This window comes from Haliotis rubra, unplaced genomic scaffold (genome assembly GCF_003918875.1).
Source record: "Haliotis rubra isolate DU_JTF1 unplaced genomic scaffold, ASM391887v1 Scf25, whole genome shotgun sequence".
In the NCBI taxonomy this organism is placed as follows: domain Eukaryota; kingdom Metazoa; phylum Mollusca; class Gastropoda; order Lepetellida; family Haliotidae; genus Haliotis; species Haliotis rubra.
In genome coordinates, this window is record NW_025766558.1 from 1,904,474 (window position 1) to 2,048,652 (window position 144,179).

Here is a 144,179-nt window from a genome sequence, read left to right on the forward strand (position 1 = left end):
GTCCTAGGTGAGTGAGTGAGTGAAATTAGTTTTACGCCGCACTCAGCAATATGCTAGCTATATGGCGGCGGTCCTAGGGAACTTGGGTGTATTAAATAATAATGTCCTTAAAAAGAAAATAATAGTGACTGAGTGAGTTTAGTTTTACGCCACTTTTAGCAATATTCCAGCAATATCACGGCGGGGGACACCAGAAATGGGCTTCACACATTGTACACATGTGGGGATTCGAACCCGGTCTTCGGCGTGACGAGCCAACGCTTTAACCACTAGGCTAACCCCAGCCCCACCCCCACACACACCCAAAAAATTAACCACCCTTCTGGAAGGACAAACACTGAAACTGATGTGGCGTTATTTTAGGGGCCTAGCAAAAATTAACTTAACGTGGTCATCAGTCATTCTTCATAGGGGATGGGTGGGTGGGTGGGTGTGAATTCCCTGTAACCCTCTCTCCCCCCACACACAACACACACACACACACACCTTGGATCCGCCAATAAGTAGGGCGACATTTGTGTTTGATATCGATTATGTAAACCACTATTTTTTATTATCATATTGCCGACATAAATATGTACATCAGCTGTTTATGACGCCATTAATGCATAAGACGACACCTTGTCTCCTGGGCGAAGTCTAGACTGGCATTTTCTGTTGGAAACTATCGCGCACCCTCTACGCGTCCACCTTCATGACCACGGTGGCTGCTATCATGTCTAGAACACCCGGTATCGAGTAGGACACTGTCTGGTGTCTAGTTGAGTTGAGTTGAAGTTTTACGTCACATCGGCATTGTTTCAGCCTGGTGTGTAAATGGTGAAACCAAAGGCAGTCGTTTCCATTTCAATCTGTACGCTTTATACATGGCGGCGATGTTATCTTGCATATCTCGGTACCAGTTCTCGTGGGAATTTACGTGAGTATACGGGAAGTCAGTTCCGTAAATACAGCCGACGTAGTGGTCTCAGAGGGTTCCGTTAGAAACCGCATGTCCACAAATGAATGGAAATTATTGATTTAGCCTTCTTTGATAAGTTCATTCATCAGCAAATTGCCACTTGAAATATTATTAATTGAGTAATGAATATGTGTCTTGATAAATGTCAACGTCGCTTATCTTGACATGAGTAATAGTCTGTGAAATCCCTCGTTACGTCACACACACAGGAGGTTCGTCGCTGTGTCTTCGCGTTCCGACTCCTAATTTGGCAGCTGGGTAAATGTGTGCCTGGAAGGTGTCTTTGTGTGTGTGCGTTCGTGCGTGCATGCGTGCGTACAGTTGGAACAGCTTCATATACTAATGATGTTAACTTAGAGGCTTTGGGGTTGATGATGAAGATGATTTTACCACGATGAAGATGGTGATGAAAATGGCGATTATAACCACGATGGAAGCGATAATATTGTTATGATGAAGATGGTGATGATGATGAGGTGGTGATGATGATGGTGGTGATGATGATGGTGGTGATGATGATGATGGTGGTGATGATGATGGTGGTGATGATGATGGTGGTGATGATGATGGTGGTGATGATGATGATGGTGGTGATGATGATGATGGTGGTGATGATGATGGTGGTGATGAAGATGGTGGTGATGAAGATGGTGGTGATGATGATGGTGGTGATGATGAAGATGGTGATGATGATGGTGGTGATGAATGAAACACGCCTTTGTTTACTGTTAGTTTCACACCTTATTAAAAAATAATATAAAATCGTTACAAACAGGATTAAATATAAGTTTCTACACAGAAAACGTGTAAGGCGGAATGAGGCGGAATTCATGTTTAAATAACTTTTTTTAAATGACGTTGTTTTGATTGAAAGAAAAGTAAATCTTCAATATAACATATGTCAAAGTATAGTGATATATTAGTGATAATTTGCTTTAAAACGGTTTAATAAGATATTGGTTTCTACACTAAAGTTATACGTGACAAAAACGGGGAGCAAATTTTATTTATCGTGTCATGTCAGAAAATATATATCTGTCTAAATGATCTACAAATGCAATGCACATTTACAAAATGGCTTCTTTTTTAAGGTGAGATATTTGTTTCTGAGTTTATAGAACGCGTTATTGATGGAGATCTGGTGACAAGGAGACCATAACAGCCGTGCGTTATGTAGAGCTGTAGATGTTCCGCACAGTTGTGGCGAAACAGCCACACTGGCTTCCTCACAATGTATATCACCTTTGACCTTTGCATCAGCTGGCCATGTCCAACGGTCAATGTTAAAACCTCAACAAACCCTTATACATGACAAAAACAGTTTAAAAATCCAAGGTATATTATATTCCTTTAAAAACCACTATTCAACAAACCTTTTAAACACAAGTGCTACATTATCTGTTCGTTTTTGCAATTTGTTTTTGTAAGAAATGCAATATATTTATTACAGTGTCAATTTAAATGTCGGTTATATCATTTTTATACTTAAGAACTTTCGTTAGAATATGTTTAATTCCAAACAATTGTGTTGTTCTTGTCAAAGATAAGAGGTAACAGAAAAAGTGTTACATCCAAGATCAAAGAGTATGACTACATTTCTTCATACAATCCTCTATCGTTATAGAACAATCTGATAATCCCTGAGTCTAATACACGATCCAGTCAACATCAGAATGCAATATTCCATGAATCGATTTGCTGGACATCTTTCTTAAGTGATCAGTTTTAGCTCCCGACAACTTTATCTTTTAATGTCAACAAATTTTGTTCTCCTAAAGTGGTGCGAGTTTCTCTGTGAATGTAGTGAATGTGAAATGGGTCATTGTCTCCAAAGAGCGAAAGAACAACTTTGCTTCACGGTATCTGTAAATGGCGTCCATATTTAAAGGTTATCCCAGTATAATGAAATGTACATATAATTTAGAATCCCGAATGTTAACATCTGTCTATCTTCTTGTGGTCGTGTTTGCCCTATCATGATAACTACGAATTTTATACATTTAAAACGACAAAAAAATAGTTGAGGCCATATCTTTCGGAGTTCTTTTTATATACTACTCAAAATAAACAAAGGACCAGTTAATTTGTTCCATCCTGCCATGGCAGATTTACTATGACAATATGAACAAATCGGGTGTTCCTTGACTTCTTTCGAGTAGTATACGTTACAGTAGCCAACCATGTACCTAGAGTCTTGTATCCACATGTGAAAAAATATTACCTTCATAATTAAAAAAAACCCAATACATACATTTTGTTTTATTTTTTGTCAAACTTAAAAAGGGTCGAATGTCACGGTCAAATGTTTAGACTTGAGTATGTGTATTTTCTTTTGTCTTGAAACAGATTAACATCCATTAGCCATCATGTGTTAAAACGTCTCTGACTCAATGATACCGGTGTTCATTAAGATGCGTCTATTGGTCACACACTGCAGCATAGATAGTACTAGGTACAAAGCTTCGGGCTTGATTGATGAGTGTGTACTTTCCATCTATTATACGGCAAATTAATCTCTCCAGGAAACAAAGATATTGACACAACCAACACCAATCTGTCCGACATCATGTCACCACACATTAACAACTTCGTACTTCCTCAGCGACCGGCGTTAATCACTGCCGAGTATGTTTGACTCAAATATTAATGAAGCTTGGGGCATGCTGATACCTTTATTATTTGTCTTAGAAACCAGAACGACGTTTGAATTTATTGATGCACCATTTTTTCCGAATTTTTTGTCCATTAAAAAGCTCAAGGAAATATGATGTGCTTAATCCACTGATATATGTTTGTTATTGTGTTACTGACCCGTGAATGTAGTTTCGTGAATGTAAGGTTTCAATTTCGTTTTTAACGAATATAAATACTCATCACATGTTCACGATTTTTATTTAACAAAAAACCTTTAGGCACATACTCAAGTGAAGGTTTAATTAATAATACAAATATACCAATACATAACGCTACTGTTCAGTCATTGTTATAAGGTTTAGGCATTCTCCTAACGCATAAATATTTCTCCTTTCTAAAAAGTGAAATTTCGAGACAGGAAAATTACATTTGTCTGTTTTGTTGTAAGGATGATGAAAGCAATATCCGGTAGCAGGCATGACAAGGCTTCCTGCTAATATAAGCGATAGTACATAATGAATATTTCAACACATTATAACAGAGACATGATAATGATATGCGTGTCGTCCTTTCAAGTTTCCTTTCTTCGTGGCTTTATGTAAAGACGGCATCATTGAATGTCTGTTAAAAGGTTGTTTGGAAGATCCTCATGAGGCCTCCAAACTTCGGTCGCCACATGTCACCATCTTCAATTAAAGCTTTCTTTCTGGAAGCAGGAAATGTGAGATTTCACACAAGAGGAATCGAAGCGATAAAGGCTATTTAAGCAAAGAAATAGAGTTAAGAAGTTGAAACCGATCAACTTCCGAACAGATGTCTTGCGTCTCGGCAGGCCAACCCCTTATTTTAACGCTAATATCAATTGTCCCCCCAATTGTAAAGTAGCGGTTTCTAATGGATGACACCTAGGCAAGTCGTGTCCCCCTTTGATTTCATTAAAGTGACAATCTTGGTAATTTCAAACAGTCTTCAAGTTGAAAAACGATCATTAATCGGTTGTCGATTTCTGAAGTCGGCCCGTCTCCCAGATGTCAGCGAGCGCTCGGCGCCGACAGCTCGTGCGCGTGCCAATGAAATCGGCAACATGGACCTGTCATCGATCGGTGTCTTGAGCGCTGGAGGCCGAGTTGGAAGTTGTTGCTTAATTTCATGATGGTCGGGCCGGCGTAAATCACTGTTTAACAGAAGAAAGCAAATATTTAACCGCGGAAAATGTCTTTTTACCCCGTCAGGTCTTAATGCCGGCTGATTGCGTGTGGATGACAACTGATATATCGCTTGAGAATGCGTGGAAACATTCTTATAATAACTCGTCCCAAAAGCTAATAGCCCGCCGGCTCCAATCCTGCCTGGCAATATGAAGACATGAACTCAAACACGGGTGTCAGCCTAGAAGCAGCCGGACAAATACGTATCTGCAGAGATCTGTCGAACTCGGTGACGTTTGGACGATTCCCTATTTGATCGTAAATCAAATACTTGTCTTTTAATTTCTCCATGTACACAAAGCTCGGAGCTTTCCGTGCAATTAGACGCTTTATTGTCTCCGCTGTCGACTCAATTCTAATCAATTCAATTCCTTTATTTGAGCAAATTAACTACCTGCTTACCAGGTGGAAATCATGATATTGCTTGCATGACAACCGGTGGCTAGGCTACAATAGATCCGGGGACAATACCGTTATAACAAAACAACTCATTAGACAGAAACCATCAAGAAACAAACGATGCTATTGCCATTAATTTGACAGAACTAAGGAAACCGGGATCTGCGTATCACTGACATGGGTATACTTGTGGCAAGTGGGTTAGCATAGGATATAATCTCTACACACAAAATAGTGACGTGGTCGGCGCGTGCTATGACGTAATAAGTGGGAGATTATGAGTCAATACTATCTGATTACAACACTTAGCCGACTTAATTATAGGTGAATTATCAGCCACCTTGGCTAGAGCTGTCAGGCTGTGCGACGGGACAATACGTATTGGGTTGTAATGACAACTAGCCCGAAACAAGCGAAGAACATACACGAACAGTCAACAGTTAAATGAATTGGAATACAAATTGAAATCAATGATTATTGCGTAATTCTTGTAGTGAGTTTTCCAGCCATACGACATCTTGGCTCGCCTGGGACACACCGTGATGGTTATCGGTAAACGACTTGGCAAATGAGGCATTTATACTGAAAAGTGTTAAACAAGTCAGTGTTTGGTTTACCGCACATACTGCAGCTCTTAATGCATTTCGGTAACACTAGAAAAGGCCTGAGATGAATTTTGCAGTTAATTTGTGTCTTTGAAAATCCTCATCGGCCAAGTTGTTTTTTCTGCTGTTGTTCGTGTTACCAATATAAAAAGGAAATTTGTCGTAATTTGTCATGTGACAGACACGGTCAATTACACCAGGATAAATGGTTTTGCTAAAACCCACACTCTCCTATGACGTATCAGTTGTAGACAGTTCTCGAGAACAGCACATGTACTGTTCTCCGTGTATTGCGGGTTTAATGTTTAATTATTCTAAAAACAATTCTAAAATATCATCCTTATTACTTCGTAAATCTAAGGTCAAAGAAACAAAGCAATTTAAACACTGATTGTAGACATACCTGGTCATCCAAATGTCAAACTTATTGTGGCGAGAGTTCTAAATGCAATATCGTGGTTCAAACGTTCTCAACTGCCTCTGCTCCCAAACACAACCAAAACCGGAGATGCAAAATCTGATAACTCATCTGGGAATCTTATCTTCCTTACAAGAATTTCATATCAAGGCGACTGAGTTTAAGCTGAGGAGGGTACATTGCCTAAACATATGGTCTTCCTAGTACAGTTGCAGGTACAACATAGAGGCCTAAATCACTGTCAACTAAATGACGTCATTCCGACGACCATATTTCTAATTCGTATGCAACACTCCCAAAAGTCAGATATATAATTATAAAATTGTAAAATAACACTCAATATTTCTATAAATATTTTCATTGGTTCTATCATAGTCCTGTAGATCAAAATCAGAAATTTAGATCTGTCTTCAGAATATCATGATCAGCCTCAACAGTCTTGGGTTTCAGGAGCAGATACGTGTGTGCGTGTGCGTGTGCGTGTGCGTGTGCGTGTGTGTATGTTACGGAATATGTTTTGTTCTAAACCCTCACCTAATTCACCCACACCTGTGCGCCTACAGAGTATGTGTTCCAAAAGCGAATTTAAAGGACAATATTAATCAACATCTCCTGTCATGTGTTTGAACACATACAGTGTTGACGCTTAACCGAATTTAAAATCAAGCAAAAATATATACTTATGTATAAATTAATAATGCACTTTTATTTTTGCCTTTGACTTGACGGACCTGCTCAATATGTCACAGTTGAGCGTGGTTGAAATTTCCACCAGGCATGTGCGCATGTGTGTCTGTGTGTAAGCTTCCCCTCACCACCTGTTGTCGGTGTAGGGAGCTGTACACCTTCATATCCTGGTGTAGCGATGCGTCAAGTGATCTAGATTCACGTTACCGTACCAACACTGCAAGATCATTATCTAAGCTCAAGTGTCAGTATAGTCCAGCAGTAATCAGTGTCAGTCTAATGTCTTCTACGTTCTCCTGGCCACAGCTTGTCAGTCTCCATACTGGCCAGAGCAGGATGGTACCGGTCACGTGGTCAGTGCACATGACCAATAGATGTCCCTTGTAGCGGAACTGGTTTGGTGTTATTGAAGCGAGCAACGGCTATGACACCAACTAAGTAACACATTTCATTCTTGAAGGGCCGTGCCCGGTTATGATAATAACGGTAACATCTGGCTCTTTATACATTCACAAGAACTGTATGTTGAATAGTCTTTATTTTCACTACGTTGTGACGGCCCATTACATATTCTACATTGCTTATTAATTAACAGTTAGGCAGTCAATATGCTATAAAGTTATTCATGTTGGTATGCTGCAGTACACACGCTACAGGCGACACACGACGCCCTCTTATACCTGCTGTAATGTTGAACTGCCCAAACATGACTATTTATGAGAGTATGTACTTGAATACCTTCGATGTTTTCTTAATCATATGAATCAGGTTTGTGCGTCGCTGGGTTTTGTTTTATCACAATATGAACATGACTTGGGGCTGATTCGCTGTCGTAAACATTTACAACATATCTCCCTACATGAATTATATTAAGATAGATTCAAAATTAAGATTTTTTTGCCAAATTCATTTTTAGAAATCGAAGACAGCCGGCCAACATCAGAAGTATATTGAGAGCGTTTCCTGAGGGTAGTGCGTTCTATTGGACGTGATTGATGACATTTTCTTCAGATCATAAGATTTGGTAGACAAGCGACAATAAGCAGACTTGGTAATGGACGCTTTCATAAATCAGCGGAGCCAAATTGGAAATCTTTATCATGTAAGACAATACTAAGCGATCAACACCAGTCCTTGTTGCTCCAACAGACGTCGCAGTCAAGCTTGGTTGTAACTGTTGTATATTAAACTGTCTTAAGCAATAAATGACATAGTGTATAGATATTAAAATAATAACAATTAGAAGACACATTGGAAATATTATCTCTCAGACGGTTTGTTATATTTAGCTAAGATAATATTTCAATGATTGCCATCTTGCGAATGACGCTTGTACCTTCGGTGAACAGTATAGAGACGCAAATGTTAACGTTTTAGCGGACATGGAAAGGGCATGTTTCCAAAATCAACAAATATTTTTACAACCTATCTCTGCAACATGCTACAGGAAGCCGTTGTTGAGGCAATTAACATTTAGGGAATTCCAATTAAATTACACAATCATTTATGAGTAACCTGGGAAATAGCAAAATTGATATATGTAGTAACAATTTATCGAGTAGATGTAGAACCCACTTGCTCAATCATTATTTCGTTTCTTCATGGACTTGTCAGAAGGTAAGGGGTTAATTTTTTAATATCAAAAGCAGGGTTGGTGTCGACAGCAACATTAGAAACCAATCCCCTCTAAATCATGCAAACAGATAGAAGATCGAAAAATGAAAAAGTGCATTGAAACTGGCTCGGAATCCCATCCTCAGCCGTGTAAGATGCGAGCTCCCGTGGGGCGTTGTGGTATTATCATCAGAGCCATGAACTATCTTTAAGTGGTATTGGAAATTATTGGGAAATGCTAGATGGGTGACAGCGATTAATAACCAACTAAGTTGTGAATAATTTAAGACGATGGAAGTAGCTGCCGGTCCATTATAACCACTCGGAGAGAGTCATGTTCCTGGCTGGGTTTCCTGAGCTGGATTGCGAGATGGGAGGTTGGGGGAGGTTGTGAGGGTGGGGGCTGGGACGTGGAGGGGCTGTGAACAACAGACTACACCGGATTCATATGCTGTGATACTGGTGCAATCAAATACGGCTATTATCTTGATTTAAATTGATTTAAAATGAAACAGCACAATAGTTTAATGCTTTCCATAAAAGTGCATAACCTGGAGTTAATCTAGTACATGTATTATTCTGAGGAAGCTGGGTGAAGATGAATTTCCGGGCCGAAAATACTTAATAACACAATTTGAAATTAAAACGTAATCAGTCATTTTCCGTGTGATTCTCAAGCTGCTATAACTCTCGCTCATGTGGTGCAGACTTGACGTCGTTCTAGGACGCTATGACGTCACGATACAACTGATGGCGTCATATGTTGCCTTAGCAACTCAACCTGTATTGATGCACAATGCCGAGAAAAATCCCAGCGAAATCGAATTTCCTCTGAAATTTATCAAACTTAATATATAATGAATGAAGCATCAATTCGCCAAGCCGAACATCACGTATTTCTAATTAGAATTTAGAAAATAAAAGCATTAATCGACATAGTGATGACATTACACTTGACTGGTCGCGGGGAACCTTGGGTGGGAGAATGATATTAATCAAGAAAAATATTCATAGAAGAGTCTAGAAGCATACCTCTTTTTCCAGTTCCATCCATTAAAAATTCAGTTAATCAGATTGCAGGAGACACTGCCATAGACAGAATAATAGGAATTGTCTTCCCTGGATTTATTTGAAGTTTCGAGGGATAGCTTTTTGTGGAGTACTATAACAGAACACGGCAGAGTTCTATATACGCACCAGTATCACCGACATGCTCAACCGAGAAGCCGTTTTGACGAAGCCAAGTGGGTTAGGGTTAGCTCATCACGCTCAGCTTGGTTCGATTCCTGATATGGGTACAATTTGTAGTACCTGTAATGTAACGTTTACCTTACGTAATATTGCAGAAGTGTTTTGACGAATGCGACGTGTGGCTAAATTAACTGATATTCAGCCAGTACATCGGTCCGTTTAAAAATATTTCACTATTGAGGTCCATACATGCATTCATGTATTTGGGAAGCAAAATTCAGACATGAAGCATAAGAGACACAGTGAAACATATGCTTAAAAATGAAAATAAGTGAAAAGTTGGTATTTAGAGTCAATATGTGTTTAAATAAAAATATTTAGTAACTCTATTTACGTCTGTTCATTGAAGTATCACTATTTATAATAAAGGTATAATTTCTGGAGATTTTAAAACATACATTAGTTTACATATTTTCTCTTTCTCGAAAAAAGTTTCAAAGTTTAAATTCCTTGAAATACGTCGTTTTTCGACAGAGAAGATATATGTGAAATAGTAAACAGTAATAGGGCGTGTGACCACATCAACTTTCTTCACACTGTATCACGTAGTACAGCTGGACTAGTACTTGTGAAAGGAAGTAATAATATGTTACTTCTATTGTTTTAAATATAGAAACAAGAAGTATGTTTATATTTACAGAGAATCAGACCGACTGATCGTTATTGTGATGTTCCGTCAACGTTATTTTCAATCAATTCTAATTTAAGACTTTTCTTTAAAAAATCTGTTTAAATTCAATAACAATGATGTCCATTGTATATGCTTTGATACTAAGATCTGCTCAGATAGTAGTTGGACCGGACTGTACATGAGCTGAGATTCACAGTTCTGTCTGTTGTGAAATAACGAACTGTTAAAAAGATCTGTTAAAATTTAGGAGCAGTAATAAAAATGGCAAATAATACGATCTGCGTTTTACGATGATTCTATTTTCTTTAAATGCACCCGAACCTTACAATGGTTACCAGTCGACTCAGTACCCCCGTAACAATATACCCCGCAGCTGACTTAAACGAAAATATTAAGGACCTCATTTATAAAATCAATAATTAATAAATATGCAAAATATACACAAAGTGTAAAAATACAAATCAACTCCACAGTATATTCAGTCCAGATGATCTGCTCAAGCAGAGTCCTTTCACCCAATAGCTTTGAAATTATGTGAGCGGATTACTGAACATTGTTGACTCCAAGTGCTCGCGAAAAGGGTAGGTGTGTCCTGGCCTGATATTGGCATCCAACATGCATACAATTTGCATAACATTAAGTGTTTGTTGCCCGATTCCTCACATTAAGTTGTTATATTAGTGTCTATTTGTACAGGACAGCACATTTACTTCAGTTTTATCAACACTGTCTTTCGTGGTGATATTAACGGGTTTATACTACGTCCTATTTTCATTTACCGATATTTGAAAATCTGAAAGATATTTTATATAATTTTGTATATTTTGTATATTTTAGTACGGATTATTGTATTTATATTAATAAATAAATACGCCATTACCGGTGTACTACAAATATATTATTCACATGGGCAGAAACTTGCTAGGTTATATTTCACAAAACTGTCCACAAAGAAATCAGTGAGCTGGAGAGACTGACCACTTCTCTACCGTCATCTCCATACAAAGGTGTCCTGCATGTGGAGATACAGGCGTGTTAGAAACCAACACTTCATGATAAACTATTGTTAGTTATCTGACCAACCCTCAAACATAGATCAACAGATTATACACCAATAGAGAGAGAGGTGTCTTTGTTCATGAAATCCACCCAACCGACTAAACTATTTGTGGTATATGTATAATGATATTGAAATAAGCACTTCATATAATATTTAGTTAGTCAAAGAGCGATAGATATTTTACATAAGATATCATCCTACTCATCAGATCTGTCCAGCAAGTCCGCACACGCACATACACACGCACGCACACACGCACGCGCCACGCGCGCACACACACACACACTCTCCCTCACGCGGGGAGACGTTTCTGTGAAACATCTAACACTCATTTGTTAAATTATGTATCGGTACAAATTGTGTCATGATATATCAACATAAACGTGGACAATTCTTAAAGGGACAATGAAAGTAAACTGAGGGACAAAAGAAAGTATACATGGATGTGTGACATTGGCTAAAACAATCAAACCATGTTGATGTATTTGATGTGGGTGTCATTGTTTGGGACCTAAAGTATGCTGCGTTTCTTTTACCCTGTGGTTTACTTGTTGAGTATGTAATGGTCCTACTATTTCCAAAGCAAATTGTGAGCGGCTGGCACTCTATTCGTTTAGACCTGGTGCCACCGCTGTGGTTCAGTGGTTCATTCATTATGATTCAGGTTGACCTTTTCTCCAAACGGACACTCTCTATAATGGGACAGCTGACTCTCGTGTTACTCTGACAATGACGTTGTATATACTATGATACTAAGATCTGACAAAATGTAAAAGTTACTACTCGGGCGAATTTAATGTCTGTATGTTTTATGTACTGTAGGCCTGTGGACTCTTCCGTACGGAATAAAGGTTCATTGACACATGATTGACACATGATTGATACTAAGACATGCTAAGGCAGTTGGTATGGGCTGTAAATGAGCTGGGATTCACATCTTTGTCTGTTGTAAAATAATGAGCTGTGATCAGCTTACACAGCTCCTCAACTTCCCTGTCAAAGCCACCTACATAGGGCGCGTGGATGACACACAACTTCTGAAGAATTGCACAGATAAGTTCTCACACTTCGAGCGATACATTCAGGAAGTCACGTGTTTCGGCAAGGTCCGAGTGATGTTTTGTTAACAAGGAAACCCAGCTCTGTGATGTGAAGCGTAGATGGACATACGAAGGAAGTGCTCGGGCTCTCAAGTTGGGGAAGGCGGTGCTGACTGCTGAGAAGTTGAGACGTCACGATGGCGTTGTCAGAATCGGATGTGAAATGTGCACCGAGTTCTTTATGAACAGGTCTAAACGCTCGGTTTACTAATAAGAGGACGGCATGACGGAAATTACGGGAAGATATATAAGTCGTGTGTTCCGTTGAATCTCCTCTGACACTAGCCAGGCACTGTCTCTTAGCACGAAAATACACTTGACACTTGAGATTAGAAATCTTCCACAAATGAGACGCAATTTCTGAGTGTCCTAAATTAATATATACTCATTAAGTGACAGCAAAGATAGAGAATGTGGCTTGTTTCTTTATGTAGATGGCAAGAAATCGGAAAAATATATACCAATATGTCTTTGGTTGGTAGCACATACAATATTGCTCACTTTAGTTTGATGCTTTCCGAAAAAGCAGTATGATGTTACTTGTAAATGTCTTTAAGTTGTATGGGGGCGGTGGGGTAGCCTGGTGGTTAAAGCGTTCGCTCGTCACGCCGTATACCCGGGTTCGATTCCCCACGGGTACAATGTGTGAAGCCCATTTCTGGTGTCCCCCGCCGTGATATTGCTGGAATATTGCTAAAAGCGGCGTAAAACCAAACTCACTCACTCACTCACTCACTTTAAGTTGTATCTATCTTTCAGTACTGAGTTAACACACTACCAAGCTAAGTCTGTATTGGGGAGATCACGGAACTGACTAATCCATAGTCTTTTGTCTGAACTTGTTCTTAATTACTAGTATGTAATTAACAATCACATATCGTCTGAATTTTTCATAACTCTCTTGTAAATATTTTCGATATGCTAATACTTAGTTCAACCAATGGCATTGAAATCAATATTTTGTTGCCAATAAAGATCTTGTAGTGGGTCACAATCGTCTGTACAGGACACATCTCAATGGGGAATAATGGAGGAAAAGCGATCAAGAGGAGAGCAAGATGTAACTTGCAATGTGACAGCATGGCTCGACATCGACACTATTAACTACACTGAGGGCGGACACAGAATGTTTTAAAGAGGATGGCTGCATGGATATGTTGGATGGGTTAGACGAACTGTATCTAGGTGAGGTGCGATGTGTTGGGTGAGTCTTGATGAGATGCAGTGGGTTTAGGTTAGATGACATGGGTAGGGTAAGACGGAGCGAATTTTGACCGCCCAATCAAAATGTAGAATGCCTGGGATCATGAGTCTGTCTTAAGTCTAAATTCTAAATCGATTCCGCTTCATTTCTTTTCAATTTGGAAACGGACTGTACGATCCTGTGGGTATATTAGCCATAAACACTACAGAATGTGTAGACTATCCACGACATGCATTCGGAACTCCCGATTTTATTCGTTTTCGAAATACCGAAATCAGATATTTGGTCCAAATGTTTGGCTCACCCATACCGAGAATTGTGAAGCCTGGACACTTATTGGCTGCGTAGGAAGATCACCTGACGCGTCGTCCTAAGGTTTTATCCTAAGATTTTCGCACAGAGAGGTACTGAGTGAGTGAGTTTAGTTGTACGCCGCATTCGGCAATATTCCAGCTATATGGCGACGATCCATAAATAATCGAGTCTGGACCAGACAATCCAGTGATCAACAGCATGAGCATCGATCTGCGCAATTGGGAACCGAGGACATTTGTCACCCAAGTCAGCGAGTCTGACCACCCGATCCCGTTAGTCGCCTCTTACGACAAGCATGGGTTACTAAAGGTTCATTCTAACCCGGACCTTCACCGATGAGAGAGGTATTGTAGGGCCATGAAATATCTGATTGTATTAAGTGCCAATCTACTGGCATGGGACGGGCACAAAATATGTCATGTAATAATCGATTTTCGCTCCTGTATCTAAGTTGGTCAGTTTGTAACCAAAAACAATAACATTGCAACAGAATACATCTCTCTCTCACTGACTTCATGTAAATACTGTTTCTATTAGCACGTCAGCCTGCTAGTTCACCACTGACCCCGTGTACTGAATGACCCTCTCTTTCTCAGCAATATGTTCCATACGGCCGTGGCCTTCTGATGCCCGGTCCATCAGTTCCCATGATTATCACAACAGTATTCAGATCAATCAGCAGTAGTTCTTCAAGCGATGAAAACTACAGGCGCACAAGCTGAGTGAGTGAGTGAGATTGGTCTTAGCTGTATTCCAGCTCTGCCATGGCGGGGGACACCACACACGGACTTAGCGATTCCCCAATGTAAGGAATCGAACTGAGGATCGATTTGACGAACGAACGCTTTAAGCCTCTAGGCGACACCAATCGCCCGTAAAAATGATATGCATGAAGTAGGGGTATTCCGAATGATGGTTCCTTAAATGCAGCAATGAACAACTTCTCACGAACTCAACAAATGAATCCAAATGTTTGGCTCTGTATAAGGCAATGGACGACATGTCGAGGCCTAAACTAACGCAAGCCAAATATTTGGTTCTATATAAAGCTATAAACGATCCCTCTCTCGACCTGAGCGCTTTTCAAATGTTTGGTTGAGAATGAAGCAATGAATGACCAATGGAGTCGCTGAAGACGTATCACAGTGGGTGGATAAACGAACACAGATGATCGCTTCTCCAAAATTGCCGGCCATTTTAAAAACAGATTAAAACCGCATAAAACGGAAACTCTCATCAATATTTGTAACAGTTTTAAAGAGATAGCAATTTAATATCCCGTACAATGACAAAAAGTAGGAAGTCATTTTGCACTCTCTGTACTCTCCCCAATACAAGACATTCGATACCAAGGATATGCTTCCGAGCCTCGCCGCTGGTTAGAATAGCGCCTGCTCTTTGTAAAATCAGACTTGTGTATTTCAAAGATTTAATTAGAGAAATAGGCTGCTTTATCCCAAGTCTCCCGTGTGTCGTTAACGTCGGGAGGCAGGGTCGGGTAGTGTTTAACTTGAGAGTATTGTTCCGCCTTTCAGAGGAATCAGTGGCCTGGAAGAATCATCAGCCTGAACGTCACGGACAACGTTGCCCGGTTCGTGGTCACCTGTAAAAAACATTGTACGTTGTGGGTAAAATAATGTTGTTCGGTTGTTGTTTTACGGCGCACTCAGCCTTTTACAAGATGTGTAACAGATGTTTGCAAATTGTGAGTGAGTTTAGTTTTACGCCGCATTTAGCAATATTTCAGCAATATCACGGCGGGGACACCAGAAATGGGCTTCACACTTTGCACCTATGAGGGGAATCGAACCCGGGTTTTCGGCGTGACGAACGAGCGCTTTAACCACAAGGCTACCCCACCGCCCCATGTTTGAAACAACAACGGCCATAAATAATAAATGTTCAAGCAGACAATCCAGTGACTGACACATTTTGGATTCGCTGGCTTGAGTCTGAAACCCGTTCCTGTAATCTCCTCAAACGACAATCATGGATGATAAGTTGGACCTCAAACCCGGATGTTCACCGGTGGTGGTGAACTCATGGATGGACGTTCCTTTACACCACTTCAGCTGATGTATCTACACTTCTGTTAAACAGTTTACAAACTTTAGATATTCACAATTCTGTTTTCTTAACTCTATATTCCATCGGTATACATGTACTTTATCATGCAACAGCCAACCCCGCAGGCTGCTTCTTAGTCTGTCTCAGTCCCAGACCACACTATTCCGTCCAGCCATTTCTGCAATGATAAAGCCATGAATGAAGCAAATCTAGATTCCCTCCCGATCTAAATCTCCCTTCTCATTGATGCTCCTTTTCAAAGCCGCCTCCGTGGTGAAGTGGTTAGAACGTCCGCCCGGAGAGTGGAAGGTTCGATCCCCGACTGCGTCATACCAAAAGCCGTTAAAATATGGTCCTTGTTGTTCCCTGCCTGGCGCTCGGCATTAATGGGTAAAATAAGGACTGGTCGCCTCGGAGTCAGTATAATGTGTCTGAGTGGGGTATTCAAGCTTACTGCGGCATGGTATCTCAGTGAGCTAGCACTATAAAACCAGCATAAGTCTGGGTTAGAACAAGCAGCCACACATACACATACACATGCATGCACGTCGTCATATGAGCGAAATATTCTTAAGTACGACGTTAAACCCCATTTGATCTCACCTCCTTTTCAAATTAAAGGACTTGTTTGTTTCTATTAGAATTACATATATATATTAAATTATATATTCCGAGACTAAGCTGCTTCTCACACAACGAAACTTGATGCTTTAAGAGCATTAACCCAGTTCATTTTAATTGAGTTCTCAGTTTTGTTTTTGGTGAAGAAGTATTTTTTATATAGCTCAGATGTTTGTGGATTAAGCAATGGATTCGATACTGAAACTATCAACGTTGTAAACGATTCCTCGGTGGGTTGCGATCAAAACCTAATGACACAGTTTGCTTTGAACATGGAATATGTCCAATTTTCGTTTTTGCATTTAAACGAACAGTTAACTATCGGATTAAATTAATATATATTTCAAATAAATATTATATCTAAAGAGATTTTCTAATCTGCTATTACAAGCATCTAATAAAGTAAATGTAACAAAAGTGAAACAATTCCATTTTCAATTAGGCTTTGGGTTTCTGAGAGAATTACAATTTGTGTACCATAAATAATATCTATTGATGAATTTCAGATAAACATGAAATGTTCATTTGAGCAAGACTGGCACCTTATCTTGTTAATGTCTCAAAACAAGGCATTATTCTTTTGTAAAGGTGCATTAAGAACAGAACTCTATCTGATGAACATCACACCACATATCGTATGGCATGTACCCAATTTCGTTAAAGCTCTCATCATCTGAGACGGAATCTGGTAGATAATGTAATATCCCCTGGTGTCATAGATTGACTAATATGTGAAGAGTGATATTCTGAAGGTGAGTAGCATCTCATGATGATCTGTGTGGCAAGATATCCCTTTGTACACCTAACACAACAAAGGTATGCACTCTCATCTCCTGGTGTAAAATGAACCACTCAGTCTCATGTTTATCATGTTCATATCTAGAAAACATAATAATGTTGGTCTAAATTGGTCTTCACTAACCCATGCTTGTCGTAAGAGGCGACTGACGGCATCAGATGGTCAGGGTCCCTGACTTGGTTGACACGTCATCGTATCCCAGTTGCGTAGATCGATGCTCATGGTGTTGATCACTGGATTGTCTGGTCCAGACTCGATTATTTACAGACCGCCGCCATATAGCTGGAATATTGCTGAGTGCGGCGTTAAACAACAACCAATCCAACCAACTTTCTTTATCAGTGACGGTATTGCTTTGTGGCCGATTATATCGTCAGTGGCCTTCATTTTGTATCCTTAGGCTCATACGGATGTCATCATGGAGTTTGTATGCTTTATGTTCAAGCATTAGTCCACTACCGTCTGTTACAATCGAGTCTGGACCAGACAATCTGGTGATCAAAATGGAAGCAAGCTCCGCTCTATCGAGGTTCAAGGAAAAGTCATAAAGCCTGACCATAAGAAGGCCTCGTACGACCAGCATAGCTAGGTAGCAATGGACCTATCTGCATCCCGCAACCCAAAGCACACATCTTTGTGCTTCCGCTGCTTCGGGGGATTATTGTTTTCATTGAAAATAACCTGGTAATTCCGGTGGAATAATATTCTGAATAGGTCTCTGTACCCCGTGATTATCATAAATGACGGCCCATAATCCGGCGGGTTAACCGCACGATTGCCGTATCCAGACCGATCTCATTAAAATCACATCATTCACACCCACACATCTCGGCTTGAAAACTCGGGACTCAAGCCTATTGGCTGACGCGTCAGCTCTACTTTCTAATCAGCCAATCAGCGTTGTGGCTTCTAAATTGTCGGTACGAGTGAACTAAATATTCGAACTCGGCTGTCTCCGTGATCCTGGGGAATAAATTCAAAACTAAATCCAACTCAAACCAAGAATTATTTGCCAGTCCATATTGCCCAGTCTCTGCCACTAAAATCATATTTTGGTCTAAGCTTCAGTTGGATTTTTCAAACTATTTTGCAAATAAAACATTTTGAATGAGAAACATTTACTTCTGTTACTAAATATTTGTCTGTATTCAATTATCTGAAATCTGCATCTCGAGACGAACATAATCGACAAACGTCCGAGGAAGACAGTAGAGCGACGCCATTGTTGATGTTGCCTGGAGTTTAACTATGGGTGATTCGTTTTCACAAATCGTTATTTTTCGAAATGTCTTTTGAATGGTACACTCCATTAGGATTGGGCGGTCAAAGTTCACACAGGGTTCACCTGACGCGACCTCCCATTGGGTGTCCTCAGATCCGTTCACTGTGGAGGGTCGTATGGGGTGGAGGGTCGTATGGGGTGGAGGGTCGTATGGGGTGACAAAAAAGAATTTTAATAACATTGTGTCCAGGCTCAATTAATTATAGGTCGTTGCGACGGACCATGAAAACTGGTGAAGACTGGCGTAAAACAACCTTCTTTCGAAATTTTGTCCAGAAGTCAGTATTTGTCCCGTGTATAGATACCGAAATGTATTAAATGTTATCTAAAGTGCAGATATCGCTTTAGAAAGTAAAAGCACAATTTATAATAACAAATATAGGGCTATATAAAGTGTGTACTTCATTTTAGTTGTATTTTGGGTATTCGTGTAACGGGAAAAGTGCCTCACCTCACCTGTACAGTTTCTGGGACAGGTGCAAAAAAATTGTAGCATAAAATAACCCGAAGCTCACCTCAACTGATGATACCCAGTCAAACACACCCTCACAGGGGGTCCAGCGGAGATGAATTCTTATAGTTTCCTATGTGGGGTTTGATATATGTTACAATAATATATCCCCTATCGGGTATTATTTAAGTTTTAAATACTTTAACTACAGGTTTGTTTCCACAGCGCTCTCGTGGCGTACATCTCCATCCAATCTCTTATCTTTGACAGACACATGCAACCACGTGACTGTATCCAGCAAGATTTCCCCGACTTAAGTACAGTCCCATGTCATCGCTGTAGGGGGCGACATTCTCTTCGACCGATGTATGCCTTGTCTGGACAGCCTAACACTACACATACTAAGTTCAATACTATTATCTACTCGTTCAAGTCGAAGACCGCTGTTTGATTCCCTATGTTAAGTCAACGTGTAAGCTAGTTGGCGCATTTCACAAGGTGGACAGGCTACTGTCCAGCCATGTTCGGGGCGGACAGTCTCTGGATCTACGGACTGCAAGAACCATCGGTGCAGCTCATAGGCTTACGGCACAATAAAGGAACCATTCATATTCCAAAACAACCCGATTGAAAATGTAAAAATGATCTAATAAACAAAAACTGAAACTTTTTTGGAGATATTTCTTCTTTTTTGCCGAAGGCTGATAATGCTAAGAATGATTTCTGGAAAAGAAATGGTACGTAACGGTCACGTAATAGTTGTTACAGACTCAACTGTTTTCAGAAATATATTATGAACATTTATAACTCGTTTCCTGATTCTCTCGCTCTCACTGAAGCAACTACAGAATGGGATACACAATGAAACACTGGAACTTCGTCAGCGCGGTGAATCTTTTAGGACGATGTAACATGGTGGTGAGAACCCTAGCCGGCTATAACATTCCTATAACCTACTGGAGAACTCGTTTCTCATTTCGATTAACCTCTAAACTGCGTGTTCGCTGTTAGTCAGCATATATTATCACATTGGTAACACGGGGGTGGCTTCAGCCGGTGACACTGAAGATTTACCTGTTTAAGTGCACAGCGTCTCAGTAAACACAAACGACTCGCGTCACATTTCTCAATTGCTGATAGCTATTTGTCCAGACAACGCGACCACACTTCAAGAAATAAGCTACTAAGTGTCTGATGGCCCACGTAGTCGGGTACGACGATGCAGTCTCGACGGCATCTAAGCATACACCTTTCAGGAGGCCTGGGTCATTACTACAAACAGGAATCAAGCACCACCCGATTCTTACATATTTCTAAGGCTAATCTGTTAACTATGACATCTAGGATGGGTCTGACAAGCACTAACACCTATATCAGACTTGCCTACCCCCTTTTAAAGAAAATAGTAAGATCAGCTAAAAAATAGTATGGCAGGTGTATTTGATAGTAAGGCATGTTAATGTCAAGAAAAACATACAAAAACATAGCTGGTTAAAATGTCAATATAGCGTTTAATTGTCAATTAGTCAAATGTGGTGCCGATCTAATTGACGTTTAAAACGTCTCTTACTTTGAAATAAACTCTGCAAGCACTGTAAGATGCAAAGATTATTTATTTATAATGTTTTTGATGCGACTTCCGTTTTCAGTACTTTGTGTACCGTAAATGACTCTGTAAATTGCATGGGCATGTCTATATCTAGTATTCTACCACTTATTTGTAGAAGTCGTAAGGAATTTCAGTATGATTGTAAGGTCGTAATTTAGCACCAAAAATAGTAAGCCTTACGCCCAAATCGTACGGATAGGCAAGTCTGCTATATGCACATTTAATAAAACTAAAAGTTTCTCTTGGACGAAAATACACGGCGTTTGTCCACAATTCATACCACACTGCGAGCTGTCAAGTAAAGAAGCTTCTTCCCGTGTATAGCAAGTAGCAACTATTCGGGTTGGAAGCCCATGCTTGCGACTAATGACTAACATAATCCAGTGGTCAGGACTCGGTCACGTGGTTGGCGCAGGTCATCCTATCACATCAATACGAATCACGTGAATCACTGGATTGTTTGGTTTTGGTCTAGGTTCTATTATTTCGAAATATTGCAGACTGTCGCATTAAACAACAAACAGAACGAAACACACATATTTCAAACATGGCCATTAACTTTAGAAGACTCTTTTCTTTTCCGAAACTGGTATGTAGAAACACATGCATTATTTAGTTCACAAGTGAACCATTACTCCAGATTAGTTTACAATACTTTGCTTCCTTGTGTGAAACAAGACTATATATAATATAGTATGGATCAGACAATCCAGTGATCAATATTGTGAGCAATCAATCAGCCATTCCATGGTATCAGGACATACTATCAACCATGGGTCACCGAGGCTGACCACTCAACCCATCCTCTTATGACAATCAAGTTTTAACACAGGATCCCCACATTATTGCCTCTTATCACAAGCCTAGGTTACTGGGTACCTGTTCTCACTTCAACAGGTGACACCATAGGTTTGCAGGTCCATCTTGACAGCTACAAACACTCATATCCTTTTGAGACACAATAACTTAAACAGAACACATGATTACAGGTAAAACATGACCACAAATCCCCGTCATATTAATCTCAGCCCCGTTTACAGCACAAAAAACAACAAATACCAAGCAATAAACAACTCAAATACTTTACTGCTAGAAAATATACCTGATGTTGCCATCAATCACAAGGGTGAGCCCATACCTGAAACAGCAAAACTTCCACCTGCCACAATATTGTGAACTGGAAGGTCACGGTGACCTAGTAGTAAGGTCACCTGACCCACTCACCACAAGGAGCATTCTACACAGCCTGACACTACATTTATAACATAGTCCGGGAAATTATAAATGGATATTGAATAAACCATGAAGTCAACTATCAACTGTATTAACTATCAATTGTATTTAACTATCAGTTGTATTCCACTTTCAATTGTATTTCTACCAGAATAACTAGTGCTGGTTACTGATCATGTGAATGGACACAGTAGTAAAACAACTGCACCACCTTCAAGGTTTTATGTATGTGGATGTAAACCTTGACGAGTGTGTTATTTAATACTTTATTACCAATCAAATAATGCCATAAATGAGCAAGTCAATATTCGCCGTATAGCAAATCAAACATATCAAATAAGTAGATAATTTATTCAAATAAATATTTCCTCAAAATTAAAGGTATTTGTGCAATTTGAAACAAGATAATAAAACCATCAAACACACATTTACACACAGTCTTGTGGGTTGTGTCAGTGGTGCGAGGCTGATGATGCGAGACCAGTGATGTTGCGACAGCTGTAGATGCTCCCGAGATTCTCAGAACACAATGCATTCTCCGGAATATAGTCTCCTCCATAAGAATTAGGCACAATAAATGTCTACAACACATCTGCTTGTATATTACAAGTCCAATAGTAGAACTCGGGGGTCCTCCACTGCCGATTTTATTTTCCTCAGAAAGAGGACAGCCTCTCTCCCATCTACAAGTCTATGATCATAGGTGAGGGCTACATACATCATTGGGCGGATCTCCACCTGCAACGACAACAACATCAATCAACATCAGACTCACATAGGTGGACTCCTAACAGGTGGGCCCGCTGACTTATCTTACATAAGAGTGACATACTGATAGGTGGACTCCTAACAGGTGGGCCCGCTGACTTATCCTACATAAGGGCGACATACTGATAGGTGGACTCCTAACAGGTGGGCCCGCTGACTTATCCTACATAAGGGCGACATACTGATAGGTGGACTCCTAACAGGTGGGCCCGCTGACTTACCCTACATAAGGGCGACATACTGATAGGTGGACTCCTAACAGGTGGGCCCGCTGACTTATCCTACATAAGGGCGACATACTGATAGGTGGACTCCTAACAGGTGGGCCCGCTGACTTATCCTACATAAGGGCGACATACTGATAGGTGGACTCCTAAACAGGTGGGCCCGCTGACTTACCCTACATAAGGGTGGCATACTGATAGGAGGACTCCAAACAGGTGGGCCCGCTGACTTATCCTACATAAGGGTGGCATACTGATACTGACTTATCCCACGGGGTGACATACTGATACTGACTTATCCCACAGGGTGACATCCTAATACTGACTTATCCCACCGACTGACATACTGATACTGACTTATCCCACGGGGTGACATACTAATACTGACTTATCCCACAGGGTGACATACTGATACTGACTTATCCCATGGGGCGACATACTGATACTGACTTATCCCACGGGGTGACATACTGATACTGACTTATCCCACAGGGTGACATCCTAATACTGACTTATCCCACCGACTGACATACTGATACTGACTTATCCCACAGGGTGACATACTAATACTGACTTATCCCACCGACTGACATACTGATACTGACTTATCCCACGGGGTGACATACTAATACTGACTTATCCCACAGGGTGACATACTGATACTGACTTATCCCATGGGGCGACATACTGATACTGACTTATCCCACGGGGTGACATACTGATACTGACTTATCCCACAGGGTGACATCCTAATACTGACTTATCCCACCGACTGACATACTGATACTGACTTATCCCACAGGGTGACATACTGATACTGACTTATCCCACGGGGCGACATACTGATACTGACTTATCCCACGGGTGACATACTGATACTGACTTATCCCGCGGGGTGACATAGCAAAAGTCTGACGTCCAACAGGTTGGAGCAACGTTCATTACACAATTATGTGCCAGTTTGTTTCAGCTTTACTGGAATAATAATCCCTGGGATCCCCCTTTGTATGGTCGGGCCTGTCCGTCCGTGATGAACAGCCCGGTGAATGCAGCCAGTACTCCACACTGACTTGTATGAGTGAGGAGAATATTGATAAACACTTCTTCATTCAAATGCCTCAAGCAGGCTAAAAGTATTGGCTTGGTATATCATGACATGAGCACAATGGAGTAATCTTGAGCTGGTGGGCTAGTGGAATTTTGAAGGCTGCTCAAGAGACAAGGTACAAGGTCCAGTAACAGCCCTAGTTACAATGGTGTGGGATCATGTTACCTTCCCATCCAGAGCGACCGGACGCTGGAAGACTCCATGCATGCCGAGGATGGCAGACTGGGGAGGGTTGATGATTGGGGTGCCGAACATGGAACCAAATACACCGCCGTTGCTGATGGTGAAGGTTCCGCCATCCATATCCTCTACCGCCAAACTCCCTGATCTCGCCTGCAACAAACACAGCACTGTCTGGGTAGGTCCACAAAACACTGGATTTAATATCAGGCCACACGACAGCTGGAACTATATTTGATTATTTCAGTCTGTGAGTGCACCAACTGCAGTGTTTACTATGGCAAACTAACACAGTCTTGGACGTCAGTGAATCTCACAACATTCTTGTTTCTGTACACAAGTAATGAGCTGTTAAAAACTGCATCTACAAAACATTTACTTTCGATCTTAGCACTAAGATGTTCATAACTCTTAACATAGAATTATTTTGCTCCAAGATCGCCTGGAGGTACGGAGACTTAAAACATCTCTCTGAAAAACAATAATTATCTTAGGTTATGACATTTCGTTACAAAGCAACTATCACTTCTCAATATCCAAGTAAGTATAAGTGTATATTGAACGCTAATCACCATCAACTGACCGACATGTTTGCTGTAGACCTACCCTCTCTCCCAGGTCATTTATTGTCTTCTCTATGTCTGCATAGTTCATTCTCTCCACATTTCTAATAACTGGAACAACTAGGCCCTGAAATAGCACAGACACGTATATTAGTTAGTGAGTGAGTTTGTTTTTACGCCGCTTTTAGCAATATTCCAGCAATATCACAGGGCACCAGAAATGGGCTTCATACATTGTACCCATGTGGGGAATTGAACCCTGGTCTTCGGCGTGACGAGCCAACGCTTTAACCACCAGGTTAACAGACATATGTTAAGTATTGTAGCTTACTTTCACAACTTTGCAAACTTTGAAAGATACTCTGAACAATACTAAACAGTATTTATTGACAATTAGACTGTTGCAAATGTTCAGTATTGGACATAGTTACGGTTCACATATATTCATTCCTTATCTTTGCAAAAGACAGCTATTCTATCTCTCAACAAACAAAATCAAGTTACTCCCTTGAAGAGTTCCAAACCCATACTCACCTTAAAGAATTTACCCATCCATCTCTCCCTGACCCAACACATACCGTTTCCCTTGACCCCCACCCACTCCCAGCCTCACCCCCACCCACCCACTCCCTCCCTCCCTGACCCCCACAGTCCAATGGTCCATGTTGTACCTTGGGTGTAGACACAGCAACACTGATGTCTACATAGTCTCTATACACAATTTCCATATCGTCTATAACTGCATTAACCACAGGTTGATCTTGAAGGGCAAACGCTGATGCCTTAACGAAAGCAGACATGAATCCCAACTTGATCCCAAACTTCTTGAGGAAGGCCTCCTTGAACTGGGCTCTCATGCCCATCACATTGCTGGAAAACAACGCCACACACAGGCAGTCAGTACACAGGGTCTAAGGGCAAGGCAGTTCTATCAAACGATATACATGTATGTGGCTGACGAAAATATTTTGTGACATAACTATTTTCCCTGAGCTTCAAACTTACATTCGTGCAACAGGCTTCTTTCAACATCCTTTAACATGCTACAAGTGGATTCATCAAGAAACTGTCCCTTACATGTCAGTTACTACCCTCTCATAGGCTACGGTGAGAAGACGATGTTTACCTAAAGTAAGATTATTGGGCCCTACTCAACAAAAACATTTTTGTGCTACTACTATCTTAAGTCTTTGTTTAACTATGGAAGTTACAACCATCTTAGCATGAAGATTGTGGAACAGGACCATGGGCTATACTACCTCATGTCAATCTCATTGAAGGTGGTCAACATGGCACAGGTGTTCTGGGCATCCTTCAGCCTCTGGGCAATCCGCTGCCTCATCCTGTTCATCTTCACCTGTAACGCCACACACAGACTTATAAATACATGCTGTTCAACACAAGACAAAACAAGACAAAACGGTTTGCTGTGTTTACATTGTCAGTTTGATTCAGTTACAATTCATAGGAAAATTAAAGCCTTAAGAACTGTTTCAGAATTTCAGCCCTCGCATGTTACTAATTAAGGACGACTTCCATCATTGTATTTTAACTTGTCCACAGGAAAATTCACTTGACTTGGGCTACCTTGACTTTGGTGTAGCTGGGGACGCCAGGAATGGGCTTTACACAACCGAACAAGCCAGACATGTCAGCATCCCTGGCCGTCAGGGAACGAGGACATGACACCTGCTATGTGGTGGAGCCTCACATCACTTCCCTGTATAGTCAGCCAGTACCACAGCATGACAGGCTGCCTGGGACCTATCCAACCCTAGAGTGATGTAGACTCACCCTCTGTTCTCCTCTTGCTCCACTCGTCATGTCCATAGGAGGAGCTGATGATGGGGTAACCTTGATAGAGGAGGTCGGGGTGGAGGTCACAGGGGCCCTTGGGACAGAGGGAACTGGGGGTGGGGTGGTGGGAATGGGGCCTGCTGATGGTGGGGGGGGAGGGGTGGGGGTGGTGCAGCAGCTGGTGCAGCTGCAGCTGCAGGAGCTTCAGCCTTGGCCGCTTTTGGGGGAGGGGCTTCACCTACAAAAAGAATGATCCAAATCAAACTTCAACACAAATCTGTCAACCAATTCAATTCAATATACCTTACTACCTGTTACACAAGTCATTGTTACATCTACTTGAGACCAATAGTAATCTGGGTTGCTGTCCATTCCGACATAGAATCCCAATGATAATTAGGAGATTCCTGTCATTCAATAAGGGGATCATTCAGATCTTACCAGTGATTTTGATCTTGAAGAGTTCCTGTCCTGCTTCGACAGTTCCACCATCCTCCACAAGTAACTCCTCGATGATGCCCGCCACAGGAGCAGGCACAGGGATGGAGGTCTGGACAGAGAGCATGTGACATACAGAAGGAGGGACTCAGTATTGGCATGTGTTACTGCTATACCTGGCCCTTCAGGTTCTTCTCAAACACTACCTTCATTTAAAGATTCCAAACTTTACAAATAATTGGGTGTGGGGCGTCTGAGTTTTGTTCTGGTGCTATTTCAACCTGCAAAGCCTGAAGATTTTGAATTTCGACGTTACAACTATGGCAAGGAAAACTTCCATACTTAATTTTTAACACTGAATGATGAAACATTAATTTCAGTTTTGGAATTTATGCAGACATGTGTTGCAGGCAAATCCTCAGTCATGATTACACACCTTGTCGGTCTCAATCTCAGCAACAACATCATCCTCACTCACGAAATCACCAACAGCTGAAATACAGTCAGAATATCACAATATCAACAAAAGAAAATGATCCAAGTACTAGTGTGAAGAATTGACAACAGTGCTCAAAGACTGTCGCCAGTCCTGCTTGATCATGAGAAAAATGTTTTCTGTGTCTGTTTTTGGTGAGACAAATTCTGTTCCTGGGTGTTGTAAAACTTCAACACAGAGCACTTGTCCAGAATTATGGCCATCAAATGCTACTACGAAGATGACAACCACAGGTTTACTAGTCCTCAGCACATTTTAGTAGTCGCAGGCCAGCAGGCTAGCACAATTTTAATCCAGTCACTATGGATTCATCACAAGATTCCAATGAATGTGTTCCTGGCCTGATGGACGCTTACACCTCAAAATGGTTTATGAATGTTTCATCAGCCTTTTTCATACCTGTTGGTATAATAGGTGAGAAGTGGCTGATAATTCTTCATAGTCCGAACTATACAGATCATAACATGCTGAAGCTACAGAAACTGTTGACCCAAACTGATCAGTGTGTGTTCATATTGGCGGTGCATAAAGAAGATGTCACTTGTGTGAACCTGAAAATCTATGTATAACTTGTGCACGTGTGAGGATACAGGGACTAGTATGTGTCTATATAGGAATGTGGGAATATGAGAATATGTTGCCTGTCGATGAAAAGATAGGAATGTGGGAATATGAGAATATGTTGCCTGTCGATGAGAAGATTGGAATGTGGGAATATGAGAATATGTTGCCTGTCGATGAAAAGATAGGAATGTGGGAATATGAGAATATGTTGCCTGTCGATGAAAAGATAGGAATGTGGGAATATGAGAATATGTTGCCTGTCCATAAGAATATTGGAATGTGGGAATAGAACAGTTATAGCTTGTGTATGAGAAGACAATGGCTACTGGGCATATGACACAAAAACTAAACAGCTGAGAAAATGACTCACCTTTTTCCCACCTGATATCTCCCTCTGTTACGGACTCCGCGAATGGAGGTGAGTTCACTGTTCTCATTTCCTCATCTGCAAATACATCCAATACACAAACGAACATTTGTATAGTTCAACATCATGATAAGCTACCTCGCTTGCACATAAGTTATCAAATCTAATTTTGAAAAACAACTGCACAAGACACAAATAAATGTCAGTCAGACAATGATGGTGTTGCTTATCACAGTGAAAGAGGCCGCCTCCTGCCACTGCCGGGGCCATCTATAGGAGTAAGCTAGTACTTACATCGGACAGACGAGGTCTTGAAGGTTCTAGCTGGTACCAATCCACCTGATGATGTCAGTGACTGACTGAAACACAGCAGTGAGAGACCTCAATACATTCAAGGTTGTTAACAATTCCACACAAACATCAAGGTATGACAGCTCAATATTCCATAGCTGTAATTTAGATTATGAGCAATAGAGTATCAAATTGGCTGTTAACGTACTGACCCTAAGTAGACAGCTCAGGAATGTTTGTTAGAAATGAAATCATTAGTATTTCAACAAAGCACTCTACACTAAATCCTGTTTGTGGGGATTTACTGTAAGATCACTGTCAACACCCACACAACCACCCACACAATCAGTTGAAATTCCTCAACAAGCAGGACAATGCCTTGCAGTCAAATGAACAGTGAAACATATAGAGAAACAATGCCTGACTGTCTTTCTTACAGCGGCTCAACATTTCACCCTTTCAAAAACACTTCACTAATTACTTGGCCTGGCTATCTCTATACGTCACATACATCGATTATGATTCACAAATACTGATCGACTATCGATATTGGAGGATAAAAAACAATGAAAAACTAAAATATATCACTAGTGACACATTACGATGGATTACTAACAAATATAGTTCTAAACATAAATTAGAAGCGGCCATGAATATGAACATAAACTTCATTTGTTGTGTGTGAAAATTACTTTATTCGTCACAATAGTTTATGTAACATACTATCAATGACATAAGTTTCATATCTATAATTCTGCCCATCAACGATATTTCTGATTATCGATTTTTCTAGCCAGCCATACTAATTACATACGGATCATTCTCCAAGAAATACTGATGAATACCAAGAACTAGCCTAACTATTAACACAGATAAATCTATATTAATAATATGGGCAGATACTAAGAGAGTGTTTCCATGCAGAAGTGTGACCAAATGGTGTTTGTCAAAACTAATCAATAACTAGTTCTGCTGTGGTACAATCCAGTTGACATATGGTACAGTTTCAAGGAATGACGCGTTATCAGTGCATGCAGTCATAGTGTGCAGCCAACATATCATCCCGTTATCGCGAGTGATAACAGCCCTCAGATGTCAAGGAGGAAGAATCACCCCCATCTTCACCTGCCCTGGATATATATGTCTTTTGATGGACAGGTAGCCATACCCAGCTGATGGTTGAAAACATCAACCACCCACGTCTATCACTCAACAAGTAATGCCTATATATACCACGTAGTTAGCAATCTTTAATTAACACTACTGATACAGCAACAGGGACAAAGTCACATTACACGGCCCTAATCTTCTTTATTATCTTGCCGCAGCTTCTTAAGAATGCAGCCTTTGATCAGTTGGCGTAATACGTAATATTAGCTGTCACATCTAGGTGCAGGGTTCACACAAAGGCAAACCAGGTAAGGTGCATTATTAGAATGTTTATTGACGTTTCAAAATCTGTGTAACAGGTTACTCACATGTAAATGGGTGGGTGAATGAGTGAGTGAGTGAGTGGCGAAGAGTTTTGCTGCTATAGTAGTAGAATAAAGGGACAACCTCATTTCTTCTGCTAACATTAGGGTTGTAACAAGCACCAATGCTTCATTCCAGATCATTTATTAATCAATGAACAGCTATTCCGCGAATCTATATGCTGGAATTATGTGATGCGAGTCTAGGCCAGTGGTTGATAACATGAGCATTACTCCTGCCACGGAACACAATGAACACAATGAAGGAGTAAAGATATACATGTACTCCGGAACATTTTGTTCCTCATAATAATGAAGTTGACATCCGTAAAAACTCATTTGCTTCTGTGTATCACTTCTAAATTCAAACTGTTGAAACTTTTATTAAATATGTATAAACAGCAACTAATTTCTAGACTAGGACATCAGCATCTGCTGACAATGAAACTTGATAATAAAAACAGAATAAGGCACAATAGTTGAGACAACCAGCCCGAACTTGGCTCTTTGCATCATTTTCAGTAAAATATATGTGGACTGTTATTGGCTGATCTTACCAGCCGAACACAATTTTCCTAGACTGAGTCTTTATACAAGCTGATCAAGTTGAGGACTGCCATAAGTCTCTGAAGTTCACCTGAATTATGAAGAAATAATGACAATGTTTTCAATTTGGATTGCAAGTTTTTTGAGACATCTAAGCTGGGGAATTTTAAGGGGGATTTCACAGTGTACCTGTGTTGGAACTGAACCTGTTGCTGAAGATGTAACAACCAAACCCTATATTTTAGTTTAGGTCTTTTGAGGTTTGAATATCAAACATTGCTTCAGATAAGGAAGCGCAAGGTGGTTATCCCGAGTTTCATGTGAAAGGTATTATGAGAGCTAGTAGAACATTAGACTTTTGTTGGATGGACTTTATCAGGTTAAGCTAGATCACTGACCACAAGAATGAACAGGGTATGAGTTGAGGAAACTACATCCCAACATCCAGGTCGACCTGAGCATGGGTGGTGGTGCTGGGTTGAGGAAGTATGTTCCAGGCCTGGTGTGGTCAATACGCGTGTCAACTTAAACACTCGCTAGGAAGCATGATACACAAAATCACAACACATGTTGTATTGGAGGAAACAAAATCATCCAGCTTTTCTATATTACGAAGTGTCTACAAATACATTTGCTCGGCTGTACAAAACATATCCATTACACTGTATACCCAGGGTGCAGTGACACGTCACTCACTATTCTAACACAATGCATTATAAGATTTATAACACACTGATGAAGTGAAATTGATTTTGGCCGACTTACTGTGAGTCAACAGCTGCCCATAACGTAGACAGAGCCCTGCAGGATGGGGCTGAAAACACAACACAGACAGGAAACAAGGGGGCAATGTCACGCACTTGTATTGTAGGACATGTGAAGATCCCTGTCAGAACTGGTCTTCGGCTACAGATGCATGTAGTAAGAGGCGTTTAATGGGGGGCTTGCTCACCTCCCGATGCATATCATCGTATCCCAATTGCGTAGATCAATGCTCATGATGTTGATCACTGGGTTGTCTCGCCCACACTTGATTATTTACAGACTGCCATCATATAGCTGGAAAATTGTTTTCACGATAAACAACAGACACTAACATCACAGGAGAATGTTGAATGCACCCTGTCTTCTATCAATCTACTCTGTGTGTGTGCGTGCGTCTGTATGTAGGTCCGTGTTGTGTGTGTGTGTGTGTGTGTGTGTATGTCCGTGTGTGTGTGCATCTGTATGTAGGTCCGTGTTGTGTGTGTGTGCATGCGTCTGTATGTAGGTCCGTGGTGTGTGTGTGTGTGTGTGTCTGTATGTAGGTCCGTGTTGTGTGTGTGTGTGTGTGTGCATGTCTGTATGTAGGTCCGTGCTGTGTGTGCGTCTGTATGTAGGTCCGTGCTGTGTGTGTGTGTCTGTATGTAGGTCCGTGTTGTGTGTGCGTGCGTCTGTATGTAGGTCCATGTTGTGTGCGTGTTTGTGTGTCTGTATGTAGTTCTGTGTTGTGTGTGTGCGTGCGTCTGTATGTAGGTCCATGTTGTGTGTGTGTGTGTGCGTGTGTCTGTATGTAGGTCCGTGTTGTGTGTGTATGCGTGTGTCTGTATGTAGGTCCGTGTTGTGTGTTGTCTTTGTATCTACAATATTCCAGCTACATCATGGCTACCTATAAATAATCCAGTATGGACCACACAACCCTGTGACTGACGAGACAAGCAATGATCCATGGTGTCATGGTTCGGTGACATGCCATCAACCAAGCCTCCCCTGCCACTATGTTACCTCTTACAACCAGCATAGGTAACAGCACTTCGATCTCTCCAACACTTATCTGGGCCTGCTGAGAGCAAATGCCAGTACATATCCAAATAAGAATCATATATTTCCCAGTTGTTGTTAGACAGTAATAACAAAATGTTATGGTCTTGCACAGATGACCAAATTGGTAATATCTTTTTCAAATAGGCTGTAAAAAGCTGTTAGTTTGGAAAAAGGATCTGAAATTTAGATAATTCATTTAAGAATATTGTTTTAAGAATCAACATATTTGAAACAGCACAGTTACTATTGTTAACAACAAGTTAAGAACAAATATACAAATCCAGTTTCTGTAATGATAAACAGGGTAACAAACAACAAACCACATATTCTCTGGTATGATCACAAATGCTAAACAACGATTGGGGCCTAAACTTCCAGGGTTGCAACAAGTCAAATTAAGTGTGCATTCTATCCATATATAGAGAATTTACATATGGCAAGCATCAATAAACTATAACAGAATTGTGTAACTTATACTGAACGAGCTAACATATATATTAATAAAGTCACATTATCTGATTAGAAGATATTGACTAACGGGAACATATAATAAACTGAATGTCACCTAAACTTATTGCTTGGAACTGTTGTTCATCTTTTTCTAATAAAAAATATTCCCGGCAAACTGTAAGACCTGATTGTACAGCACGAAAACATCAATATGTATCCCACTGTATTCTGATTGCAGTGTTTTGTTAAGATACTGTCTCAACTCAATGTCACTGGCAACATATTGCTCGTTTCAGACAATGAGCATCAGTCTGTCAGTCTTTTTTACACGTTCATAATGCTACAGCCATTCGAATTTCAAAGTCATCACATCGGAATTGTTGGCTGCTCACCAAACCATCTATTTATTTTTCAGGTAAGTTTGAATAAAAACAGGCAAAAAACATTTTTTTTTATCCTTAAATGTTTCACTTTTCAAATTTTGATGGAATGGAATGACGACTAGCTTCAGATATGATGAAAACTCCAATACCCTGGGTGAAATGAGGGGGTGTTTGGGATCCAGGTATTTGTTGTAAGGGTATGTCCATACAACGTCACTACTTTTGAAGACAAACAGTTGCAATGGGAAGGTCACCAACGAGCAATACTTAATTTCCACAAACACCTTTATTTAAATGAATTTTGTATGATATAATTACCACGGAGTTCTTGAGGCAAACCCACCAGGACCTGTAATACACAATCACAATGCATCATATTCACCAAACTGTTATGACAAAAATAAACATCTGCCAACTGGTTTCATTTTGAGAAAAGATCGAAGGCCAAATAAAAAAAATGTTGTGGTTCCGATTACACCTCTGTAAAATTTAGGGTAGGTAGGTAGGATTTTTAATATTTATTTTACATTTTTTTTAGAAGTAAAGTACAAACTAATAACACATTTATCAATGTGTAATTGTTTATTCACCAAGCTTCCAGCCATCATGTCAACTTTCTCTATCAGAATGACCAATGTCCATCTTTGCCGGGGAAAAACAATGGTATCTGAGAGCTTATTTTATTCATACCGCTAAAAAAAATAGGGTCGGCACCAGAATTGATGGGTTGGTAGGGTAATCGGAACCACATTTTTTTTTAGGCCTAAGGATCCTTGAATACTACGATAGTTAATCTGTCATAGTAATGTCATAGAATTGGGAACTCCATAACTGACAGATTAACTACAGGCATAGTAATGTGATAGAATCGGGCACTCCATAACTGACAGATTAACTACAGTCATATGAAAGAATCAGCTGGTCCTTAACTTGTTTTGAGAATTATTTAATGCATTCAGCCTAATCTCATCTTGAGTCAGTACTTAGCGCGGTTGCTTGGGGACATTACCAGCAAATGTCACACTAGCTCCTCACTAACTCACACAGACTAGCTGAACATGCATGAAGTCGAACAGAATCTGGGATCGTGATATCTTGATAAACTATCACACTGACACGAACAACCGCAAGCAACATGACAGATATACTCATTATGTTGTAAACATACATATTATACAATAAACATACATGACGTCCTGTTACACCTACATATTAACTTGAGAAACCAGAGTACATAGACAGGCGTAAAGTTGTAGTGACTTGGTGTGGGGATTGGCTACAATACTGTCAACAATGGCATTTGTGTGAGACAGCCACGGAGTGACCAGCACACCAATGTGTGAGGAGACGACTCAATCAGACTTTTAATCTTGTTCTGTTTGATTGTGGGACATCTCGAGGGCGGACACTAACCAGAACCTATATTCAAGCACAAACATCACGGAAACAAAGCATGGGCTTCTAGCTAATAAGAGTTGCCAGGTTTACAAATATTGTCAAAGTCTGACCTAAGAATTCTAACAACTTATGCAAATGAGATGCCTAGCGGGATTAATTCCAACTGCCACGGCCTAAATCCACCATTATCAAGTGCAAGTGGGAGTTATGTGTTGTAGAGCTTACAGCTGGCAATCTCTGCATTCCCTTCCCCTGCACACAGGCAGTTAGGATACCCGACAGACAACGCTGTCCAAACAAAAGGTCACCAACTTTCCCGCCTTCCGCGAATTGCAGCGCCTGGTACTAAGTAAACCGTGCACTCACTTGACCAAGCAATGTTTGACGACTAATCGCAGGAAAGTCTCTTATCCATGCGGTGGTTGTCTTCGGGTACAAGTTGGCGGCAAAACCCCTCAAGTTAAACACCCCCACAAATCAGCAAGCCACCAGTATGTCTACATCATCCCACAAACTCAACAATCCCTTCACATGTGGCAATGAAATCTTTGACGGTGCACCTCTCTACTCAGCTAGGTAAACTCTTCATGAAAACACGGAGAACATTCTGTGTGGGACCAACGTCCCGGCAACTACATCCCTGTTGGTAGAAGGTGACTTCACTCACAGGAGTCAACTGATAGGGCACTGGTGGAACCACAGAGAAACATGAAGTATTATCAACTGGGATAAAATTATACAGCGTGTGACCATTGCCACTAGCCAGCAGTAGCATATGTAATTACTATGAAATACCCATGACGTGTGAATTAAATACCTTAACTGAAAACCAAAATATTTTGTCAACCAACTAATGAATATACAGAAAAAGAAACAATAATTCACATAAAAAAAACTCTTGGCATGGTAGGCTAGAAAAATACAACTGAACCCAGCACGCATTGTTACTTCAAAGCTTTGTTACAGCTGTTGTAGGGGCAAAAAGACATAACTGTTCATTTATGGAAGCTTGTCTTTTATCTTCAGTGTTGAGGTCTGGTGGACAAAAGTGTTCACATTCTTTTACGATTGTAAAAATATGGTAGTTGAGGAAATAGGATACATGACTAAAATGAAACAACTGATGCATATTCATTTTCACTCAGCCCAGCTGCTGTATCCAGTAACCACTGACCCATAGCATGCTTAGACATCAATAGCCAATCAGAACACACAAATACATACTTGTAAACATTCACACTTTCAATAATAGGTCATTTTCTGCATTGGTTTCTCCTTTAATACCATTAGGTGACATATAGTAATTCGCTATAAAACTAAACCCTTGCCATCAGGTAACACACACTGACACAATGTGGCTGACATATTTGCTGCTTGTGGTACTGTGTTTAGAGGAGGGGAGACAACTTGTGCTTGATCTCTCCTAAATCAATCATATTTCAGCAGAGCATCCAGGATATAAGGATTTTGTTATACCAATTGATTATATCCAAAATATACAATCCACAGTTCGACCTACCGAAAGTCATAATTTATTGAAAATAAAGATATCTGTGAAACATCATATACACAGAGTAATGTGTGGAACATTAATCTAACATTTCTCCATTGTTTACACTGTACCAAATCTGTAGCATTAATAAATCATAACATATGTTTAGTTTGACTGATTCAACAGAATGTTAAAAGTAATTTACATTTTCCAAGCACATAAGAATTTTTTTAAAGTTGGCCCATTTAACATGTCTGAGCACATAATGATGTCGAGCTCTAAATGATCCTTCATTCACATTGAAGAGGATGATTCTATTAAATAATTATTGTGGACATGTCATTCATGAAGACAAAACACAAAGAGAGGGTAAATTACCTTTCAATTTCACAACATGTTTATTAATATTCATCATCAAGATAGCATTGATATTGTTTTGACAATGAAATGACAGATCTTTACAAAAACAAGACACCTTATACCTATAGATTAACCATGTACTGTAAATGTGATTTTGCTGAACATTTTCAGTTACATTTCCGTAACTAATGAGTACAATGAATAAACATAGTAACCAACTACTTTTTTCAATGTCACAAACTGGGTTGGACAGTGACCTACAAAATTTGGGGTCCTAAGAACCCCTAATTACTAATTTCAAGGGTGTTTACAAGAAATTTCAACGTTCTGTTAAGTAATGTAATAATGCAGTGTAAATTGTAATTCAAGATGTAATAATTACGTTCATAACAGAAACTATATACTCTTGTCAAGAATTAGAACCATAAATAGTATTGGACCCTGGCAAACTTCAGTATACTCATGCAACCTCACACTTCGTGGCAGGATTGCAACTGACCCTAATCTATTATCATGTCCAAGGCAGGTCTGTCCTCATTTGACAGGGGGCTAAATGATATTGACTGCACCAAGAGATGAATCTGTAATCTACTGTAAATAATCAGCAGATCACACATCTGTCTAATGTGCAAACACTTTCCTTTTACCTTTCTTCCACTCACGAAGGTCATTTCACTTTATATTTTCCAAATATTTCCAAACAGTTGGGTGGATATTTACTCAGCCGGTGTATGATGAAAAACTTTCATTTATTGCATTGTGAACTTGGTCAGAATATAATCCCATGGGCTGATGTATAACATTAAATATACTACTTAATGCATGTGGGTTTACTTTTCTGTAAAGGTAAACAGATTTTCAAGGGCACATATTTACAAATCGGTACATTTTCCCTGTGAATGTCATTTTGACTTTGACAAGCCCTCCCAGGAAACCGGATTGTTTGGAGCTTTCATCTTGCGATCAGACACCTGCATCTACACGAAAGCTAACATCCAAATTACAGGGGTCGAAGCATTTCATAACTTGCCTTAGGCGTCCTTTGGGTTGCTCTACAAGACGTTAAAAACCTAGTACATTGCGGTAAATACCGCAGTCTTGTCGAAAGCATGGCGGTCGTCCGTACTTCCGCTGCGCATGCGCAGTTTACAGGAGAGGTCACAGGTCAGAGTTGGGAGGTTCCCCAATCAGATAAGTTGCTTATTGTTCTTGAAGAGAGCTACACTAAGTGCGCCGAGACAAGCGGAGTACAGAGTCCAAGAGACGGGCAGCATCGATGGATTAAAGGTAAGACACCTTTCACATTTCCAACTATGACATCACCTGGCAAGGGAGTTGAGGAACGGACTAGCGTTGTTTGTGGAAACTGTCAAGACAATATGTGATACCTTAGACGTCCTGTTGCTGACGGTGCTGCTATACATATGGACAGTTATTTCCATCGCCCGTGGCTTAGTAAGCTTATAATATTTCTATCTCATTCTTTCCGCATTGATCACTGTTTTATGTATATATGTATGTTTAAACGTCGTGTCATAGATTTTAAATATTCATTTTGTTATAAATGTTCAGTCAACAACAATTGTTCATTTTAGGCCGCAACACGTTTTAATCTTTTGACTGTTTGGGATGACTAAGACAGATGAATAACTGATTCTTGTCTCGTAAAAGTATAGGCGGGTGAGCGTGTATCGTGTTACAAGTAGTAAATTAATTCATGATGTGCATTTAAATATTTTGTTATCAATAAGGAAATGCTGTACTCGATAGAACAAGTGTCGCTTTTCTTCTCATGACCGAGCAAATTATTTGAGCCCTACCTTCCGTATGGTAATTTCTATTTCATTTACCTCCAAGAATAGCACGAGGATAAACGGAGTCTTAAGCGTCTAGTGGAGGAAAAGTTTTATCAGATGTTTTTTGTTCATTGTTGTTAAACCACGCATGAAGAAGTCTATCTCGCGAGGAAGTATGTAAGAATGGTGTTTGATATGTTTTTTTAAAATTACACAACTAGTCAAACATTAACGCCTTTCAATTTCAAAAGGTTATTCACCAGATTTGTGTAGTATAACTGAATTGACATGAGCTAATGTAAACCCGGACTGCCACGGCAGTTATGATATATCAATATTTGCATTCTTATGTCCCGAAGTTGCAGTTGTTGAACATTACCTTGTACATGAACTGTCTCCTGCGTCCTGACACCTTTTCAATAATAGGATTCATATATCACTTTTATGTTTTAATTCATTGAATCGCACAACGATTAGACAAGAAATCAAATCTTCATTTTCGATCCACCCCAACCCTGACAGCCCCACCCCTTCTCACGCAGACCCCGCCCCGCACCATCCATTGGTGTTTTTTTAAAAGAAATATTTAGAAATAGATTGATTTTGAAGAATACAGAACTTTTAATAAATAAATAAATTTAAACATATTCGGGGTACAATTGTCGAATACCACACTGGCGGAGTTTCCTCGTTCCACGTAAGTCGTGTAAAGCTGGACATACACAGACGTCAGGATCCTGATTGAACAACGAAACCTGGATCGGAACGATGATGTCTCGCTCTGCATCCCTTGTTCTGCCTGGTACCACGTCACATCGGCTTAAAGGTGTCTCTCTCACCGGAGCCAAATCTATCGATCTTGTAATATATTAATATTTACATGTGTCGACCAAACCCTTAATGATATTTCCGATATCAAACGTAAGGCGTTAACGACGGAAAATTGTTTAGAATGTGTATATTTTAGGTTTCAAAACAGGAATATTATATTACAAAACTGTAATTTTGATATACTATATTTGAACCCAGCGTACGGGCATCAGCGACTTTGTACCAGATAAGTACCCTTATTTACTAGCATGTAAGTTGTAACCAACAAAGTAAATAATCAATGTAACCTGTGTTACAAGAATTATTGTCAGCTGTCTACTGTCGTGTTTCGAAAAGCCATTTATTGCCGGTTAGCTTACAACTTTCTATACAAACTGTGAAAATATATGTTACGTCACAAAAACCGCCAAAACATGGTCCAACAATAGCAATAGAATAAGTCACGTGATACAAACACCGATTCATATAAATTACAATGACCTATACTGTGCGAAACTCGGGTCCACCAACTCCTGGTGACTTCCACAAAGACACTTTTGGAAATTATTTCATAGTGTATGAACAGATTGCTGATAGTTGTGTTTGGAAATGACCTCTCGGTCTTCCCTCATTGAGAAGCACAACCGATTCCAGGAACCGTCGTGATTGTCACCTGTGTCGTTAAAAATTTGACAAAGGCAAAAAAGTTAAAATGTCTTTATTTAATTTAACAGAAGAAAAACACGAATTAATTATTCACCCTGGAAGAAAAACATTTTCCACCACAGGTACGCATGCATATAGATATATAAAAGTATAGAATCGTTGGTACAAACTATTTCTCACGTGTTTTAGTTGACACAAACCAGTCTCTAATATAAAATGCATTACAGGATGATGAAAATATTCTCTATAGTGAACTGATAATGTCTTATAAGTGTTTCTTCCGCAGCATCTATAATGTAATGAGAAACTGCGCGAATGTTTAACATAGATATTGGCAGGCCCGTGTATGCTGCATGTAGGAGATAACGGTATCAAGTGATTGTCTAATGGATGACACAGATAAGTCGTTGTCCCAGCATCGATTTTATCAAACAACATTATATTTCATTTATATATACGATGGTGTATATGTAGTTTCTCCGGCCAAACATTAACCTGTATACACGAAAAAGGTATAAGCCTCCCGAGTCGCTCCTTGAGTCGCTATAGGTAGTATTTATATAAGATTCCACGTCACGAATGTATGTATATCATAAATAATACAATATTTTATACGTATCTGAGCAAGAATGTTTTGTAATTCTAAACACGGATGTAAATGGACAGTGAATTTAAGTTATGAAATTACCACCAATCTAGGTATCTAAGCAATTAATTTCTTTATATAATTTGCCTGCGTGAGCATGCAGGTTTAGGGGCATCCATTTAGACATGTTGAGGTCCCCATGGAGTAAAGGTGAATCACGAAAAAATAATCATTTTAGTGTGAAGATTGTATATCGTCACTTTCATGGCATTCTTCCGAGTTAAGTTGTTCATCACGAAACCTGTATACTTATCTATATAATTAATATTTTAATAACTGTTTTACATGTTGTAAGTGAAATATGTCGTAATTCGTTAGACTGTCGCTTCACCCGCATTTAAAGGCATTGATGTATAACTGTATAATTGTTTTCACAGTGGCAATCAATAAACCTTTTATTAACATGTACACTGATCACAGGCGCTTTGGTGGAAACAAATGATTGAAATATATCTATATACCAATGAAAGAATGACTTAATGAATTAAATCAAGGGACTGCACTTTGTTTGGAAGCACGGTGACCCCTGGACATCGGGCTGCAGGTTTGTTCAGAGCTGATAGTGAGAAATCTGAATGACTATAACGTTAATTGTCTCTCGTAATCAACACTTGTTGACGTGTGGTACACCACTGTATTACTGGCTGACAGTGGTGCATATGTCGATTGTTAATTAACTTGTTAATTACTCGTGTTAATTATGCTATTCAACTGTTGTTGATCGCGCTCTCATCGCAGGCCGTGAACGCTGAGTGAATAATGTCCGTCTTGTTTGAGGGGTGTTTATCCAAATCTACAGCCATCATTTCTGACAATTATGACTGAATACCAAATAGGTCTGGCTACAACAGCAAGGAAGCTTTATGAAACTATTCATCAAAACTTACCGAGGTGGATACGTTTGATTTATTCACACCTCCGAAAGGTTTAAATGATTACTTATGATAACACCATTTTTCCTTATAGCATACAATTATAAATGGGGGTGTTTTAGGAAGTTGAATTGATCTGGAAAAAAGAAAGATACACGAAACTAAAAGGGATATTTCACAAAGTAAATAGATCAAAGGTATACAGCTTGTGTAGAGTATTGGACTTTCGTCGTGGGCGAGATTTCTCTATAGCTGTTACAGATGTTGCCGAATATACAACATACAGCCAGTCACCTTCATCTCACAGGTTTCTTTTCATAGCATTTCAAATCCCATATGTGCTATGTCGTCCATCTGTTGTCTTGCTACAGAGATATCCTTACCATATAAGTCGGTAAAAAGTAATCCAAATTGTAACGCCGTGTTGAGACAATCGATAGTTCGACGTTTAAAGGAAAGTAGAAACCGCAGGCATTTGGGATGCATTTGCAAGCATATTAGAAATTTGCATATGTGTGACGCCACTGCCTCTGCACCGTTATTGGCTGCGCGGTGACATTTGATGTCAATCACGAATGCTATGCACCGAAGAATAACAGTTTGTGTAACGGGTTTTGTCTGCTACAGAAAATTCGGGATGTTTCTAGAACAATTCCACGGCTGATAAAACTTTCCTCAGAAAACTTGTGAAATATTTGTGTGTATACGATTGTCAGTGTATATAAGATTGTTTGAAGTACACCATGTGTGGCTTCCTGACTCGGGAAACGGGTGACAGTTGCCGCTTCACAAAGAGGTAGTTTCATGTCAGCTGACCCACACATCAAACCGTCATCCTCATCGCCAGTCTTATCAAGCCCTTGCTGTTCTCATTAAAAAGGTTTTTCTAAGCTTTGTGCTTTCCTGAACAGTATTGGAACATAATATTTCCTTATAACCATCTCTTAAAGTTCTCTGTGAACTTATATTGATATGCACTGTGTACATTTGAAGGATAACTGCATAAACGTGAATAAAATGAAAAACATTTATCAAACGTAAGCCGACGAGGGGTCATGTCTCCTCTGACAATAGCAGTTACAGGTGAATAGTACGTGAATGGTACAATGACGAGGGTTTAGACATGTCCACATTTAATTAAAGAAATTCTAAAATCTGGTAAACCAGTTGGAAACATTATGTCAATTATAACAGACACTAGTGGGTCTTCATAAAGAAAGCCACACGGTGTTAATGTGTCCAAAGTTGCATCGGTATTCTTTGAAGTAACCTGCACCCCCTAAGGCGTCCCCAGGTAGCTCACGAACTTGCGGCAGGTGCGCGAGACTGACCACGCGCCTAAGTGTGTCTTGAACTGATGAGCCGGTCAGGGAAGCTGGTGTCTCTCACCTGTCGGGGGAGGGGAGGTGATAGGACGACGAACAGTTCCGCTTCGGTGATCTGGTTCATGTATAAGTAAAACACCCAAGACAGCTGCGAGTTGTCAGTCGGGAGTTGAGGAGGGTACGGCGTGGTGTGGAAGACGAGCCTTTGTCACAGGTGAGGGGGGAACATCTTGTAATTTCTTTGGTTTTTTGTCTTTGTTGTAGTGAACGAAGGTCGCTAGATGTAAGCGCGCGATGCTCTCGCTACATCGTTAGAACAAAGGTTTCTCTGATTAACTCTTGTTTAAGTTATAAAGCCCGAGTCTTTACACCTCGCGTTATTTTTCACCTTATTTAACCATGCGTGCATTAGTGATCATTTATGTTTTGATAAGTTATCGAGTTGTTTAGTTGTATATGATTATTACTGATGGTCTCTGGCTATAAACTGCAGCTTTAATCAAAATCAATTAGGAAATTAATATTGGAGGTGTTCAAAGGTTTCGTTTATTTAAACTTGCAACTTTGGTGTTTAGTTTCTCAGTCGTTATCTTGTGCAACTACCACCGAGTCAGCGTTAAGTATGTTTTACAAAGAACAATGTTTTAATCGTGGTCAAACGTTTTGAAAACACACACGATTAATTACTGTGATAAAGCTGAATAAATAAAACCGTTAAAGATGCAAACGAGACCCAGTTTGAGAAAGCGTTCTAGCAGCCTGCCATGAAGGCGTAAGTGGACACCGCCAGTTGTATGTAATCAGGAGCTATAGCGCCTCGCGTACTTTAAACATATGTTCACGACATAACGTGACAAATCGATGGCGTTGACAACATCTTTAAACATCTTTTCAGTTTGTAATGTATATGGACCCGTTATATGAACACGTTTTGACTTCATAATATCGATTTACATTGTGATATGACCGTTTAAAGATTTTTCTACATTTATTGTCAAAGCTGAATCTATTTGATCGAGGAATCGCGCGCCATGACTGCTGTACACGCACACTTGATGCTAAATTCTGATATTACAACACAGAGTATTTGTAATATATACCAGGTGCTGCCCTGCGTCAAATATCTCGCAGACAGGTGCTCTTCCTGCGACACCAGATTGGGGGTCTGCTGAACAATGCCCGACATTAAAAGAACATCTTTTTCATGAAACGTTTAATATTTATATCCTTTGTTATGTAGTGTACCTTCTTTTTATGTTTGAAACTCGCGTCTATATTTCTTTTAATGCAAGTTTTAATAATCGATTACGTAATGGTTAAGAATAGATATGCACGTTGCCCATAAGCACGTGCGGTCACGTGACTTGCCTGGAGCTGAACGGAATGATTTTTACTTCATTATATATTGTTCTAACAGTGAGTTTGTTGTAACTCGTAATTATCAATTAATTTTTAGTAAAACACATTTTATACAAAGTCACTTTACAGTCTGATCAACAATTACTAACAGTAATTGCTACTATTGCTGTTCGTTCATAAGAGTTGATTTAACTAAATATACTGATAAATTCCATTTATTTTAAAAATATAGTAAAATTGTTACAGAATAATCCCAATAAACAAAATGCATATTCAATTCTAAATCAGGTAGGCTCCAGAATACCTTTACCTGTACACATCTACACTGCCATAATATATAAGCACTCTTTCTGGCAGTCATCTTGGATTTAAAAATCTGGGACACTCTGCAACAATTATGTGCTCACATTCCCAGGGCTGACAGGTTAATTTATATATCACCATAGTGGGCTGAAACAAAAGTGATAAAGCTTAACTTCATTTAAATTTATTGAGTCATTAATTTTCTGAAAATGCAGTGTGTGAATTTAGTTCAATAGTTCAGAGGTTGGTATTAGTGTTTGAGGGTATGCTGGATGCAGTATCTTGAGGTGACCCTCCTTTATATGTACGGGATCTCTTACAGACCCTCCTCTGTTGGTACATAAGATCTGGCCGAACACATGGCTTGGTCGAGAGTAAAATACAAACCTCGCATCAACTGCTTCCTAAGCATCAACATGATACGGCAGAACTTGTCGTCTACACATGACTGATTAATTTCATATATTTGATAGGCTGCTTTTTATCCTTCAAGCTGTTGCCATTTTCTTGGTGCATGCATGCAAGTTACTGTTGTAATTTGATTACTCACCTATTGTTTGGCTGTTTCAGCTATCAAGACTCTTCACGGAAACATGATGCCAGCCGTGGAAAACATTCCAAGTGATACATCGCACCTGTTGCGGGAAATACTTCAGAACAAAGGAAAGAACTTGAACAATAATGATCCTAACAAGAGTATGCATGTGATGAACCACGGACACAACCCTTCAGAGGCCAGTTCAGCTGTTATCATGTCTCACAGTGAAAATGTTTCTGTTGATGGGGATCATGTCTCGGATGACCTTGACCCTCGGGTGGACAGTGAGGAGGATAGTGTTGGCGAGGAGGAGCAGGATATTGGTGAGCAGAAAGATGGAAGTTTTGGGGAGTGGCAAGCTAATGACAGTAAAGAAGCCAAGAGGGCTCGTGTTGAAAACATTTTGTCGAGTATGAGACAAGGTCCATCAGACAATGAAGATGTGCCTTCACTGAAGGCCATGGAAGTCAAGAGACCCAAACGCAAACAGCTCCAGCCACAACAGCATGATGGCAGCAATGGAAGTTCGGAGGGGAAGTATCGGAAGGTGGAGCAGATGGCCCTCCAAGAACATATTCGGCAGCTTCAGCAGCAGCTACAGGCAGTTAAGCGAAAATGTGACCAGATGTGTGATGAAGATCTTCCTGCAGACGAGAGATCTGGCGACTTGAATCACAAGAGATCCGATGAAGTCATTTCCAGCAAGGAGCAAAATGGAGTCGGAAAGTCACCAGTTCGGGATGACTATTTCCCTGTGAGGAGGTCTGAGCTGGACTTGAGGCATATGCAACAGCTCCTTCAGGAACATGATCGCTTTGACAAGCTGTCCAGTAGTGCTATGTCGGTTCAACATGTAGGGGACATGCAGAGTGTGATGGACTCATTAAAAACTGAAATAATTGGAGCCATTACCAAAGTGGTGGAAAATGTGATGAGCAAGATGATTGAAAAACATGTTGTAAAAGACAATGTCGAAACTAAGAAACCAGTTGTGGAGGAGGCGGAGAAGGTTATCCAGGCTCCGACACCTGAACGCAAGAGCAACAACACTACCCCCAAATCTGATCTATTTTCTGATGCCTCTTTGGGCAGGCTTGGTGAGAAGCTGAGTGCGTTTGAAGCAATTAACAGAGACAATGATTTAGCTCGTTCTCAACATGTTCCTCCTCATGTGCCTTTCCCTCATTTTCCCTATTACATGCCGACACAGGTGCTGCCACCTCTGTATGCGCAGGAACCCGAACAGACAGAGGCACTTCCTCTCATAGTCAACACCCCGAAGAAAAAACGTACAAAAGTCACCGATACACGTCTCTCTCCTCGAGCTAAAGCCGCCCTTCTTCAGGACAGCACTCCGAGCTCGTCTCATCACCTCGACCTTGAACGACATTTCCAGTCATATCCTCACTTCCTGCCACCGATGTTACCAACAAGTGTTGCCATACCGAACCCTGGGCTTCAGCAGTCAGACATTCTCGCCTTTAGTACGCTACGGGATAACTGTTTCCCGGATCACCGCCTACATAGCCACTCTCCGCCCAATGACTCTGGCTCCCCGCGGTCCCCCTCCGATGCCTTCTCCCACGTGGGGAAGTCGGACATGTATGATGTGTCTCCCAGCAGTGATATGGATGGCCAGATGCAAATGATATCCTTTACAAAAACGGTGTTGTTCGTTGTTTAAAGTCGCATTCATCAATATTCAAACTCCATGATGCCAGTTTGTCTGACAGTCCAGTGACTGACGTCATGAACATCATTTTCTATGTTTGGGATATGAAACAAGTAGGTGTTTTGACTATTGAGTAATTTTTTAATTCCCCCAAAATCATCTCGCTAATTTTTTGGTTAATTTAGGCACGTGTTTAGTATTTTCACATACAATTAATACAAATTAAGTATATTTAATAATCTAAAATTGAGCTTTCTAAGAATCCATTTCCAGTTCAGCTGTATTTTCTTTAATCATTGTGTTCGATAGGGCTCAGTTTATTCAGTAGAATAACCATGACAGTTCTCAAAGGTCATTCAGGGGAAGTAAGCAAGTGGTTCTAAGAAAAGTAGTTTTCATAAATTCTCTGAATTTCAAATGAATAACTGAATAAACCTTGTCATTTTCTGCTGTAGCAAATTAAGGCATGTAATGAAAACATCTTTCTTACTATTTATGATAGTTAAAAGTGTGAGATTGTTACTTGGCTAGCTGTTACTGAGGAAAAAGTGACCCAGCAAATAAACTGACCTTTGTCTAATTACTGGCCTCTTTAACAAACATTGCCATCAAGCTGTACTCCATAAAATCAATACACTTAATTCTCACAAGAAAAATCGGAAAGTTCATTTTCATAATGTGATATTTTATCAAATCAAAATCTGTTGATATCTGAGGGAGTAATTATAGGATAGTAAATGAAAATACTTAAATTGATTAAGCTGTTTCCTGCGAGCAAACAACGTTTTGTTTGTGCGAGAAAGATAAAAGCTTGAAGATCATTTTAACGCGGTTCACTTCTCAGATGCGGAACACAATAGGCTACATTAACGGTAGAAGCCATTAGACTCATCAAGTAGAGAAATGCTTTGTTTTCCTGCAGATGCAATTTTTCTTTGCCCTTGTTCGGCTAAGATTTCATAATTTCCTACGTGATTTCCCCTTGTCCGCCATCTTTTGTGGAAGCGATAGACAGGTAACACCACCCGTGATGGAAAACACGAGAAATACATTAAGACTGCGTGGTAGTACAGTGCCAGCAACTTCTTAAGTTGAACCATGTCGAAGGCTTTTCTACCTCCATTGATTTGGTAGCATTTCACATTAATGAGTTGTGCATTTTGCCTTTGTGTTCATTGTTTTCATTCTCATCAGAAGCGTGAAGATAGCAACCTGATACCCTTCTGTCCCAGCGCGTGGAGCATGATCAAATCTGCCTTGTGCCTTTCTCAGCTAGTAATTGAAATATGGCCCCACCCATTTCTCACCTTGATTTCGACAAAGATTTCATGCAGAGCTCTATGATTCAGCCATCAGTTTTGTAACCGAGCAATTAACTGTTTCAGATTCTTTATCAATTATAACCTCTTTTGATCAAGTTAATAATCAATGATAATCTCATAAAAACTAAAAAAGGGATGATATTTCATTTTATCAATCAATAAATATGGATTCGGCATTTGCCTGAAATGCAAATCCTTGCAAGGCAAGACTTTCTCTTAGTTATTTAAGTGTCATATTCTAAATTAATTGTTTTTGGTATTGTGAAACACATCAGCGTATAAAAAGCTAATTTTGAAATTTTATGATGGCGAAATATCTTAAGAACAAAAGATTTACATTTTATTGTATCTTGGTAGCATTTAGGAATTTATCCTTAAGCAAAGGAATAGTGTCTCAGCCATTTGGTGATATTGTAATGCATATTTAATGTTCATATATAACGGAAATATCTTGGCAATCTAAGTGTTTCATCTTTCATGTAGTGTTTTTGGTGTACAACGCGGAATTATGGTCCAAAGGCTATCATTGGTAGACCAAACCCTTTTATGGCAAGGGGAATCATGACGGATTTTAATGTTGTTTGGAGTAATACGAAACTTAAAGACAATGTATATATAATGTAAGATTTGGTTACAAATGTTTGTGGAGCAATTAATTTTGAAATGGATGAAATTTGAATCAAATTGAAAATTGTCAATTTACAGAAGAAATTAAAAACATACTTAATTTCAAATAATGCGAGACCACACATTTTCTGAACTGTTTGAATTATTTAATCATGCTCTGCATTATCTGACCTTATTTTACTTATCCAATAATTTACAATTTTGATAACAATTAGCATGAAGTTAGAAAGGAAAAATTGTAAAATGTTAAAACACTTTTGACTGTGTACAAATTACATCTTACTGTAGTGGGAGAATAATTATGGGGAATAAAGGTAGTACTGACTCCGGCCCCAAGTCACATGGCAGGTGTTACAAGTAGACAAATAAACAACGTATCTGTGTAAGTGTACAGTGTAACTCCACTACAACAAGTGTCATTACATGTCAGCAACATTAGACAACAAAGCCCTTTCTGTTCAAGTTATATTCCACAAATGCTCCCCATTGATCATAAGCTACCGGCTGGTATGTGATTATTGGAATCTCTTCACGTTCTAATGGTGGGTAAACTCCCTGGAAATATTCACACCACAATAGCCAACTCGTGCACAGCATCTGGAAATCACTTTTGTCCCATAATGCCTTGCAATGTCACAGGTAGATCTCCACAAAAGCAGATAATTACATTTCTCCTTGGCCAAGGGGCTAAACAAAGGTGGCTACCTGCTTGCCGGTCTTAATTAGAGACAACTGTACAATTACAAGAAGGTGTGTGTGTGTGTTGCACACAATGCTGATCAATATCAGTAGTTACTTGAGTTAGGACAGTTGTCAAAGCTGAGAAATAGACAGTGATAGCGATTGACAATGCAAGCAGCTTGTTTTCTTCTGGAGGTCTTATTGTCATTCATCACTGTTATACATTCAGTGGCCAATATAGGACAGATGCTATGGCATAAAGCAGAATCTCTTTCCAGACTGACAAGATTTAGAATGACATTGTTATTGTTTCGTAAATCATTCTTGTTTCAATATGTGAGGCATTTTTCGTTTTTTTTAATTAATGTTTTGTTATTTTTTGGTTACTTTTAAATATGTATGAGAATTCAAAATATTTTTAAAATTCATTAAACAAAGAGTTTTTTGTCATCAGTTATTTTATTGCTGAAGGCAAATAAGCATTGAAGAAGACTAGGGTTGTTTGGCAGAACAAAAGCTTTTTCAATCAAACCCTCTCCGAAAAGATGTTATATAAACAGGTAGATATTACAATTTCAAACCATTACAGCTACAAAGGTTAGGTTCTATCAACACATTGAACTTGTACTGCATTGATAGTTATTAATTCATGTTGATCTATGCAACTCGACTATTGCAATTTACAAGTAAGATAAATGTTTTTCTGTAATTTTCTGTCAAGGTATAGGAGACAGCTTGTGGTATGGTTAATAGGAACGTAGATAACGGTACTAGACTCATATATTATCTTGTACATCACAAAGCTTTCGTATTTTTGTTTCATCACACACAACATATTTTCTCATATATATGCAGTTTTAATTTATCTGAAGTCGACAGTACTAACAGCTTGAGGTAGTCAGTGAAGTGTGCAAGCCAGATACTGAAACACGTGGTCGCAAGTCTGCCAACTCTACATCGGAATTAGATGCAGATATTCAAAGACTCAATGATGATGGTTATGGAAATATGAACTTTGAAGATATGAAATGTACTGCCACAGTTGAGCGATCACGGCAAGCCAGTCCCACCAACAGACGCAACGATAATAAGAGGAACAGGATGATAAGCAGAACTGTCACTTTAATTTAGTCGCTCGACAACAGCTGGACTTTAAGCATCTTTTGTTTCATTTCTAATATCCTAGCACAGCCGTGCCGTCATATCGCAGGGCTTGTACGAGTGAGGTATGGGTGTAGTTAATTGCTTCGAGAGACTGTTACACTTGAGAGAGCGGACTATCCGTCTTGTCTACAATGCCGTGATGAGGTTTGGTAACAGGTTGAGGGTTGGTGTGTTTATTTCAACACGTCACAACCTATAGGCAATAATGGTCGAGATCCCAGTTTCAGATTTGCTTGGTAGCTTTCCCTGTTCCTGTGTTCTTATTGGCTGATGAGGGTGGGTAGAACTGTAGCACACCTCCAGCCCTGACGGGATACAGCATCTCTGGTAACAGTTGTTCTTAACGCTTGTCACTGAGATGATTTGCTCTTCACATATGGAGCGATATGGGAGTGGGGGAGCCTTTTAAATGGGCTCTTTTAATTATGACCATATCAATAAATGTTATTGCTTGTCCTCTTGTTTAATGAACTTAAGAAGTGAAGCATAGAAACTGACCTGATAGAGTCCAATAGAACATGCACAAGGAAATCTGCTACCATTGTTCAGACAGAGATATTTATATTGATTTGGTGAAACTATTTACTCAGTGCTGTTGTAGATGAACAGCCACTAGGATGCTACAAGCAGCCATTTTGTTGATGCAGGAGGGTGTTAATAAAACTGCAATGCTAAAGAGAACACTTTGATCCATAACACAAGCATTTAGTATTTGTTGCAAACGGGACTGTTAATTGTTTTCTTTTGTGTGGAAAGCTATTCAAATACTGAAGTGTTCTGAAATATATAGTGTTATTTTTTAATTGATTTGGTTGCGATTTGATGGAATAATTTTAACAATTAATAATATTATACAGTGAGACTGACATTTATGAATCAGTTTAGCATGTACCTATGGCTTGATAGTGCTGTTGATAGCACTAGAAGGTTAACACTAGTCGTTTGAAACCTTTCAGCTGAAATTATTTAATAGATGAAAGGATAGAATAAAAACTGTCTTTAATTTAATATTTCTACCTCAATAAAACTCTTTTCAGGAATAAATCCCTGATAAAATTTATAAGTTTGAAATTGTGAACATTTAAATTAGATCAAAATGCCAATGTGAGTTAATCATTTGAAAGTCTGTCTTTGCTGGAAAAACATCTGTAGATAGTGTGAATTTGTTAGATATACAGTACCTAATTTCCATAAAGACAAAACAGAAATAATATTTTGCAAGTTGTTGAAAAGTTCTGAAATTGTTCAAAATGTGACCAATGCATGTTTTACATGACTCTCAGAAAACTGAGCTCCCTGGAACAATGTAAGCAGAATTTCTGCATTGCCATAGTTACGGAGGTATGGAATAATGTCCACTGTTTAAAGATGTACTGTCTGTTCTGCAAATATTTTGTTTCAAATTCAGATTCCTGGTTGTGTATTAAATATCCTTCTATGATATTTTCTTGCATGATATTATGTAACATGCTATTTTGGTTCTCAGTACATTCTCAGTACGTAATGGGCAACAGAACCTTTCAAATGAAACAATTGTTTATTTTTCTCAACATACCATGTAGAAAGTGTTATTAATAGGATCTAATAGGATCTAAAATATTAAGAGCTATTACCATAAAAAAATATACAGGCATTAAGTTTGTAGATAATAGTTACAGATTGTAACGAGTGTTCTGTCATTTCGACAAATGCCTAATTGTTGTGACAAATACAAGCATGTGAATTATATCCACAAAGTAGAGTACTTGTATTTGTTTCAAGTTAAAAATAGAAATAACCTTTTCTCTATGAAGAAAGAAGGGTGTTATTCTTTCTATTATAATAAGATGAAGTAGGCTTGTGTGCAGAAAGTGCAGTGTAAGTAGGGATTGTAATATGTTGGCTTGACGGTACTACTTCACCTTCTGAAGACATGGTTGTACTTCATGATCTTTGTAATTTGGAGGTACAATGCATTCAACCAACAAAATATAATTTTATTTGCTTGATTATTTTTGATTATATCTATGTTCCTTAATGATCCTACACCAGTAATCTAACACCCATGCACTTACGGAAAGCCAAGTTGATGTTTTTCTTCGTGCGCTACCCAAGTTCTGCAATTCTCAAGATTTACTTCCCAGACATCAAGTTCAACAAAAACAACACTGCCCAATTAGTCAAATGGTTCAGCAACTTCAGGTAAGTGAAAACTTGTTCAATATCTAACATTATATTTCCACCTAACTTTTCCAGCATCACACATCTTCTTGCATATGTTTATATTTGATGGGACATTTTTAAAAATCATAAAAAAATTGAAGGGTTAAGGACTATAGCTAGCTGTAATGAGGATGTAATTTTCTAATGATCTGGGCATTTTTCGACAACCTGATGCATTTGAAAAAATCGCATTTCCTTTTTGTTAAGGGAAAGGTTAATGCACTCAATTATATAAGAGAGTGCATGCATGCATGCACACACTTGTGACTCCTTCCTGTCCATCGTGTCGTGCCAGTGACTCAATATTAGATATGGGCATTCTTCAGTTTCTTTTGATTTGGGTGTCTGCATTTCAGCAACTTGGCTGTAGTTAATGGGCAGGAAATATCATAAAGATAGCTCCTACCATTACTCATTTAAATGAGAATTTGGTCTGCTTTGTTCATTACAAAGGGAAGAAATTTGCAATGCAAAGATTTGATAGCAGTAAATGAAGTGTCATGAGAACTCAGAACAGGCAAATATTTGGAATTGGATTGCGGTAGGAAATTGTGCAAGACAGAGTTTAATTGCAGCCAGGCCACTCAAACGATATGGTCTTTAAGTCCTTAATGAACTTGCACAGGGTATTAGCGAAATGCAACAAATGGTTGAATCAGTGGATAGCTAAACCATAGACACAGGTAGTGGTGCCTTCCTGCACACAAAGACAGCCATTGTGGTGCAGGAATTATGTATAATAACCAGCATTGTCCTCGAGAGCCACAATTGTTGGTGTCCCCAGGGGCATACAGATTGGATGAGGAGACAGTTGGTCCCAGTACCACCCCCAGATAGTGATGGAGATATTGTACAAATATGCCATGCTTCTCAACCAGCCCCTCGATGCACTACCCTGCTCCTGAGAATGCATATTTCTTAAATATTAATGGTGCAAATATGATTTGAGTCCTAGAGGCCGCGCTGGTTTTCTGTCTCCTTTGATGACAGTGATGAGAGGTAATGGCTAGGATTGTTATCCGGCCATTATCGCTCTGCAACAATGTATCTATAAATCATGCGAGTGTTTGCTCACTCCATCTTAATCACCCTAGTCTAATATTTGTAAAGTTGTATGAGATTGGAATTGGGTATTGTGAGCTGAAGCTGAAGGGCGATCTCTCTCCGTAGACTGTCCACGTTGATTCACAAACCTCTCGGTCTCCCCATCAAAGTCAAGTCAGAGCTATTGTAGAGGCATTTACTTTCTCTAATGTACATTAAATTTTCATATTCTCATATCTTTAATGTATTTTCTCCATAGAGAAATGCATTACAAAGTTCCATTTGAGGCCCTGTGTGATTTGATGATTGCAGACAAGAATTGGAAAAGACTGATATCATTTGGTTATTGATTGCGTATTGTCCCCCTTAATCAGCGTTTCAAGATGGGCCATGTGCTTCGTCCTCCAATCATCTTTCTCCCCCTTTAACTGAGGTTCTGTCAAGGCTCTGAAATGCTCCGTTCACTGGCTCCCAAATGCTCTGTTCGCTAGCTCCCACGATTAAATGAAGTCTTTAAGACTGATATGAGAGGAAGTTAATTGGTGTGTCGATTGCTTGCAAGCATTCGACACATGTTGTGTGAGGTGTGTGGCTGGTCTCAGCCGAGCTCTTGTGTGGGCAAGAGGCTAAATCAGTCAGAGTACACAGAAGAGAGAATTAACTTTTGTGTACATAACGTGTTTCTCTTAATGCTTGTTTCAACGTGTTTACACCCTATGTATTTAGAGTAGGGCTCCATCAATCCCGAGTATCCCCAAAGTCTTGTTCGCAATGAGCTGCCACAGTGACAAGCAACAGGTAACCCCCACCCTCTGAAACCAAGCAAAGTGAGGCTGTATTCTTACCTGTAATCCTGGCCCTGACCCCAGTCTCATTACCTGGTCAGGCTTGAGAACAGGTACAAAATGAAACAGAATTAACTCTTAACCTCGAATCAACTTTGTGATGACCTTCTTGTGTAAACTCAGCCCCCCAGGGCTCTGTACACAAGAATAAACCAAAGATTAACTTTCTGAGTTTTTATGTTAAACGGAATGTTTCAAAATGTGACTTGTGTTAGGTATTAGTGATCCAGTGTATCTTTTCACTGAATTGTTAAAATATTAAATAAATCTATCTTTAATTTCCATTCCGAATGGGAAAGATATGAATTGGTATCTGTCACTTAAACAATTTTTACTGAATAAGTAACATGTTTCGGGAATCCGTCAGGAAATGTAATCAAATTCTGGTGTAGTGTTAAATTTTTGAGAAAAAGAAAGTGTGGCATTTGTTCATCTTACAGGAATGTGTGTAATTTAGCAAAATGATGAAGTTGAATGTTAAACCGATTTAAACACCACTGTTAAGAATGCGCGAAATGATCGTGCGGAAAATAATATCCTGTTATTATGTCTGAAGTAATATGTCTTAGATCACCGTGTTTATGGAGGAAAATGATAGCTTGGAGATGCTATCAGATGAAGACTAATACTAATGAAAACTTTGCAGTCAGTTCATATTTTTATGTGGGATATTCTAATCTATCATAACCCTAAAAAACTATAAATGCTTCCCTGCAAGACGTTAGCAGGAGGAATTAGATTGGCTACAATTGATATGACAAAGCTACAAATGTAAGGGTGTGTGATACGCAACAATAATGTCTGCCTGACCATAACTCATCGATGACGGGCATTAGGAAAATATTACGCAAATAGTGTTATTAGATAAGCAGTGAGAAGAATGGCTTTCCATGTATTGAGATTTGCTGCACGAGGTAAATAGATTAAGGGTTGGACAATTCAATATACTTTATCAGGAACAGGAATGAGTTTAGTTCAGAAAGAATGAATCTTAAAGCAAAAGGTGAGAGATAGTTTTGTGTGGAAATAAAGCATTTTAGGTATATTATACCAGGTCTTGAAAAATGCCAGTTCAGGGCCTCAGGAAACTTACAAAGATCGTAAAAAGTGCTCACACTTTGTAGTTATTCATATCAAATTGACAGTAAGTTCCAGAGATAAGATTGTCATATATTTCAAATAGTCTGTACAAAGCTGGTTAACATGTTACTGATGTTATGAATAACATATCTTTATGCTATAATTTCCTTATGTAATGGTGAGTCAGTCCATATTGGAGCTGAAAACACAAACTGATTTGCAACCATGGAGGGGGTATGATATGGTACTACTAGTCTGTAAACTACTCTCATGTATAATTTGTCTATTCATTTACATTTATGTGTAAAAGAAAATGTATTGGTGTACTAGGGTCACATTTGAGCTGACGACCCACAAAGCAAAAGAGGGGTAGATTTGGTAGATATTTGGCAAACAACTCTATCTGTAGCTATACCCAGTTCACAATGGAGCAAAACAAAAACCTAAATGAACTCAATATTAAACCAGGAAAGTCCGACAAAGAACACATGGTTTGCTTATTCCGAGGTGTGCTAACTGGAGATCTTCCCATGCATGTTTGTAGTAATGGTTTGAACACATATTCAAACTTGACATTTTATGTAATTTATTCTTCAATTAAATAATCTACTATTTTGAACACAGTTGTATTTTTGCATCCATCCATGAAAGTAATTTCCCGTTATTTTGTGGAGCTTCCTTTGATAAAAAATGTATAAAATGATATTGTTGGTCAATTAGATTTGTGCTTTCAACCATGAAAACAATTTCATTTAATGTTTGTGTAAGTTTCTCCTGAATGCCAAGGTGTTGAATTCATAAATTGTACATGGCACTTTCTGAGTCCTGAAGCAACAATGGCCTGCACATCTGTGACATGTCGTATCAAGTTTCTCCAGGCCATGCCATCTCGTATATAGTCCCATAAACCAACCAGACCACACATTCTTGTCATCACACAAGATGATCAGCATGACTATATGGAAATGCAAATATGCCTAGCTTCTATTTTACCATTTATTCAAATATATGCGAAGAGATTAGATTTTGAATTGTTGCTCAACTTCAGTGTTGATGGTATGCAGGATGTTTCATGTGAAATTTGCAGGGGAAATAATGCGGATTATTCTGCCGAACATATTTATGAATTCTGATGACATTCAGCCCTACATTTTGAGTTCAAGCTGAAGGTATTCACTACTACAGAAGGATATGATATTGATGTTGTAGAATACTTCGATCAGTACATACATTCACTTCTATCATCAGTCACCTTTGTTGCTGAACAAACACTGAACAAATCTATACCAAACTCTCAAGTCAGGTGACTCATGTCAGCAGTTCATATTTCAATAACATGTTTTTCAGTTCATTTTGTTGTCCTCCCAGAGTGTGTATCATCTGCTGCATGTAAGAAAAAGTTTAAATTTATGAGAAGACTCAAATTCCCTTTTTAACGTTTTCCCATTTTATTAACCGATCCATTGTATCTGCTCTGTATTTTTCACCAAACCCCATCATTCATTCATGCCACATCTAATTCATGGTAATTAATGGTGGCGACTGTCTCTTGACAATTAATGATTTTGTTGGGGAGAGGCAGATAGTAATACAAACAGTAGAAATCAGATGGCCGCTTTAGAAAGGAAGTCATCTCTTGGGCCAAATAATTTTGTAACCATCTATGTTGTTGACAGAATAGCACATGTTGATAAGTGTCTTAAGATACATATCTTGTTTGACAAGGATATTAATTCTCAGTGTCCTACGCATATAGATTTTGGGATCGTTGTCCACCTGTTACGGTGTGCGGATATAATACTGTATAAACTGGGTCCAGAAGGTGTTGCTACCTTCATAAATCTCTCAACTCTGGTCACCCTTCATATTTTTCCATATGATTTAAAAGCAAACATCCGGATTAAACCACGTCTGCCTGTGGCCCTGTCCCAGTGTCTGTATTTGGGCAGCAGTTTTTGGTTATCGTACACATGTATTACATATGGACAGATGGTGTTGTGATGGGCACTTCTATACCTGTATGTTGTCAAGCCCCTCACTCTGGGAGGAGCGAAAGAGAAGAACTTTGAGATTTCATTCAAACCTGTTTTATTTTTTCTAAAACAGTTTCCATCAATAATCATTGTTCTGCTCTCTTGAAATGTATTTTTAAAAACAAATCTATTAATCTCAAATGACCTCTAAAGAGAGAATTTCAAAGATGTCATATCACATATGTGTGGCATTGTTCATGAGAGACTAAATGACATATATCTCTGTCGTTGTGTCTCGATTATTAAAAATACTTGTTTCATAACAAAGCTTGTGTATATATAAATATTTAATATAATTTGGTGGAAACTTGAAAGAGTCTCTCAAATAGTTACTTGGTACATGAAACTATAGAAAAATTATCGTCACATCAAAACACACGAAGTTCATACTGAAGTCTAGTGTTTTTCCATGCTGAATATCTCTGTGACCAGTGTTTTCAAATTTTTAGCTCATGTAAGCACTTGATGTTAGTTAGTTTTATTCTTATTTAGTTGCTATCACCGTGGTGTTCTAAATTCTCAAGATAAACCTGCTTCATTTGAACCATGACCAACCGGCAAGCTACCCACACAGAAACCTTGGAGTATTCATTCTTCCTTGATCAAATTATATAACTGATATTTTTTGTGAAGGAACACTCAAGAGCTTTTTTAAACATTATCGTTAGAAATAAAGAACTTCATTATTTTATTGTCTTTGCATTGAAAGTGCAGTCTGTATAATGTAAATTTTCATAGTTTATGTATGATATTTATCATAAACAAAACTATAAAAATGGGAATTTTGTTGAAGGTTCAGATAGCCAGTACTAACTCTGAGCAGGGCCCCATTTCACAAAGCAGTCGTAGCTCTAAAGTGATCGTAGCTCCCACACTTTAACATAGACTTACGACTGTTGTAGCGCTACGACTGCTTTGTGAAACGGGTCCCCGGGCTCCAGTAAAGAGTTGAGGATATCCCACAATGTGCCAACAGCATGTAAACGGCCAGTTAATGTCAACTTATGATCATAAACACACATAGAGTTCACGTGTCTGAATACAGTGTACATCGTAACAGACATCAATAGTGAAGGTTAATTAGTGGGCTTGGTTTTGAATTAACAATTTCTGTTTTATCATAATTATATTGGTGAAGAACCTGTGTTGAATTTCAGCCGCAGGTTTCATAATACAGATGCTGGAAGGATGGAATAGGAAGCAATGTAAAATGTTGCTCTTGTCTCTCACCTTTGTAAACAATTCAGTGTTCAAGCTTATTTTTGAAAATGTTGTTCTCGCGGATGTCCATGGTAGACATTGACAGAACCTTTGGTATACAAGTGCTACGAAAAAGCCTGGTTTTACACGCTACTAAAAATAAGTTGATTTTTTTCATGTGATGAAAGTTAATCTGTCATGTTGTGGTAGTTTAATAGATAAATTATAGTTAGATGGAAAAAGTAGACTAATTGTAATCATGACTGATTGACTATAGTTAGGAAACCAAATCAACTGTTTATGTTTTTTTGAGCAGTATATATTTTGCAAGGTCAACTGACGAGCCTTGTGTGTTACTTCCTAGAGGAAACCATGGGGCATATTCTTGAGCATAAGGAAGTTCCCTTTCTCTGTGCAGTGTTTAACAAACATGTATCTGTAGGGATGCTGTGTTTTCCTGCTGTATTGAAACTGGGTCTGAAGGTATCGAGATAGGGCCTGAACCAGCTGACAAGCAAACATTCTATTCACCTTTTATTGGTTTTCAACACTATTCATGAAACCATGAAGATCGAAAAAAATTGTTCTATTGATTTTCTTTCCTAGATATGCATGTAAGGGAGACAACTTGCAGTATCAGGCACTGTGCTAGTGGAGCACCTGCTACCTTGAATGGTCACATGATCATTTAGTCAAAATTGATTTGATTTGCATGAATGATGGTAAAGGTTATGTCTGAGGGAATGCCAGACTGGATGTGCCATTTACCTTCACACACAACATGAAAGTCATCCAGAGACTGCCTCAAACTTAATTAGCTTTCTGATTAATCAAAATTGTTTTATTCTAAATGTATTGATGTACCTGAATGAGGAGTAAATGAGGACATAGTGAAAGTACACTGACAGATTAGACAGTTTGTGAATTTATGAGAAGTATTCAAAGTGTCTACTGGCACTGTACAATGAATCACTCATTGACTTCCAACATCTGTTAGTACTGAACGTACAATGTGTAGGATGGTGTCACTGTGTAGGATAATGTGAGACTGTGTTGGATAATGTGACTGTGTAGGATAATGTGACTGTTGGATAATGTGAGGGCGGTGGGGTAGTCTAGTGGTTAAAGCGTTGGTTCGTCACGCCGAAGACCCGGGTTCGAATCCCCACATGGGTACAATGAGTGAAGCCCATTCCTGGTGTCCCCCGCCGTGACATTGTTGGAATATTGCTAAAAGCGGCGTAAAACCAAACTCAGTCAGTCAGTTGGATAATGTGACTGTGTTGGATAATGTGAGACTGTGTTGGATAATGTGACTGTTGGATAATGTGACTGTGTTGGATAGTTTGACTGTAGGATAATGTGATTGTAGGATAATGTGACTGTTGGATAATGTGACTGTGTTGGATAATGTGACTGTTGGATAATGTGACTGTGTTGGATAATGTGACTGTTGGATAATGTGACTGTTGGATAATGTGACTGTGTTGGATAATGTGACTGTGTGGATAATGTGACTGTTGGATAATGTGACTGTTGGATAATGTGACTGTGTTGGATAATGTGACTGTTGGATAATGTGACTGTGTTGGATAATGTGACTGTTGGATAATGTGACTGTGTTGGATAATGTGACTGTTGGATAATGTGACTGTTGGATAATGTGACTGTTGGATAATGTGACTGTGTTGGATAATGTGACTGTTGGATAATGTGACTGTTGGATAATGTGACTGTTAGATAATTTGACTGTAGGATAATGTGACTGTTAGATAATTTGACTGTAGGATAATGGGACTGTTGGATAATGGGACTTGGATAATATGACTGTGTTGGATAATGTGACTGTTGGATAATGTGACTGTGTTGGATAATGTGACTGTGTTGGATAATGTGACTGTGTTGGATAATGTGACTGTTGGATAATGTGACTGTTGGATAATGTGACTGTTGGATAATGTGACTGTTGGATAATGTGACTTTGTTCGATAATGTGACTGTTAGATAATTTGACTGTAGGATAATGGGACTGTTGGATAATGTGACTGTTGGATAATGTGACTGTTGATAATGTGACTGTTTGATAATGTGACTGTTGGATAATGTGACTGTTAGATAATTTGACTGTAGGATAATGTGACTGTTAGATAATTTGACTGTAGGATAATGGGACTGTTGGATAATGGGACTTGGACAATATGACTGTGTATGATAATGTGACTGTTGGATAATGGGACTTGGACAATATGACTGAAGGATAATGTGACTGTGTTGGATAATGTGACAGTGTGAAATTACGTGTCTTTTTCTGCTTCAGTATGTACACCATCCGAGACATGCTTCTTTTACAGAAGAACCAACTCCTCTACTCCCAGTCCTAATGCCCCTGCATTATTCACCACTACTTTATTTCTGATATTAATACTCATTTCTGTGAATTTCTCTTGACAGGAACATTTCTCGAATTGCACCGATTATACCGCTATTAGCTGTGTGTCCTGCATTTGTGCGACTAGCCATATTCTCCTAGAGAGACCCCTTTGTTTGCTCGGCACAGATCTTCTGTCATTAACCCCCCATCTCAGTCAGACAAACGGTAGAGGCGACACTTAGGCCCATGTGGGCCGGGGATAAAATGTCTGCTCTCATATTGAATAATTGGACCATGTAGGAAAAGATTAGCATTTTATGATGTCAATATGAAGGCCTCTCCATACTTGCTTGTGCCCTAACAGGGAGAGAAGCTATCAGGAAGTGTTATCTGGGGGAGACCCTGGCAATACAAGCCCTGTATTCGCTTCTTATATTAATGATAATCAGTTTTAAGTCGACCCTCATCTCGTCGGCAGGGCCTCTCTCTCATGAAATATGAACTTGAATTTGAAAGGCCAGAAGGAAATGATAAATGTCAACGCCATAGTTCCCAGGCGGACTTGTTGGGTACCGCTCTCCTTCAGAACCCTGCTCAAACACAAGCGGGGGCTAATCGCTAGCGGAGACAATTCCACCACCATTGTGTGGAGGCTTGAGAGGCTGCAGTCAGAGAAATAATGTCCGTTAAATGTCTCTTCCCCTATCAAGTATAATCATGGAAGCGAGGAGGGAAAATTATCACTTAATTGAGATTAATTCCAGTCTGTCCTTAACTTTGTCCTGGCTGTCAGAGGGAGTTGTGTCCCGTCATTTGGTCTTGACTTGTTGCCCTGCCTTGGATACTGTTACTTGTCATACAAGCTGCTTACAGAAGTACTGAGTCTCATCAACTACTTCTGGGCTTAGTAGACCTGAATAAATTGTAGCACTCTACACTGATGTGTAACCTACACAAAACACTCACATTGAATCACCATGCAGAGCAATGTTGAATTATAACCAATTATTTTACTGTTTATAAAACCATTCCATATTTTTTATAAAGAAATTAAATTATTTTTGTAATTTATGAATGATTTGTAAAAAAAGATATAAAGAGACTTCTATAACAGCAATTTACGTGTACAATAATCAAAACCCAAATTATATTGGTGTAGCATTAATAATGCTGGCACTGTTGATAGATTGAAACATATTTTTTTAAATGTTTTCCTTTATTTTCAGAGAGTTCTACTATATCCAAATGGAGAAATTTGCTCGTCAGTCAATCGCGGAAGGATGCAAGCATATCGAGGACCTTGTAGTGACTGCAGACTCAGAACTCTATCGTGTCCTGAATCTCCACTATAACCGAAACAACCAGATTGAGGTATTTACATCTTGATGTACAAAATACCATTCCACATGTCATAGGGATTTGTTTTGTCTTTCTGTAATTTAAAAAAATTATTCTCCAAAATTTTCTTAAACAGAATAACATAACTTATTATGGCTGTCGTAAGGTGAGGTGCAGATGTTTTCTAAAATGACCAGCTAATAGATTATTCTTGCCAATAATAGAATTGTATTGGTCATTTGAATTTAATTCTATATATACCATTTACATTCACAATCTGCTTGTTTTTGTTAGAATCATTATGATTCCTTGTTTTGCATAGTTTCTTGCTCAAACACCACGCGGCAGAGTCAAATAGGGAAAATAATCAGGGGTGATTTAAGGTTATCTGTCTAATAAAAATAAAAAAGAGTATTTTTGTAAAATAAAAATTAAGCAAATATGTGTTAAACAAAATTATTTTGTTCATGGGATTTAATATAGGCAGAAAAAAAGAAACTAGACTGGTCCTACATAATGGCCAATTTTTCCTGTGTCTCTAATTCCTGGAGGAAGATTAACATTCTAAAATAGCATCTTTGTTCTTCATGAGGAAATAAGTACAAAATATTCCATAATCCTGTCAGTGATTCCAAAGTCCCAAAGAAAATGATGTCGATATTTTTTATGAAAATCAACAAGATTATTCCTTGAGCTAGAAGAGGACTTATATTCTTATGAAAGAATAGAATTAGAGTTGACAGGTAAAAATACTGTAATGATAAAAAAGAAAAATAGGGATAAAAAAATGGGCCATGTTCTTCAGTAATGTGAGGTTGTTGCGAGATGTAACAGTTCAGTATCCACTTAAGACATTTAGTCAGTTGAAGCAGTGTAACGCCAAGCTTCCCAGCTAAGAGGATTTCTGCGTAACAAGATTAGATATCTCTTGTAGAACCCCAGCCATTTTGTTGCCTACCCTTTGGATGCATGTAAGATGACTGCCCTTCAATCAAAGATTGTTGTCAATAACGGCCACCTCAACGGCCTGCACGATGTCAGATTGCATCGTCAATCCACATCAATGACTACTTACATGACTTTCCTCCTACTAAGACTAACAATGATCGATCGGACAATTGTCTTTAAAGCAACCTTTCAGGCATGTGGACTTGACACAATACAACTCGCAATCAGAGAGTTTGTGAGTTTTTCAAGTCGCTTAATGCACACATTATTCTGTCATCTTTAGCTTATGTAGGTTTCTCATTAATTTCTTGTGTGTGGACGTTGGTTCTTTGTTGGAGCCGTCTCGCACCACTTCCTTCAATAACTGAGCTTTGATGCGATGGCGGAACATGAGAAATCACTTACGACTCAGGCAGAAGATGGCCAGTTGGAGACCACGTCTTGTCATTGAAGTCATGAATGAAATCGTTTATCACAGGTGTGATGCTCACCTGTGTTGAGAGTGCTTCATTACTCAACACAGGGTCAGCCAGGACAGGACACACGCTCACAAACAGTTCACTAAATAATTTTTCCCAAAATAAATCTAGTTATATGTTTGATTGGTTGATAACAAGGATGAGTTATATAGTGACCTTTTCAGAACAGCGTCACTGGCTCAACAGTGCATGGGTTTGTTGCTGTTCATTCGAGCAGCCCTTGTTGAAGAAGGGCATGGTTAATCACTGCATGCCATTGTCATCTTAGCTATTCATTCCTTGAATAAAGAATGGCTGTCTCTAAACTTCAAACATCCTTAGAAATAGGGACAGAACTGTAGGGCAAACAAACGTGGGAGACATTGTTTAGCGAAAGTAGTTTGTTACACTTCACAGTGTGATGTCAGCTTCTTTGGGTAGTATACTAGTGTTAGATGCAAGCATCATGGTCACATAGTGGTTGTAAATATGATATACTGACGGGAGGATATTTAGGAATTCCCTGAGATTACCATAATTTGTCCTGCATGTGTAAGACATACCTATTTAATATCATTAATCTTATGAAGTTTAGTTTATTGTGAAATATCCCCAGGCTAATTTAAATTTATTTAAGTATGAAATTAGCAGAGCTAATATAGGTATGTTTCCTGTAAAATATCACAGAGCTAAAATTGTTTAGTTTCCTGTAAAATACCACGGAGCTAAAATTGTTTAGTTTCCTGTAAAATACCACAGAGCTAATATTGTTTAGTTTCCTCTAAAATATCACAGAGCTAATATTGTTTAGTTTCCTCTAAAATATCACAGAGCTAATATTGTTTAGTTTCCTGTAAAATATCACAGAGCTAATATTGTTTAGTTTCCTGTAAAATATCACAGAGCTAATATTGTTTAGTTACCTCTAAAATATCACAGAGCTTATATTGTTTAGCTTCCTGTAAAATACCACAGAGCTAATTTTGTTATGACGCATATACAAATTTCACATGGCTAAAATTTTTTAGTTTCCTGTAAAATATCCCTGAGCTAAAATTGTTTAGTTTCCTGTAAAATACCACAGAGCTAAAATTGTTTAGTTTCCTCTAAAATATCCCAGCCAGACAGAGACTGAACATTGCTATAATGGAACTGAAAATCAGGTTAAGTATGATTAACCTTTACTCATAACGAAGGAGCAGGGAATATTATTTATTTATATTTAAATATTTTATTTATTACTATTCAACACTAAGCTCTGTCTTTAGGCTGGCTGTGGCTGACTGACAACTGTTTCATGTACCTGGTCTGGTGTCTTAGACTATGCACAACGTAAGTTGGGTATTGGAAGATATGTCAAGTATCTTTACTTGTGTTGCAGGTGCCTGAGACATTTCGGATTGTGGTACAATCAACGCTACGAGAGTTTTACCGAGCTATATCCGCCAACAAAGATACCGAGCCATCTTGGAAGAAGGCCATCTACAAGGTCATTGCCAGAATGGACGACTCGTTACCTGACTTTTTCAAATCAGCAAACTGGCTGGAACGTCTTGGAGATGCATAAACAATTAAGATGTTTCACTACATGTTGAGGTACTGTTTATGATGATCAGCTGGTGAGACAAGATACAGGAATACCGGTTCCCTGATTTACGGCTCCCGAGTCGTGACTGGATCGAGTGGAGCTAGTCCAGTTTCAAACATATTGACTCTGAACAAGGATTATTGAATATAAACCTTTGTTTATAAAGATATTTATTTATTTGTTTATCATGTGACAACAAGAATATGGAAAATGCATATTTATTATTCTTTTTATAATTCAGAGATAATATCCATCATTTTTATCAAGTGCTATGATTAATATTTTAAATATGTTTCACTGTTTTTTTGACATGCAACTATTGTACGAAATAATGCATAATTAACAATATTCAATATTGTGGAAAATATGGCCAAGGAGCATAATGTGGAGGTGATTGTGAAATCAGACATAATGTGAAGAGGAATGGTCGTGAAGTCAGACATAATGTTTCATACCGTTTTTGCTGGGTTTAGCTGTTACATACTCTAGTCACTTCAAGCAGTGTGTTCGTCTACGTCATGGTTCGTCAATACATCATATTTATCTGGGTTTATTTTCATTTCTCAGATCTGCATGACAGACTGTGTATACACATAATGTTATATATAGTTTCTGTTGACCTCGCAAAATGCTTCGGACTAAACTGTTTACACTTAGTCCGGAAAAGAGCTTTGTCATCACTTTGTTCACAATCATTACAGTTTTCTCCGCTTCTCTTGCATTGCTTCAGGATAATTCTTTTGCGCAAACAAGCCATTACTACCCAGCTTCATAATTTGTAACCATGGTAACTTGTTAAATTGTGATCTGCTGTTGTTAAACATTCCATACAATTTCAAACTTAAGCTAGATTCAAATGTCCAGTATGATAGGAAAAATGTTGATCTTGACCCAAATGATATTACAGAATTTGTTTTGTTTATATTTTGTTGTTATAGAGATCAAAGATCAAAACCAACCTAATCAAATTTATGTGAAAGTTCACTTTAAATTAGATCTTACGTAATCAAAATGTGTCATAATAATTAGATCAAATTAATTTAAAATATTTCTGGTACCTAAAGGGTTTCAGCTGAAATCAAGCAAGGAGTTCACCATATTTTCTTGACATGTAATTATTTCACAATTCAGAAATTTACAAATAATCTCAAACATATTCATTGTTAGATAATCTCATATCACAATGTTTGGAGCTATCTCCCTTGCCATCTCATGGCAGCCAAGTACTGATTTTGAACATGTAATCATCATATTATTCATTTTCATTCCTTCTTTTGCACCCCAGTATTCAATTTTCAAAAGTTATATTGAAAGAGGGTGGGTAGCAAGAAGTTTGAGGTAACACTCATTAATTTGGCAAAATATAGCATAAATGATTACCAATTAATAACTTTAACTTTGCAGGATGGTTGCATTTGGGGCAACTTGAAAATAGTGGTTGCACTTGGTGCAACATCCCTCTGTTTACGATTAGTTGAACCTGTTTTCACCTGTTGGTTGCACATAGTGCAAGTCAGGCTGCAGGGATGATTAGACAAGTGATTTCCATCTACTCAACTGTAAAGATGTTTAGATAACTGAAACTTTCCTTCATGGTATTTTATTTACTTGTGTATTATTGACTTGAAAACTAAGTACCTAAGTTGTTTTTGATGATCATTCAGATGATTGTTAATGTCATGAAAGGTGTTGTAGAGTGGGTTAATTCAGCAGTGTAAAACCGATGAAGATTCTTTGTTCAAAATCAGTCGCTCCAAGTCCCTTTTCTCTTTACATCACTTAGTCAGATGTTATTGAGAGAAATGTGCAATGTTCGCAGTTTTTGACCTTTCCAGAGATCTCTGTAGGCTAAAGGTAGACATTTGTAGACAGTAATTTGTTTATTTCCAAATACATATAATCTGCCTGTATAATAGTATGTAGAGTAGTAGGCACAGACTGTGTTCAAACCTTTTATCATATGCATGAATGAGCATAATATTGAAATATTTCTTACGATGTGTTTTTTAGATTCTAGTTTTTCTAGCATTATTTGTGTTGCTAGGCAATGACCTGTACTGGTATACACGTGTATATATACATGCACAGATTGATGAGTCAGCAATTTTATATGGGATCATTTCACATTTTTATTTCATGCTTGAAACCAGTATCCATAGCAACTAGCTTTCACTATGAGTATGTACCTTGTGCAATAACAGTTTGGACTTCCAACACCAAAGGGTTCATGACAATTTCATATTCCATCAAATCCAGGGGATTAAGCAAAGGTTATAATTTGAAAGTACATGACAAGTTATTGTATTGCATAATTATTCTTTGAAGGACATGATGGTGTAATTTGTGTCCTATGTTCATGTATATATGTATTGAACTACAAGAACAGAATATGATTTGAGTTAACCTTTAATCACTGCTAGATCACAAACTGTGTGCAGCCTCTTGGTACAGAAAATATTATACAGTGTATGTTGCACCATATAGTGCGACCAGTGCTAGTGATTGGTTGCACTTTGTGCAATAGGGTTTGCAATTAATCGCAATTAATGATTGTTTGGTTGCATTGGTGCAACTTGATAATGTGGTTGCACTTGGTGCAACATCCCTCTGCTTAGATTAATGCAACCTGTTCTCACCTCTTGGCTGCACATTGTGCAAGTCAGGCAGTAGGGATGATTAGACCCTGTGATTTCTGTCTATGCTTTACTCAACTGTGTTGTTTTTATTTATTTCTTCATTGTTTTGTTGTGAAAATGCCCATTGGTGCCATGCAGTCTTTGCTCAATACTGCGGTAATCAAACCATTGTCCCTAATCGGACCTGTACGGATCAGGAGAATTCCATTGAACTAGTCGTCTTTGTTGTGGTAGAGTAGAAAGCATAATACTTTATATTCGTCTATCATTTTCTGATTGAAAATCGATGTCTGATATTTACCATTCCAAATGATGTCATTTACACTATTATAGTATGTGTGAAATTATATTTTGAGGTTGAAGTCGTGTATTATTAAATATCAGCCTTGTTCCTTTGTATATAAACTACTGTGAGACTTTTGTTGCCTTTTCCTTGCTGGTGGTCAGTGAGTGGTCAGTGAGTGGTCAGCTACTGCCGCTGCAAGCCTGTCATTATCTACTCACAGTATTGTTATTGCTGGCCTGTATAAGCTGGTTCTGTGTGAAGGTTGTGGGGAGGTAACTCTTGTAGTTAGGAATGCATGCAACTTGTTGGAAAACAAAGACTACAGTTTGTGACACATATTTTCAACCTTTGTGATTATTTTCTGATTGATGAACTTTCATTTTAATAATTTTTTCTAAAAGCACATTCAGAAGATTGTATTTTCAAAAGTCTATCCCTATTTCATGTGAGCAAAGGTTTATGAATGAAGTTGGCTCGGATGACCTGAATTGTTTAACTGTTTCAAATATCTTAACATCAAGCTGAAACACCAGTCATGCAGTACATTGCCATACAAACTGAATACATATATGTGCCATAATTATTTCTAGGATGAAATTATGTCAACAGCACTTTGTTTTCCATCAGGTTATCGGATGAAAGAAAGCGGTGTAAAATTCACCCAAATTGTTTTCCCAGTTAAATTAAGTTGGTTATTTGTGTAGAACTTCAATCCTCCTTCCCTGGTCATGTGGAGAGCCGGACATCCCCGGCATCCACACTCTTGTCCAGCTGATGCCTCCCCGCTCTACACCATGTGGGTACATCAGTACTACAACGTTGTAAACAGCATCCACTGTGACATCGTCTACCAGTGTTGACCAGGTTCCTCCAAATTGGGTGTGGTCAGTCAACTGTGACTGGGAGAAATTTGCCTTTCCACCTTTTCTATATTTTCCTAACTTTTACATGATAATATTGTAGCTGTTATCAAATAAATACTTATAAATAAATCTTGGCTTTGTGTTTGTTATGACTTGGTTGTTGGGTCGTGGAAGTAGGAAGTTATGTCTGATTGTTGGTATATAAATGTGAGATAATATTCATACCGACTTTCTGCTGGATTGTGAGTTGGGGTTATAGCTGCCTTGAACACTATTCCAGTTATACCATGGCATGTTGAGTTAAGGTGGAAGAAAAGCATGAAGTGATGCCAGTCGTGGAGGTTTACCTGTAGACAAAGCGTTCGTGGAGGTTTACCTGTAGACAAAGCGTTCGCTTATCACGCCGAAGACCCGGGTTTGATTCCCCACATATTGCTTAAAGCGGCGTAAAAACCCAACTCTCTCACTGGCCTGGGTATAGTGCTGACAGATCTTGAGACATGGGCACAGTGGCACACGCTGAGACATGGGCACAGTGGCACACGCTGAGTACCTCACCATCATTGGTTGAAATGTATCTGCATGGGCACAATGCCACATGCTGAGTACCTCACCATCATTGGTTGAAATGTATCTGCATGGGCACAGTGCCACAGGGTCAGACAAGTGATGGAGATTTTGACCAGGATGAGGTGCACCACTGTTGTGTACACAGGGTCAGACAAGTGATGGAGACATTGACCAGGACGGATGCACCACTGTTGTGTACACAGGGTCAGACAAGTGATGGAGACATTGACCAGGACGAGGTGCACCACTGTTGTGTACACAGGGTCAGACAAGTGATGGAGACATTGACCAGGACGAGGTGCACCACTGTTGTGTACACAGGGTCAGACAAGTGATGGAGACATTGACCAGGACGAGGTGCACCACTGTTGTGTACACAGGGTCAGACAAGTGATGGAGACATTGACCAGGGCGACGAGGTGCACCACTGTTGTGTACACAGGGTCAGACAAGTGATGGAGACATTGACCAGAGACGAGGTGCACCACTGTTGTGTACACAGGGTCAGACAAGTGATGGAGACATTGACCAGGGCAGGACTGTGCACAGGGTCAGACAAGTGATGCACCACTGTTGTGTGTACACAGGGTCAGACAAGTGATGGAGACATTGACCAGGACGAGGTGCACCACTGTTGTGTACACAGGGTCAGACAAGTGATGGAGACATTGACCAGGACGAGGTGCACCACTGTTGTGTACACAGGGTCAGACAAGTGATGGAGACATTGACCAGGACGGATGCACCACTGTTGTGTACACAGGGTCAGACAAGTGATGGAGACATTGACCAGGACGAGGTGCACCACTGTTGTGTACACAGGGTCAGACAAGTGATGGAGACATTGACCAGGACGAGAGGTGCACCACTGTTGTGTACACAGGGTCAGACAAGTGATGGAGACATTGACCAGGACGAGGTGCACCACTGTTGTGTACACAGGGTCAGACAAGTGATGGAGACATTGACCAGGACGAGGTGCACCACTGTTGTGTACACAGGGTCAGACAAGTGATGGAGACATTGACCAGGACGAGGTGCACCACTGTTGTGTACACAGGGTCAGACAAGTGATGGAGACATTGACCAGGACGAGGTGCACCACTGTTGTGTACACAGGGTCAGACAAGTGATGGAGACATTGACCAGGACGAGGTGCACCACTGTTGTGTACACAGGGTCAGACAAGTGATGGAGACATTGACCAGGACGAGGTGCACCACTGTTGTGTACACAGGGTCAGACAAGTGATGGAGACATTGACCAGGACGAGGTGCACCACTGTTGTGTACACAGGGTCAGACAAGTGATGGAGACATTGACCAGGACGAGGTGCACCACTGTTGTGTACACAGGGTCAGACAAGTGATGGAGACATTGACCAGGACGAGGTGCACCACCACTGTTGTGTACACAGGGTCAGACAAGTGATGGAGACATTGACCAGGACGAGGAGCACCACTGTTGTGTACACAGGGTCAGACAAGTGATGGAGACATTGACCAGGACGAGGTGCACCACTGTTGTGTACACAGGGTCAGACAAGTGATGGAGACATTGACCAGGACGAGGTGCACCACTGTTGTGTACACAGGGTCAGACAAGTGATGGAGACATTGACCAGGACGAGGTGCACCACTGTTGTGTACACAGGGTCAGACAAGTGATGGAGACATTGACCAGGACGAGGTGCACCACTGTTGTGTACACAGGGTCAGACAAGTGATGGAGACATTGACCAGGACGAGGTGCACCACTGTTGTGTACACAGGGTCAGACAAGTGATGGAGACATTGACCAGGACGAGGTGCACCACTGTTGTGTACACAGGGTCAGACAAGTGATGGAGACATTGACCAGGACGAGGTGCACCACTGTTGTGTACACAGGGTCAGACAAGTGATGGAGACATTGACCAGGACGAGGTGCACCACTGTTGTGTACACAGGGTCAGACAAGTGATGGAGACATTGACCAGGACGAGGTGCACCACTGTTGTGTACACAGGGTCAGACAAGTGATGGAGACATTGACCAGGACGAGGTGCACCACTGTTGTGTACACAGGGTCAGACAAGTGATGGAGACATTGACCAGGACGAGGTGCACCACTGTTGTGTACACAGGGTCAGACAAGTGATGGAGACATTGACCAGGACGAGGTGCACCACTGTTGTGTACACAGGGTCAGACAAGTGATGGAGACATTGACCAGGACGAGGTGCACCACTGTTGTGTACACAGGGTCAGACAAGTGATGGAGACATTGACCAGGACGAGGTGCACCACTGTTGTGTACACAGGGTCAGACAAGTGATGGAGACATTGACCAGGACGAGGTGCACCACTGTTGTGTACACAGGGTCAGACAAGTGATGGAGACATTGACCAGGACGAGGTGCACCACTGTTGTGTACACAGGGTCAGACAAGTGATGGAGACATTGACCAGGACGAGGTGCACCACTGTTGTGTACACAGGGTCAGACAAGTGATGGAGACATTGACCAGGACGAGGTGCACCACTGTTGTGTACACAGGGTCAGACAAGTGATGGAGACATTGACCAGGACGAGGTGCACCACTGTTGTGTACACAGGGTCAGACAAGTGATGGAGACATTGACCAGGACGAGGTGCACCACTGTTGTGTACACAGGGTCAGACAAGTGATGGAGACATTGACCAGGACGAGGTGCACCACTGTTGTGTACACAGGGTCAGACAAGTGATGGAGACATTGACCAGGACGAGGTGCACCACTGTTGTGTACACAGGGTCAGACAAGTGATGGAGACATTGACCAGGACGAGGTGCACCACTGTTGTGTACACAGGGATGGAGACAGACAAGTGATGGAGACATTGACCAGGACGAGGTGCACCACTGTTGTGTACACAGGGTCAGACAAGTGATGGAGACATTGACCAGGACGAGGTGCACCACTGTTGTGTACACAGGGTCAGACAAGTGATGGAGACATTGACCAGGACGAGGTGCACCACTGTTGTGTACACAGGGTCAGACAAGTGATGGAGACATTGACCAGGACGAGGTGCACCACTGTTGTGTACACAGGGTCAGACAAGTGATGGAGACATTGACCAGGACGAGGTGCACCAGTGTTGTGTACACAGGGTCAGACAAGTGATGGAGACATTGACCAGGACGAGGTGCACCAGTGTTGTGTACACAGGGTCAGACAATTGATGGAGACATTGACCAGGACGAGGTGCACCACTGTTGTGTACACAGAGTCAGACAATTGATGGAGACATTGACCAGGACGAGGTGCACCACTGTTGTGTACACAGGGTCAGACAAGTGATGGAGACATGGACCAGGACGAGGTGCACCACTGTTGTGTACACAGGGTCAGACAAGTGATGGAGACATCGACCAGGACGAGGTGCACCACTGTTGTGTACACAGGGTCAGGCAGTTGCAGGTGTGAAGTGTATCTGGGGCCAATGCCATGGCAACAACAACACCATGGTGGAAACAGCAACACTGAACCCATCAACACGCATGACAACAAAACACACACACGTGCACTCACAACAACAATAGATACACTACAGCAACAATAGAAACACTACAGCAACAATACACCAAGCACCAGCACTCACAACGAGAGTTTGTATTATTGCTGTGTCCACGCAAACTACACTCAGCACAACATGCATTTACACACAAGAACACACTACACTACTCTCCCAAAAACCACTAGATCCCCACAACACACATCTCAACACAACAACACGATCTCACAACACATCTCGACACAACAACACGATCCCCACAACAACAAACATCTCGATACAACAACACGCTCTCCACAACACATCACGACACAACAACACGATCCCCACAACAACAAACATCTCGATACAACAACACGCTCTCCACAACACATCTCGATACAACAACACGCTCTCCACAACAACAAACATCTCGACACAACAACATGATCACCACAACACATCTCGATACAACAACACGCTCTCCACAACAACAAACATCTCGACACAACAACACGATCCCCACAACAACAAACATCTCGATACAACAACACGATCCCCACAACAACAAACATCTCGACACAACAACATGATCACCACAACACATCTCGATACAACAACACGCTCTCCACAACACATCTCGATACAACAACACGCTCTCCACAACAACAAACATCTCGATACAACAACACGCTCTCCACAATAACACACATCTCGATACAACACCGTGTTCCTGACAACAACACACGACTTCACACAGCATGTCCCCCCACAACAGCACACATCTTCACACAACACCGTGTTCCCAACAACACACATCTTCACACAACACCGTGTTCCTGACAACACACACCTTCACACAGCATGTCCCCCACAACACACATCTTCACACAACACCGTGTTCCTGACAACACACACCTTCACACAGCATGTCCCCCACAACAGCACACATCTTCACACAACACCGTGTTCCTAACAACACACACCTTCACACAGCATGTCCCCCACAACAACACACATCTTCACACAACACCGTGTTCCTGACAACACACACCTTCACACAGCATGTCCCCCACAACAGCACACATCTTCACACAACACCGTGTTCCCAACAACACACATCTTCACACAACACCGTGTTCCTGACAACACACACCTTCACACAGCATGTCCCCACAACAACACACATCTTCACACAACACCGTGTTCCGACAACACACATCTTCACACAGCATGTCCCCACAACAACACATCATCACACAACTTTCACACAACACATACTTCATCACACAGACTGTGTTCCTGAGCAACAACACACATCTTCAACAACACACATCTTCACACAGCATGTTCCCCACAACACACATCTTCACACAAGACCACGATCTCAATAACACAAATCTTCACACAACATGCTCCCCACAACAACACACATCTTCAAACAAGACCACGATCTCAATAACACACATCTTCACACAACACACATTTCGACACAACAACACACACCTTCACACAACCAAACTGTCCACACAACACCACGCTTTACAGGTATTACTGCCAGGATGCCCACCACCGGTTCTGCCTGACAGCGACCTCCTTGCTTCCCGGCTGCGTCTGTAACAGCCATTGAGGATGAAGCATCACTGGTTGGTTCCCCGGGAGCGTGGGGGCGATTACGGATGCAGACACTGACTAGATGGGGCGGGGTCTGCTTGACGCCCCCTCGCTTCTCATCGTTTGTCTGGAATATCCTGCTGCAATCATCGCCGGGAAAACTTGTCGAAATGTGTTGTGTTATAGAGCAGTTTGTTATAAAATTGAATATATTTGTCCTAAAACTTAATATATTTAATATAAAACTTAATATATTTGTCCTAAAACTTAATATATTTAATATAAAACTTAATATATTTGTCATAAAACTTAATATATTTGTAGGTTCACCACAATGAGAAATCCTGTTCATGTAACGACAACGCCGAGCAATGAATCACATTCGGATATCCACGTATCGAGTTGATTAACACTCTGTAGTTTCATTTATCTCAAGACGCTCATATTTTCCTGCACGGCGTAATTCAAAACTTTCACAGATTAATTATTTCCTGAGTGGAAAGTATTTCACAGGATTAAGTTTTCCTCTGTACTTGTTTCTGAAAGGAATTATCTTTTTGAGGAAATATTTTAAAGTTTGTCCTTACGAAAATCTCGAGAAGAACCGGCGTGCCTAACAGCAATCAGAATCTCCTGTACAGGTACTATTTATAGCATCATTAACAACTACAATGTACATTAAACTTGTCACCGTTGAGTGATTTCCTTTCCCTCGGCTGTTGACTATGAGAACCCATACCAGAGGCGGATACAGCGCACCCCTGCAGCCCCTTCTGGATCCGCCTATGCATATGTCAAGCACGTATGCACGTTGATTGGCAGATTAAATTGACTGGGTTTCTTTCTAGTTGTCTAATGATCCACATTTATTGGCTGACCGATCTTAGTGAATATCAACAGCTAATAATTATATATGATTGTATAGTTTATGAATAGACTTATATATTTGCATTGAAAATAACTAAAAAATAGAACATTCCAGTTCGAAAGAACATTTTTCAGAACCTTTTTGGTACCTTTGGCTCGAAGAAGGCAAGTGTCCCGTGCATCAAAGTAGTAACCTTTAGTCAAAAGATCCATTATTCTACGTTTTCGGAGACAACGCTTTGTGCATTTTTTATTAAATAAACGTCCGCATGTTGCTAAAGAGCAGGTAGAAGATGACTACAACATGTACCATGATCCACTCTCCACCCGACTTCTCAGCAACTCGGATCTGTCTCCAATCTCCATCAGAATGTCCACCATAGGGGATATATCTCATGATCCATTCTCTATCAGAATGTCCACCATAGGGGATGTGTTTCATGATCCAATCTCTCTATGAATGTCCACCATAGGGGATATGTTCGATGATCCAATCTCAATCAGAATGTCTACCATAGGAGACATCTTTCATGATCCAATCTCAATCAGAATGTCCACCATAGGGGATATATCTCATGATCCATTCTCTATCAGAATGTCCACTATTGGGGATATGTGTCATGATCCAATCTCCATCAGAATGTCCACCATAGGGGATATGTTTCATGATCCAATCTCCATCAGAATGTCCACCATAGGGGATATGTTTCATGCTCCAATCACCATCAGAATGTCCACCATAGGAGATATGTTTCATGATCCAATCTCAATCAGAATGTGCACTATTGGGGATATGTTTCATGATCGCATCTCCATCAGAATGTCCACCATAGGGGATATGTTTCATGATCTCATCTCCATCAAAATGTCCACCATAGGAGATATGTTTCATGATCCAATCTCCATCAGAATGTCCACAATAGGAGATATTTTTCCATGATCCAATCTCCATCAGAATGTCCACCATAGGGGATATGTTTCATGCTCCAATCTCAATCAGAATGTCCAGCATAGGAGATATGTTTCATGATCTCATCTCCATCAGAATGTCCACCATAGGGGATATGTTTCATGATCAAATCTCCATCAAAATGTCCACCATAGGAGATATGTTTCATGATCCAATCTCAATCAGAATGTCCAGCATAGGGGATATGTTTCATGCTCCAACCTCCATCAGAATGTCAACCATAGGAGATATGTTTCATGATCTCATCTCCATCAGAATGTCCACCATAGGATATATGTTTATGATCTCATCTCCATCAGAATGTCCACCATAGGGGATATGTTTCATGATCCAATCTCTATCAGAATGTGCACTATAGGAGATATGTGTCATGATCTCATCTCCATCAGAATGTCCACCATAGGAGATATGTTTCATGATCTCATCTCCATCAGAATGTCCACCATAGGAGATATGTTTCATGATCCAATCTCTATCAGAATGTCCACCATAGGGGATATGTTTCATGATCTTATCTCCATCAGAATGTCCACCATAGGGGATATTTTTCATGCTCCAATCTCAATCAGTATGTCCAGCATAGGGGATATGTTTCATGATCCAATCTCAATCAGAATGTCCACCATAGGGGATATGTTTCATGATCTCATCTCCATCAGAATGTCCACCATAGGAGATATGTTTCATGATCTCATCTCCATCAGAATGTCCAGCATAGGGGATATGTTTCATGATCTCATCTCCATCAGAATGTCCACCATAGAAGATATGTGTCATGATCTCATCTCCATCAGAATGTCCACCATAGGAGATATGTTTCATGCTCCAATCTCAATCAGAATGTCCACATTAGGAGATATGTTTCATGCTCCAATCTCAATCAGAATGTCCACCATAGGAGATATGTTTCATGATCTCATCTCCATCAGAATGTCCACCATAGGGGATATGTTTCATGATCAAATCTCCATCAAAATGTCCACCATAGGAGATATGTTTCATGATCCAATCTCCATCAGAATGTCCAGCATAGGGGATATGTTTCTTGCTCCAACCTCCATCAGAATGTCCACCATAGGAGATATGTTTCATGATCTCATCTGCATCAGAATGTCCACCATAAGAGATATGTTTATGATCTCATCTCCATCAGAATGTCCAGCATAGGGGATATGTTTCATGATCCAATCTCTGTCAGAATGTCCAGCATAGGGGATATGTTTCATGCTCCAATCTCAATCAGAATGTCCAGCATAGGGGATATGTTTCATGATCTCATCTCCATCAGAATGTCCACCATAGGAGATATGTTTCATGATCTCATCTCCATCAGAATGTGCACTATAGGAGATATGTGTCATGATCTCATCTCCATCAGAATGTCCACCATAGGAGATATGTTTCATGATCTCATCTCCATCAGAATGTCCACATTAGGAGATATGTTTCATGCTCCAATCTCTATCAGAATGTCCACCATAGGGGATATGTTTCATGATCTCATCTCCATCAGAATGTCCACCATAGGGGATATTTTTCATGCTCCAATCTCAATCAGTATGTCCAGCATAGGGGATATGTTTCATGATCCAATCTCCATTAGAATGTCCACCATAGGGGATATGTTTCATGATCTCATCTCCATCAGAATGTCCACCATAGGAGATATGTTTCATGATCTCATCTCCATCAGAATGTCCAGCATAGGGGACATGTTTCATGATCTCATCTCCATCAGAATGTCCACCATAGAAGATATGTGTCATGATCTCATCTCCATCAGAATGTCCACCATAGGAGATATGTTTCATGCTCCAATCTCAATCAGAATGTCCACATTAGGAGATATGTTTCATGCTCCAATCTCAATCAGAATGTCCACCATAGGAGATATGTTTCATGATCTAATCTCCATCAGAATGTCCACCATAGGGGATATGTTTCATGATCAAATCTCCATCAAAATGTCCACCATAGGAGATATGTTTCATGATCCAATCTCAATCAGAATGTCCAGCATAGGGGATATGTTTCTTGGTCCAACCTCCATCAGAATGTCCACCATAGGGGATATGTTTCATGATCTCATCTCCATCAGAATGTCCACCATAGGAGATATGTTTATGATCTCAACTCCATTAGAATGTCCACCATAGGAGATATGTTTCAGGATCTCATCTCCATCAGAATGTCCACCATAGGAGATATGTTTCATGATCTCATCTCCATCAGAATGTCCACCATAGGAGATATGTTTCATGATCTCATCTCCATTAGAATGTCCACCATAGGGGATATGTTTCATGCTCCAATCTCCATCAGAATGTCCACATTAGGTGATATGTTTCATGTTCCAATCTCAATCAGAATGTCCACCATAGGAGATATGTTTCATGCTCCAATCTCCATCAGAATGTCCACCATAGGAGATATGTTTCATGCTCCAATCTCAATCAGAATGTCCAGCATAGGGGATATGTTTCATGATCTCATCTCCATCAGAATGTGCACCATAGGAGATATGTTTCATGATCTCATCTCCATCAGAATGTCCAGCATAGGGGATATGTTTCATGATCCAATCTCCATCAGAATGTCCAGATTAGGAGATATGTTTCATGATCTCATCTCCATCAGAATGTCCACCATAGGGGATTTGTTTCATGATCCAATCTCCATCAGAATGTCCACCATAGGAGATATGTTTCATGATCTCATCTCCATCAGAATGTCCACCATAGGAGATATGTTTCATGCTCCAATCTCAATCAGAATGTCCAGCATAGGGGATATGTTTCATGCTCCAATCTCTATCAGAATGTCCAGCACAGGGAATATGTTTCATGATCTCATCTCCATCAGAATGTCCACCATAGGAGATATGTTTCATGATCTCATCTCCATCAGAATGTCCACCATAGGAGATATGTTTCATGATCTCATCTCCATCAAAATGTCCACCATAGGAGATATGTTTCATCATCTCATCTCCATCAGAATGTCCACCATAGGAGATATGTTTCATGATCTCATCTCCATCAGAATGTCCACCATAGGGGATATGTTTCATGATCCAATCTCAATCAGAATGTCCACTCTAGGAGATATGTTTCATGATCCATCTCTCAATCAGAATGTCCAGCATAGGGATATGTTTCATGATCCAATCTCCATCAGAATGTCCACCATAGGGATATGTTTCATGCTCCAATCTCAATCAGAATGTCCAGCATAGGAGATATGTTTCATGATCTCATCTCCATCAGAATGTCCACCATAGGAGATATGTTTCATGATCCAATCTCTATCAGAATGTCCACCATAGGAGATATGTTTCATGATCCAATCTCCATCAGAATGTCCACCATAGGGGATATGTTTCATGATCTCATCTCCATCAGAATGTCCACCATAGGGATATGTTTCATGATCCAATCTCCATCAGAATGTCCACCATAGGAGATATGTTTCATGATCCAATCTCCATCAAAATGTCCACCATAGGAGATATGTTTCATGATCTCATCTCCATCAGAATGTCCACCATAGGAGATATGTTTCATGATCCAATCTCTATCAGAATGTCCACCATAGGAGATATGTTTCATGATCTCATCTCCATCAGAATGTCCACCATAGGAGATATGTTTCATGATCCAATCTCTATCAGAATGTCCACCATAGGGGATATGTTTCATGATCCAATCTCTATCAGAATGTCCAGCATAGGAGATATGTTTCATGCTCAATCTGTATCAGAATGTCCAGCATAGGAGATATGTTTCATGCTCCAATCTGTATCAGAATGTCCAGCATAGGGATATGTTTCATGATCTCATCTCCATCAGAATGTCCACCATAGAAGATGTGTTTCATGATCCAATCTCCATCAGAATGTCCACCATAGGAGATATGTTCATGATCCAATCTCTATCAGAATGTCCAGCATAGGGGATGTGTTTCATGATCCAATCTCAATCAGAATGTCCATAGGGAGATATGTGTCATGATCCAATCTCTATCAGAATGTCCAGCATAGGAGATATGTTTCATGATCTCATCTCCATCAGAATGTCCGCCATAGGAGATATGTTTCATGCTCCAATCTGTATCAGAATGTCCAGCATAAGAGATATGTTTCATGATCTCATCTCCATCAGAATGTCCACCATAGGGGATATGTTTCATGCTCCAATCTCCATCAGAATGTCCACATTAGGAGATATGTTTCATGTTCCAATCTCAATCAGAATGTCCACCATAGGAGATATGTTTCATGCTCCAATCTCCATCAGAATGTCCACCATAGGAGATATGTTTCATGCTCCAATCTCAATCAGAATGTCCAGCATAGGGGATATGTTTCATGATCTCATCTCCATCAGAATGTGCACCATAGGAGATATGTTTCATGATCTCATCTCCATCAGAATGTCCAGCATAGGGGATATGTTTCATGATCCAATCTCCATCAGAATGTCCAGATTAGGAGATATGTTTCATGATCTCATCTCCATCAGAATGTCCACCATAGGGGATTTGTTTCATGATCCAATCTCCATCAGAATGTCCACCATAGGAGATATGTTTCATGATCTCATCTCCATCAGAATGTCCACCATAGGAGATATGTTTCATGCTCCAATCTCAATCAGAATGTCCAGCATAGGGGATATGTTTCATGCTCCAATCTCTATCAGAATGTCCAGCACAGGGAATATGTTTCATGATCTCATCTCCATCAGAATGTCCACCATAGGAGATATGTTTCATGATCTCATTTCCATCAGAATGTCCACCATAGGAGATATGTTTCATGATCTCATCTCCATCAAAATGTCCACCATAGGAGATATGTTTCATCATCTCATCTCCATCAGAATGTCCACCATAGGAGATATGTTTCATGATCTCATCTCCATCAGAATGTCCACCATAGGGGATATGTTTCATGATCCAATCTCAATCAGAATGTCCACTCTAGGAGATATGTTTCATGCTCCAATCTCAATCAGAATGTCCAGCATAGGGGATATGTTTCATGCTCCAATCTCCATCAGAATGTCCACCATAGGGGATATGTTTCATGCTCCAATCTCAATCAGAATGTCCAGCATAGGAGATATGTTTCATGATCTCATCTCCATCAGAATGTCCACCATAGGAGATATGTTTCATGATCCAATCTCTATCAGAATGTCCACCATAGGAGATATGTTTCATAATCCAATCTCCATCAGAATGTCCACCATAGGGGATATGTTTCATGATCTCATCTCCATCAGAATGTCCACCATAGGAGATATGTTTCATGATCTCATCTCCATCAGAATGTCCACCATAGGAGATATGTTTCATGATCTCATCTCCATCAAAATGTCCACCATAGGAGATATGTTTCATGATCTCATCTCCATCAGAATGTCCACCATAGGAGATATGTTTCATGCTCCAATCTCTATCAGAATGTCCACCATAGGAGATATGTTTCATGATCTCATCTCCATCAGAATGTCCACCATAGGAGATATGTTTCATGCTCCAATCTCTATCAGGATGTCCACCATAGGGGATATGTTTCATGCTCCAATCTGTATCAGAATGTCCAGCATAGGAGATATGTTTCATGCTCCAATCTGTATCAGAATGTCCAGCATAGGAGATATGTTTCATGATCCAATCTGTATCAGAATGTCCAGCATAGGGGATATGTTTCATGATCTCATCTCCATCAGAATGTCCACCATAGAAGATATGTTTCATGATCTCATCTCCATCAGAATGTCCACCATAGGAGATATGTTTCATGCTCCAATCTGTATCAGAATGTCCAGCATAGGAGATATGTTTCATGCTCCAATCTCAATCAGAATGTCCGCCATAGGAGATATGCTTCATGCCCCAATCTCTATCAGAATGTCCAGCATAGGAGATATGTTTCATGATCTCATCTCCATCAGAATGTCCGCCATAGGAGATATGTTTCATGCTCCAATCTGTATCAGAATGTCCAGCATAAGAGATATGTTTCATGATCTCATCTCCATCAGAATGTCCACCATAGGGGATATGTTTCATGCTCCAATCTGTATCAGAATGTCCAGCATAGGAGATATGTTTCATGATCTCATCTCCATCAGAATGTCCACCATAGGAGATATGTTTCATGATCCAATCTCTATCAGAATGTCCAGCATAGGGGATATGTTTCATAATCCAATCTCCAGCAGAATGTCCACCATAGGGGATATGTTTCATGATCTCATCTCCATCAGAATGTCCACCATAGGAGATATGTTTCATTATCTCATTCTCCATCAGAATGTCCACCATAGAAGATATGTTTCATGATCTCATCTCCATCAGAATGTCCACCATAGGAGATATGTGTCATGATCTCATCTCCATCAGAATGTCCACCATAGGAGATATGTTTCATGCTCCAATCTCTATCAGAATGTCCGCCATAGGGGATATGTTTCATGCTCCAATCTCCATCAGAATGTCCAGCATAGGAGATATGTTTCATGCTCCAATCTGTATCAGAATGTCCAGCATAGGAGATATGTTTCATGCTCCAATCTCTATCAGAATGTCCGCCATAGGGGATATGTTTCATGCTCCAATCTCAATCAGAATGTCCGCCATAGGGGATATGTTTCATGATCTCATCTCCATCAGAATGTCCACATTAGGAGATATGTTTCATGATCTCATCTCCATCAGAATGTCCACCATAGGAGATATGTTTCATGATCTCATCTCCATCAGAATGTCCACCATAGGTAATATGTGTCATGATCTCATCTCCATCAGAATGTCCACCATAGGAGATATGTTTCATGCTCCAATCTCTATCAGAATGTCCAGCATAGGAGATATGTTTCATGCTCCAATCTCCAGCAGAATGTCCACCATAGGGGATATATTTCATGCTCCAATCTCAATCAGAATGTCCACCATAGGAGATATGTTTCATGATCCAATCTCAATCAGAATGTCCAGCATAGGGGATATGTGTCATGATCTCATCTCCATCAGAATGTCCACCATAGGGGATATGTTTCATGATCTCATCTCAATCAGAATGTCCACCATAGGAGATATGTTTCATGCTCCAATCTCCATCAGAATGTCCACCATAGGAGATATGTTTCATGCTCCAATCTCCATCAGAATGTCCAGCATAGGGGATATGTTTCATGCTCCAATCTCAATCAGAATGTCCACCATAGGAGATATGTTTCATGATCCAATCTCCATCAGAATGTCCACCATAGGAGATATGTTTCATGCTCCAATCTCAATCAGAATGTCCACCATAGGAGATATGTTTCATGCTCCAATCTCCACCAGAATGTCCAGCATAGGGGATATGTTTCATGATCCAATATCTGTCAGAATGTCCACCATAGGGGATATGTTTCATGATCTCGTCTCCATCAGAATGTCCACCATAGGGTATATGTTTCATGCTCCAATCTCTATCAGAAAGTCCACCACATTGGTTATGTTTCATCATCTTTATGTCGCTAGGCTTTCAAACATTGGAGGTCTCTGTTTCCAGTTCGGAACATTGTCACTATATCTCGGTATCCCGGGTTCTATATCGACATCAGCAAACAATCTCTTGATGAACACAATAGTAGTTCTTGAACGACTGGATGTCCCGTTTTCAAGACGGCTTTTTCTAGTGAAACAACCGTTGACCAAGTGAATCCAACAACATGTGACCGAGAGAATCCAACAACATGGTGACCAGGAGAATCCAACAACATGTAGACCAGGAGATGCCAACAACATGGTGACCAGGAGAAGGCATCAACATGTTCACCATGAGAAGGCATCAACATGTTCACCATGAGCAGGCATCAACATGTCGACCAGGAGAAGCCAACAACAAGGTGACCAAGAGAATCCAACAACATGTTGACCAGGAGAATCCAACAACATGTAGACCAGGAGAAGCCAACAACATGTTGACCATGAGAAGGCATCAACATGTTGACCAGGAGAAGCCAACAAGATGTTGACCAGGAGAAGGCATCAACATGTTCACCATGAGAAGGCATCAACATGTTCACCATGAGCAGGCATCAACATGTTGACCAGGAGAAGCCAACAACAAGGTGACCAGGAGAAGCCAACAACAAGGTGACCAAGAGAATCCAACAACATGTGACCGGGAGAAGTCAACAACACGGTGACCACTAGATGACAACAACATGGTGACTGGGAGAAGTCAACAACATAGTGACCAAGAGAATCCAACAACATGGTGACCAGGAGAAGCCAACAAAAAGGTGACCAAGAGAATCCAACAACATGTGACCGGGAGAAGTCAACAACACGGTGACAACTAGATGACAACAACATGGTGACCGGGAGAAGTCAACAACATGTGACCGGGAGAAGTCAACAACATGTGACCGGGAGAAGCCAGCACAATGGTGACCACTAGATGACAACAACATGGTGACTAGGAGAAGCCAACATCAAGATGACCACTAGATGGCATGAACATGGTGACCAGGAGAAGGCATGAACATGATGACCAGGAGAAGCCAACAACAAGGTGGCCAGTAGAAGTCAACAACATGGTTGTGAGTAGGAGTCAGCGCCACGGTGGTCAGTAGATATATATCAATGTCCCCAGCCGGGGTGAAATGAGGTTAAACCAGAAACAACTGCAGGTCTATGGTATTTTGTCTATGTCACGGGAATAAAGCTTTCAAGTCTACATTCCTCGTTTTGGCATATCATGGTAGAACTGTGTCCAGTCCATTCACGTGTATGTGGTGAATAGCACACACGTACCCCATGTATGGGAGATATATGTACATGTTGTGTCATGTCTATGAAGCACACATGATATATGATCAGAACACAGGTACATACATACAGAATCATGTCTACCTCCAACGCCGTACACAAGAAAATTGTGTACGTGAAAATTGGATTTGACAAAACGACCGTTTTTTGATTCGACTGTATAAAATAACCAGTCGAATAACCATTTCTTGTTTGTTCATTTCAGCCAGCATCAAACATCGCATTTTGTGAGTTTTGTTGCACAAATCGACAGAAGTCTTGGGCGTTTATCGCTTTGGTAAATCCAACGAGCACGGCGATAGCGCTAACATACAACGGATCCGATCATGAGACCACAGTCTCCTGGCAAAACAAAGGGAATCACCTCTGCACAGCGACCTACTCGGCCGTGTTCCACTGGGCCACTGTAATCCCCGTCAAGTATTGGCGCCCGTCGCGGTTGAATCTACATATGTTTTAGAACATGACGTGGTAGAAACGGAAAATGAAGTGGCATGAAATAATCCACTCTTCGTTCAATGAGTAGGTGGATGCTGTTTCACATGGAAGTAATTTCCCAGATGTTAAGCAGGGATCGATGACACACAATCTACCAAAGCCAGCCAACTGATCCCCATGAAAACAATACCCTACCACAATACACAACACTACATAGAGCATAGGGACAGAGAGAGCTTATAACCATTGATCAATCTACCAACAGATAAATATGCATAGATAGACAAAGCAGGGTTCCTCATGCTTGAAAACGGTATCTGTACCGAAATGTCGCCATTGTACAATAAAGACGTTGATCATTCCTAGACAGACAGACACTGTAACATTGTTGTACTATATCCTAGACAGACAAACACTGTAACATTGATGTACTATAATCTAGACAGACAAACACTGTAACATTGATGTACTATATTCTAGACAGACAAACACTGTAACATTGTTGTACTATATTCTAGACAGACAAACACTGTAACATTGATGTACTATATTCTAGACAGACAAACACTGTAACATTGATGTACTATATTCTAGACAGACAAACACTGTAACATTGTTGTACTATATTCTAGACAGACAAACACTGTAACATTGATGTACTATATTCTAGACAGACAAACACTGTAACATTGATGTACTATATTCTAGACAGACAAACACTGTAACATTGATGTACTATATTCTAGACAGACAAACACTGTAACATTGATGTACTATATTCTAGACAGACAAACACTGTAACATTGTTGTACTATATTCTAGACAGACAAACACTGTAACATTGTTGTACTATATTCTAGACAGACAAACACTGTAACATTGATGTACTATATTCTAGACAGACAAACACTGTAACATTGTTGTACTATATTCTAGACAGACAAACACTGTAACATTGTTGTACTATATTCTAGACGGACAAACACTGTAACATTGTTCTACTATATTCTAGACAGACAAACACTGTAACGTTGTTGTACTATTTTCTAGACAGACAAACACTGTAACGTTGTTGTACTATATTCTAGACAGACAAACACTGTAACATTGTTGGACTATATCCTAGACAGACAAACACTGTAACGTTGTTGGACTATATTCTAGACAGACAAACACTGTAACGTTGTTGGACTATATCCTAGACAGACAAACACTGTAACGTTGTTGGACTATATTCTAGACAGACAAACACTGTAACGTTGTTGTACTATATTCTAGACAGACAAACACTGTAACATTGTTGCACTATATATTCATAGTTGCTAGACAAACACTGTAACATTGTTGTACTATATTCTAGACAGACAAACACTGTAACATTGTTCTACTATATTCTAGACAGACAAACACTGTAACGTTGTTGTACTATTTTCTAGACAGACAAACACTGTAACGTTGTTGTACTATATTCTAGACAGACAAACACTGTAACATTGTTGGACTATATCCTAGACAGACAAACACTGTAACGTTGTTGGACTATATTCTAGACAGACAAACACTGTAACGTTGTTGTACTATATTCTAGACAGACAAACACTGTAACATTGTTGCACTATATTCTAGACAAACACTGTAACATTGTTGTACTATATTCTAGACAGACAAACACTGTAACATTGTTGCACTATATTCTAGACAAACACTGTAACGTTGTTGTACTATATTCTAGACAGACAAACACTGTAACATTGTTGTACTATATTCTAGACAGACAAACACTGTAACATTGTTTCACTATATTCTAGACAAACACTGTAACATTGTTGTACTATATTCTAGACAGACAAACACTGTAACATTGTTGTACTATATTCTCCAACCTTGTTTACTGTTGAACATGTATCTGTACGTATGCGCATATTGGTAATAACGTGCTTCCATGCATGAAACTGGTGTTGTTCATCAATATTGTCTCTTGTTCTGTATCTTACATTTCACAAGTATATGCATAATATCATTACATATCGTTTTGTCATGATTTACATGTATATATCCCGGAGAGAAAGCTATTTCCATATTATAGACTTCATGTCCGTTGTGTTAGTATTGTCAAAGAACAAACCATGTCATATGTTGCTGCTTGTTACATACATATGTATGAAGGCAGTGTTGGGCGTGGCCGACCCCGCCCCTCCCTAGCAGTCAGGTAAAGTGTGGATCTGAAGCTAAGCTGAACTGACTGGATGACATCGACCTTGGCGAATGCTGATCACACGCTAAAGCTACTTATCATGTACAGGGCTTTCTGTATATTTCATTCGTGCTGACACATATTTTCATATATCATCATAAATCTAAATAATGCTCTAGACAGTTTCATGATGTATGTTTGAAAGAAGACGTCAGACATATAATACAATTATAAAAAAACAATACATAGACAGACAGACCGACCCACAGACAGACAGACCGACAGACGATATATATAAGGTTGTATATTGAATCATAGCTGCGGTGTCTTCAGCCTAGTTTTTGGCATTATTGGTAATATTTATTTTTACATTTTTATTACATTTGTCAAATCCATTTTTCAAGTATATACCGTCTTTTCCCACTGAGTTTATTAATTTCCTTAAGTGGCATGTAGAAGCTGGTATGATGTAGAGGAACACTTTTATGGATAGACAACTTCTTTAATTCAATAGATGCGACGTGTCGGTGCAAATCCTAACACGGCTATCAAGCAAATGCTGTTTAGTAATTATATTACATTACAAAATGACTACATCATTGTGTTTAGACTCTATCCCTTCTGTAGAAAAAAACAAGAGAAAAACCCCATGTTTTTCGACCTATTGACTCGAGTAGTGGTATCTGCTTTACTTCCTGTCTTGCTAACCGCCCTGCTGATCATGAATCGGAGCAAGGTCGACGTCTCAAGGTCAATGTGTCGGAATCCTAGTGGCGGACGTTCACTACAGAAAGTTCTCAACGCAATTCATACGGACAAATATGTTCACAGCATTTCCATATTTTACATTTAGACGTGTTCATTTCCTCCTCCCTCCGTCTCAGACATTGTATATCTGTTCATAATGATGTTAACAACGAGATATACATGATTGCAATATCTTACTATGTTCGACAATTCGAATTTAGAACCGACCGTACAGCTAACGCCTGGGTTGTCAAATTTTTGGGGACCTACCCATCATTCACTGGTTGTAGACAACAAAATTGTGTAGATCTTACTTCCTGAAATAGTAAAACTAAACCAGGGTCATCCACTATTAATCATCGTTTATTTCTTCAATCCACACAAAAATAGTTGTCACAGAATACATCTGAATATAGTGTATAAAAATAAACACGTTCAACCTTTTCTACAATAATGTTTTTTATACATGTATTAGGTTAATTGAAAGAATATTGATAATTACAAATAAAAAGTTTCGTCAAGTACCGTCCCCCCTTCAATGGACAACTAAGCTCTTGCTCTCGTAGACATGCCAAACCAAATCACGTCTCACTAAGTATAAGTGGCTATCGATCTGTTTCTTGGCGATAAAAGCGCAATTATTCAACTTCTTGTCCCGTAGTCAATATTTTGGTCTTGATTAGATGATGTTTACAGGGCCAGCGACAATGACGTCAAACCCATGACATAACCCTCATCGACAACCTTGACAACTGAGGTAATAGCAGTAGAGCCATGCTGTCAGCTTGTAGGAGTGCCCTATGATTTGCATTACGAAAGATTTGCCCGGCAGGTATCGATGTGTGCCAACTCCGATAGGTGAGTTTCCCTCCCTCCTCGCTTCAACAACCGTCGAACAAAGACCAATCGAGTGATGTAACGGCCTGCAATCTAGCTCTTTGTTCGTTCTGCATCTTACCCCTGAGATCGAAGTCATTTCTTCTACCTTAAAAGGTTAATTGTAGCTTGGCAGAAATAAAAGGCACAAAATTGCCGTACTTGTTAAAGGTTATTAGCTCTCAGGCGAAAATTTGTATACCCCAGCGACTCGATAACAGGAAATGGCTATCCAAGCTTCAGCCCAGCTAAGATTTAATTTTCGTACATTAATAGGGAAAGGTGTTTTGATCACAAGACGGTAGGAGATTGGTGATTTGCTTTAAAGATGAGATGAAAGAAGCAGCGAGGGAGTGGCGCGTGGCACATCGGTGCACGGGCACAGTCACAGGTGATGGAGAACAGATTTATTCTTCTTAGTCATTCTTGGGACGTTCTCAGGTGGATGATCACTTGCAAGACTGTTATGATTCAATGAGGGTTGGACAAAACGTGCACGAATAATCCTGTTATTTTAAGCGAAACCTCAGGTTTATTTCGGATGGCTTTGTCTTTCACAAACCATCATGAAGGAAAGTAGTCAAGTTTTAAGAGATGATGTCTTCATGGATGACGAGCTGTTGGCTGTTATACTCCATGTCAGAGGAACGCTTGAGGTGCTCTTGTGATCAGAAAACCATTGCTTCTTGTAAAACCTCGTTACAGCCGCTAGGGCGGAAATAAACACATTTACAAAATGCCTCCTTTGCTGGGTTCACGCCCTAGCATGGCGCTTGGACTCCGGGTATGAAAGGGCTTCAGGTGCTCGGTACTCCATTGCATAACCATAGGGGTCTGCTAACGTGTGATCTCGTTGTTACCGCACCATATATACTTGCTGTTTTAGACAACACATTAAGAAAGGGTTGTCCTAACGTGCCATCTGAGTGTTGCTGCAACATATATACTTGCTGTTTTAGACAACACATTTAGATAGGGTTGTCCTAACGTGTGATCTGAGTGTTGCTGCAACATATATACTTGCTGTTTTAGACAACACATTAAGATAGGGTTGCCCAAACGTGTGATCTCGTTGTTACCGCAACATATATACTTGCTGTTTTAGACAACACATTAAGATAGGGTTGTCCTAACGTGAGATCTCGTTGTTACCGCAACATATATACTTGCTGTTTTAGACAACACATTAAGATAGGGTTGTCCTAACGTGCCATCTGAGTCTTGCTGCAACATATATACTTGCTGTTTTTAGACAACACATTAAGATAGGGTTGTCCTAACGTGCCATCTGAGTTGTTACTGCAACATATATACTTGCTGTTTTAGACAACACATTAAGATAGGGTTGTCCTAACGTGTGATCTCGTTGTTACCGCAACATATATACTTGCTGTTTTAGACAACACATTAAGATAGGGTTGTCCTAACGTGCCATCTGAGTGTTACCGCAACATATATACTTGCTGTTTTAGACAACACATTAAGATAGGGTTGTCCTAACGTGTGATCTCGTTGTTACCGCAACATATATACTTGCTGTTTTAGACAACACATTAAGATAGGGTTGTCCTAACGTGTGATCTCGTTGTTACTGCTGCAATATATATACTTGCTGTTTTAGACAACATATTAAGATAGGGTTGCTGCAACATATATACTTGCTGTTTTAGACAACACATTAAGATAGGGTTGTCCTAACGTGCCATCTGAGTGTTACCGCAACATATATACTTGCTGTCTTAGACAACACATTAAGATAGGGTTGTCCTAACGTGTGATCTCGTTGTTACCGCACCATATATACTTGCTGTTTTAGACAACACATTAAGATAGGGTTGTCCTAACGTACCATCTGAGTGTTGCTGCAACATATATACTTGCTGTTTTAGACAACACATTAAGATAGGGTTGCCCTAACGTGTGATCTCGTTGTTACCGCAACATATATACTTGCTGTTTTAGACAACACATTAAGATAGGCATGTCCTAACGTACCATCTGAGTGTTGCTGCAACATATATACTTGCTGTTTTAGACAACACATTAAGAGAGTGTTTTCCTAACGTGCAATCTGGTTGTTAACGCAATATATATACTTGCTGTTTTGGACAACACATTAAGATAGGTTGTCCTTAACGTGGATCTCGTTGTTACTGCAAAATATATACTTGCTGTTTTAGACAACATATTAAGATAGGGTTCTCCTAACGTGCCATCTGAGTGTTGCTGCAACATATATACTTGCTGTTTTAGACAACACATTAAGATAGGGTTGTCCTAACGTGCCATCTGGAGTGTTACTGCAACATATATATTTGCTGTCTTAGACAACACATTAAGATAGGGTTGTCCTAACGTGTGATCTCGTTGTTACCGCAACATATATACTTGCTGTTTTAGATAACACATTAAGATAGGGTTGTCCTTACGTACCATCTGAGTGTTACCGCAACATATATACTTGCTGTCTTAGACAACACATTAAGATAGGGTTGTCCTAAAGTGTGATCTCGTTGTTACCTCAACATATATACTTGCTGTTTTGGACAACACATTAAGATAGGGTTGTCCTAACGTGTGATCTCGTTGTTACTGCAAAATATATACTTGCTGTTTTAGACAACATATTAAGATAGGGTTCTCCTAACGTGCCATCTGAGTGTTGCTGCAACATATATACTTGCTGTTGTTAGAGACAACACATTAAGATAGGGTTGTCCTAACGTGCCATCTGAGTGTTACTGCAACATATATATATTTGCTGTCTTAGACAACACATTAAGATAGGGTTGTCCTAACGTGTGATCTCGTTGTTACCGCACCATATATACTTGCTGTTTTAGACAACACATTAAGATAGGGTTGTCCTAACGTACCATCTGAGTGTTGCTGCAACATATATACTTTGCTGTTTTAGACAACACATTAAGATAGGGTTGCCCTAACGTGTGATCTCGTTGTTACCGCAACATATATACTTGCTGTTTTAGACAACACATTAAGATAGGGATGTCCTAACGTACCATCTGAGTGTTGCTGTAACATATATACTTGCTGTTTTAGAGAACACATTAAGATAGTGCTATCCTAACGTGCGATCTGGTTGCTAATGCAATACATGTACTTCTTGCTTTTAGACAACACATTAAGATAGGGTTGTCCTCACGTGCGATCTGGTTGCTAATGCAATATATATATATACTTGCTGTTTTTAGACAACACATTAAGATAGGGTTGTCCTCACGTGCGATCTGGTTGCTAATGCAATATATATACTTGCTGTTTTAGACAACACATTAAAAGAGTGTTATCCTCACGTGCGATCTGGTTGCTAATGCAATATATATGTATACTTGCTGTTTTAGACAACACATTAAGATAGGGTTGTCCTCACGTGCGATCTGGTTTACTAATGCAATATATGTACTGGCTGTTTTAGACAACACATTAAGATAGGGTTGTCCTCACGTGCGATCTGGTTGCTAATGCAATATATATACTTGCTGTTTTAGTCAACATATTAAGAGAGTGTTATCCTTACGTGCGATCTGGTTGCTAATGCAATATATATACTTGCTGTTTTAGACAACACATTAAGATAGGGTTGTCCTCACGTGCGTTCTGGTTGCTAATGCAATATATATATATACTACTTGCTGTTTTATACAACACATTAAGATAGGGTTGTCCTCACGTGCGATCTGGTTGCTAATGCAATATATATATACTTGCTGTTTTAGACAACACATTAAGATAGGGTTGTCCTCAAGTGCGATCTGGTTGCTAATGCAATATATATACTTGCTGTTTTAGACAACACATTAAAATAGTGTTATCCTCACGTGCGATCTGGTTGCTAATGCAATATATATGTATACTTTGCTGTTTTAGACAACACATTAAGATAGTGTTATCCTAACGTGCCATCTGGTTGCTAATGCAATATATATACTTGCTGTTTTAGACAACACATTAAGAGAGTGTTATCTCTCACGTGTCATCTGGCTGCTAATGCAATATATGTACTTGCTGTTTTAGACAAAACATTAAGATAGGGTTGTCCTCACGTGCGATCTGGTTGCTAATGCAATATATATATACTTGCTGTTTTAGACAACACATTAAAAAGTGTTATCCCTCACGTGCGATCTGGTTGCTAATGCAATATATATGTATACTTGCTGTTTTAGACAAAACATTAAGAGAGTGTTATCTTCACGTGTCATCTGGTTGCTAATGCAATATATGTACTTGCTGTTTTAAAGAACACATTAAGATAGGATTGTCCTAGCGTGCGATCTGGTTGCTAATGCAATATATGTACTTGCTGTTTTAGACAACACATGAAGATAGGGTTGTCCTTACGTGCCATCTGGTTGTTGCTGCAATATATATACTTGCTGTTTTAGACAACACATTAAGAGAGTGTTATCCTTACGTGCGATCTGGTTGCTAATGCAATATATATACTTGCTGTTTTAGGCAACACATTAAGATAGGGTTGTCCCTCACGTGCGATCTGGTTGCTTATGCAATATATGTACTTGCTCTTTAGACAACACATTAAGATAGGGTTGTCCCTCACGTGCGATCTGGTTGCTAATGCAATATATATATATACTTGCTGTTTTAGACAACACATTAAGATAGGGTTGTCCCTCACGTGCGATCTGGTTGCTAATGCAATATATATACTTTGCTGCTGGTTTTAGACAACACATTAAAAGAGTGTTATCCTCACGTGCGATCTGGTTGCTAATGCAATATATATGTATACTTGCTGTTTTAGACAACACATTAAGATAGGGTTGTCCTCACGTGCGTTCTGGTTGCTAATGCAATATATGTACTTGCTGTTTAGACAACACATTTAGATAAGGATGTCCTAACGTGCCATCTGGTTGTTGCCGCAATATATATATACTTGCTGTTTTAGACAACACATTAAGATAGTGTTATCCTAGCGTGCCATCTGGTTGTTAATGCGATATATCTACTTGCTGTTTTAGACAACACATTAAGAGAGTGCTATCCTCACGTGCCATCTGGTTGCTACAGCAATATATATACTTTGCTGTCTTAGACAACACATTAAGATAGTGTTATCCTAACGTGTCATCTGGTTGCTACCGCAATATATACACTTGCTGTTTTAGACAACACATTAAGAGAGTGCTATCCCTCACGTGCCATCTGGTTGCTATAGCAATATATATACTTGCTGTCCTTATACAACACATTAAGAGAGGTGTTATCCCCACGTGCGATCTGGTTGCTAATGCAATATATATACTTTGCTGTTTTAGACAACACATTAAGAGAGAGCGTTTTCCCTAACGTGCGATCTGGTTGCTAATGCAATATATACCAAGGGTGGACAAAAATATAACTACTACCAAGGGTGGTGGGTGTACTACACTACCAAGTGGAGATGTACTACTACCAAGGGTAGATGTACTACTACCAAGGGTGGTGGGTGTACTACTACCAAGGGTGGAGATGTGTACTACTACCAAGGGTGGTGGGTGTACTACTACCAAGGGTGGTGGATGTACTACTACCAAGGGTGGTGGATGTACTACTACCAAGGGTGGAGATGTACTACTACCAAGGGTGGAGATGTACTACTACCAAGGGTGGTGGGTGTACTACTACCAAGGGTGGTGGGTGTACTACTACCAAGGGTGGTGGGTGTACTACTACCAAGGGTGGTGGGTGTACTACTACCAAGGGTGGAGATGTACTACTACCAAGGGTGGTGGGTGTACTACTACCAAGGGTGGTGGGTGGTGGTGGGTACTACAAAGGGGTGGGTGATGTACCACTACCAAGGGTGGTGGATGTACTACTACCAAGGGTGGTGGGTGTACTACTACCAAGGGTGGTGGGTGTACTACTACCAAGGGTGGTGGGTGTACTACTACCAAGGGTGGTGGGTGTACTACTACCAAGGGTGGTGATGTACTACTACCAAGGGTGGTGGGTGTACTACTACCAAGGGTGGTGGATGTACTACTACCAAGGGTGGTGGGTGTACTACTACCAAGGGTGGTGGGTGTACTACTACCAAGGGTGGAGATGTACTACTACCAAGGGTGGTGGGTGTACTACTACCAAGGGTGGAGATGTACTACTACCAAGGGTGGTGGGTGTACTACTACCAAGGGTGGTGGGTGTACTACTACCAAGGGTGGTGGGTGTACTACTACCAAGGGTGGTGGGTGTACTACTACCAAGGGTGGAGATGTACTACTACCAAGGGTGGTGGGTGTACTACTACCAAGGGTGGTGGATGTACTACTACCAAGGGTGGTGGGTGTACTACTACCAAGGGTGGTGGATGTACTACTACCAAGGGTGGAGATGTACTACTACCAAGGGTGGAAATGTACTACTACCAAGGGTGGTGGGTGTACTACTACCAAGGGTGGTGGGTGTACTACTACCAAGGGTGGTGGATGTACTACTACCAAGGGTGGAGATGTACTACTACCAAGGGTGGAGATGTACTACTACCAAGGGTGGTGGATGTACTACTACCAAGGGTGGTGGATGTACTACTACCAAGGGTGGAGATGTACTACTACCAAGGGTGGTGGGTGTACTACTACCAAGGGTGGTGGGTGTACTACTACCAAGGGTGGAGATGTACTACTACCAAGGGTGGAGGTGTACTACTACCAAGGGTGGTGGATGTATTACTACCAAGGGTGGTGGGTGTACTACTACCAAGGGTGGTGGGTGTACTACTACCAAGGGTGGAGATGTACTACTACCAAGGGTGGAGATGTACTACTACCAAGGGTGGTGGGTGTACTACTACCAAGGGTGGTGGATGTACTACTACCAAGGGTGGTGGATGTGTACTACCACCAAGGTGGAGATGTGCTACTACCACCAAGGGTGGGTGTACTACTACCAAGGGTGGTGGGTGTGTGCTCTACTACCAAGGGTGGTGGATGTGCTACTACCAAGGGTGGTGGATGTAGTACTACTACCAAGGGTGGTGGGTGTACTACTACCAAGGGTGGGGTGATGTAGGGTGGTGGACTACCAAGGGTGGAGATGTACTACTACCAAGGGTGGTGGGTGTACTACTACCAAGGGTGGTGGGTGTACTACTACCAAGGGTGGTGGATGTACTACTACCAAGGGTGGTGGATGTACTACTACCAAGGGTGGTGGGTGTACTACTACCAAGGGTGGTGGGTGTACTACTACCAAGGGTGGTGGTGGATGTACTACTACCAAGGGAGGTGGATGTACTACAACCAAGGGTGATGGATGTACTACTACCAAGGGTGGTGATGTACTAGTACCAAGGGGTGTGCACTACAACCAAGGGTGGTGGGTGTACTACTACCAAGGGTGGTGGGTGTACTACTACCAAGGGTGGTGGGTGTACTACTACCAAGGGTGGTGGATGTACTACTACCAAGGGGTGAGATGTACTACTACCAAGGGTGGTGGATGTACTACTACCAAGGGTGGAGATGGACTACTACCAAGGGTGGAGATGTACTACTACCAAGGATGGTGGGTGTACTACTACCAAGGGTGGTGGGTGTACTACTACCAAGGGTGGTGGATGTACTACTACCAAGGGTGGTGGGTGTACTACTACCAAGGGTGGTGGATGTACTACTACCAAGGGTGGTGGGTGTACTACTACCAAGGGTGGAGATGTACTACTACCAAGGGTGGTGGATATACTACTACCAAGGGTGGTGGATGTACTAGTACCAAGGGTGGTGGGTGTACTACTACCAAGGGTGGTGGATGTACTACTACCAAGGGAGGTGGATGTACTACAACCAAGGGTGGATGGATGTACTACTACCAAGGGTGGTGGATGTACTACTACCAAGGGAGTGGTGGGTGTACCAAGGGTGATGGGTGGTAGGTGCTAACAAGGGTGGAGATGTACTACTACCAAGGGTGGTGGGTGTACTACTACCAAGGGTGGTGGATGTACTACTACCAAGGGTGGTGGGTGTACTACTACCAAGGGTGGAGATGTACTACTACCAAGGGTGGAGATGTACTACTACCAAGGGTGGAGATGTACTACTACCAAGGGTGGTGGGTGTACTACTACCAAGGGTGATGGGTGTACTACTACCAAGGGTGGTGGATGTACTACTACCAAGGGTGGTGGATGTACTACTATCAAGGGTGGTGGATGTACTAAGTGAGGAGACGTACTACTGCCATAACAATTCTATTGGATCGCACTATGCAATGGTTCATTTGACTTGCCTCACGCTATGGCTATTTATCGCACTGCAGTGGAGCACGTTTACTTTAATCAAGATATCAAAATGTAGATAAATCTCGATAACATGTGCTAGTTCAGGTCTTGTGTTCACATTCGTTCTTGTTACCTTCGGAATAGAGTGTGTATTTAATAAGCCCGATATTACATTTCAAAACATCTCAGTTGTATATATCTGTCCAAACAACACTGATTTTTATTAGCCGCAGCCTAGAATCCAGTGAGGTTGAACCCCACATTCCATCTTTGTTAGAAACCTCTCAACAGAAATCTACGAGTCCATCTCTTGCACCAACCCCGAACTTAATGCTGAAATGGTGTTATGGTCAAAGGGGGATAACTCTGAATATAAAATTCTTCTCCTGATTTGTATCATATCCTTCGGGTGTCCAATTCGAAAGAAGTTGCTGTTTTAAGTCACAACGGCAGTATTTCAGCCATATCGCATTTTCAATGAAAAAAATCATGAAAAGAAATGTAAGAGAGAGTTAATGGGAAGGGGGTGTCCGAGCGTAGCTGTGAGTGGGTGAGTGAGTGAGCAACATCTAACGGTTTGCAAGGTACAAATCCGATATTTTTCAAAAGGACTTTTTACATGGATTGTAGCCGTGGCCCGATATTTCTAGGGCTTTGTTCACTTAATAATAAATATTGTCTATATACAACAGATTTAGACAAATAAACAATCGTAGAAATAAAATAATAGTAGAAGAGTTAACAGGACTGACGGGACTGACGAAGATGAGGGGCAGAAGTTTGATCACATTAGATCCCACACTGACAAGTTTATCGCAATACAATGTATCACAGTGTGGTAGACAGAAGTTTGATCACATTAGATCCCACCACTGACAAGTTTATCGCAATACAATGTATCACAGTGTGACAGACAGAAGTTTGATCACATTAGATCCCACACTGACAAGTTTATCGCAATACAATGTATCCCAGTGTGGCAGACAGAAGTTTGATCACATTAGATCCCACACAGACAAGTTTATCGCAATACAATGTATCACAGTGTGGCAGACAGAAGTTTGATCACATTAGATCCCACACTGACAAGTTTATCGCAATACAATGTATCCCAGTGTGACAGACAGAAGTTTGATCACATTAGATCCCACACAGACAAGTTAATTGCAATACAATGTATCCCAGTGTGACAGACAGAAGTTTGATCACATTAGATCCCACCACTGACAAGTTTATCGCAATAAAATATATCCCCGTGGGACAGACAGAAGTGAACTCTGCAGATAGATTGGGTACAAAAGAAACGGCACCTGTGACTGTCAATAGCATATTACAAAACGAACTGCACTGGCGCTTAGTGAGCTTAAAGAATACATATGCATGGTTATATTTGAAAACTTAACTTTGAAAACATTTTTTAATATATAATTACAAGAAGTAGCACAATACAAAACTGCTGATAGGCATGTTAGACATCGTATCTTAGAAAATGGATATTTACTTTCTCCTGCTCAAATGGAGATTTCAAACAGTCTACTGGGCTCACTTGCACAGAGCAATATTAGATTGACAAAAAATGTAAATCCTTAAGATTGTGATCTTAGGCTTCTGCTACAATCGCCATCTTTCTTGTAGTTGAAAATACATTTCTTAGCCCCGCCTTCATTGAAACAATTGATTCTACATCTATTACGGTTTACTGGTCGCAGGAATGTGCGATGGATAAACAGTTCACAGAACAACACTTCTTTCCAATTTCAATTAGATAAAAATCAAACTTTCTTTTGCGCCTTCTTCAAACCTTAACTCAGTTTCTGTACTTTAACATCTATATATGTATTTGGTGATAACACAGAACTGATTTTATAGCACATTGCTGCCACATATAAAACATTCAATCAAAATCGATACCTTCATTTGTATCATTTCACAAATTACAAGTACCGCCTCCATGGTGTACTGGTTACAGCGTCCGCCCGGATCCCCGGTCACGTCATACCAAAAGACTTTAAAATATGGTACGTGTTGGTCTCTCCCTGGCGCTCGGCATTAATGGGTACAACAAGGACTGGTCGGCTCGGGAGTCAGTATAATGTGTCTGAGTGGGGTATTCATGCATAAGTGCAGCATGGTATCTCCGTGAGCTAGAACCACTAGCTTGAGTCCGGGCTAGTACAAGCAGCAACACATACAGTTCAACCAGAAATTATTAAGAAATTTAAAGATTGTAATTTATTTAATTTTTTCACTCATTACTCACGTGTTAAATGTGAATATTAGCAGAACATAACTCCAGATTCAAAGACAGTTAGTATTTTGTCAAGTCACCATGGGCAGCAATGCAGGCTTCAATGCGGCGGGGCATACTACTGATCAAAGAAGTTACAAAGTCGTGGTCCATGCTGTCCCAATATCGGACCACCTCTTCTTTCATTTAAGCAATATTTGTCAGATTTTTCTTATTGACACTTTCCTTCATAAGTCCCCAAACATTTTCTATTGGATTTAGGTCAGGGCTATAGCTTGGCCAATCTAATAATGTCATATTTTGGGTCCGAAACCAGGCCTGTGAATGCTTTGAACGATGTTTTGGGTCGTTGTCCTGCTGGAAAATCCACAAATTGAGCAGATGGAAGTAAACGTCCCTCGAGAATATCTGTGTACCGCTCACTGTTCATATTCCCGTCAAATACACAGATATGCCACCCCACACGTTAAATTTCGGACTGTTCTTTGGGCGCTGATACAAAGGTTTTTCAGTTTGTTTGGTCCAGAATTACAGTGTATTAGGAAACAGCCACACAGAACTTTCATCTGAGAAAATCACATTGTCCCAGTTAAAATTTATATGCTGTAAGCACCAGTTCAACCTTCGCTCCTTTTGTTCAGGTTTCATGATCGGTGATGGAATTCCTCGACTTTTCTGCCAACCCATTGCATGCAGCTCAGCTCTAATTGTCTCCTTACAGACAGCCACAGTTCCTCTATCAATCATATCCAGCCTTAAGTTTTCTAAACTCCTTCGTTTGTTTTTAGAAACAAGAATACCAAGCCGCCTCCTGTCACCGACAGTCAATTTTCTGGGCCTACCTGCGCCTCCCTGGTGCTCAATGCCATGTCCATTTGCAATATTTTTCAAAACACGATAAACAGTGGACAAAGGGATGCTTGTTCTACTTGAAATCACTTTAGCTGATTTGATGTCCTTGTTATAATACTCTAAAATCAACTTCCTCTTCTCTAAATCATCCATACTGAGGATCACTGAAAATGTCGTCCGCTAGCAAGTAAACAAAGGGGGATAACTCTTCACAAACTAATGAAAAAGGATTAACGGAGTTGTCTCTCTTAAATGAAACCAAGCACTTGATAGCTGATCAAGGTTGTTTATACTAGAAATCCAATTAAACATATTCCTAAAATTCTCAATAATTTCTGATCATACTATACACACGCATGCACGTCTTCATATGAGGGAACCGCCTCCGTGGTGTAGTGGTTAGAGCGTCCGCCCGGAGAGCGGAAGGTCGCGGGTTCGATCCCCGACCACGTTAAAATATGGTAAATATGGTCCCTGTCTGGCGCTCTGCATTAATGGGTACAAGAGTCAGTATAATGTGTCTGAGTGGGGTATTCATGCTTCACTGCGGCATGGTATCTCAGTGGGCTAGCACTATAAAACCAACTGAAGTCTGGGCGAGTACAAGCAGCCGCACATACACATACACACACATGCACGTCGTCATATGAGCGAAATATTCTCAAGCACGACGTTAAACCCAATTTCACCTCACCTCATATGAGGCAAATATTCTCAAGTACGACGGTATAACGCATTTCACCTCACCTCACAAATTACAATATTAATTCCTGTACTTGGTTGTAAGAGAAAAATGTGTATTTCATTTTCATTTTCGCTAAATGAACAGATTTGTCATTGTGTGTTCCTACTCTCTGTAGAACAGAATTTATAATAATAATCCTGTAATTTGTGTAATCTATGTAAGTCATTGGCTTCTTGCTTTAATTCAAAATATTCACATAAGTGTTCACTTGTCACAATGTTTTCTTACAGTTTCCCAACTTGAACTGAAGTAGTTCAGATTTAAACTGTTTATCCCCAAACAGTCTACACACAAATTAACAGTCATCTGTGTCCCAGAGTGCATCCATCCATTTCTGAGGAGCATACCTTCAAAGTATTTTCAGTCCCTTTCAAAGAAAATTTTCTTTTAAACTCTTCAAATGTTTTCCATGGGTACATCATTTATGCATTGGTGGATCCAGAGTTGGGGTTCAGGGGGTTCGGACTCCCCCCACCCCCACCCAGAAAATGACCACATTGAAGATTTTTTTTGCGCTGGCGGAGCCAATGGGGGGGGGGGTGGTTTGACCCCATCCCCCCTTTCAAAATTCCTGGATCCGCCCAAGATTTATGGATACCTTGTTTAGACTATCTACAAAGGGAAACAACTCTGTTGTGTGACGTGAAGAACAACAGTGAGCTGACTGTCAGTAATTCTGCGCACATGAAACGCAACACATCTTTCTTCATACAATATTTATTCATTTGTATCAAAAGAATTCCACAACTATTTTGGATATGACCTTAGCATTGGTAGAGAGTCTAGAGACTGCTGCTCTACATAAGGTTATCCCGAAGTGGATGATGTCAATCAGTGGAAAATGTGTACAAAACATGTAGAGACTTTACTCAATGTGAAACAAAAATGAGAAACAGAATGAACAGTATCATCAGTTCTTGAAAATGCAATGCCAGCCCACAATAAAAACTTGGGTAAGCATTTACCTTACAATACATGGTTATACACATGGAGGTTCTGTATTGGACAAAATACACAATCCAAATGTTAAAGACATCTGGTTAGTTCAAACAAACAATCCACATCAGTGTTGGTTGTTCTTTAACACAGTCTCCACATTATTCCAGCTTTGTGAAGATGGTCTGTAACTGATCAAGTCCGCACCTGAACCAGTCTTAACCAGAACAATATGAGCAACCATCCACGTCACCACATGGCAGTGATATCATGGCGAATCAGCCTGGAGTGTCAGGGGTCATAGCTGCTGCCGGCAAACCAAGATCATAGTCAGGGACTTGAACCCACGAACAGCAAATTCTGACATGATGTCATTGTGTACAGCAAGCGACGGTGGCTATGAGTTCTGGGTCATCCATGCTTCCTGTGCCATATGACAAGAGGTAGGTCGGTACCATTCTGGAAATTTATCTTGAATTTCTAGGTGGTGAGCTAATTTTGATTAATGTACATACAAATAGTAATATTTAAGTTATGCCCTTTATGCTTGTCTTAGCAGTTCCTCCAGATTCTGTGCTATATCCACAGGTTAAGTTCCCAGTTACTTCCATCACAACATGAGGGATGGGGCAGCAGTGCTACAGAATTTGATCCTCACGCAGAACACGCCGTTTTATTTTGGTAACCCTGTCCTAATGACTGAAACATGGCAAGGTGTCGACTGACAGATGTTCCTCATCGAACATGAACTCAGCACCTGTATTACTATTACAGTTTCCAATCCCATGAGATACCACAGTTAAGGATATATTCCCATCAAACCTGAATCATGAGTTTAGAACAAAAATAATCCTGTGTGCCACCTGTACCCTCAGTGTAACATTGTCACAGACGGTCATTCAGGTGTCATCAGTCACAGTGTCACATGGTGTCGTCTGGTCACACTGTCACATGGTGTCATCTCGTCACATGGTGTCATCTGGTCACACTGTCACATGGTGTCATCTCGTCACATGGTGTCATCTGGTCACACTGTCACATGGTGTCATCTGCTCACTGCCACATGGTGTCATCCAGTCATGTCACATGGTGTCATCCAGTCACATGGTGTCGTCTGGTCACACTGTCACATGGTGTCATCTGGTCACACTGTCACATGGTGTCATCTGGTCACACGGTGTCATCTGGTCACACTAACACATGGTGTCATCTGCTCACTGCCACATGGTGTCATCCAGTCACAGTGTCGCATGGTGTCATCCAGTCACATGGTGTCGTCTGGTCACACTGTCACATGGTGTCATCTGGTCACACTAATACATGGTGTCATCTGGTCACGCTGTCACATGGTGTCATCTGGTCACACAGCCACATGGTGTCATCTGGTCACACTGTTACATGGTGTCATCTGGTCACACTGTCACATGGTGTCATCTGGTCACACAGCCACATGGTGTCATCTGGTCACAATGTCACATGGTGTCATCTGGTCACACTGTTACATGGTGTCATCTGGTCACACTGTCACATGGTGTCATCTGGTCACACTGTCACATGCCACATGGTGTCATCTGGTCACACTGGTGTCATCACATGGTGTCATCATCTGGTCACACTAATACATGGTGTCATCATCATGGTGTCATCTGGTCACACAGCCACATGGTGTCATCTGGTCACATCATGGTGTCATCTGGTCACACTGTTACATGGTCATCTGGTCACACAGTTATCATGGTGTCATCTGGTCATCCAGTCACAATGGTGTCATACACTGTCACATGTGTCATCTGTCATGGGTGTCATCCTCACACAGTTTGGTGTCATCTGGTCACATCACAGGTCTGTCTGTCATATGGTGTCATGGTGTCCCTGTTTGTGTGGCACATCAAGGTCTGTCTGAAAGTTTCCGCACACATTCATGTAGCATATCATGCACTTCCTTGGCACATGTGATCTGTGACCTGATTGTGGCGAGGTAGTTAGGGTAGAGCTGGCCCTCTGTCGGCGGTGTGTCCCCCTTGGCTTGCAGCACGGGTTGGGGGGTGAACTTGTTGCTGTCTGATACTTGGGACTGACTCTCAAGGGCTAACCGCTGGAAAGTTAGAGGACAACGTATTATAAGTTTTCATATCTGTATGACATAAAAAGAATGACAATGTTCTGAGGTACTGGAGCTCAACAGCTACATTAAGATTGATCTGTCAATGTCCACCTGATTGCCACAAAAGACAAACAAGAGGACACAGTCATACATAACTCCCACAGTAGTAAATTCATCCTGTGAATACTATTATTAGCGATACTCTCCTGCTGGTCAAATTTAACATTATTCTTGAACAAAAAAAGATCTTGACCCCCAACCTTGCATTCTCTTCCCACAGAGGTTACTTGTCATATCTTCCTACGAACCTCTGTTCTAATACGGCCATATTTCCCAGTTCTCGTAAAATCCCCTAGCGGCAAAAGATCGCAACACGAATTATCTCCCTTCTTTCTATCCAATCAGAACACGTGTTACATCGACTTAGATTCAACTTGACTAACACAAGCAAATGTGGGGCCACAAATATCCCCCCATCTGCCTGGGACTTGTGTTGATGTTACACACAAGACGTTTAATGGCTAGCTTGTCCGTTGTCAACGAGGATGATGGAGACGCCACTGATCCGCCATAACATGACTGAGTTCTGTCTAGAAGAAACGTTTTCGCATCGCGCAGGGGAAGAAGTTTAGTTCTCGAAGCATACGGAAATTACCGAGGCCTTGCGAATGATCACTTTTGAAACAACGTCGCTGATTGCACAACTCAATCTGATTGCCTCCAATCACGAGTCTTGAACGGTCACACCATGAAAGGGCCGTATTAGAACAGAGGTTACGTAGGAAGATATGACAGGGGTAACCTCTGTGGGAAGAGAATGTCAACCTTGAGGCACCAATTACTCTGCCAGAGAAATATAAACAATGGGTAAGTGTTTGGTCTAACTTGGTAATAGGGATACTGTACGTGACCAGGAGAAGTTATAAGATTTTGCTGCAACTTTGGGGGAAGACTGTATGTCAAGAACCTGGCTACCAAAGTATGATCTAGAAATTGTACCTATTTTTGTCAATACAGTTGAAGTTGAACTCCAATGGGAAACCATAGTAGTGGAACAAGTGTGGATGCACATTAGTTGACATGCCGAGATCCATGGAGCTTGTTGTTTCAGGATGACTCATGTGTACATATTGTCATACTGGCATGTAGTGAGTGAATTTAGTTTTACACCACACTCAGCAATATTCCAGCTACAGTAGAACACGGATATAACTTGAACACGGATATAGCGCATTACAAACGGATATAGCAAAACAAATTTAAAAGTCCCGGCAACAGTCCTTTATAATATCATTAAAATTAAACGCCAATAACGAACTCGTGGAGTAGCTTAATTAACGGCTATAGCTTAACTGATTTACTACCCCCAAGCCCAACTAACGACGCGGACTAGCAAACTCAGTCAGTGTCAGCTCAGCCACTTAGCGGTATACATCAACCTTGTTGGCGGCGTGGTGTGCAGAGCAAAATTGTGGTCTTTGTTAAACGAATTAAGCTTATATACATGTATTGTTGAGATTGTTGTGATTGTTAAACATGTTCTAGCTAATGTCTGTGAATGATAAATTCAGAATTTTAATGTTATGTCAATGTACATGTACAAGAATAAATATTTGTAGCCTCAGCATATACGTGTCTCTACATCTCTACAATCCAAGATGGCGGTCAAATGTGAATAACTCTAACACCGGATATAGCGAACTATATTTCGCGGGTCCCTTGGAGTTCGCTATATCCGTGGTTCTACTGTATATGGTGGCGGTCTGTAAATAATCGAGTCTGGACCAGACAATCCAGTGATCAACGGCATGAGCATCGATCTGCGCAATTGGGAACCGATGACATGTGTCAACCAAGTCAGCACGCCTGACCACCCGATTCCGTTAGGTGCCTCTTACGACAAGCATAGTCGCCTTTCGTGGCCAGCATGGGTTGTTGAAGACCTATTCTACCCCGGATCTTCAGGGGTCTACTGGCATGTAATACAGGAACACTGGAGTGTAGGGCATACATAGAGCAGCACAGTCATGAGATAAGTACATGTAGTGTCTAATAGATCTGGAACAGCAGACCAATAAGAGAGCTTCAGAAGACATCCATTCAGAAGTCTGACAGAACACAAAAGGAAGAATGGCAGACTTGGAGGGAGTGTGCAAGTATTCAGAGGTGACATAACAAGTATTTTTGCTTCTGTCAAGTGTTGAGATGAAATAATGATAAAGCAGTATGTGATAACAGGCTGAGGTAAATAAATTGTATATTGCCCTAGTTTTTCAGCTCTCATTTTGTAACTGTTGTCCTGCTTACATTGTTACATATTGTACAAGCTGGAATGGAAGTTAAACATCTGGTAGCCCAGATCACATACTTTGTGTACAGCTCCCGTCGCCAAAAGCTTTGAATACACTATGCCATTTAGAAAGTGTTCAACTGTAACAAGCTATATTTAGCATTACACTTTCACAGTAAAATACAGATTCTAGTTTTTTTATTAGTTTAAGTCTCATCTCGGATCCGAACCCCACACTCTCATCCTAATCATCGACACAGAAAGTCAGAGATCTAACCCACTCAGCCACCACAGCTTCTACAAAAATGAAAGTTGGACAACTAATAGTCTGAATCATGTACTTTTTGTACCCCAAAGAACTTGATCTAGACTCCATTCCTATGTTTTCCCCCAAATTCCTGTTATCACCACCAGCAACGGCAAGTCAACAACTCCATTCTGTGCTACTCACAAGAGACACCTCGACCTGGTCACACACACCATAGAATTCCTCGAGACTCTTCTCAAACTTTTGCTGGTGTCCTTCGGCTGGTTTGCTGCGAAGAATGAGGGAGTTTATAGTACAGCGAAGCAAGTCAACCAGGTGTTGATAGCAGGACCAACATGTAATTGTGTACAATGACACATGTGAACATCTATAGCCAGAGGAGCACTGGGTACTTGGGACCTACCCTGCTCTGGGTAACAAACATGGCTTATCAAAAGTATTTTGATTGCTCTCTATAAATCCTAACAGATCCTAAGCTTCAAGTTTTGAAATGAAAACTTAATAGTGAGCGAGTAAAAATTGAATGTTATATATTGGCAGTATCTAAGCCACATAGTGCTGCAACACCTAGTCTTGTATTACTACCTTATAAATTAGACATAATTGGAAAAATAGGAACAGACCCTACAACCCTAAATTCTATAAAGCATCTAAACTCTTCAAATTATTACAGTTTACTTCTGTTCCAAAATATGACTTCTCTATGACATGGTACCAACAGTTTAGGTGATAAGATTTGCAAGGATAAGTTTTATGAATGAAGAGGTAACCTTGCTTAAATACCAATCATCTCTGTGCTACATTCAAGTAAAGAAGACTCCAACTACTTGTAACAATTAACCGAAAGGCTGAGTTTCAAATAAATGAAGTTGATATTTGATATTTTCATGTAAGTTTAAAGTTCCATTCCTGTATTTAATCTGTTTAGCCTTTTAATAGTTCCCACTCGCCATGTTAAGCAAGAGATCACAGTCACAAAGGGTAAAGGATTTGTTTGTACTAGTCTTTTGCTAACTGTTTTTTTTGTATATATTTTTAAGGATTATAATCAGCCAGAATCTGAGATTTGAACCATCAGGAGCAGATCATTCCCTGTCTCAAGTCCGTGTAACGTAAATCTGCATATCAAATCTACCATGAACTGATGAATCAATAAAAGTCTCACAAAACGAAATACCTTGCCTGTATTTGTAAAAACACTGTTAATTCAATGTTTTTAGGTACTCACAATCCACCATCTTGTTGTGCATTTTGATTGAAGGCTTGACCAGCAACCTTGAATAACGTCTGAAACATAATCAACCTCTGGGCATTAACCAGGCGTCATATCAATGTTTAGCAATCCGAGTAATATCAATGGGGACCACCAGAACTGGGCTTCACAAACTGTACCCATGTGGGAAATTAAGCCAATTTACATATGCAAATTACATCAACAAATTCATCACTCCAGGAAAAATGATTTGAATATTTTTTTAATATTAAAACTATTAAGATTTATTACTTGAGTAAGACTTCCCGCCTGTATCCCCCCTAAATTTTAATGATGAGGAAACATTTCTTTGAGTGGCATGTTTAGAAGTTGGATGTGTCTTTCAGTATGTTCAGATACAAATAAAGAAACATGTTAAAACTCATCCGTATCAGATGAGGAATATATTTTCAGGTGATATGATTTGACTAGAATGAAATTTAAGGGGGGATATGGGCGGAAGTCTTTCCCAATGATAGAGAGTAGCTTCAGTTTATTGGTCAAACGGGGCAGCTGGGATTGCCATGCTTGCATAGAACAATTACCAACTTTAAGCCACATTACTTACAAGAGAAATGAATATTAAACTTCAGTCAACTGAAAATATATAAGAAATATATAATCCTGATTTTTATTACATTAACTAAGGCGATAATAACACCATTTGCCTGTAACCAGAGACCAGAGTCTTGTATGGTCTCTTGGTAAGACTACAAAATACCGGATACCTTCCGCCATCTTTGAAGTGTACTTTAGAACTGTGCATAGAAGGGTTATGGTTAGGTTAGGGTTAGAGAAGGTATAGGGTTAGGGTGATGTGACACTAAACAATATGGATGGTAGGTATCTGGTATCCTGTAGGTGTGCCTGGTCTCTGCTGTAACATATATACTCACTATCTGATTTATTAGCAATATTGAGGTGAAATCATTAGTTTGTGTTATTCTAAATACCAAGTGACTTATCAAAACTTTTTCACCATTGCCAAAGCGATCCCTAAAAGATGCCTACATTTCAGTTAAAATTCAAAAACAAAACTGTTTCTATTTTTGTTTATCCAGGTGACGACATGCCATTATACTATCAATAAAAGTGACAAAGTCGCAAAATAGTCTAGTCCAGCATATAACTAGTCTTTGCGCTGGAATACGAGTTTATTCATATGAACTAAAAATAGTTCTGATTTCTGAGATGTCATCAAGCCTACACGGCACAAAAATATATTATAAAAAACAACAAAGGCAACAACCAGTCCCAGTGAATTGTCAGAGATCAGTGTCCCTTTAAACTGAAGACAATGAAGAATCGAGTTTTAGGTTGGGGAACGAACGATCACAAACATCTTACAGCTAATGATTCCTTCAGACGAGGTAAAAGCAAGGATTTAAATTTAGCAACAGGGTCAACATCTGTTGGCTGCTGTGGTGGTTGGGGTGGTTGTGGCTGTTGCTGAGGTTGCCCTTGTGACATATGCGATGCACCGGTTGTAGCGACAGGGGCGGCCATTTTGAAGAAGTGCGCAATTATCCGTGAGGCGCTAAAGCACTCTATATTTCATATTACTTTTATATATGGTCATTTATTATTGACTTAATGTGAAATATAATTTAGGGTTCAACTATGAGGAATCACGTTATTTTAATTGACTTATTCGGCATAAAATCTACCACTGATGATACTTGTTATTATTTGGAACTTCACGCATCGGACAACTTCCGGTTTATTTGAGTAACCCAAAAGAATGTAGACATGCTGGACGTTGTTGTTACAGTTTTGTGATTTACTATCCGATCAGCTAAACTGTAACCATGCCGCCAACTATACAGACTGGCCAACGGGATGATAGAGAGAAAAGACAAAGACCTGGGGATAAAAGGTAAACTGCGTTTTGTACACAATCCAACAGCTCTTTCCTTATTAGATCTAGGCCTTTTGTAGACTAATCTTCTTCATGAAAATTTGTAAAGCACTATGCAGTTTTGCTGAGTATTCTGTTTTTATTCTGATGAATGTGTTTATTTTGTGACCGACAAAATAAATAGTTCGCCTTCATGTATTTATCAACCTGCTGAAGCATGCCTTATGATTATGGTTATACTCAGTCTCATAACATAGATGACATATAGTAGAACTTTAAGTAATTTAGCAGAGAGCAGTGATTGGGACCTGACAGTCTCGACTGTCAGACAACATTGCAGCCTACTGCTAAGTCAACTTCTCCCTGCTATAATAGGATTCCCACTAGAAGTAATAGTACAAAACTTGAATTTATGGCGGCCTTTATAATGATACATGTTATCACGGGTGTTCACTTTAGTATATTTACATCGACCCATGAAAATAAAGGTACAGGCAATTGAGAAAATATTATTTTGTTGCCCTCAGGCAAGGACAGTAATCGTGTTAACTTTTAAACATGGTGTGTGCTTTGAAACTATATTTGTAATTACCTACCCTTACACAAATGTAAGGTACCCTGCCCTAACACTTATCTTCAGCAAGCACATGCAACAGGGTACAAGTCTACATGCAGGATAATCTATCAATTAATCTGAATAGTAACACCATCAAGTTAAAGGTCACATGTAACGCAAAACACAACTTTGCAGATTCTGATACCTTTCGGTATGGACTTACAATAACAAATTATAAAAAATGCAAATTCAACTTATAAAGTTGAAAAATAATGTGATGAAACCCCCCGGCGAAATCGTAGTTCAATCGATTCACAAATTTCACCCCAGCGCTGGGGTGAAAAGTGGTTTCAACAGCTGTGCTGCGCTGCGCCCATAACGCATGCGCAGTGATTAGGTACGCGTGGCTTGAACCGGGAAGGCGACTCGTAAAAACACAGCAAGTGATGCTTGCAAGGATTATTGCTGTGGTCGGAGTTGGAGAACAAAAGATGTTTCTTGTGATTACAAGCATCTTGGGTCTGCAGTAATAAAAATACACTGGTCCCATACTTGGTTGCAGATTTGCAAACCAAGTTTTCAAGAAAGTGTAGCATTAGAAATACTAATTTCATTGTTAAAATTTGCTCAGCTTGAAAACTGAAATGTTTTAATACATGTCTATGGAAACATAGAAAAATATGTTGATTGTGATAAGCAGTCTCTGTCACAGACAAAACTCAATGGCTGTTTTATTGACACCTATGTGTCTGCCTGCCTGCCTGTCTGCTAATGACAATATGCAATACACAACTTCAATCATTGACCACATGCAATTGGAACTTAACACCTATCAGGCGATACACCATAAACAAAATACATTGATTTATGGCTCGTGCACCTGAGTTCTGTCTATGTCACGTTATGTAATTACACAGACAGGAAGGTGTGATACTTGTACACATGACATGTTATTATGTCTGTGGGTTGCAAACAAACTGCATCGATGACTGGATCGGACGGAAACCGGTGCAAACTCGGCAAACAAACTGCATCGATGACTGGATCGGACGGAAACCGGTGCAAACTCGGCGTGTTATTTTATGTCATAAAATGTATTTTGAGTTAGGACAAGAGTTACCTCCCTTTGACCACATTTTTCACCTTGTACATAACATCTACAGTAGAATGGGGTTAGCTCCCTTGAAACGGCGCCGCTATCACCTACGCTAAGGCGACAAGACGGGCACGCTTGCACTGCTTTGCACTTGACAAAAATCCCTCCCACCCTCCCAGTAGTAATATTGGCGTGGCGTGTACAAGATACTTAAGGGTCAGTATACAATAGGCATACTTACGTGTTCATATCTATATCTATATAGCATTATGTGATATTTCACGTGTTAGACTTTACTAGTGTGTGTGTGGGGGGATTTGACTCCTTTTTGTGAGCCACCGCATGTTGGCCTACTGATTTCCTGTTGCATGTTCTCTCAGCCTGGAAGAATAAATGCCAGTTTTAATTCCAATGCATATGCTTTTGTAATTATTGTTAGATTACTTAAATTGTCAGTTTCAAGTCCTGCTTTGTACTTGGACGAACGACAGTTTCCAGCCACGCAGTAGTTCACCATCTCAATATTTGTTGATTGGATCGAACACAAGTGCAGAGAGCATGTATTTCAAAACCCAACATCTCTATACACATTCTTTATGGATAACAACTTCTCCTATTGTATATGATGCGACGTTTCGGTATGGATTCTTATACCATTGTCAATCTTGCTTGACAACAGTATAAGAATCCATACCGAAACGTTGCATCATATACAATAAAAGAAGTTGTTATCCAAAAAGAATCTTACTTTCTTATTACTCACCATACTTCTAAAATGCCAATCAAACAGATCATCTCTATATACACACATGCAATGAGCCCTCAGGGTATCGGCAAATGAACCAGCCAATGAGAGACTTGTTACACTTGAGTGCACACCCACCCACTCTGACTTGGTTCGGTCTCCCGGATGCTTCGTTTCGAGGGAAGTAAACCCAGTACAAAATATTGCACTTTTGATTCGCGATTGTACGCTTATAATTTTGTTTATTTGTTTTTTTCACAATCAGCAATGTATATTATATGTCATGAATAAGTGATAATTGTGTTTTAATTATGTTTGCTTTTTTGGTTGCATGCGACCTTTAACATGTTCGTGTACTCATCTAAGTTCCAAATGTAATGTCAGGACCCTTTTTGTTTCTAAAGAAGAAGAAAAATATAAACAAGTTTCACAATGCTGTGGGAGATTGCATCTTACAGAATATTTAATTTAAGAAACAAAGTGACTAAGGAAGTAAATTCAACTCCTTCATGTTTTAAGCTCATTATTCTTCAAAAATATATTTCCCAGGAAAGGTTTTAAACAAAGGAAAAATATAAAGGGTTCCACTGAATGGTGTCATGGCAACTCTCCAGGAACTGGTGAAGACAGGTAGATGATCATGTGAGACTTCACCAGATTGTTGAGAAAGTGTGATTTGTTTTGCAACCAGGCTTGAGGATTTTAACTGAACCAATATGATTATTTTGTTATATTGCCACTTTTGATGTATATTTGTTTTGCATTCAGGTCAGAGTTGATATCCCCCGGGTCAAGTTCAACAATACGTTACCTGACATACCATTTGATCCCAAGTTCATCACATACCCTTTTGAGTCAAACAGGTAGTGTGTTAGTCTTTTGTTCTAAAGCAATATTTATGAATTTATAACTATGTTTCATATACATTGTCACCTTGCAAAGTCAGAATGTGTTGGTGGGGACCTATCCTAATCTGACAATCATGGAGTGGTGCAAATCCTTAGTTATTTGCTAATCTCAGTTCAACTTACGGTCTGTTACTGTTCTGACTTTGCCGAATAACATCAGTATGCTGCCATAGATGCTGTTAGATGGTTCTGACAAGAGTTGTCACGCTATGTCTATCTCATATATTGATACACATTAAGACAGTCAGCAGTAAAATCTCAATTATTGTCTGTCATGTCAGGTTTGAAGAGAGATTAACGGTTCATTGTGAATTTAACTTTGGCAGAGGACACATGGGACCACCAAGTAATCGCTATATCCATCATTTCGTTCTTAGCATGTTCTTTATAAACATAATTTACCCTATTTTCATTCACAGATTCATCCAGTACAACCCCACATCACTGGAGAGATCTTTCAAGTATGATTTACTGACGGAACATGACCTTGGGGTGACCATCGACCTCATCAATCCAGAAACCTACAAGATCGACCACAATGGTGAGGCAAAGATGGCAACATCGACATCTGTGTATAACTATATATAACAGTGAACATGAGAAGAAAATATGGATGCCAATAATCACCTTTGATTTTCCCTTTGCAGCATACCCAGATCCTGAGGATGAAAAACTATTGGAGGAAGAGGTCAACACCCCTGCAGACAGCAAGAGGTGACGCTGACATCTTTCTAACAAGCTTTGGGAAGGGGGTTTCATTTTGGATAAAACCCTAGCGAAGGGGGGAATAACTGTCAGAAGGAATGTTTCACTTTGACATGCAAAGTTTAACTACAAAATATATTTGTTGTCTATTAAATATATGTTACATACTGTGCAGGATGTGTTGTATGTTTGTGTGTACTATTGTAAAGAAAGTGTTACTGATGCCTGTATTTTGCCTGCTATGCAGGTCTCGCCATCACAACACGACAGTATCCTGGCTCCGGAAGACAGAGTACATCTCTACTGAGTACAACCGATTTCAGCAGAAGTCGGACCAGTCTGAAACCAAGTAAGGTCATGGTCTTACAGTAATAAGACTTGTAGGTGAATGTTAGCTTGTCACAGAGAAGACCTGAGTTTGATTCCAATGTTTGAATGAAACCCAGTGTATTGCTTTACAGATATAAGGCCCTCCTCACTCGTCCTAAACTTTCATACACCTCAGGGTGGGTTATCTCCCTTACCACATTCTGCTATGTTTCAGGGTGGGTTATCTCCTTTACCACATTTAGCTATGTTTCAGGGTGGGTTATCTCTCAGGGTGGGTTATCTCCCTTACCACATTCTGCTGTGTTTCAGGGTGGGTTATCTCCCTTACCACATTCAGCTGTGTTTCAGGGTGGGTTATCCCCCTTACCACATTCAGCTGTGTTTCAGGGTGGGTTATCTCCCTTACCACATTCAGCTATGTTTCAGGGTGGGTTATCTCCCTTACCACATTCAGCTGTGTTTCAGGGTGGGTTATCCCCCTTACCACATTCAGCTATGTTTCAGGGTGGGTTATCTCCCTTACCACATTCAGCTATGTTTCAGGGTGGGTTATCCCCCTTACCACATTCAGCTGTGTTTCAGGGTGGGTTATCTCCCCTACCACATTCTGCTGTGTTTCAGGGTGGGTTATCTCCCTTACCACATTCTGCTGTGTTTCAGGGTGGGTTATCTCCCTTACCACATTCAGCTGTGTTTCAGGGTGGGTTATCTCCCTTACCACATTCAGCTGTGTTTCAGGGTGGGTTATCTCCCTTACCACATTCAGCTGTGTTTCAGGGTGGGTTATCTCCCTTACCACATTCAGCTGTGTTTCAGGGTGGGTTATCTCCCTTACCACATTCTGCTGTGTTTCAGGTGGGTTATCCCCCTTACCACATTCAGCTGTGTTTCAGGGTGGGTTATCCCCCTTACCACATTCAGCTATGTTTCAGGGTGGGTTATCTCCTTTACCACATTCTGCTGTTTCAGGGTGAGTTACCTCGCTTACCACATTCTGCTGTGTTTCAGGGTGGGTTTCAAGATCAAGCAGATAATGAAAGAGGAGGACATGTACAAGGACAGGGACACCCAGATCAAGGCCATTGAGGACACCTTCAAGAAGGCCAAGATACCGGTATGGACATCCAGGATGGGGACATATGTGTTGCCCAGAGCAAGGACAGACACATTCATGTTGTGTATAGTTTGAATTGATAGTATACATTCAGCTAGGTTAGCCATATAACAATAATAATAATTCCATTTAGCATTATTTGGCTCCATGCATTTCCTGAATTCCTACAATTATTCTCATTCTACTGACAATTACATATCATTTCTTTACAGCAAACACAATAAATTCCTCTTAACAAAACACATGCTCATGTTTATAAACACCCAAAGATGTGCATTTCACCACATCCGCTTACATTACGTCATCACACAATTGGACACATTCAGTATACATTCAGCTAGGTTAGCCATATAACAATAATAATAATGTATAATATAGCGCCAAACTCCACACTAGGTATGCTCACAGCGCTAACAACCCCGGATAACCCAAGCTGCCTGTTAGGCGCTTTAAGGTTTATAGTCATATATGTGTGTGTGTCCTGCGTTGCTATGATAGCCATATACCTACAGTGTGTGGCTAGAATACCCATATATATACTTGCTGTTGTTGTTATTTGCTTTATTTATCGTCGCATGCACAACTAAAGTATTGCGGTGACGGGGTAGTACACTTATTAAGAAATGAGGGGGAACAAAAAAATAGAACTTGCTTGCTGTGACTCAGAAATATTATATATCATGTTTGTTTTCAGATCAAGAAGCACTACAGCAAGCCCAATGTCACTCCAGTTGAAGTGTTGTCCATATTCCCAGACTTTGAGGTTTGTTATTGTTTGGGTCGTTTCTGTTGTTCCTGTTAAATATGGATGAATCAATGATTTGGAAGGCATGCTATTTGAGGATGAAGTGACATTGAAACTGTTGTTTGTTTTAGCTGTGGAAACATCCGTTTGCCCAGGTGTTGTTTGACTCGGACCCTGCACCGAAGGGACAGACCCTGCCGGCACAGATGGAGGAGATGTCACAGGCCATGATCAGGTCAGTGATGCATTCAGTGATGTCAAAGTTGATGATTTCTTTGATGCACTGATATGCTTCATCCACAAGATGTTATTTTAACTGCCCAATCATTGATGCCATGAAATGTTACATCCAGATGACCGTGTTTCATCTGCTGTGCTAATTCAGGACTTGTTGCATCTACTGCTAGGGTTGTCTCAGCCAAGGAGGTTCACATTGACAGGAACTGTTATGATTATGTATGTATTTCATGATTACAGAGGAGCCGTTGATGAGAGTGGGGAGCAGTTTGTGGCCTATTTCTTGCCGACAGATGAAACGATTGGGAAGAGGAAGCGTGATGGAGAAGAGGGTGTTGACTACACGCCAGAGGAGGAGTAAGTGTAAACAACATTTTATATTATTGCACTCTGATGTAGGTGCCCCCTTCCACGTGTGTGTTGACTGCTCTCCCAGTGTAGGCTGGATTCCCACATAGATGGAGACCAAACCTCACAGTGGTGTGGATGGCACTACCATGTAAGTGTAGGCTGGATTCCCACATAGATGGAGACCAAACCTCACAGTGGTGTGGATGGCACTACCATGTAAGTGTAGGCTGGATTCCCACATAGATGGAGACCAAACCTCACAGTGGTGTGGATGGCACTACCATGTAAGTGTAGGCTGGATTCCCACATAGATGGAGACCAAACCTCACAGTGGTGTGGATGGCACTACCATGTAAGTGTAGGCTGGATTCCCACATAGATGGAGACCAAACCTTGCAGTGGTGTGGATGGCACTACCATGTAAGTGTAGGCTGGATTCCCACATAGATGGAGACCAAACCTCACAGTGGTGTGGATGGCACTACCATGTAAGTGTAGGCTGGATTCCCACATAGATGGAGACCAAACCTTGCAGTGGTGTGGATGGCACTACCATGTAAGTGTAGGCTGGATTCCCACATAGATGGAGACCAAACCTCACAGTGGTGTGGATGGCACTACCATGTAAGTGTAGGCTGGATTCCCACATAGATGGAGACCAAACCTCACAGTGGTGTGGATGGCACTACCATGTAAGTGTAGACTGCACACAAGGTTTCCTATGAGTTAATTTGATTTGACAGTGACTGTTGTCACCCAAGATGTTTCTCAAATTTGGTAATGCTGCAGAACAATGTCCAATTATAACTTGAAAAAGTCATGAAAATGGCCTAATGTGGTTTGTCTCCAATAGCATCACTGTAACATCGCTCTCTGAATGAGTACAGATTATATGAACAGTGTTTATTGTTCGCAAGAACAAATAATGTATTTATTCAAGTTTGTTCTGTGAAATTGAACATTTTGGATTTTATGAATTATCTCCCTTTGACCACATATATACCTTACAGCATAGTTGAAAACACAAACATGTATTATAAACGTTGTGTGGCAGGTACGAGTACATGCTGGCCAGAGAGTACAACTGGAACGTGAAGAACAAGCTATCGAAGGGATACGAAGAGACATATTTCTTTGTGTTCAGAGAATCGGGCGTGTACTACGATGAGCTGGAAACACGGTCAGTGGCAGATTTGAGAATATTCCCCATTACTCAGTTTAAGCTGTAAGCTATCAGCAAACGTGTGTTCATTGCTGATTGAAATACTAAACCAATCTAAGAGATGTGCTGTTGAATGTATGACATGTAATCCCTGAAATTCACATCGGTCTGCTAGACCGAGAGGGGCGGTGGGGTAGCCTAGTGGTTAAAGCGTTCGCTCGTCACACCGAAGGCCCGGGTTCGATTCCCCACATGGGTACAACTTGTGAAGCCCATTTCTGGTGTCCCCGCCGTTGATATTGCTGGAATATTGCTAAAAACGGCGTAAAACCATACTGATGATGATGTGCTAGACCGAGACTTCTAAATTGTCCTGAGGACTAGTAGACAGCATGTGATGGTTGTTGTCATTCACGAGTTACACTGCAGTGCAACCATTCTGAACCAGTTCTCAGTGCTACAGTTCTGTGGTTTTGTATCCATTCTAATGGTGTCCATGACTGTAGATGATGTTATTTTCTACTTAGAGTTCGTCTCAGTAAGAGAAGGAAGACAGGTGGAGGTCAGGTGGCCAAGTCCCGCCTCGTTGTCAAACACAGGGACCTCAACGATAAGGAAGTGTCTGCACAGGTAAGGATATTTCTATATGGATCTTGGAGAGTAATATACGATTCTGTAAACCATTCTATTTGTGAAATACCTGGAACATGTTACAGGTAATTCTACCATGGCTACGTGAAATGCTCGAATTTGATTGGTCAATCCATAAAATCAGACGGTATCAATTTGTATTGAAAATGCCTCTGATTTCACGGCGCTTCACTGCGCATGTATACAACACTGCCGCACTACTTCAGCTTGGCCACCAACATGACTAATATCAACACAACAGACATGATGGGAATGCTGATGAAACTCGAAAAATACAATTATACGATATCTCCTCCACAATTATTAGGGAACCTCACTATCATAATTATTACCTTCTATTATAAAAATATTCAAACTCAATTACAATAGACAGCCCCAAACATATCACCATCAATATCTAACATATAAATCAGAAAACCTTGTAAAAATACATCCCTATCTATCCCTATTTGTGCGGCAAAACGTTCGTAAACATTTACATATCTGGTAAATGGTATATTTGTTTCCGTTTAGAATGGGAAATTCGCAAGATAATGGTCAGACGAAACACACAATTTGCCACTCATACTCCATCATGTCCTATTGCATCGTTCCAAATGTCAAATTTGAACCATGAGAATTCCGCTCGTTGCCACCTTCCCCGCAAGGCTGTCACTGCTATGTTCGTATACACTTTGAAAAGCTTGGCCACAATCCAGTCCAAAATGATGAGAACAATGTTCCAAGGAATCCCAAGTTAGTCGCATGTACACAAAGCAGCACTGTCACTCTTTCGTACGTGAAATCATAATCGACACTCGCCGGTCATAAAAATCAACAGTCTTTAATAAGTTACAGATCATAGGTCGATCAGAAAAGGATGTATTCTTCGATTCTGCAGGGTTCAGGTTCGACAGTCAGTCAAGTATTTCCCACTGTCACTGCGAATTTCAACCTTTCACAAGATGTAAACACTGGCTCGTCCGCCATTTCAAACTGTTGCGTAACTGTCTACTTCCAAGAAAAAACGTAGATCAGACGATTCCATTATAGTGTGGCCAAGGGGGTACAGTAACAATAGGCTGGTTTCGGTCGTGTGGAGTTATGATTATAAAACCAAGCTCTTAGGTGTTACATTATTGCATTGAATAAACAGTAGTTTGTTTTCTTTGGACAGAATACTTTTTATGTTGCAATGTTAACAAAAATACGAATGGCGCCTACCAATCCCTTCACAGACGAGTTCAATTCGCCTCTCGTCCCATGCCGGATTACACAGTGTCTTAAGCAGGACGAGGAAGTTCGATGTTAAATCGGTTATGGTAGAATGGAGATAAACATACAATGTGTTTGGAAATAAGATGAATGTTAGACCGAATTGATAGTCTCTAAATTAATTATTTGAAATTTAGAGACTATCAATTCGGTCTAACATTCATCTATTTTCCAAACACAGTACGTTTATCTCCTAGTTAAAGTATAGTTGTGATGTACATGGAATATAGCAAAAATTAAACATATAAACAAACACTCTCACAGGCATGTTTGAATCATTGGTTCTACAGATGGGTCCACATCAGTAGTAGAAAATGATTGCCATTAGTCCAAGGTGCACTATTGATCGCATTGATATGTGTAACAAAAGGTTGATTGGGATGCTTTTCTTAGCTTTGAATCTCAGCTACACAAAGCTTGAGGAGATCTTAGGGGATCCATTTTGAAAGATTCTGAAATGAATATCATAATATAATCAGAGTTAACCCCCACTAACTCTCTAGTGTCTTACGGAGCTGCCACCTTGGTCTTGGCCTTGGCTTTCAGCAAACTGTCCCAATACAATTGCATAGTTGCTCCTTTGCTGGAATAGTATCACAATAGTGGCTTTAACTATCGTATTACTATGGAAACAGTTGGATCTGTACTGGAATAGTATCACAATATTGGCTTTAACTATCGTATTACTATGGAAACAGTTGGATCTGTACTGGAATAGTATCACAATAGTGGCTTTAACTATCGTATTACTATGGAAACAGTTGGATCTGTACTGGAATAGTACACAATAGTGGAAACAGTTGGCATTGTACTGGAATAGTATCACAATAGTGGCTTTAACTATCGTATTACTATGGAAACAGTTGGATCTGTACTGGAATAGTATCACAATAGTGGCTTTAACTATCGTATTACTATGGAAACAGTTGGATCTGTACTGGAATAGTATCACAATAGTGGCTTTAACTATCGTATTACTATGGAAACAGTTGGATCTGTACTGGAATAGTATCACAATAGTGGCTTTAACTATCGTATTACTATGGAAACAGTTGGATCTGTACTGGAATAGTATCACAATAGTGGCTTTAACTATCGTATTACTATGGAAACAGTTGGATCTGTACTGGAATAGTATCACAATAGTGGCTTTAACTATCGTATTACTATGGAAACAGTTGGATCTGTACTGGAATAGTATCACAATAGTGGCTTTAACTATCGTATTACCATGGAAACAGTTGGATCTGTACTGGAATAGTATCACAATAGTGGCTTTAACTATCAAACTACTGTTGCTGTAGTCATGTTGATCACCAGATTGTCTGGTCCAGACTCGATTATTTACAGACCGCCGCCACATAGCTGGAATATTGCAGCGTTAAACAACAAACAAACAAACAAAAACAACCTATTGCAGTATTGAAAATGTCCCTCCTGTTGTGATGGAGAACGTGGTTGTGTTGCAGGATGCACGGTTGATGATGTTGGAGCCACCGCAGGAGGAGGAAGAAGAAGAGGAGGAGGAGATGGTTGTTGCTCCCGATGCACTGGAGACAGGTGAGAGGCTTGGGTGTTCACACAACTAGTAGTCTAGACCACAGACTTTGTGTAGCCCTCTGATAAGTCTAAATCAGCATGGCTCCCACAGCCGAAAGCTATGAATACGCAATGCCATTTAGAAAGTGGTCAAATGTAACATGTGTTATGCTTTCGGATTCTTGAGGAGTTGTTTGGACCCAAAGATGGTGGCATTGGCAATGTTGCCATCATCCTAGGATCAGTGATACTTCTGGGGTTTTTGGGGAAAATAAATTGGATGGTACTAAGAAGATTACTCGTCTCCCAAGTACAAGATTAATCGATTTTGACTTTGCTCTCCATGGTTTTACAAACACAGCTAGTTAATGATACAGCCTGTCTTTGTAAAGGAATGATCAAGGCATTACACCCGTTTCCAAATTTCAACAAATGTACTGAGTAATTTTTTCCAAACTTAATTCAGTGTTTCAGGAGCTGATAATGAATATTATTCAATAATGAATATTATCAGCTCCATCAGCAGTTTCACGAGCTTCCCTTAGGGCAGTGTTTAGTTCATGGAGATATCTTTCATTGTAACCTTCACCATTATCAGAGTTAAAATTGATTGCTTTCTTTTCTTGTTGGGTTTTGGTATTTCTGGAACTAATGGTTTAATTTGATGAGGAGGAATGGTTTGCCAAAGTTTCACCAAGTTTGTTGGCAATTACAAATTTATTTATGATCACCATCTTGGACATATTGGACATGGGTGTGTGTGCGGATCTTTGAACCATGTTGTGTCCTTTTTAAATAACCTTATAAATATTTATGGACTTCATTATGTACTATTTGCGAGTTCTCACACTAAGACTGACATGTTGTAGGGAGTGCTAGAGGCAGTGATGATGAGGGCAACAAGAGTGATGACGACCGAGGTAGCGTCCAGTCCGGGGGAAGCCGAAGGAGCAGAAGCCGCAGCAGGAGCAGAAGCAAGTCCCGCAGTCGGAGTCGAAGTGGCAGCGGTAGTCGAAATCGCAGTCACAGTCGATCAAGAAGTAGGAGCCGCAGTCGTAGTGGAAGCCGTAGCAGCCGCAGTAGAAGCCGCAGTGGCAGTGGTAGTCGCAGTAGCAGCAGCTCAAGTAGCGGCAGTGGGCGTGGTAGCGGTAGAAGCAGCAGCAGTGAGAGTGAGCGGGAGGTGACAGGGAAGAAGGACGAGGCAGAGATCTTCGGGTCATCCAGCGGGTCAGGGTCAGACAGTGATTGATGACAGACAGAACGAGGAAGGAGTGTAAACCAGAGTGACCATTTCATACCAGATGACAGCCTAGAAAACAGGTTTCTACTTTGTATAAGCAGGCCAAGAGCTACTGAACTAGTGCTACGGATGGCGCGTGTCGGTTTTAAACCAGTGACCGAATACTTGTGTTTCAGATGACATCCCTGCAATGAAACCCCATTAATCAAGACCCTGTTAATCCAGAAACCTGTCTGGATAGTCTGGACCTGAACAGTCTCATTGTAACATATGTATATATCCACATTACCCCACAGTCATCATTCCTTTATGTGGAATTTCATTTTCTAGACGATTTCACTTAATATGGTTGTATCTGGATTAACAAGGTTAAGCTGCACAATGGTATGAAGATATCAATTTATCAATGTATTATTAAACCCTACATGTATTAAGGTTTGAAGGGGCCCCCAGCAACCCTTGCTGGTCATAATAGATTAGGTTGTCAGGCTAGCTGACTCAGTTAATTGCGAGTCTTTGTACTGTGATGACATGGATCGTTGACCACAAAATTGAGTTCTGGTTCAGACTTGATTATCTGAAGGCAGTTGTCATGTAGCTGGAATATTGTAAAGTTTGGATATGAACCAGCAAACAAAACTGTTTTATGACCAGACTCAGATGAGATATCAGGATAAGAAATAAGTTGGTTAGGGTACAAGGAACACAGGTATTGGCGGTCATGATTCGGAGGTCAGGTTGCTGTCAGCAGAGGTTAGATTTTCTTCTCTGACAATATTATCATATTGTTTCTTCTCTGACAATATTATCATATTATTTTGGAATTTTGTACTTATCAATTTCCTGGAATCATCTCTACGTTCTCAGAGTTTTCAATGAAAACATCTTGTGTACATCATATTTCCTCCTGGGAACAATTGTGCAGCTATAAAGGTCTACTCATAATCCAGGGAGACCATTAGTAATACCGATATTTCTTCTTATTAGCAAGCTTGGTTTACAGACTTTCTATGCCTTAAGTCAGTATTACCTAAAGATATAGTTTTGTTCAGTTATGTTTTGGGAATTGACATTAGAAAGAAATGTTTTATGATTGATGTCTGTGGTAGTTATGCTTCCAAATCCTTCATGTTTCGAATTCTAATTATATTTTGTTCAGTAAAATTTGAGTAGGATATGTGAAAACAGGCAACATTGTTACTATGGTGAGGCATATCATGCCTTATGGACAACTCAAAAGCAGATAAAGAACCCCCAGTTCTTTCGTGGACTATAGCTAATTGCTGATGTGTATTACAACTCAACAGTACAGAGTTCTGTAAATTGTTTTGAGTGGTGTATATTGCCCTAGCGTTTCTTTCTTCATCCATGCATTTACTTCATGCAACAATTGTAAAATAGAGAAGTAATTAATTCGGGGTTATTTAGTATCATTTTCATACATTACACATCTGTACAAGCTCTCAGAAATCCTGGGAAACAATAAATCTTCATCTAAATCCAATATTGTTGTGATTCTCTATGAGGAGAGGTATCTGACAGGCCAGTGATGCTGTTCATGTCTCTCTCTCTCTATCTCTTACATTCACCTGAGTGTAATGCATGACTGAGTTGGGTTATACGTTGCTTTTAGCAATACTCCAGCAATATCATGGTGGGGGTACACCAGAAAGGGGCTTCACACAATGTACCAATTTGGAGAATTGAACCCAGGCCTTTGGCGTGAAGAGGAAACACTTTAACCACTGGGCTACCCCACTGCCCCAATCCAGGTTGAAACACGCACCCAGCAACCTATTCTGGTCAAGGAGCAATCATATGGATTGGGTAGTCAAGCTTCACAAAATCACTGATACAGAATCACCATTCCTTCTGTTTACAATGTGAATCACTGGATTGTCTGTTCCAGTCATGAATATTTACAAATCTGCGTTTCATGTAATATTGCTGTGTGCGATTTTGAACAACAAACATGAAAGGATATCCTTTTCCCCTGCTCGATTTAAGAATCCTGTTGTCTGAATATTCAGGAATGAGGATGAACATAAAACATACTGTGAATACACAATGCCATTTAGAAAGTGGTCAAATGTAATATGTTATATTTGGGATTACACTTTCTCAGTGAAGTACAGGTTCTGAAGTACTGTCGGAAATAGAAAAAAAACTTTTTTCACATATATATCTACAATTTATGAAGTTAAAATGTGAAAGTGTGAAATATCTGTGAAACTACATTCGGCCTAGCTAGTCTCAGTGGTAGGGCGATAGGAAACGTAAAGAAATGACTCTACTGAGGAGAGATTAGTGCAGAAATGAGCAATGCGGGTTTTTCCTAAGTCCAAAGCAACTTATTTAGAACAGACCATGGCTTTATGCAAATTAGTGTGCAATGATATTGTATTTCAAAGGACACTTTTTAAATGCCTATTTTGAAACTAGACTCAGCTTCATTATAAATGATAGCTGACGTAAAAAATACTAACTTTAATACTGAAACTATTAAGGATGTAGCTACCATGGAGCCTCAATATCACTATAAAAAGAAAGGAGGGGTCGTCTGAAAAGCAAAACCAGGACGGGTGTCGCAGACGGTGGTTGGGGGTCGTACTGGGGGATAGAGATATCAGCTACGATAAGATAATCCTTTAGGGGAATTAAACTGGGGGAAGTAAACGGCATGTCATAACCATTTACAAATAATATCCAGTCCTGTCGATCTTGGGGTGGTCTTGCCACGTATATATTTTAAGACATTTAAGACGATAGTTGATTTAAGCTTTTCTATGGGTATCATATTCTCTTACATATCTCAACATAAACCTTATGAAAGACACGTAAGATGATAATCAATAGACGAGACATATTCAATACACAAGAAAAAAGCATAAAATGTCTTTGAGATGACCCCTTGTGCCTGGCAGCACGTGCATTTCTTGCCAGGTGAGTCGCAGGTCCGTCATCATACCAGGCTGAGCGACCTAATTGCCATCTATAGTCTGATCTATCGTTTTTAGCAGCTATTCGTATTTTTTCTAAGTTTTGCCCTATTTTACGTGTAAACATGCTTTTCTGGATATCCTATTACACATCCCACTGAATGCCCAGATAGGCCGATGTGGGTTACTTCAACATATGCTACTTGCAGTTGTCTAAATTTTAGGGATAGAGTAACAACCCCAAAACAGTTTTTTCTATTTCCGACAGTACTTTAGTACTTTTGTTGGGTTGAGTCCCATCTGGGGATTGAGTCAGCCACTTAACCCGCTCAGCCATCACGGCTTCCACAAAAATAGAAGTCGGACAAATGGTAGTGAAGACAGCAGACTTTGTGTACCCCTCTGATAAGTGTAAATTTACTAAGTGTAATCCCAAATATAACATGTTCCATTGGACCACTTTCTAAATGGCATTGTCTATTCATAGCTTTCGGACGTGGGAACCATACCAATATACACATATCACATTATCAGAGGGGTACACAAAGTCCTTGTACATGTACTGTACATGTCATTTGTGTCTAACAATCTCTTTGTACTGAGTAAAATGTGTCATCTTGTGGTTCGTAGTAAATGATGAAGATTTGCATCACTTTGGGATTTCCTCCCACATTAAGACCTACATGTTTCATTTGATAGTGGAAATAAATGATGACTGCGGACGTCTCTTGATGCACTACACATCACCATGTGTACCCAAGATACCAGAATACCACTAGTAACGTGATACACCAAAATAGATATTAAGACATGATGAAATGACTTGGAGAGGTTTCTTTGGTTTTTGCTCTATCTGCATAGCTTATTCTGTTTCAGGAATTTTTCAAAAACACAATTTCCCCAAATTGAAGACCTAAAAGCAGTGTAAATGTCCTCTTTAACACCAGATCCTCTTGTTCACACCTGGGGCTGGAGAACCTCCGCCATTATGTAGGTATCTTTTTCAGTTCCTGTTCTGATTATACCATATCGCAATCTAGTACTGTCTGTACCAAAGTATTAATGATATCTCGTAGACAAGCAATGGGAAATGTACACCAACTTGACCTGGAATCCCAATCTTCCCCCAATGACCATAAAACTGTATTACTGTCATATCAAAGACAACACATGGCCTATATTTAGTAACATTTTATTTACATACTATTACGTTACATTTTTTTGAAAATGAACAAATTACACAGATGCCAAGCATTAAGCCAAAACAAGTATACTCAATATATGCATGAATCCGTTATTTACATAAATGTTAGCAGTTAGAACCAGCTTCAGGTGAAGCTGACACTGCCTGTCTTCCAGAACCATAGTTGTGGTAAACCCTATCTGATGACCAATTGGCCGAGAAACATAAGATAGGGCCCAGTTAATCACTGCAATCATTAGCAGTGGCATGTGTAGCCTTTTATCTGTACTTGTGTTTGAAAAACCATCCCCTACTAATTTCTGTGAAAATTCAAAGTGTATTTTGAGTCTTTTTTCTCCATTTCATTTCCATCAGTTCCATCACAGGAACATGTTCTGAATTTGTAGATCGTCTTCATTTCCAGACAATTTTCTGGTAAGGTAAAACCATGATCCCCATGGGATAAAGTAACAACTTGCTTGCTTTTCAACTTCAACACTGGTGCACCGACAAATTCCAACATGGAAGTTCTGAACTTGTGTTCAAACTATGCTCTTTACATCAAGGTAAAGAGCAAGACACATTTACACGTATCATGTGAGTTATCTCCCCTCTGTTTGGGGAAACACACTCCACATAACTGTTCACCACTTGACAATCTGTATTCTCATTGAACCAGCATACTGGTCTAAATGTCACATATCATAGATCCAGTAAGTTCACTTGATAAATAGTTTCAACCTCTTCTTCTCTGAAAAAGAAACAAAACTTAATGAAACAACTGAACTAGTTCAGAATTTCAAACCATAAATGCCACTAGTCATTATGGACTACCATAATTGGTTTTGATTGCCCTCATCACACTTTACTTATATCAGGCTAGCTGAATAGCATAAAGCTTGACCGATGTCTTGACACAGACTCTGATTTAGATCCAATAGAAACTTGTATTCAAAAGCATTTCTTACCATAAACTTGAGTTATGTAACAGTAAAGAAAGGACCATGTTGTATGTAGCTGATGTTACTTAATGCAGAAATCAGCAATATTCCACCTATATCATGGCACCCTGTATTTACTCAAGGTTGGAACTGACAGTTCAGGAATCCCCACCTAAGCGGAAGGGGAAGAGATGTGTGTAAATATTACTTACTGGACCCCCGGGATCTGGTAGGCAGGCTGATTCCTACAATACAATACATAGGTTAACGGAATGAACAACAAGTTACAAGACTTCATAATCTCCTTTGGAATGGAAGACAATATTTGGAAAATGTTTCCAAGATTACCACACAGTAAATGTTTTGACAATGTTATTTCCTGTACTTATTTGGCTTTACTAATATAAAATACCATCAAGATCTTTGTAACAATCAGAATTAAAACATATATATTCAATCTTCCTACTTAGGAAATGCAAGTGAAAATGTTATTTCAGTCATGAACAATTTAAGATTGGCACTGATCAGTATGATGCATGTATGTGTATGTTCTTAATAATTTCAGCTAATGATCTCAATAACGAATGCAAGATAAATAGACCTAACCTGACAGGGAATAAGACTAAAGCTCAAAGACACTAGGATGGGAACACAACTTACTTTGCTTTTGCATGAGTCAATATGTGAGACTTGAGGTTGGTGGACTGGGCAAACTTTTTATTACATCCATCAAATGGGCACACATATGGTCTGTCACCTGTGTGTATTCTCACATGGGTTCGAAGATTGAAGTCAAGAGAGAACCGCTTGCCACACCCTTCAAACGTACACTGAAACATAAAGCCATAAGTAAAAAATATCCCTTTGTCCAATTCAAAGATTCAAAATACAGAGTGCATATAGTATTCCTGAATGCAGCAGGTATTCATACTACTAAAAAAAAATCCAAATACTACTTTAATCCTGGGGACCTGCCAATAAACCATTAATAATGACACTGAACATTAATTGACATCCAAAACAGTGAAAGTTTATATCTAAATCACTAGCGTATTTTGAGTTGCATTAGAGTGTGCAGAATCCTACCTGAAAAGGCTTTTCTCCTGTGTGTACAAGTTGATGTCGTTTGAGTTTTGAGCTCTCAACAAATGCTTTGCCACACTCAGCACAGACATGCACTCGGGGACCATGTGTGTGCAGGTGCTTCCTCATGGCCGAGTTATCCCGAAACATTTTATTACACCCCTGCAACAAAACATACCATGACATTGTGAAGTATGTATCAAGACATGGCATCCTTATGTTATTCATCAATCTTTGTATTCATCAATAGAAAACTTTGTACAACTGGATGTATACATAAGCACTGTGAAATACAGCATAGGAAATATTAAGTGGATGTTCCAAACTCATGAAATCTGACGCCACAAAAGAAATATCACAGCAAATTGTTTTACAGAGTAATACCTTGTGTTACAGAAATTGGCAATAAAGAAAGGTCACAATCAAACTTTTTTCTTTACTCAGTCAATTCAAACTTTACAACAGTTTGATCCCAGCCTGTTTTCACCTGTCACTGATATATGAGAAATATCAGATATGTTATTGGAATCAACATAAGATTTGTTTTTAACTTCAAGGATTCTAAACTCGGTACAAAGCTAAGACCAAACAAAAAAATGTCTTGTAGGCACCAGTCCTGTGGTCATTCACATTCACATTAATATCACCTTTACCTTATGAGGACATGGAACTGTTCTTGGCACATCATCAGAAGGTTTCCTTGGCTTGATTCTGAAACATGGAATCCCAGCTTACTGATCTGATCACAAAACACACTGTCAAAAAAGTACCAACACCAATGACATAGATAACCCAAGTCTATATCATGAAGTGTAAGATTTGGCATCCAAATCTTAAAACTGCTACTGGACCACTGAGTGATGCCAACATACATTTGTATATAAGTCTGGACTAAACTACTCGTGCTATGAGCATCAGAAGAGCTACTGTGTTAACAAAGGTGTTGTGGGAGATTAAAACTTGTTATACAATCTTCACTAACATAGCAGACCTGACCAAGCATTTCCACACTTACACAATGATCTGGGCAACTCGATCAAAATATAATGGCAGATAATAGTTGAACATTGTTCGATGAGATTTCAATAGGAACATTAAAAGTGCAGTGGGAAATTTCTTTCCACAAATTTCAACGGTGTACAAATAGAAACTGGGAGTAATTTTGTAAATATTTTGTGATATTCAACATTTGACGTGAGAGTTATGGTTTCCAAGATGGGAGTGCTGGAGGAGGGTGTTAGTTATCAGCTGTTATAAAGGGAAGATATAGGAGCAAATACCTGTGGGCTAACTGTTCATAGTTACACTCAAGGCCTTGAGAGTAATCAGGCAGCAAGTTGGACTGTGGGGAAAACGTGCTCTTGCTCCTGCAATAGTGGACATCATTACAGCATAAGTAGGTGACACTTGGTTGCAGGCTCCATCAAGTAGCCAGCAATGCATTGACCAGCTCACCAATCTGACAGCAGCAGTCTCGTGGTCAGAACAGCAAACAACATACATGTACTTCAAATGTTTCCCTCGTAAATCAAAGCTAGCAACAAGGTCTGTGTTCATCTCTTTTCCAAGTAACCTATGCGAAACCATCAGTCAGTGAAACAGTATGCTTGGGTTGTAGTGATTCACTTTTCGGAATTTAAGACACTAAGAATATAGTCTAGACACATTAAATCCCTTCCATACAGACTGTGCACTGAATCTTTTTCTTCATTCCATGTGAAATTATCTTACACTTCATGATACAGCACCAAGCAGACAAATACATGCATCTTGAGACAAAGTAGAGGGGAAAAATCTGACGGAACAAGAGAAACATAGCCCTGTTTTACACATGACATACTTTAAGGCTTACTTCAAGCTGTCACTAACATGATCAACTACATAGGAATACTTGATTAGCTACAGATAAAACACAAAACTGTTCTATCAAGGAACAAGAAGAGACTACTCAATTTTAACAAGGAAAGCATCACTGAACGTGGACTGAAAACACTCATAAAAACACATGTTACGCTTTACACAGAAGCTGCATTCCATTAAAATCCTAGCCTTGTTACAATTTGCAAATTGAATTCATAAACATGATAAATAATGAATAAATTAACAAGTGGTGCTTTCAGCTTTGTTACCTGAGACACTTGGTAGTTTTGGATGCGAAAGAAGATGTTATCACCATAGGAAGAAAATGTGTGTACACATCATAATGTAAACCACAAATACTAATATTTACATTGTCAAGACAGTTTGCCTTTTTAAAAGGAAAAAACAGAGTATACAAACACCAAAAAGCATCAAAAGCGAAAAGTGTCAAAAATACTATCCACAGGAATTAGCAGGAAAACCTTCCACATGACCAGCAACAACACATTTCTTCAAGATTTCTTCGACATAAACCATGTGAGCTGACAAAGGCAGTACCTGGCAAATTCTGCTAGCTGTTTGGGGTCACTGAGGTCAAGTCCTGGTATTCCTCCTGGTGGCAGTTTCTTTCCTGTCATGTATTCTGTAAAATCTGCATCGGAATCCCCCGTAACTGAATCATCATCTAATTTTCCCTGATCTTCTGCACCTGAAAATGCACATAATAACTGGAGTCACATAATTTTAGCATTAAGTACATTAATCCAGACACAGACAAGGATGCACACATTACTTTCAAAAATGGTTGCTAAGTAAAAATATCTATTGTAAACATAAAACTGATGTATATACTGTCATGTAGGCCATCCTACTATTAACACAAAATTGATGGGTAAAGAGAAACGCATTATGTCAAGCACCAAAATAGTCTTTAATTTTTTTTATTCCAGTTGTTTTAACAACTCTTGTATTTTATGTTTCTTTACATATGGCATTAAGAACTAACATTATAGAACCCATGTGATGAGATTTACCCATTCTGTGAGAAGCATCAAATGTACACCATCCAAAACGAGTTGTGTCGTATTCACATCTATTAATAGCACTAAAAACCCTCTGTCCTAGTTCCAGTTAAAACTGTTGACACAAGACCATGAATTTTACAATTAGAAAGAGAATAAACAGATGTACCTATTCTGTCACCCGAAAGCAATTAATTTAATTCATACATACAACATAAAAAATCCTCTAATGAAAAGAAATGTGAACTTTGTCAACAATTTGTCAAAATCCGATTGGAAAGATGGATATTATTTTGGTTATGACGCAAATGTACGAGAGAAAGGAGAATTTTCAGTCAGAAACATTAAAATCCTATCACCTGAGAGATTTTCAGGTTTACAAAATGTTGTGTATTAGTCACTGTCTGTATCACACGACTATAGGCCAAACAAAGAGCGAGTGCGCATTCATTCTGGAGTGCTTCAAGGTTGTTTCAAGGTCAAATCGACATTTTGCTCAATAAATATTGTAAGCGACCACAATACGTGTAGATGTTCAAATATGTCGATAGTTTATTTGATGTTAAAAGGGTTTGCATGTGATAATCTGCGAAAAATATTCACTAAATGTGACATTTTGAAAATCTTCGTCGGAGCTCCCTTTGGCAGGTCTGAACAAAGATGGCTGACCGTCGCCATTGCTAAATTCCGCCATGTTCTAACGAAATATGGCGGCGCCCATGAAAAACATGATGGCCGACGACACTTTCAAAACAAACATGAATTTCCAACAATTTGATTGAAAATAACCACATACAGCAAAAGATTAGGGGCTCTTTGGAAATGAGATGCAAAATGCAGCACTCCAGTAAGGTTGTCTTACGTCACATGCCTGTTACTGTCTTTTTTGTGGAACTTTCCTCCGGTGACAGCCGAGGGAAAGAGTACTAGGCATATATCAACACGCGACTGAAAATACCATACATCCAACAGTCATGCGAATTCTCATGTTAACAGAAAGCATAATACACCTACCCGTGGCCCACATAGTGACGGAAAACTCTCCTTCCAGGGTTTTGATCTGCACTTGCTTTTGTTCCCATTTCTTTGCAGATGTGGAGTCCCCGAGACTGAATTCGCTTGATCCAAGCACTCCTGAACTAACCAAGCCTCTTGATTTGCCTCCTTTCTTTTTCCCACCCTTTCCCTTACGCGAAGTTGTCGTTTCCTCTGTAGATATTTCAATTTCAGGAGCTGGAACAGGAATGCCGTCCGCATACACGAGGTTCGCTTCACCGACAACCTCCTCTCGTGTTTGTAACACTATTTCCTCATGAGCTGACTCTGGCAGTGGTTGTAGAGCTATCATAGGTTGTACTGACACTTCTCCTGTTGTTTCAATTGTTTCTGCTATTTGCATTTCCACTGGAATAGCTTCGACTTCCACTTCATGTTGTATTTCCACTTCGGAGCCTATCACGGACGCCATCTTGGTTTCCCCTTCAATGGCAGGCTTGTGATGGCTGACAACGAAGCAACATTTCGGGCACCTGTCGGGTGTTTCCGTGACTGTGTTTTGGCGATATGATAAGTGGACCAGGATGCATGTTTTTCTGACAACTTTATGCGAACAGTCACAAACGAATGAAAACAACTCGCCAGTCATACGTGTTTTTAATTGTGTGTACATTTTACTACGTATATACACGATGCAGATTAAACTTCTACATCAAAACTCTTTGTAAATATATCACGGAGCGTTTATGCCATATGTAGACAGAAACAAACAAATGTCACGAACATGACTCGAACCCGGCGTCTTCCAACAGAAGAATTCGAAGCTGCATTTAACCAGGGAGAATAGAAGACGCTGTAGATTATCCCTGATTTAAAATATATCTTTTGGATAACCATTCCCATTCAGCCATGGGGGATTTAAGAGTGTTGAAACTTACCTTCGTAGGTTATATGCAAATTGACACTTTATCCATATCTAGGGACTCCTGCACAGATCAATATCTGAATGTGTAAATATAATGGTCGTTACATATGCTACTACCATAAAGTCTGCTGTGTGTAGACTTCAGTTGTCAGACGCGTAGCAAGCCATTTTTGTGTAAAGGTTTTTATTAAGCTAGTATCGAGGGTTTGCCCAACCTTTGTAGCAACAATCACGTGTAAGCCCGGGCTTTTTTTTTTATTATGGTAGCTACGCCCCTGATTGTCTTCAACTGCAGATAGTTTGAAAACTGAAGTTTTAATGACTATTGAAGTTCTTTGTTTATCTAGGGGCGGTGGGGTAGCCTAGTGGTTAAAGCGTTCGCTAGTCACGCCGAAGACCCGGGTTCGATTCCCCACATGGGTACAATGTGTGAAGCCCATTTCTAGTGTCCCCAGCGTGATATTGCGGGAATATTGCTAAAAGCGGCGTAAAGCCAAACTCACTCACTCTTTGTTTATCTGAAACTTTAAATCACTCGAGTGAAATAACTCTATATAACATAACTAAGTTCAGCCTGCTTCACTGACAATGCTATGAATAAATATTATTACATAAATAAATAGATGGGTAGGTACATAGGAAGGTAAGTACGTCTTTGGGCTATGCTTACCGGTATACTATCTATCATACTATATCAGTGTATGGTCTATGTCTCATTAAACTCTCATTAAACTCTCATTCATTTCGTGACTTGAATGAGTAGTCGTTTTCAGTCGTGGCATCACCACTCACGAATGCATACGTACTTAAGTGTAAGTGTCTTAGTACAACACTTCCACACCCCCACGTCCACCCCTCCCCACGTCCACCCCTCCCCACCCACACAAACACACAAGTCCGGCTGACTGGCTGACTTGGGTGTTCAAAGTCTAGACGACCATACGGCACTACTGAGTACCATGTATTCAAACAGTACGCCAGTGCTACCGTGGATGTTACGTGCTCATATACCACCACATCAACAAAACTTCTTCACACTTGATTTTTCAAATCAGGATAATACATTGTACTGTTTTGAGCCGCAAACTTTGTTTTTCAGCGCGGTAACCAGTAACATTTCAGCTATTTGATGCTGTTCGTAAATTATTGACTCTGCACCACACAATCCAGTGATACACAATGAGCATGGATCTAAGCAATAGACTACGATGACAGTCAATCAGCCCCCTGATCACGTTAGTCTCGTCATACGAAGCCTGGTTTCTGGACCTATGTTTGTTAGTCTACGCTGACTTAATAGAAAACTCCATGTAATCTCCGATGTGAGTATACAATGCCTTTCATCACTGATCTCAATGGCCCTGGGTTTCAAATCAAAGGACCACATCATAGACACATGATTATTAATGATCGAAAAATCAAAGTCATATTTAAATGCGTCAAATGTTTTTCACAGTTCTGTTTCCGTATATATTTTCAAAAAGAAAATCATGTTCTTGGGGGATCTCCACAATTTCCGAAAGCGCCTCCAAAAGCAATAGAAGCAATCGTAAAAGGACTGGATACCCCACGAAGTGAACATACAGACGGTATTGCATTTAGCTGTGAAGTGTCGGGCCAACATGACACGTGTATCACCTGCATGGTGTCGTATCTATAGGTTATACCTGACAGAAACTACAGATGTATATATAGGTTATACCTGACAGAAACTACAGATGTATATATAGGTTATACCTGACACAAACTACAGATGCCGTATATATAGGTATTTACCTGACACAAAGCACATATGCCCAGTAGATATATATGTTATACCTGACACAAACTATACAGATGTATATATAGGTTATACCTGACACAAACTGCAGATGCCGTATCTACTGGTTATACCTGACACAAACTATACCTGCAATGCTAAATCCCTAAATGAAGCAAGTCTAGCTGTCCCCAGGTTCAGAGTCTCCCAACTCACTGGGACTCCTTTTCAATTTAAATGGGTTTATTTGTTACTGTCAAGATTATATATACTTTCCATCAAAAGTTTACTCACTTAAAACACTCACTATATGTTATGCATATATATGTGGTTACATCGAAGATTGATTTCTCCACTAACTTGGGGGAACCAACTGCAAACTTTATGCAGATGAATTGCACAAGGATCATGCATCAAATTGCTGAAAAGCATGTGCGTTTTGGTGTAATGTTTTGTTAAGAATTCGCCAATTTTCACAGATATTTATCATTTACTGAACTCATGACAATTATCTTTTCAACGTTACGAATTTGTTTTACAATACATCAGTTCATGTGTAAACAGTACCCTTTAAACAGTATGGAATATTTTGCAATATTTAGTTCAGTACAGTTGCCTGAAGTAAGTGGCTATATTTACACTAGTGAGTCTAAACTTTTGATGGGAAGTATATATTCAGGGACTAAGCGTTAGTCTAAATATGTCTTTGAGTTCGATCTTGTGGAATTCTGACCTGTTGCGACAGTTGATGGGGCGCCGGTTGGCGTTCACGAACACGCCAGTTGAGGTCATTACTCAAATGGTCGATTGGGTTGAGGTCGGGTTATTTGGAAGGTCATGGGACCGCTGTTGCGTTCTCATTCTGCGGATATTAAATAGTGGCATAGGCTGTGTGAGGTTGGACATTAGCTTGCTAGAACACCTCCGTCCGGCGGTCAATGATCGGAACCATGTGAATCCTTACAATTTTGGCCCTGAAGTCACACGAGGCTAAATCTCTGCGTGGAGGATATGAACCCTTACCCCTCTCTATCTTTCCGTAAATGATAACATTAAATTGATTCTCAAACCAGCACTCTACTTGCAGTTGCACAGTGCTGTGACTGTAAAATACCACAAATGAAGTACCCGGATGTAACAATCCTGTTTTGCAGCGGTAATCTACTGTTTCGTGATCCATCTTGCGTAGCACTGGTGTGTTGATATCTGTTCCCAAAACGACCGATGGTGCTCTGATGAACGTCGAGGTGACGTGCAACTGCAACACTCTCTTGACGTCCACTGACAGCATTTTCATTCAGCTACACATTGTCAATGACACTTTAATAGCGAAATATTATACATTATAGGCAAAGCCCCAGCTAGCGATTCCTCATAACTGTGAAGCAATTTTTCTCAAAGATATTTTCATGCACATTGACACGTGCATGAAAGTGTCGGGAGATGCCTCTTTGTTCTCTGCATTTATTCCGTGTAGACAAAAAACATTATAATGGAAAACTCAACACCTCAACACTATACATGTATATATGTACACCTCTTATGCCTTGTTTTCCGCTGCCTCAGTACTGGAACTGCACCTTCTTATCTATCCGATCTTCTAACCGTGTACACACCTTCCCGATCTCTCCGTTCACAGGATAAGATCTTGCTTGTTGTTACCAAAGTAAAGACAGTGATGTATGGAAACAGGTCCTTTGTCCATGCAGGATCTATAGCCTGGAACAGTCTCCCGCAGAGCCTCAGAGACTGTTGTGACTTTAATTCTTTTAGATCCAATCTAAAAACACACATGTTCAAGATAGCCTCTGAACTGTAGCTCTTTACCATTAATCTCATATTTCTCTTGTGCGCTTTGAGCATGGTTTAGCATGGATATATGCGCGTAACAAATATGCTATTACTATTACACCTGAAAAGCTGTTAAGCACCCTTAAAGCAAACCAACGAATTTTCGTAAGTGCAGTGTTTATGTCGGAATTTAATCTGCACGGGTTTCAGTGTTCAATCATTTTTCTGCCGCTATGACCAAAGATGGCAAATTATTGGTATGCATAACTCTCAGCATGTCCTTTAAAGCAATTGGTTGAAAAATTAATGCCACATTTGCCACAGTTGCCAGTCGTTTGGTTTGAAAATACAGGGAAACCAATGGGGCGATGCATCGCCCACGTTCTGGGCGTGATGGGTGACGTCAGATCGTGGAGACACGGCACTAATGAGGCTCAGTCGACGATAACCATTCTCCACAAGCAGTGTTCTGAAGCACCATATGTAGTTACCATTTCGCCGGGTGTCTACGGGATGGGTGTCAATGGGTAATCATCCTTGTAAGCCTAAACAGTTGATTTGTGTGTTGTGCCATATCCATTATTAGAACATTGAAGGAAACTGTCCTTTTTGTGATTTCTTGTAGTCAAAACATGATCTTAAAGAAAAACATGCTTAACTTCTTTTCGACACAACTTGGTCACATAATCATTTCTGACAATCTGTATAGCCACACTTCACCAATTGTACACATATTCATCTCTGACAACCGATGTATTCGTACCTCAGAAATTGCAATATTTATCTCTGACAGCCAGTATATTCATAAGTCACAACCTGTACCCACATTCATCTCTTGGCAACCTGTATATCCATCTCTCACAACAAATACATTCATATCTAAGCGCAACGTGTAGGCTACACACATTCAACTCTTGGCGACCTGTAAATTCATATACGACAATTAGCACACAAACTCATCTTTGACAAGAGATATATTCATATCTATATCCGAAAACACCTGCCTTCAAATATCCATCAAGGAAATGTCTAAGCTTTATTGTGTTAGAGGCCGGGTTAGTATTGGTCTATCGCAACCAATGTATTCATACAATAGGCGTTTAACGCGGATTTAGTGGTCATGCTTGCAGACTTGCATGGCGCATGTCTTCGTATTCCATTTGCCTTGTTTTGGGTTCATGGTGTCTTTCAATGGAATGTCTCATCCAAACCCGATTATTTATAGACCGTCGCCATGTATATGGCTGGGATATTGGTGAGTGCAGCGGTAAACGACTACAGCAACAAACTGATCATGTTGAGATCACCGATACGATCCTGATATTTGACCGCCATCGCTGAGCTCTAATGTGCATGAACATCTTTACCGGTCCGGTGTTCAACTCTATAACTAAATACAGTGTTGTCAGATCGGGAATGTAAATACCGGCTTAATTGAAGGACAGAGAGATAAATCATGTACCATCCATCTGTCGCTAGATCACAACGCCTGCAATGACTGACAGAGTTAGTTTTACTCCGCGTTTAGCAATATTCCAGAAATATCACGGCGGGTGACACCAGAAATGGGCTTCACACATTGTACCCTAGTCTGTCTCACAGTCCCTGAACCACATTATTTCCCCTACTGCCAAGCCCTCTCTGCAGTGCTAAAGCCCTAAATAAAGCAAGTCTAGATTTCCTTAGGTTCTGAATCTCTGGTCTCCCTGGGGCTCCTTTTCAATTTAAATGGGCTTGTTTGTTACTACCAAAATTATATATATTCAGAGACTAAGCCTAAGTCTAATTTAATTGTACCCATGCCGGGAGTCCAACCCGGGCCATCGGCGTGACGAGCGAACGCTTTAACCACTGACCCCACCGCCCCTACGACGCCTGCAATGATAGCATATATAGTGCGGTGCAGATTTGAATTGAGAACCTATTAAAAAAGCACTGATTGATAGTGGCCCATGCAGTGACAATTCAACAATGTCACAATCGTCTTGAGAAGGCAGCAAACAGATTCGGTTACCACAGCTGCAATACACGAAGCACTATCGCTTCTTTAATCACGCCACGTTCTGGTTGTTATACATGTGTCGTTATTTAACAAGGAAGATCAATTCTTTCCTTTTTTTTTTTTTATTCCAGCATAATGGGTACAGACACATGGGTACGAACAGGCATCAGCTTGTTGTACAAGCTTCATAACAAAGTTCAAGGAGATGGACATTGAAAAGTGTAATGAAGTAATTCTATGGCTGTACAGATATACAGTATTATATAAAACTGCTGTATAAAACCAGATATACTCTATCTCCGGCTGGTACAATCCGGTTCAAGATTGGCACAATGTTTGACAGAGAATGTAAACTTCAAGGTTGTATGCCAGTGATACATAAAATCAGATATAGACAGACAATCTGACTGTTTGAGATGCAAAGTTCAAGAAAGGCACATATGGCTATAGGCTAATAGCAAACCAAAAGGCCAATAGTATACACGATCAGATGTAATTTGTCAGCTTAGAGATGTACAAGCATGTTTGAAAATACAATAATTGAACAGTGGCAGAAAGTCTGCAAGAAGAGTCACTCTATGACTATGAGCTAATAGGCTACCATATCAGGTGTGTTTTATCTGACTATAGATGTGTAAACATATTGACCTGCAAAAGGTTAAAAAGGCATAGTGTTTGCAAATGGAGGTAAGTATATAACTATAAGCCAATAGTAAACACCATCAGATGTAGTTTATCTGACTAAAAATCTACAGGTTATGGATCCTAAGACTCAGCAGTAGTACAAAATCCTCAGAGAGAAGACAGTCAGTAGCTGCAGTCACAGTAATAAACAACAATCATACATAATTTATCTGATTAAAATTGTACAGGTGTGTTTGAACTACAAAGTTCAGTGATTGTACATTGTTTACATTGAGCAGTAACTGTGGCTGAAAGCCAATACTAAATAACATCTATATGACATCTACTTAAAGTTTAAAACTATTTGTGAGTGGAGACCATTTCTTATCAAAGGCATTATATTTGTTGTTCTTACAAGCAATGAACCTTTCAATGGCATAAACTTGTCTGATGTTATTTATAACCTTATCCACTGATAGGGTGTTGCCCTTTACACTGCATAGAAAAATATGCCTTTTGCTCAGTAGGATTAGGTGATTCAGCAATTTATATTTGTCTGGATAGCCAAAAGGACTGCATTGTATCCAGAGTTATACCCATATTAATGTGGGTATTCAGAAATAGTTCAAGACTCACCAAAAAATGTTTTACATATTCACATTGAAGGAAGACATGAGCTAAGTCCTCCCGGTCAGTTTTACAAAAAGTGCAGATATCATCGTTTACTAGGTTCATAACCTTTAGTTCCCTCTTAGTGTAAACTATGCGGTGAAGAAATTTAAATTTAAATTCTAAAAGTTTTACATCTTTTGTACAACCCTATACTGGAGAAATATATTTGTCCAGTTTGGAGAGTCAAGATTTAAAGCTGATTCATTAATATGTAGCCTGCCCGTTACAAACACAAGTATGATTCTTACCAAGTGCATTTTGTCAGCCACGTGATGTAAGTACTGATATCAGTGCTGTTTTGGTTTTCCGACAGTGCGAGCTTGTTTACATAAATATAAGAAGGAAACCACATACCCTCCCCCCCACCCGATCCCCCATCTATAGTTTGTGTCATGTATATCTGTATCTATAGGGCATCTGTGCTCTGTGTCCTGTATATCTGTATCTCTAGGGCATCTGTGCTCTGTGTCCTGTATATCTGTATCTCTAGGGCATCTGTGCTCTGTGTCCTGTATATCTGTATCTCTAGGGCATCTGTGCTCTGTGTCCTGTATATCTGTATCTCTAGGGCATCTGTGCTCTGTGTCCTGTATATCTGTATCTATAGGGGTATCTATAGGGCATAGGGCATCTGTGCTTTGTGTCATGTATATCTGTATCTATAGGGCATCTGTGCTTTGTGTCATGTATATCTGTATCTGTAGGGCATCTGTGCTTTGTGTTATGTATATCTGTATCTATAGGGCATCTGTGCTTTGTGTCATGTATATCTGTATCTCTAGGGCATCTGTGCTTTGTGTCCTGTATATCTGTATGTATATCTGTATCTATAGGGCATCTGTGCTTTGTTGTGTCATGTATATCTGTATCTATAGGGCATCTGTGCTTGTGTGTTGTATATATCTGTATCTATATAGGGCATCTGTGCTTTGTGTCATGTATATCTGTATCTATATAGGGCATCTGTGCTTTGTGTCATGTATATCTGTATCTATAGGGCATCTGTGCTTTGTGTATATCTGTATCTATATAGGGCATCTGTGCTTTGTGTCATGTATATCTGTATCTATAGGGCATCTGTGCTTTGTGTCATGTATATCTGTATCTATATAGGGCATCTGTGCTTTGTGTCATGTATATCTGTATCTATATAGGGCATCTGTGCTTTGTGTCATGTATATCTGTATATATAGGGCATCTGTGCTTTGTGTCATGCATATCTGTATCTATATATATCTGTGCTTTGTGTCATGTATATCTATCTATATATATACATATATATATATATATATATATATCTATATATATATATCTGTATCTATATACAGCATTCAAATCTTTAAGGGCATGTGTGCTTTGTGATGCATCAGTGACCAAAATGTCCGATGTAATTCCTATTTTGATTTGTAACATACGTTCCCGAGGGCATCAGGTGAACAACTGACTAGACTTTGCATACGTTTATGATCCACCTGTTCTGTTGCACATTCTAATGTGATGGAAAATCTATAACCAGTAACCTTTGGCAGTGACCAAAATGTCCATCTGAGTTAACTCTGCTCAGCAGAGCAGCAGTGACTCTTTTATATTGTTGATATCTGATCAGAATTAGTGAAGGACATTTAGCTGGTTTCAGAACATTTGAGTTAGCGTTACAGAGTCATGTTCTCATGGCTTTATCTTAATTTGGTGTATATATATATATGTGTGTAATGATATTCAGCATGAATACCATGTGTGTGTGTGTGTGTGTGTGTGTGTGTGTGTGTGTGTGTGGGTGTGTGTTCTGTTGCACATTCTAATGTCTGTTATAGTATCTCACCTGAGATTGACACAGTGCACCACCTGTGGAGCACAATCCGCTCGCCGTTTCGCGAATATCTGTTGTCATGACTATGTCATAGTGATTCATAAACACATGCTCTGTCATCGTATCGCATGGTGACATCACTGGATTGTCTGGACCAGACTCGATTTGTCTACAAACAACATCATACAGCTGTAACACTGCAGAAACAAATATCTGCTCATGACATAGTCACAATTGTACAATCGACTCTGCTTTTAGCAGATATTTCTTGTGAATGTGGAAAGGGTTTTGACGCTTCTACTAATGAGTCACAGTGTGACATTTACGATATTTTTGGCCATTATCAACTAGCTTTTATCAACCATATTACCCCGTCATTGACAATATATACCTGGATCGCAGCATGTTGAGTTACAATCCCTGTGTCTAGTATTGCACATCAACGGTATTTAGTTGTTTTGTTGGATGTACCAAAAATGTCTCGAGTTGATCCCATATATCTCAGCTGTCTGAAAGACGGTGCACCAGTCTATGCAGGATCTGTTTACAGTCCTCACCAGACAAGCAGCCTACAGTTGTGCTGTGTATTATGTATTCACGAATATGCATTGCCGTTGTAACAGCTGGTGTTTGTATAGTTCCGCGCAGACGCAGTAGCAGAATGGTTGTTGTTCTCTCACTCAATTAACGACAAAGAGTGTATTTCATTTTGCTTGTTCAAAGTAATTGGTCTGCCGTGCTATATTCATTTCATCAATAAACTGCTTGGGATGGCATATTGCCACGCCTGGATCGAAGATAAATATATATATAGTCAACGCCATTAGAAATGGAAACACGAAATATCGCCAGGATTATTCAAGCCAGCTGTATTACTTACAGTAATGCACAAAATTGCAAAGTGCACTTTTAACGAAACATACATTCTGCTTGCGATGCATATCATTAGCGAGTGGCTACATTCAGTATAGTGTGTCGATTATATAC

At 40.0% G+C, this 144,179-nt stretch overlaps 5 protein-coding genes across 9 annotated transcripts; 2 read left to right on the forward strand and 3 right to left on the reverse strand.

The window, feature by feature from the left end:
- Positions 1 to 21,982: 21,982 nt before the first annotated feature.
- On the reverse strand, positions 21,983 to 37,975 carry LOC124279416 (dihydrolipoyllysine-residue succinyltransferase component of 2-oxoglutarate dehydrogenase complex, mitochondrial-like). The gene is given in 14 exon segments (XM_046715238.1): positions 21,983 to 22,887; positions 24,415 to 24,582; positions 25,036 to 25,119; positions 25,664 to 25,862; positions 26,252 to 26,349; positions 26,787 to 26,948; positions 26,951 to 27,027; positions 27,231 to 27,339; positions 27,664 to 27,719; positions 28,658 to 28,732; positions 28,949 to 29,013; positions 31,729 to 31,777; positions 33,918 to 33,948; positions 37,880 to 37,975. Coding segments are annotated over 14 exon segments (1,389 nt in total). The 5' UTR covers positions 37,961 to 37,975; the 3' UTR covers positions 21,983 to 22,752.
- LOC124279415 (homeobox protein prospero-like) lies at positions 37,959 to 69,651 on the forward strand. Of its 2 annotated transcripts, none has more exons than XM_046715236.1 (5): positions 37,959 to 38,136; positions 45,197 to 46,812; positions 52,657 to 52,811; positions 62,632 to 62,776; positions 65,531 to 69,651. In XM_046715236.1, the coding sequence occupies exons 1-5, from the start codon at positions 37,959 to 37,961 to the stop codon at positions 65,714 to 65,716; spliced, it is 2,280 nt and encodes a 759-aa protein (XP_046571192.1). In that variant the 3' UTR covers positions 65,717 to 69,651. The 2 variants fall into 2 exon arrangements, with proteins under 2 accessions (XP_046571192.1, XP_046571193.1); XM_046715237.1 differs by lacking the exon at positions 37,959 to 38,136 and adding an exon at positions 38,158 to 38,304.
- Positions 69,652 to 102,945: 33,294 nt separating this feature from the next.
- LOC124279417 (mediator of RNA polymerase II transcription subunit 29-like) lies at positions 102,946 to 110,608 on the reverse strand. 3 transcript variants are annotated; one of them, XM_046715240.1, is made up of 5 exons: positions 110,442 to 110,608; positions 109,071 to 109,129; positions 108,026 to 108,110; positions 105,021 to 105,275; positions 102,946 to 104,701 (listed from the first exon to the last, which is right to left on the reverse strand). In XM_046715240.1, the coding sequence occupies exons 1-4, from the start codon at positions 110,598 to 110,600 to the stop codon at positions 105,069 to 105,071; spliced, it is 510 nt and encodes a 169-aa protein (XP_046571196.1). In that variant the 5' UTR covers positions 110,601 to 110,608; the 3' UTR covers positions 102,946 to 104,701; positions 105,021 to 105,068. The 3 variants fall into 3 exon arrangements, with proteins under 3 accessions (XP_046571196.1, XP_046571197.1, XP_046571195.1); XM_046715241.1 differs by having other exon boundaries at positions 102,946 to 104,727; XM_046715239.1 differs by having other exon boundaries at positions 102,946 to 104,760.
- A 187-nt stretch (positions 110,609 to 110,795) lies between these two features.
- On the forward strand, positions 110,796 to 125,089 carry LOC124279418 (RNA polymerase II-associated factor 1 homolog). The gene is made up of 13 exons (XM_046715242.1): positions 110,796 to 110,970; positions 114,123 to 114,212; positions 114,677 to 114,798; positions 114,905 to 114,971; positions 115,210 to 115,311; positions 116,301 to 116,406; positions 117,101 to 117,169; positions 117,283 to 117,386; positions 117,629 to 117,745; positions 118,794 to 118,919; positions 119,429 to 119,531; positions 122,276 to 122,366; positions 123,215 to 125,089. The coding sequence occupies exons 1-13, from the start codon at positions 110,903 to 110,905 to the stop codon at positions 123,592 to 123,594; spliced, it is 1,545 nt and encodes a 514-aa protein (XP_046571198.1). The 5' UTR covers positions 110,796 to 110,902; the 3' UTR covers positions 123,595 to 125,089.
- Positions 125,090 to 127,700: 2,611 nt separating this feature from the next.
- Positions 127,701 to 134,122, reverse strand: LOC124279419 (transcriptional repressor protein YY1-like). Of its 2 annotated transcripts, XM_046715244.1 has the most exons (8): positions 133,628 to 134,122; positions 132,150 to 132,300; positions 131,012 to 131,098; positions 130,385 to 130,442; positions 129,735 to 129,893; positions 129,309 to 129,478; positions 128,861 to 128,893; positions 127,701 to 128,458 (listed from the first exon to the last, which is right to left on the reverse strand). In XM_046715244.1, the coding sequence occupies exons 1-8, from the start codon at positions 134,079 to 134,081 to the stop codon at positions 128,410 to 128,412; spliced, it is 1,161 nt and encodes a 386-aa protein (XP_046571200.1). In that variant the 5' UTR covers positions 134,082 to 134,122; the 3' UTR covers positions 127,701 to 128,409. The 2 variants fall into 2 exon arrangements, with proteins under 2 accessions (XP_046571200.1, XP_046571201.1); XM_046715245.1 differs by lacking the exon at positions 131,012 to 131,098.
- Positions 134,123 to 144,179: the final 10,057 nt, after the last annotated feature.

Bases quoted from the DNA above. Each gene is read 5' to 3' on its own strand.
- LOC124279417 (XM_046715240.1), bottom strand. From the start codon at position 110,600: ATGGCCGCCCCTGTCGCTACAACCGGTGCATCGCATATGTCACAAGGG. The intron at 109,130-110,441 runs GTAAGATGTTTG...ATTATGTTTCAG, and splicing joins GTCTGAAGGAATCATTAGCT to ACGTTATTCAAGGTTGCTGG. The intron at 105,276-108,025 runs GTGAGTAGCACA...CTAACTTTCCAG, and splicing joins ACCAGGTCGAGGTGTCTCTT to CGGTTAGCCCTTGAGAGTCA.
- LOC124279418 (XM_046715242.1), top strand. From the start codon at position 110,903: ATGCCGCCAACTATACAGACTGGCCAACGGGATGATAGAGAGAAAAGA. The intron at 114,972-115,209 runs GTGACGCTGACA...CCTGCTATGCAG, and splicing joins ACCCCTGCAGACAGCAAGAG to GTCTCGCCATCACAACACGA. The intron at 117,170-117,282 runs GTTTGTTATTGT...TGTTTGTTTTAG, and splicing joins CCATATTCCCAGACTTTGAG to CTGTGGAAACATCCGTTTGC.
- LOC124279415 (XM_046715236.1), top strand. From the start codon at position 37,959: ATGGCGGTCGTCCGTACTTCCGCTGCGCATGCGCAGTTTACAGGAGAG. The intron at 52,812-62,631 runs GTAAGTGAAAAC...CTTTATTTTCAG, and splicing joins AAATGGTTCAGCAACTTCAG to AGAGTTCTACTATATCCAAA. The intron at 62,777-65,530 runs GTATTTACATCT...CTTGTGTTGCAG, and splicing joins ACCGAAACAACCAGATTGAG to GTGCCTGAGACATTTCGGAT.
- LOC124279419 (XM_046715244.1), bottom strand. From the start codon at position 134,081: ATGGCGTCCGTGATAGGCTCCGAAGTGGAAATACAACATGAAGTGGAA. The intron at 128,894-129,308 runs GTAAGTTGTGTT...ATTGTATTGTAG, and splicing joins TTGACTCATGCAAAAGCAAA to GAATCAGCCTGCCTACCAGA. The intron at 128,459-128,860 runs GTAAGTAATATT...TTTCTTTTTCAG, and splicing joins TACCAGATCCCGGGGGTCCA to AGAAGAAGAGGTTGAAACTA.